This window comes from Puma concolor, chromosome C1 (genome assembly GCF_028749965.1).
Source record: "Puma concolor isolate L17-30 chromosome C1, mPumCon1.1.hap2, whole genome shotgun sequence".
NCBI classification, from domain to species: Eukaryota; Metazoa; Chordata; class Mammalia; order Carnivora; family Felidae; genus Puma; species Puma concolor.
The window spans coordinates 134871119-135015297 of NC_141674.1; the positions used below are offsets into that span (position 1 = coordinate 134871119).

The window sequence follows — 144179 nt, forward strand, 5'->3', positions numbered from 1 at the left end:
ATTCTGCATTTCTTGGCTTCAGGATAGAAATTGCTTAGTGAGAACATCCTGACCTGGCTTTTAAGAAAGCTCATATTCTATTGGTTCACCCTCAGAAGAGAGGGAAAGAGTGTTTGGGAGTGCAGGGTGATGGTATGGGGAAAAGAGAGAGGCAGAAGGGAAGGGACTCAAGGAAGCTAATAGGCTCATCTCAGAGCATTTTGTTGTGCTTAAAACATGTGGGAAAGGAGAGTCCCAGTAATGACTCAAGACTAATTCTCCCTAGAAGTGATAATTGAGATCCTAAAATGTTGTTTAATTTATATAATAGAATAATGAGAGATTTTCTATATACTGTAGGGAAGGAAATTTTAATTCTTCCTCAACCCTTCTGAGTTCTTAGGTGGTACCCCTATAATAAAATATTAACAAGAGGAAAAACAAGTTTATTATCATGAATGTCTCATGTATACATGGGAGATACCCAGGGAAAAATGGGTGACTCCCATTAGATTAGAAGGGGAGGGGAGATGTAGGCCTCTTAAGGGAGAGTAAATGCTTATTAGGAAAGATGAATGGGCCCTGAGAAGTATAGGTAAAAGATATGATAGTTAGTGACAAAGTTGGTCAGGGTGTGGACTTCTAGTCCCCTCTCCTATGATAAGAGTCAATCTTCCCTGGTTGAAGAAACTCCCAGGGAGGGGATTGATAACAACTGACTTCTTTTAGGGGATCTGTTTTCAGGCAGATAAGAGAGATCAGAGACAGCCTCTCCCCCATTTGCTGTCTTTTAAGTGCCTCCAGCTCAAGACAATCAATACACCACAGAGACATATTTTGTGGTGGCAATTTCTGAACACCTGCAGTCATATTTTTGGGTGACACATTCTGCTATCCTTCAACACCCAAGTTTGAGACTGCAGTTTGTCAGTACTTCCCCAACTGGTCCCTATGGTTGAGGTTTTTCTTCACTTCTACAGAACACTTGTATTAATAGTAGGACCTGCATTAGCTGCTGAGCAGCAGCTCTGTGTTCAATCTCATTACCCATTTCTATTCATGGAACATTTAACACTGGAGTGTCATAGTTGGGTGTGTAGCCTTGGATACTTGCAGACACAATTTGCTGCACTGAATTTAATTTGGTAAATAATACAGCAAGCACCCAGTGAAGTCTACTATTTGCCTGGCACTGGCTTAGCCATGGTGAGTAAGCCCTGAAGAATAGGATAATAATCATCATTATATCCCCTTCATCTATTTTGATAGAAGAAACTGAACCTTTTCTGAAAAAAGTAACTAACATATTTATTTAGCTCCATTTTAAGGGCAAGGTGCTCAGGAAGGTATAATCAAGTCTTTTACCTTTTAGAGATTTATCATGTTGTAGGCAAGATGATATATATGGAAATTAATAGACAACTGAATTGATAACAACAGTTTATCCTGGCAGCGTGTTTCTTCTTCCTTTTTCCAAAAAAGAAGAAATAGAAGCTCAATCTCTTCTTTGTTTTCCTTCCAGAGCTGATCCTGCAGTGGGCCCTGTTTCCACCACTCCCTCCATGGCTTGATATTTCACAGTTCCTTTATAAATTTAGGGACTTATGTTAATATTATAAAGATTTTCCTCATCATTAATATCCCTGGCATATAATCGTGCCTGATGCAAAGAATACGCTTGATACTTTTTTTTTAAGTGAATGAAGAATTAAAAACAAGATAACAGACCCATAAGGGAGTCACTTATGCTAAGCTCCACATCACCAAACTGAGACTTAATTATAGTTTTGGCTTTCCTAGAAATGACATCTTAAACCAGGAATCAGGAATTACCTGATTAACAGTAATTAGATAATGCACTTGAAAACCCCTGTCATGCCCTAAAGGAAAGTGACTTTGCCATAACCAATCTATCTTTTTTTGTCTAATATAACATCTTTGTTCTCTCTTCCTTCTTTCTATGAAAATCCTTCATTTTGTACAGCTCCTAGGAGCGGCTTTCTATCTGCTAAATTGAGCGCTTCCCAATTTATGAAGTATTGAATAAAGCCAGTGAGATTAAATTTTGAATTTTTGCATTTTAGTAGAAGGTAACAAACTTTTAAAAAGAGATTTACAAAACATAAGAAATAAGATGTAGCTGGGGTGCCTGGGTAGCTCAGTGTATTGAGTATCCAACTTTGGCTCAGGTCATGATCTCAAGGCTGGTGAGTTCTGTGCTCACCAGAGTCCTTGAACTCTGTGCTGACAGTGCAGAGCCTGCTTGGGATTCTCTCTCCTTTTGTCTCTGCCCCTCCCCTGCTTCTGCTCTCTCTCTCTCTCCCTTCCTCTTTCTCTCTCTCAAAAAAAAAATAAACATTAAAAAATGGAGATTTTATAGGGAGGCAAGAAAATTACTGGCAAAAGAGAAGATTGTTTCAGACAAGACCACCTTCCTTTATGGGGAAAGAAGGAGATCTTATTATAGGGCAGATTAATATTTTGATGGGATGGTTTCTAACACTACTATCAAAAGACTTTAGAAGAAGCAATGTGAAAGTAAGTCCTGACCTATAAACCTGTAGCTCTATTTCTATTTCAATATCCATAGTCAGTAGTTAAAGGATTATGATTCTTTACCAAAAATGACACAGACTCCAGCCCAGGCTCACTTCCTGGATATTAAAACCGGTCAAATCTTCCAAAGTTCTTACATCCCAAGAAATAAACAAAATAGGAAAAAAAAAAATGCAAATTTTGAGATACCCAGACTGGATTCAAAGGTTTACTCTTTCAACTAAATAGTGTAAGGATACAGTACTCACATTATAGGATTATTGTAAGGGTAGGAGAGATGAAATGAAATATATTTTATTTTCACAGCTCAATTACTTGTGTTAAATTCATTTCATGTGTTTTATCGTCCTCTTTTGGACACTGGAGGGCAATACTTTTTGATTAATTCAGAAAAAAAAGAATGTGTCATTTGCTGACTTATGTGTCTTGGTGTGCTGGCTTTCCACATGCATTGTTTTGTATTTTACTAATCTTGTGAGAAGGTAATTTGGTGTCCATTTGATAGATGGATAGTGAGTTTCAGGGCGCATTAGGTAAATTGTCCTGAGTTATATAGTGAACACATGGCAGAGATGATTGAATCAAATGTTTTACCTGTTGTGTGTGGGTGCTCAAAAAGGCATCGACATACATACAAAAAGGCCCAGTCCCTATCTTTAGTCTTCACTCTAAAAATCTTTACTCTTTGATTTTATGCCTAAAAGTATATTCACCCACTAGACCCAAGCTCAGGGATCAGCATGAAGAGATAACAGAGGTAGAACAATAGACCATAGACCTAAAGGAAGAATTTGCATTTATGAAGATTTTGAGCCTAAATTTCCACTTTATCTTCAAACTCTCTTCCTTGATTGTCTTGTTAACTAAACTGAAAATCTAGAAGTTGTGTGTGTGTGTGTGTGTGTGTGTGTGTGTGTGTGTGTGTGTGTGTGTGTTTTAATGGACCTATTGGGCAATAAAGTATATTCTAGAATTGAGAACCTATTTTAAACTTGTGACTAAAAATGTTAATCTGTTAAATGTCAAACTCTGCCTTCAGACTAGAAACTCACAATGCATTTGATCACCGGGCGTGGCCTCAAAAGCCAAGTTTCCTTTATTTTGAGACTTGGGAAAGAATTTCTCTCCCGTCCTTATTAGTGTATTCCAGAGCCCAAACCAAGAAAAAATGCGAATTTTGGAATTTAGCTCCAGAGCAAACTCATTGGTATGACTTACACACCAACAAGGTTACTCTATTTACTCAGTAGGATCATTATAGGATATAGTTTTTTTGCCCAAAGTTCTAAGGAGTTGGAAGGCAAAGAAGTGTTTAGAGTTTAGTGTTTAGAGCGGCTTAGAGGACAAAGTCCTAAATAAGCCCCTCCTGTTTGAAAGAGAGAGCAAGAGCCGCCTGTTGCTTAGGTGTTTGTCAGTGACTGGAGATTTACTATCAGTTTAGAAAAAGGGGGAGGAACTAAAGTTAGCTCACAAATTCCCCACAGGTTTTTGTCTATGCAGAAGTGCCCGGAGTTTCTCACCCTGAGTTCTGACCTGTAAATCTGCAAGGAAATCTTGAGAGTTTTTCTTCTTCCTTTTCTTTCTTTCTTTCTTTTTTTAAAAGGAGGCAGGGAGCTGTGGATCCGTCCCATCATCGGAATCCTAGCTGGTAAGCACAGAGACACAGATAATACACTCTACACAAATATATAGTCAGTGATTTTTTCCTAAAGGAAAGTTCTTTCTGCTAGAATCCTTGCTACACTGTGTTAGTGGTTTCTTCTGCCAGGCTCTTTCTTCTCTTTTTATTTCTCCAAATTATCTTTATAAAAATGACACAGTCCCCTAATGCCCTCCCCTCCTTTAAAATTTTCGCTTAAATAAAGAGATCTTTACCAATGTAGTGAAAAAGAACTGTTGTCAATAGTACTGTGCAATTCATTTACTAAAAGATAATTACATTTGACTAATTAAAGTACTTCTGCAGTTACTTGAGTTGAAGTGGTAAGATTAGATAAAAATTCACATCTTTAAAGAAGCATGAAGTCCTCTGTTTTCTGGTAATTCTAGTTGTCTTGTGGTGCCATTAGTCATATTAAATATTTATTTGGGGAAGTGAAAACGTCTATTTCATGAGCAGGGTTTCTTCCCCTTTCATTTTATGAAATATTTTCCTAAGAATGGAGAGTTGGTACACTTTTTTTTTAATAGGTAAGAAAGTTTTGTTTTGTTTCTTTCTTTCCTGCTTTTCTTTTGAGAGGGGTGGGGTGTTTTTTTAGGTAATAGCATTGGAGCAAATGCATTGATCTTATTAATGTGAAATTCAGCATGTAACTCATATAATCCTTGATATGAAACATGCAGTTGTGACAATGATGTCACTCATTTCTCAAACAATGATGTGTTTAAAGAACGTTGCTCTGTGCACATATGTTAAGTAATACTTTATTTCTTTCTCAATGAAACGCTATGCACTTTCTTTATAATTTGCTTTGTCAGCTTCTAAACTTTGAACTCATGTGTTTAATTGGCTCATTTCAGGCATGAAACCTGAAGTTGTATAAAGATTAACCACTGAGTATTCAATAGTCATTTATTTAACTATTTAACCTTAGTCCCATGGGTGAGTGGAGGATCCTGAATTCCATGATTCCTTAAAAGCAGTCCATTTTTTTTTATTTAAAAAATTTTTAAATGTTTTATTTATTCTTGAAAGCAGAGAGAGACAGAGCATGAGTGGGGAGGGGCAGAGAGAGACCCAGAATCGGAAGCAGGCTCCAGGCTCTGAGCTGTCAGCACAGAGCCCAACGCATGGCTCGAACCCACGGACTTCGAGATCATGACCTGAGCTAAAGTCAGACACCTAACCGACTGAGCCACCGAGAATCCCCAAAACAATCATTTTTTATTAAAGTTTTAGCCTTGAAGTTGTAGCTGTCCAAATAAAATTGGCAAAATGCAATTTTCAAAATTTCAAAAGCTAAAGTGAGGGTAAAATGGCAATTTTCATCACAGGGTATTAATACTTAAACATACCATGAGCACATCTTGTATCTCTTTATAAAGAAATTTACCTACTTAATTTCATTCACTCTTAATCATGATCTTCTGAAGAAAGTAAACTTAAATTAGTTTTATATAGCATTGCAGAACAGAAAAGTTAGGTGACTTGCCCAAGACCAAATGCATATACATTTCCACTTTCTTAATAACATCATTATTAAAAATGTGACATATACAATTTGGGGTTTTTAACTTGGATTGAATTTTTTTATTTCACAATAAGGGCATGTTAGTTTATTTGAAAATGATAAACCTACACAAGGCATAAAATTATGGCTTGTGAAGCACTAATTGTCTTAGATGGCAGGATGAGTGCAGAATGAAGCAGCAACTGTTATGAGTTAATAAACTGCTTCCTTGGAGTGAGGGCACTGTGGTATTGTGGGCACTGAGGACTGTATTAGCTTCTGATGGTGGCTGTGCCTGTTGGCAGGGTGAGACCAGGTGTGTTCTCCCAGAAAGATTATTTTGCCAGCAGGTATCTCACTGTCAGTGCAGGTGGGGTTGTGACATTTGGGCTGTGACAGGCCCAGAAGAGGAACCAGCTGCTTTAACCTCTGCCTGGCTGGGACTGGACTGGAAGGGCTGATTAAAAAGAGTAGATAGATTCATTGCCTGCAGTATTTTGCAGACTGAGTACAAAGCTGGAAAAAATAATGAAGGGGGGAAAAAAGAATGAGCGAAAGAAACATTTTTTAAAAGTCATAAAACAAGATGAAAGGAAAAATAAATTTAGAGGGCCAGGAATCCTGCTCTGTACATTCTACCTGCATGCCATCCCAAAGACAAGCACGATTGACTAAGTTCCTCAAGTGAAGTACAGTCCCAAACAGTGAACTAGAGAGTCCTCATACGTTTTTCTTTCTTCTCTATTGATTCCAGAGTTTGGTCTGGAAATGGGAGAGTTATTCTGATCCCTCAGGATTGTCACAAGGATTAAATAAGAAACAAATATAAACTAGCTAATGAATGAATATGAATATCTTTTTTGTTTTAAACAAAGAAAGTTGGATTTTACTGGGAATATAATGGTAGCAAACTAATCTGTCAATTTATTTAGGTAACCCAGTTAGAGTTTACAGTCAACTCCAATGAACCATCAAAGCGTTGACTTATGGAACCTGGGTGGCTCAGTCGGTTAAGCATCCGACTTCGGCTCAGGTCATGGTCTCACAGCTTGAGAGTTTGAACCCTGTGTGGGACTCTGTGCTGACAGCTCAGAGCCTGGAGCCTGCTTTAGATTCTGTGTCTCCCTCTCTCTCTGCCCCTCCCCCACTCATGCTCAGTCTCTCTGTCTCTCAAAAAAAAAATAAAAAAAATTTAAAATAAATAAAAATAAAAGAGTGCTCACTCTCCAAAGACATTCTTAAATGTAAGACAAGCTCTCTTGATTCTTAGTCTCATTGAAAATGTTTTTAATTTCCATGTGATTGTAATAAGAATGGTATCCTCTGTGAACAGTCATTAATCATGTGAAATAATTCAAGCTATTTTGTGCATCTTTGTTCAACTGTCATTTTAGGGGAACACTCTATCTAAAAGCCACTGCTCAGGAATGGAATAGATGCAAAGATGAACAAGATTCAGGCCCCTAGGTAGAATACAGTTCAGTAGTGTAGACTAGCAACTCAATCAAGCCACTGTAAGTAATAGGTTTATAGTAAAGACACCCTTGATAGGCAGAAAGTAGCTCGTGGGATTCTCAGAACAGCCAAGTAGGTGTCCTTCCAGGCCTTACACATAATTTGCTTCATGGAAGGATTCAGTGACTCTCCAGACTGGTTTTTCCTGGACCTTTCAGGAGACATAGCTATTCCATCACCTGCTGTTGCATAATTAAGTTGATTCTTACTTGCTGCTGAAATCACTTCATGCTTTAGCAACCAGTGGCTCTGTTTAACTTTGAAAAAATGAGTCACTCATGACAAGACTCCTACACCCAACCATTTTATCATTGCTTTCTATGGTTTTTTAAAGTTTTTGCTCCTGTTTCTAACTGAATAAATGACTGTATGTCATAGCTATGATTCCTGAAAGAATTTGATTCGATGCTCACCTAAACACAATCATGAATGACTGTTTGGCTAAGGCATTCACAAGTCTCTTGCAGATCATTGACACAACAGGTGATTGTCTCAAGTGGGTTGTGTCCATTAGGGGTCTAATCAAGTGTGACCAAGCAGTTGATACTGTCAAGTGGTAGAGGCACAGTCATCTCCATTCAAAAGGCAGGTTATTTCATCAGAAGGTAATAGGTAGGAACCCATGCAGAATCAAGTTGTAGGCACGGCAACTTGTTTAAGCTTTCCCAAACATATATGCATCTAAATAAATATAGTATCTGACAAGATGCATTATTTATCAATTAGGATGTGCTTCTAAGTGTTACAGGTATCCAGAGGAGGAAAACTTACTTTTAGCTGAGGACTTATAGGATAAAACAAGTAACATTTGAGCTAGGGCTTTGAAGGTGACTAGGATGTGAATGTGTATAAAGGGAAATAGGACATTTTAGGCAAAGGGAATGACATGAGAATGACATGAAAAATCACATAGAAAACTTCATGAAAAAGACAATAATTTAGTATGGTCACATACTGAAAGAACAATCAACACCAATGTTGAAATCATTGACTTTTGTACAAGCATGGATTGGAGCAATTGGTAATCATTATTGGCATCAAAGCTAAAAACATATTCAGATCAAGATCAGTATCTTTCTTTGAGAATATACAGAACAGCTTATCAAGGAGACCAATGGCAATTGACAAAAGAAGAGCTCAAATAAACAAGCAGAAGAATTTAAGTTTAGAGAATAAGAAGTATGCTTGTTTTACTGGCATTGTACAATATTCAGACATGCAACTGTTTATTGCCTAATACTGGGTGTGTTGGTTGGGGTGGGAGAAGTAAGGGTGGTGAATTAAAGACAGATGATTGAATTGAGATTTGAGAGCTTCCTCTCTGTTAGTTTTAGTTAGTTCTTAGGATTTCTAGGCTTTAAGTATAGTCTATGAGTTGAAAAATATCAAGCTTATATCTTGTGATCTAATTTTCTTCTAAGCTATAGAACGCAACATCCAATGGCCAGTTTGATATTTCTACCTCAAACTTTATGTGTCCTACATAGAACTTTGATTTTCCTTCTCAAAATTTTTCTTCCCCGGGTATTTCTTATTTCACCACTTCCAACATATTTGCCCAGATCCCACACCAGAGAAAATCTATTTGCTTTTCCTCCAAAATATATAATGAATTCACACTTTTCTCTATTTTTCTCTTTTTCACATTTAATCCACCATCACTTTTTCTCTGAACTACTAAAATAGCCTTAATTTGCTTCTCTTTTTCAACTCTTCTAATTCATCAGAGAGCAGAAAAAGTGATTTTTATTTCATGCAAAATTACATCATGTCATTTTCCTACTCAAGATTCTCTGACAATTTCCCATTAAACTTAGAAAAATACCCAAACTCCTTTCTGGCTTCAAAGTTTTTCATAATTAACTTCTGCCTCTGCCTCTGCCTCTTTTATCTCATAGTCTCTCCTTCTGACTACTTCCCTTAGTGCATTAGCTGAACAGGCCAAGACCATCTCCACCACAGGATCTGTGTACTTGTCATCTTCTCTGGTTCTTGGTCCTCACATATTTGACTCCATAAAATGTTCCACATATGCACATATGTCCCTGCCTCTGAGAGATGCACTTACCTGACCCTCTCCTTGAGAAGCCATTCCGTACCCCAGTGACTCTCTATCCCATTACTCTGTTCTGTTTACTTGTAGCTGTTGAAACGATCTCAAATTACATTTTTTAAAATTATTTTTTCATTGTCCACTAATTAATTACTTATACACCATCTTTTACACTGTTATTCTATCAGTGCTTGGAACTACATGGCTGGTATTCAACAAGTACTTGTTGGAAAGTAAATAAATGGAGGAATGTATACGTGGAGCCACAAAAGTATAAATTTGTAAATCAAGATAGCCTGAGAAAATGTTTTTTTCTCTAATGCCATAGTTGCTCAATTTCAAAAAAAACTAAAACTTTGTGAAATATGAATAAATAAATATAAAGAAAACTTGGGTAAAGTTTAAGAATACGTAGTTAAATTTCCACTGTTATTTTTTCCCTTCCAGAAAATTGAGCTTTTTTTCCAAAATTGTGCGAAATTTAAATGATGATTACATAGACCAGGATATAGTTTCACAAAATACCACAGGGCCCTGTTTCATTCTAAGATGGAACATATAGTTGTGAGAGAAAAGTTTCTCATTATGGCAGCAGAAACAGCTCTTTGGTCTTCCTATGGCAAAAGTCAATATTTCGTAAGGTAAACTTACCTTTGGTTTCCATACAACACCCAGTGCTCATCCCAAAAGGTGCCCTCCTTAATACCCATCCCCCACCCTCCCCTCCCTCCCACCCCCATCAACCCTCAGTTTGTTCTCAGTTTTTAAGAGTCTCTTATGCTTTTGCTCTCTCCCACTCTAACCTCTTTTTTTTTTTTCCTTCCCCTCCCCCATGGGTTTCTGTTAAGTTTCTCAGGATCCACATAAGAGTGAAAGCATATGGTATCTGTCTTTCTCTGTATGGCTTATTTCACTTAGCATCACACTCTCCAGTTCCATCCACGTTGCTACAAAGGGCCATATTTCATTCTTTCTCATTGCCATGTTGTACTCCATTGTGTATATAAGCCACAATTTCTTTATCCATTCATCAGTTGTTGGACATTTAGGTTCTTTCCATAATTTGGCTATTGTTGAGAGTGCTGCTATAAACATTGGGGTACAAGTGCCCCTATGCATCAGTACTCCTGTATCCCTTGGGTAAATTCCTAGCAGTGCTATTGCTGGGTCATAGGGTAGGTCTATTTTTAATTTTCTGAGGAACCTCCACACTGTTTTCCAGAGTGGCTGCACCAGTTTGCATTCCCACCAACAGTGCAAGAGGGTTCCCATTTCTCCACATCCTCTCCAGCATCTATAGTCTCCTGATTTGTTCATTTTGGCCACTCTGACTGGGATGAGGTGATATCTGAGTGTGGTTTTGATTTGTATTTCCCTGATAAGGAGCGACATTGAGCATCTTTTCATGTGCCTGTTGGCCATCCGGATGTCTTCTTTAGAGAATTGTCTATTCATGTTTTCTGCCCATTTCTTCACTGGGTTATTTGTTTTTCGGGTGTGGAGTTTGGTGAGCTCTTTATAGATTTTGGATACTAGCCCTTTGTCCGATATGTCATTTGCAAATATCTTTTCCCATTCCGTTGGTTGCCTTTTAGTTTTGTTGGTTGTTTCCTTTGCTGTGCAGAAGCTTTTTATCTTCATAAGGTCCCAGTAGTTCATTTTTGCTTTTAATTCCCTTGCCTTTGGGGATGTGTCGAGGAAGAGATTGCTACGGCTGAGGTCAGAGAGGTCTTTTCCTGCTTTCTCCTCTAGGGTTTTGATGGTTTCCTGTCTCACATTCAGGTCCTTTATCCATTTTGAGTTTATTTTTGTGAATGGTGTGAGAAAGTGGTCTAGTTTCAACCTTCTGCATGTTGCTGTCCAGTTCTCCCAGCACCATTTGTTAAAGAGACTGTCTTTTTTCCATTGGATGTTCTTTCCTGCTTTGTCAAAGATGAGTTGGCTATATGTTTGTGGGTCTAGTTCTGGGGTTTCTATTCTATTCCATTGGTCTATGTGTCTGTTTTTGTGCCAAAACTTACCTTTTTCATTCACAATAAAGACTTTGTTAAGATTTTATTGTATATATGTCCCTAATTTTAAAATTATGATCCAAGGGGCACCTGGGTGGTTCAGTCAGTTGAGTGTCTGACTTTGGCTCAGGTCATGATCCTACAGTTTGTGAGTTTGAGCCCCATGTCGGGCACTGTGCTGACAACTCGGAGCCTGGAGCCTGCTTTGGGTTCTGTGTCTCCATCTTTCTCTGCCCTTCCCCCTTAACTCATGCTCTGTCTCTCTTTCTCTCACAAATAAGTAAATATTTTAAAAAGGTAAAACAAAATTTTTTTTAATGTCTATTTATTTATTTTGAGAGAGAAGGAGACAGAGTGGGTGCAGGGGAGGGACAGAGAGAGAGAAGGAGAGAGAGAATCCCAAACAGGCTCTGAGCTGCCAGCACAAAGCCCAATGCAGGGCTTAGTCTTACCAACCATGAGATCATGACCTGACTCCTAATCAAGAGTCCATTGCTTAACCGACTGAGCCACCTTGTTGCCCCACAAAAGCATCTTTACTGTTACCCCCAGTAAGACATCTAGAGGAAAAGGTGGTAAAATTATGTATGTTTGAAAGCCACTAATTTGGACCATTATCCAGAAAATAAAAATGGAAAGAGCTAACATTTATTGAGAGCATACTCTGTCCTGACCACCATTACCTAATTTGTTCCTTTCAACATCCCTAAGTTATTATCATTTTCTTTATTTCATACATGAGAAAAACTCAAGCATGAGGTTTAATGCTGTTTGGTTAATAAAGTTATTCTAAGGTTGGAAAAATAAGAATCTTATTTAAGACAAGATTCTTGGGATGCCTGGGTGGCTCAGATGGTTAAGTGACTGACTTTTGATTTCTGCTCAGGTCATGATCTCATGGTTTTGTGGTTTTATGAGTTTGAGCCCAGCATGGGGCTCTGCATGCTGACTGTGCTTGGGACCTGCTTGGGATTCTCTCTCTCCCTATCTGCCCCACCCCTGCTCACACTCTCTCTGTCTCTCTCAAAAGAAATAAACTTAAAAGAAAAATAAAAGACACGGGGTGCCTGGGTGGCTCAGTTGGTTAAGCATCCGACTTCGGCTCAGGTCATGATCTCATGGTTTGTGGGTTCGAGCCCCACATCGGGCTCTGTGCTGGCAGTTCAGAGCCTGGAGCCTCCTTTGGATTCTGTGTCTCCCTCTATGCCTCTCCCCTCCTCATGCTCTGTCTCTCTCTCTCTCTCTCTCTCTCTCTCTCTCTCAAAAATAAATAAACATTAGGGGTACCTGGGTGGCTCAGTTGGTTGAGCGTCCGACTTGGGCTCAGGTCATGATCTCACAGTTTGTGAGTTTGAGCCCCACGTTGGGCTCTGTGCTGACAGCTCAGAGCCTGGAGCCTGCTTCAGATTCTGTGTCTCCCCCTCTTTCTGCCCCTTCCCTGCTCATGCTCTGTCTCTCTCTCTGTCAAAAATAAACATTAAAAAAACTAAAATAAATAAATAAACATTAAAAAATTTAAAAAAAAGGAAAGACACAACATTCTTGCCCTAAAAGGCTCATTTTCTACAGAAAAAAAATGATGGTGGCTAAATTATTTTTAATTATTTTTCTTCACTTTTAGAGAAACAACTTGTAATGGAGGCTTCACCTCTTGAGTTACCAGCTGACACACTTCAACGCATCGCATCTGAACTTAGATGTCACCTGACAGATGAGAGGGTTGCCCTCCACCTTGATAAGGAAGATAAGCTGAGGCACTTCAGAGAGTATTTTCATATCCCCAAAATGCAGGATCTACCTGCAGGTAAGAACACTGAAAAGAATTCTATTTTTCTTAATTAATTTATTAATTTATTTTTGCTACTACATGAGTTTATCATAAACCTTTGAAATCATTGTTCTCTTACATAATAGAGCCATTGTAATTATGTCTGAAAAACAGAAAGTTCCTGGTGCTACTAAATCAGCCTGTCAGCCAACCTTAGCCTCAGATTCTTTATGTTCCTTTTCTTCTCCTGAATAAAATACTTGCAGCGTTTTTATACTGTCATCTATTTCTCTGAACAATAGAGTGACTGATTGAAAATTATAGGCAGACGCATTTACTTGTTCTCTAAGCACTTAGAGCTCAAAACAATTTCTTTTCAATACAGTATTAGAATATCTCTTATTTGTGGCACCTAGTTAATGATAGCATGATATTTCTCTTAGAGGAAATATTATTTTGTGATTTGGGCATATTAAGAACATATTATGTGAATAACCATCTTTGTATGCTGTGAGTAAAGATGGCATGTATAAGAATTACCAAAAATAAGGAAACAATCAGTGACTAAGAAATACATATTGCGGGGCGCCTGGGTGGCGCAGTCGGTTGGGCGTCCGACTTCAGCCAGGTCGCGATCTCGCGGTCCGTGAGTTCGAGCCCCGCGTCGGGCTCTGGGCTGATGGCTCAGAGCCTGGAGCCTGTTTCCGATTCTGTGTCTCCCTCTCTCTCTGCCCCTCCCCCGTTCATGCTCTGTCTCTGTCTGTCCCAAAAATAAATAAACGTTGAAAAAAAAAAAAAAAAAGAAATACATATTGCATTTTTTTTTCTTTTAAATAATATGGTAAGCTGATTCTGTTCTTGGTTTGGGGATGTCCTATTTTAAAAAAATAGGTAGCACAAGTATAAAAATATGAAATTTTTAAAATATTTGACTTTGCTCCATTTTACATCAATGAAAAAAGATTTGTCAAAATAAATATAGGTTTTATTTTCCTTTTCCTAGATGGTTTTTGAGACATTGTTAGAGAAAAGGGTCAAAATTATTTTTACTTAGCTGATGTTGCACTTAATGTTCAATGGTGTTCTAAAGACCATACCCCCAAAATAACACATGCACACATGCATGCACACACACACTCATGCACAAACATATGCACCAAGAAAAAGGAAGAAAGCAAGCAAGGAAGGCATACAAGACATAAATATTGGAAAGACCTGTCTAAATCTCTCTAAATTATTCCTGTTTGGAACATAATTGTTCCTGAATCTCTGAGAGGATACTGGATAGTTCCATAAGATATATTGGTTTTTCAGAGATACAAGACAAAGTTTTTATGACCTACCTATCAAAGTACCAAAATGACTTCCACATTTACATTTGTATTTCCTCCAGAAACAAAAGCACTTGTGTCATGGACATCTTTGCTTATTTGATAATCAAAAATTGTTCCTTCCTTGTTTGAATTTGCAAATCTTGGAACAGTGTTTGAAATTTGTATAAACTCCTTGGCCATTTGCTTTTCTTAAAAAGTTGTAATTTTTTCTTCACGTATAAAGTTTATTGCTTCTAGATATTTTATTTTTCAATTGATTTTAATTTTTTAAGTCTTAGTTATATTAACAACTTGCTCTAAAGAGTTTTGAATTAAAATTTGTTTTTAATGTTTATTTATTTTTGAGAGAGAGAGAGTGTGAGCGGCGTGGGGGGGGGGCGGTAAGGCAGAGAGAGAGGGAAACAGCGATCTGAGGCAGGCTCTCAGCTATCCGAACAGAGCCTAATGAGGGGCTCCAACTCACGAACCATGAGATCATGACCTGAGCTGAAGTCGGACGGTTAAACGACTAGGACACCCAGGCACCCCTGTAAGGAATTTTAAATGAATTTGCCTAGTCCATGTAGCTGGATGATATAACCAGAAATGGATTCCAAATTTTGGGACTCCTTCTCCAGTTGTCTTGACTCAAAGCTATTACTTTTTCAAAGATTACTCTAAGGGAACCTGACTGGCTCAGTCAGTAGAGCATGGGACTTTTGATCTCAGGGTCATGAGCTCAAGCTTCATGTTGGGCATAGAGCTTACTTAAAAAAGAAACTACTGTATTGAGTTGGAATTTATATACCATAGAATCCACTTTGTTTTATGCTCTGCAAGATACCCCCAGGATTTGCTTATCTTATAACTGAGAGTTGGTACCTTTTGACTATTTTTACCTATTTTGCCTACCCCACACCTGACGCCTTTGGCAACCACCACCAATCTGTCTCTGTATCTATCAGTTCATTTTTATTTATTTATTTATTTATTTATTTATTTATTTATTCATTCATTCATTCATTCATTCAATTCTTCATATCAGTGATATCATACAATATTTTCTTTCTTTGTCTGACTTATATCATTTAGTATTTTAAGTGCACAGTTTGGGGCACCTGGGTGGTTCAGTCGGTTAAGTGTCTGCCTTTGGCTCAGGTCATGATCTCATGGTCCATGGGTTCAAGTCCCACATCAGTCTCTATATGCTGACAGCTCAAAGCCTGGAGCCTGATTCAGATTCTGTGTCTCCCTCTCTCTCTCTGCCCCTCCCTTGCTTCTGTCTCTCTCTCTCATTCTCTCTCTCAAAAAGTAAATAAACATTAAAAAAATGTTTTTAAGTGCATAGTTCAATAGGTGCTTATAGTTTGATGATCATCACCACAACCTGAGTCTTTACTCCCTTTTTACATCCCCAGCTCCAAGTGGCCAGTAATCTACCAAACCTGTTACTATTTTGCTCTATATAGATCATTAAATCAGAAAATGCCCTTGCAAGTAACTTGTGTTTGAGAGTAGTTTTACACAAAGAGTTGCTTAAAAATGATAAGGAAGACAATTTAGATGATACATACCTTATTTAACACTTCCTGAAACTCACAATTTCCATTCCCTAGGGTCCAGGGAACTGCAAAATGGGGTAGGAGGCAGGAAGCTTTTATAGGACAAAGAATAAAGAACAAGGAAGAGAAAAATAGAAAATGTCTGATTTGGTGGGGCCACATAGTAAAACTTGTTTGGGGCAAGAAGGAATAAGGAAATAAGTATAGAGTCCAGAGTTGGCTTGGCATTAGGATTGGCTGACAGTATGTACTGCCTTCCTGGTCAAGCAGAACATTAATAGGGACTAGGAAAGTCACCAAAGTTTCCATGCTGATGTATCATCCTGGGCAGAAGCAGCTCCGTCTTGGACCTAGAAAGTTATTTCAATGGTATTCCTATCACTGTTTCTTTCATCCTCAAATAGTCCCCTCTTTCAATTTTATCATATGTTCAGGAAAGATGAGAAAATTGTCATTCAACTTTAATAAGTTAAATTGAATGCTCTCCAAACAAGATCTACCATTACTGTGACTTTGTGATATTATCCTGTTAAATACAATTGGCATAGAAAACTGCCATGCTTGAGTTTGTCTCCAGGGGTTCCATGTAATATAATAGAGCCTCTTCAGTTCAACTATTGTTAGGCTCAGAAGTTAGTGACAAGTATGAGGTATCAGTGAATGAAATATGGGAAAGTATGCTTTTTAGCATAACGTATAATCCTTTATTTAATAGTAGCTAACATGTTAAATAAAGGCTTTATCCAGCTATATTTATGGCTATAGGATTCTAATGATTTATATATCTAATTTCTATAAGAAAAAAAGTAAGAATATTTCTTAGTTAAAAATTTGATTTCGTAGACATTTTGAATTTCTCATTGCACTTGCATTATGCAATTTTGTGGACTTGTAATCTTTTTAAAAAATTTTTGTAAATGTTTATTTATTTTTACCAGAGAGAGAGAGAGAGAGAGAATCAGAGCATGAGCAGGGGAGGGGCAGAGAGAGAGGGAGACACAAAAACCTAAGCATGGTCCAGGCTCTGAGCTGTCAGCACAGAGCCCGATGCAGGGCTCGAACTCACCAACCACAAGATCATGACCTGAGCGGAAACCAAGAGTCGGATGCTTTACTGCCTGAGCGACCGAGGCACCCTATGGACCTACTTGTAATTTTGTCTTTCCTTTTGTATTAGACTAATTGTTCCCTGAAAGCAAGGGCTATGTTATTTCTCTTTGTATGAATGGGAGTCATCTAGGCAGACCCTAAGGTGGAGGTGGCCAGTGAGGTCTTATCCCTCAGAAAGAACAGCATTTGTAAAAACACAAGCAAGAGAAAGCATAGTTGCTGAAGAATTAGAAAATTTGCGTGTGTGTGTGTGTGTGTGTGTGTGTGTGTGTGTTCGCATGTGGGTGTTTCTTTCTTTCTTTCTTTCTTTTTTTTTTTAACTGCCCAGTAATGTTTGAATTTCTGCTGAGTTTATTCATAGCTGTGGAAAATGTTTAAGCTTGGAACCACAAAATTGTATATTAATGTTACTAATATCATTTCATCAAGACTGCAGACTCATATTGAAGAAGGCAAAAGTAGAATTAAGGAAATGAGGTAGAATATTTTTTTAGAAATCCAAAAGGAACTGTAAAAATCAAAGTAAATGCATTGGAGGTGAAAAAAGGGAAGAGATTCAAGAAATGTTTTAAATACTGATTGAACAAACCTGAGTTAATTATTCAATGAATAAACTGTTAACTGGGAGAAATAACTCTGGTGTTAGATGCATTCACATTTGAGATTGTTATATCTTATTGAATGGATACATTATCATTATGTAATGTTCTACTTTATCCCTGGTAATTTCTTTACTCTGTAGTCTTCCTTGTCTGATATTAATATACTAATCTAGGTTCATTTTGATCAGTGTTTCCTTAGCATATCTTTTTCCACCTACCCATATCATTGCAATTGAAAAATAGACTGTCTACTTATAGATAGAACAGAGTTGGGTCTCTTTTTAAATTCACTCTGGCAATGAATTTTCATTGGCATATTCAGACTATGTGTAATGTAATTATTGACAGGTGTAGATTTAGATCTACCATTTTATTATTTGTTTTGTGTCAATTTTCCTTTATTTCTTTCCCCCTTTCTTGCCTTTGCTTTGATGATATCTATATTTTTTTGGTATCACATTAAGTTACATATTAAGTTTTGTATTATATCTTTTTGTGTAGTTTTTGTTGGTTTGATTTACTGGTTGCTCTAGAGATTAAAAATATATAATATAAAATATACATTATATATAATATATTAATTAATAGTTCTTAATATATATTAAATATCTATTTAAACTCATTACTTGATTTAGAAACAATATTTTATCACTTCAAACAGGATGTAGAAAATTAAAATTATATAATTAGCTCTCTTTCTCATCTTTTTTTTTTTTAATTTTTTTTTTTAACATTTATTTATTTTTGAGACACAGAGAGACAGAGAATGAACAGGGGAGGGGCAGAGAGAGAGGGAGACACAGAATCTGAAACAGGCTCCAGGCTCTGAGCTGTCAGCACAGAGCCCGATGCGGGGCTCCAACTCACGGACCGTGAGATCCTGACCTGAGCCAAAGTCGGACGCTTAACCAACCAAGCCACCCAGGCGCCCCAGTCTCTTTCTCATCTTTTTATGTCATAGTTGTTATATATATCTTACATCTACAAACTCTGAAAACCCAAACAGATACTGTTTTCATTTTTTCTTTTCAATATGTATAACTGTATATCATGTATATTTAAAAATATTAAAGAAGAGTCTTTTACATTTACCTAGATATCTTCTACTTATGTTGCTCTTCCTTCATTCCTAACGTCCAAACTTCCCTCTAGTATTATTTCTTCTCACCCAAAAGAACTTCCCTTAGTATTTCTTTTAGACAGATCTACAGCCAAAGGTTTTTCTTCATTTTTCTTCCCCTGAAAATGTCTTTATTATGCCTCCATTTCCGAAGAATATTTTTGCCAGACATAGAATTCTGTGCTGACAATTATTTTCTTTCGGTCACTTCTTAAAAATTTTGGTCCATTGGTTTCTGTCCTCCACGTTATTTGATGAGAAATTGTCAGCATTAGAATTATCGGTCCCCAATAGACATAGGACCGATGTCTGTGGTTGCTTTAAAGATTTTTCTTTGTCTTAAATCATCAGCGGTTTGATTATAATGTGTCTGGGCATGCATTTATTTATTTATTTTTTTTAATATATGAAATTTATTGTCAAATTCGTTTCCATACAACACCCAATGCTCATCCCAAAAGATGTCCTCTTCAATACCCATCACCTCCCCTCCCCTCCCTCCCACCCCCCCATCAACCCTCAGTTTGTTCTCAGTTTTTAAGAGTCTCTTATTCTAACCTCTAACCTCTTTGGGGCATGCATTTATTTGAGTTTATCTTCCTTGGAGTTCACTGAGATTTTTAAGTATGCAAGTTTAAATTTTTGACCAATTTGAGGAATTTTTAACCATTATTTCTTAAAACATTTTTGCATCCCATTCTTCTTCCTTTTCTTCTGATATTCCAATAATACAAATATTATACCTTTTGGTATTGGCTTACATATTCTTGAGGTTGTATTCATTTTCTTACAATTTCTTTTTTTCCCCCCTCTGATGTACAAATTGGATAATTTCTTTGATCTGTCTACAAGTTCAAGGACTCTTTCTTTGTCATGTTCATTCTGCTCTCAAGTCCATTTTGGAATTTCTCAAAAATTTCATTTATTGTATTTTGCAGTTCTAAAGTTTCAGTTTGTTTCTTTTTAAAATATTTTACTTCTCTGATGAAACTTTTTATTTTTTTTATATTCATTTCAAAAGTACTTTCCCTTACATCTTGGAGTATAGTTATAATATCTACCTTATGGTCTTTGTCTGATAATTCCAATATCTGTGTTGTTTTGGGTTTGATGTCCATTGATTTTCTTTTCCATTAAGATATGTTGAGACGGTTCTGGTTCATCTTGTGTTGAGTAAATTTATATTGTGTTCTAGACATTTTGGTATTACCCTATAAGTCTTTGTCATTTTAAATCCTATCAAGAATGTTGATATTGTTCATTTCCTTTGGTTTGCTTTAGCAAGCAATCTACTCAGATAAGTTGTTTGCAAGTTCCTACTCAGCTTCTGTGGATGGTAGTTCCAATGGTAATTCAGTTTTCAAAGCCTTTGCAGTATTATTTGGATCTTTCCTGTATATATGACACTCAAACACCAATTTAGAATCTAGGTTCAATTCTCAAATTTTGTTGAATCACTTAGACTTAGATCCATTCAGGCACAGTACATGGGTGAGCTCAAAAGTTCATGTACAAAGGTATATGATCATTTTCTTAAGCTCTCTCTTTGCAATAGGCCTAACAATTTCTTGCTTCCCAGGGTCCATCTTCATTTTCCTCTGGCTAGAAAATGGGCATTTTAATTGATCCTTTTTGTTATGCATATGACTATGCTTGCTTCTGGGCACCAGAAGCAAGAGGACAGGGAGAAAACAAAACAACTAGAGTTATCCCACATTCTTAGAACCATCCTTCCTCTAGTTAGAGGGAAGGGTTTCCTTTCTCAGTGATTTGGGTTCCTGTGCAACTACTGTTATTATAACTGCTGCCACTGTCACAGAATTGACTAGTGGTTACTGTGGAAGAGAACAGAAATAAATGAAAGAAAAAAGAGAAAAGCCAATGTTATGCCCAGAATTCGTGATCCCCAAAGACCACCAGGGAGCCGAGTCCGATGCAAAAGCAAAAGAGCCTTTATTCGAGCTAGCTCGAGCTCAATCCCCTACCTGCACCAACGCAGCGGTGAGATACCAGGGAGAGAGAGAGTTTCAAAAGGACAAGGGTTTTATTGGGGCCTAGGGGCAGTTGGTGAGGTAATGGCTATGGCCTCAGCCGATTGGCTGGGGAAGGGTCCGAGTCCTGTTAGGCAGGTGGGGGGGGGGTAGTTACTCAAGAGGAGGAGGTGTGGTCAAGGTGAAGGACACAGAACAAGATGGAGTCGGCCGGCATAGGCCTGCCCTTTCACCAACAAGATTTCTACCACTCTCTCTCTGTCTCTCTGGCCCTTAGTGATTCTCTTTGTAACTCTTCAGAAATAGGGATAGTGGGCTTCTCTTGGAGTTCTTATAGTTCACACTCACTACAAAACTTGGAGTTTCTGGCTCTCTTTGAAAGCAAACCCTGAGAGATTCCTCAGAAGTAGAAAGAAAATGAGAAACTCAATGCCAATTTGGTGGCATTTCAAATTCTGGTTTTCTTCCCCAGTATACTTACTATCATTTATTTTTCAAACTCCTCAGATTCTAAAATGCTACTCAATGTATTTTACTTACATTCAGTGTGTCAGGATGTACTTTCCAATGTCAAATTGTGTCTTAGATTTTTCTAAAATATAGAAGGCCAGAAGTATTTTTCTGTAGTACAAGAAAAAAAAAAACATTAAATCTAAACTATACTTTGAGGAAAAAACATTTATTCTAAAACTTTTTTGAAGATTATGTTAGCAAACTAGTTTTTTTAATTTTTTTTTTTTTTTATTTTAGAAAGGCAGAGAGTGAGTGGGGGAGGGGCAGAGAGAGAGAGGGAGATAACAGAATCTGAAGCAGGTTCCATGCTCCAAGCTGTCAGCACAGAGCCGGATGTGGGACTGAAACCCATGAACCATGAGATCATGACCTGAGCCAAAGTCCAAAGTTCAACAAACTGCACCACCCAGGCACCCAGAGCAAGCTAGTTTTTCATTCTGATGACCAGAACCAGAACTGGTCCTTGGGAATTTTGAGATGCAGTACCCTAGGTGTCATGTAATAAGAGGGATCGGTCTTGGCCCCCCATTGGTTTTCATCTGGAGATTATTTGTTTTTTGATAAAATTTTGATCTAGTTCCTCAGAGGACTATCATCTCAGAGACTTATAGACTTAAGCATCAATTTCAGTTCAGCAGTATTCCAAATTGCCAAGATTGGATTCAGTACTGCCAACAACTATAACAACCCGAACCCAGTCATATTAGTACCACAAGTATTTAGACTGAGACAATTTTACAATTAGATAGTTCTTATCCAATAAATTCATATCATCTGCTTCCAATCTTATTGGTATTACCAGGGTTCCAAATAATCAAAACACGAATGAAACAAACACAGTTTGAATCCCTATGCTTTCCATTAATGATTATAATACAATCAGCAATAATTTCGTGTTCACTAATCTGCAAAAACATTGTATCTCTTTGAGGAGGGTCTTTTTAAAAATTGTTCTTTCTTTCCTTTTTTCTTTTCTTTTTCTTCCTGAATTTGAGAACAGAATTCCTTCTTTAAAATAAATAAAAACTTAGCTCAGATTTGTCAAATAAACAGTCATAGTAGGTTAAAGTTTTTGTAATGCCTGAAGTTCCAAAACCTCTCACAAAAGACCACCAGAGTCGTAAGTCAAAGCCAAGCGGCAAGGGTCGTTTATTGCAGGTTCGAACCTGGTCCTCTGCGCACTCGTCGCCGGTGACGCAAGAGGCCACGATCAGGGTTGGTACAGCGTTTTTATAGACAGAGACAAATAGCACAGGGGAGGTTTCAAATTATGAGGGGCCTGATTAGTTGATTTTAAAGTAAGGACATTTGTTGTTCTCTGATTGGGCGTCCTTTGTCCTTTGGCGGGAAGGCTTTGTCCGTTACTTGTGGCGGGAGGAAAAAGGGGGAAGGGGAAAGGGGGGAAGGGGGAAGGGGAGGAATGTGTTGAGCAAGCAGGTTTACAGAAGCGAGAAATGCCGGTTAGTTTATGTACAATCACTCATTCCATTACATATCAGACTACATTTAGGAAGTTTTACAACCCATTCTACTACACAGCGGGTTACATTCAGGAAAGGCCTCACAATGCTTGTAGCAAACAGCAAGCAAAACAGACTTCTCAGCAATTGTATTTCTTATCAAAGATCCATAATAAGCAGAAAAGAGAACCTAGCTTTAAACTAAGGCAGGGCTGTCATTTGGATTGTTCCTTTCAGTTTTAGCCTAGGATTTCTAATCAGCACAGCACTGCAGTAATGCCCATAAACCTACCTATCTAATGTCCCTTTGCTGGGTAAAGGGTTTCATTTTTTCATACACATATGGAGGAAACAAACTCTTAAATATAAAGTCTTTCAAAACAAATAAACAAATATATTTCTGGTGCGGGTTAACTTTCACAGAGATGTTTCTTTCTTTTTTTTTCCCATTACTGCAGACAAAAAGAAAAATTTATGATGAAAATCTGTCACAGGAGCCAACCCAGGAGTTCAAGAGAAAAGCATCAATTAAAACTAGCTATATTTAAAAAGAGTGAAATTTATTATTTGAAAAACTTAGAGCAGAATATGTTACCAAACTAGTATTTTATTCCAATCAATAAGTATCTAATAATATTCTGATAATAAACATAAAAATTATACAGAATTAACTAAACAAAATTTGCAATGCTGAAAGGAAATATTTAGATTTACTTCACACACTGACACTCTCAGTTTATGTCGGTTTACGTGCATATAGTATCCCCTGGCATACATAACAAAGATACACACTGTCACCTTAGAAACAAAACCATTAACGCTTGACTTCCTTTTTATATAAAATTTACTTTAGAAAATATTCTTTACATAAACTAGTCATTTTTTAAATCTTTGGAATTTATTTCTGTTTTTCAGTTACTTCTAGGTTTCCTCTTTAATTTATAATAAGGAAAATATTAAAATTCCTTTATAATTAACTAACCTTGCTTTAGAATGATTTCACATGTATTTTACTTTAAGTGGACTAATAAAATTGTAAATTATAATAATGACATACTACATTAAGTTAAAAGTTAGGTATCTTCTGTGACCTGAAGAAATCAGTTAAACTTGGGAAATCTCAGTTTTGGTTTGGTTTTGTTTTTAACATGGGGGCTAATGCCAGGACTTTTGAAATGTGGCCATATAATGAATTATTTGGAAAGATTTTAAAATAGTGTCTACCTCCAGGCCCCATACAGACCAATTAAATTGGAGTCTCTGTATCAAGCTTAGGCATTGTATTTTTGTAAAGTTCCTGATGTGATAAATTAGTACATAAATCCAAATAAAATATATAAAGATCATAAATGTCTAGTTTTATATTTGTCTTTTAAAAATTATCATTTCATGAATAGATTATCTTAACTAGTTTAAAAAGTATTATACCTATGTATATATGGTTGTAAGATAATAATACTTCATTTCTTTCAAAGAGAACAGCTAGTACTGTTATCCGACAGTATATTTACAATTAGATCAATATTTGGCCAACTTTGATAACATTAACTGGATGCTCCAAACATACTGAGTATTTGTTGAAAGGCATTGCAATAGGAAATTCATTTATAAATTTCTCCTCTCCAATGCATCCCCCCTCTCTGACCTACCATAGCTACTGTTTCTCGTAGTTGGTTACAGGCTAGTGAACAGGGGAGGGCCATGGTTGTACAGTACATATGTATGAAGATGGGAGGTGGTTCTTCCCAAACTTAGGTCCTAATAGTCCTTCTCCCATTGCTAGCTTTATTCTCCCTTTTCTCCAAGAATACAAACCATTATGGCAGTGCTGAGAGAAAGAGAGAGAGAGAGAGAGGGAGAGAGAAGAAAATGCATCTGTAATACCTACAAGTGTGAGACCTGTAGGAGATATCACACAGGGAGATGAATGCATCTCAAGTAAAACTTGTTTGAAGGGCAGCGGTGTGAGAAAAATAAAGTGAGTTTATAATTATTCTACAGAATCCAACTAGGAAAATAAGCTAGTTCCCAAGGTTCATTAGACTTAAGAGGAATGAGAGATCACTATGAGAAGGAGGATCTTTTATTTGGTGCAATTAAAAAGTCATTCTAGGGGCGCCTGGGTGGCGCAGTCGGTTGAGCGTCCGACTTCAGCCAGGTCACGATCTCGCGGTCCGTGAGTTCGAGCCCCGCGTCGGGCTCTGGGCTGATGGCTCGGAGCCTGGAGCCTGTTTCTGATTCTGTGTCTCCCTCTCTCTCTGCCCCTCGCCCGTTCATGCTCTGTCTCTCTCTGTCCCAAAAAAATAAATAAACGTTAAAAAAAAAATAAAAAATTAAAAAAAAAAATAAATTAAAAAAAAAAAAAAAAGTCATTCTAGGGGGCGCCTGGGTGGCTTAGTCAGTTAAGTGTCCGACTTCAGCTCAGGCCATGATCTCACAGTCCGTGAGTTCAAGCCCCTCACCGAGCTCTGTGCTGACAGCTCCGAGCCTGGAGCCTGCTTCTGATTCTGTATCTCCCTCTCTTTGCCCCTCCCCTGCTCGCACTCTGTCTTTGTCTCTCTCTCTCTCTCTCAAAAATAAACAAACATTAAAATTTTTTTTTTAAAAAAGTCATTCTTGGAGCACTTAGCTGGTTCAGTCAGTTAAGTGTCCAGCTTGTGATTTCGGCTCATGGTTCATGACATTGGAATTCGCTCTCTCCCTCTCTCTCTGCCCCTCTTCTGCTTGTACTTTCTCTCTTTCTCTTTGTCTCTCTATCTCTGTCTCTCTCTAAATAAGTAAATACATATTGTTTTCCCTAAAAAAACTCATCCTTATTAATATCCTCCCAATGGTCTGGATTACTGTACTTATTTGAATACTTAGTTGAAATTTGAGCCATGGTACATCAATTAAAATATATAGCAAGGGATATAATTTGCAGTCTCACACTGGAGGTACAAAAATGGTATAGGTTTTCATTTTTGAAAATGGTATAGTTTTTCATTTTTCACTTTTTGAAAATGGAATCAAATTTGACACCTACAAGATTTGATGGAAAATCTTGGTTCCTTTATTTGGGAATTTGCCTTCGCTCTTCCTAGGGGTCCAGAAATTTGTGGAGGCCTCTTGCTATCCCTAGGAACAGGTCTGTGGTGAACTGTCTTCATCCCCCTTGCCCCGCATCTATGGCCATTTGAGAGCAAGTGGCTTCACTGGCAGCAGCCTCTCCTTTCCATCAATCTGGGGACACCTGGGGACTAGACCAGGTTTCTGTCATGCCTGGGATCTTTAGTGGAGCCACTTGCAGAGGATACATTCCTTCCTTTTCTCAGTCTTATGGAAAGCAGTTTCACCAAGTTGGTTCACCTGCTTTTCCTTCAACCCTTGAAGGCCTTGTCCTTTTTCTGTTAGCACCCTATGCTGCTGTAGGAAAGGAAGAATATCTTTTTCCTTTACCCTTTTAAGTTCAAGGCCAAAGCCCTGTAACAAAAGACAAATTAACACAATAAAAGCATACATTTTTTTTAATTACAAGTTTTACATGACAGAGGAGACTTCAACAGGAAATGCAGATCTGAAGAAGCAGTTAAACCTGAGTTTTTAATGCTAGGTTTGATGAAGACTGAAAGGTCATGGGGGAATGTGACAAGATAATGAAGGGTATGAGCTAAGAGTAGTAAACTGGGGGAACAGTAAGGCCTATTTCTTTCAATTCCTCTCAGTGTCTTGGAGATAAAGATATATAGGGAGGGCACCTCTCACAGGAGGGTTTTATGACCTCCTTAGGGGAAAGTCAGAAGGTCTTTCCATTTCTCAAATTCTCTCAGCTGAAAATATTTAGTATGCCCAGGTGCCATATTTTGGTGTAAAATGCGCAGTTTTGAATCCCATCACTGCCAAGAACACCAGTGTTTAATAACAAACATATTTAACATTTTTCTGGCACAAGAGAAGCCTAGGCCCCAAGGATTAAAGTTCTGCTTGTCTTTCATGTTGCACAGATCCAATGCGACTCAGGTGGAGAGTGGTAGGCAATCTATTGTCGTGGGTTTTTATAAAATATATTTCCTGGATATTCTATTCTGCCATATTACACAATGCCAATTGAATTCTCAAAGCCATTTGATGTGTTTTGAGACTTTTTAAACAACCAACTCAACAAAGATGGGGAAAGGAGATGGGGAAGCTACTTTTGTCTGGCATGGGACAAGATAATTTCGTTTATAATTCTGTTTTTCTCTCACATTGAGCACACTAAACATGACTGTCTAGATATGAGCAGCCCACTATTTATTTGTGTGTAAAAGCATCAGCAATGAAAGAACAAGACAAGACAATGGGAACAGAGATATGCGTGATTGGCTACTCATGCTGGTCATTGCTGAGGCCGACCTGCATGGAACACGTTGAGTCTTCAGACATGAATTGGTTTGCTAGTGAAACTGCATTTGTTGCAGTCAAAGGAGAGTTGTAAGATAGACAAATCACTAAAATTCTGATTTATTTGAATGAGACATAAATACAGAGAACAATCTTTGCATATGTATATATTAATATATGCATATAGATATATAGAGTGACAAAATGTATAAATCTAATATATCTACTTCAGATATGTAAGTACTCCTTTAATTTTTTTTTATTTGTCTTATCTACAACACCAGTTATTGAAGAGGGTGAGTACTTGCTTAGACTCTGGTAAATTTCTAGTATGACTAGATGGGCTGATATACTTCCTATAAAAATTCTGCTTCTAACATTTTTTCTTTGCCTTCGTCCATTTATGATCGGGTATAGTTGCTAATTTAGACTTCCTTGTGGAGCACAATAAATATGAGAGCTCTCAATAAAAGTCTATACATTTAAATTATATTTTAAAATATAAATGTAAAAGAATAATTATTTTCCTGAGAATGTGATATTATCTTTGGGAAGAATTATAAGTTATTTATTATCCTTATTGGAGTTAATTACATTAATTATTTGTACTGGATTAACAATGCCAAATGGAAGAAAGTTAATTAATTGAATACGCATTTTTTTCATTTCTTTCTGTTTCAGTTGATTTATCTTTAGTGAATAAGGATGAAAATGCCATCTATTTCTTGGGCAATTCTCTTGGCCTGCAACCAAAAATGGTTAAAGCATATCTGGAAGAAGAACTAGATAAGTGGGCCAAAATGTAAGTATTATTTCAAAAGCTATCATTTGACATCTCACACAAGGACTTTATTTTTTTTTCTACAAATTTTTATTTAAATTTCAGTTGGTTACCATGCAGTGTAATACGGGTTTCTGATGTAGAATTTAGTGATTCATCACTTACATATATATAACACCCAGTGCTCATCACAAGTGCCCTCCTTAATCCCCATCACCTATTTTAACCCACTCCCCTGTCCCCCTCCCCTCCAGTAACCGGCAGTTTGTTCTCTACAGTCAAGAGTTTGTTTCTTGGCTTGCCTCTTTTTCCCCCCTACTATGTTAATCTATTTTATTGCTTTTTTTTAAGATTTTTTTTATGGTTTATTTATTTTTGAGACAGAGAGAGACAGATCATGAACGGGGGAGGGTCAGAGAGAGAGAGGGAGACACAGAATCGAAACAGGCTCCAGGCTCTGAGCTGTTAGCACAGAGCCCGACGTGGGGCTTGAACTCACGAACCGCAAGATCATGACCTGAGCCGAAGTCAGATGCTTAACTGACTGAGCCACCCAGGAGCCCCTCTATTTTATTTCTTAAATTCTACATATGAGTGAAATCATATGGAATTCTTTGACTGACTTACTTCGTTTAGCATAATATATTCAAGTTCCATCCACATTGTTGCAAATGACAAAAATTCCTCCTTTTTATAGATGAGTAGATTTCCATTGCATCTATATCCTCTTCATTATAGATGGACAGTTGGGTTGTTTCCATAATTTGGCTATCGTTAATAATGCTGCTATAAACATCAGGGTGCATGTATCTCTTCGAATTAGTAAGAGCTTTAAAAATCACACTAGGTTATCTAATATTTATAAAGGTATACAATAGACTCCAGGAAGTTTAGGATACAGAGGGACCTTAGGAATCATGTCATTCAATACTCTTATTTTATTAATGACATAACTAAGGATCAGTAAATAAGGTCAGATGACAAGTTAGTGGCAGAGTCAAGAATAACACTTTTACAATATTAGAAAAAAGTCCCTCTCCCAAGGTGATATATCTAAATCATATGTAATCATTTTATTTTATTTTGTGACTAATTAAAGGAGTTAATATTTAGAATTCAATTCAGTATTTTCATGAGTCATTCCAGCTAAATTCTATCACACTGATTTTTATAAATAAGAAAGTAAAAATTATCGAGAGGGAGAAAATAGTGGAGCAGAAGGTACTGCTATCCCCAAACTGAGCGTGCTTACTAAAAAGATACTGTGGGCTTAGTTAAGTAGGTTTGCTCCAACCATGTGGGAATCTGAAATCATATCTGTTTTTTTTTTCCCCCTCCATCTCTTCTGTTCTATTTTTACTCTTCTGCCTATGAAACCCTTCATACCTTCTGCTTCCCTTGATGCTTACCTTTCTTAATCTCAACCTTCTCAATCATGCAGATGATCTCTTCTCCCCAACTGCCCATTGCATTAACAATCACTGCTCTGGGATAAGTAGTTTAGAGGTATCTATTTTCATTGGTTTCATATTCTCAGCCATATTATAAATTCCTTTAGGGAAATAACTTAATCCTATGTGCTTCTTATCCTTCCTCAGTAGTTACTAATAAAGCTGAAACTGAAAATACTTTAAAAATACTTTTAGCTATAAAAAATGTAACATTCTTTTTACAGCTTATTTATTTAGTTTTGAGAGAGAGAGAGCACAAGTGGGGCAGGGACAGAGAAAGGGAGAGAGAGAGAGAATCCCAAATGGGCTCCACACTGTCAGTGCGGAGCTGATGCGGGGCTTGAACCCATGTACCATATCATGACCTGAGCTAAAGTTGGACACTTAACTAACTGAGCCACCCAGGAGCCCCCCAAAATTTAATATTATTTTAAAATTGTTTAATATTTACACTATTAAAAACAAGACCTGTGAAAAGGTGCTCAATATCACTCATCGTCAGGGAAATGCAAATTAAAACCACAGTGAGATATCACCTCTTACCTGTCAGAATGGCTTGAATAAAAAACATAAGAAATAACAAGTGTTGGCAAGGATGTGGAGAAAAAGGACCCTTCACGCACTGCTAGTGGGAATGCAAACTGTTGCAGCCACTGTGGAAAACAGTGCAAGGGTTCCTCAAAAAATTTAAACTAGAATTACTGTATGATGCAGTAATTCCACTATTGAATATTTGCCCAAACAAAACAAAAACACTAGTTTGAAAAGATGTGTGCATCCCTATGTTTATTGCAGCGTTGCGTACAATAGCCAAGATACAGAAGCAACTCATGTGTCCATCCATAGATAAATGGATAAAGATAAAGATGATGTTTTATATATATATATATATATATATATATATATATATATATATATATATATAGTCCATTTTTAATATTTTTCTTCATTTTAAAAAAAATTCAAGTATAAATAACATATGGAGTTCATTAGTTTCAGGTATACAATATAGTGATTCAACAATTCTATATTTTAGTCAGTGCTCATCACTATAAATGTGCTCTTAATCCTCCTCACGTATTTCAGTCATCCCCCCACCATCTCCCTCTGGTAACCATCAGTTTTTTTCTCTTTAGTTAAGAGTTTGGTTTTTTGGGTCTCTTTTATTTTCCTTTGTTCATTTGTTTCTTAAATTCCACAACTGATTGAAATTGTGTGGTATTTGTCTTTCTCTGACTGACTTATTTTACTCAGCATTGTACTGTCTAGAGCCACCCACATTGTTGTAAAGAACAAGATTTCATTCTTTTTTAGGATGATGAATCATCCTAAGCGATTCAGTGAATCGCTTTTTTGTTGAGTACTTTTGCGTGCCCATGAAAGAAACTTTTCCTGTTAATCTATCTCATATCAATCAACCTGCAGGCCCTCAACCAAAAGGATGTAAACTAATAGAGGAAAAGTTTTCATCCCAACAGAAACTTAGCTGGAAAAGTCCAGAGTAAAATTTTAAGCTAAACATTTAGGACCAAAGAAATAATGAACACTTTTGAGATCAAAGATGGGCAGTGAGATAGGATAGAACACGATTTTGATCATGGCCCTCAAACACCACTGACATCCACAGGGCAACAGGGACCCTGATGTTGACTGGGCCACCACAATTTAAAGCAAAAAGACCAGGACCACCTGGATGGCTCAGTCGCTTGAGCGTCTGACTCTTGGATTTGGCTCAAGTCATGATCTTGCAGTTTGTGGGTTTGAGCTCCACAACAGGCTCTGCACTGATAGCATGCAGCCTGCTTGGGCTTTTCTCTGCCCCTCCCCTGCTCCTTCTCTCTCTCTCACTCTCTCAAAATAAACAAAATAATTTAAAAAATAATAAAGCAAGAAGGCTAAATAAAACAAAACAAAGACAAAATAAAACAAACTAGCTACCTCATCTTTTACTCAGAAGTCTTTTTAAATTTAGTTGACATTGCTTGAAGCGTTAATAATGCACCTCCTTTCTGAATCATCTGTCTAATAAAAAATAGGTAGAAGGGCTTAACAGTATGTAATTTTCCATTGTCACAAGGTAAAATATAAAATTTAAAATCAACAACAATAGAAGGGTGTTATGACATAAAGACACTTCCCTGGAATACAACTTTAAAGTCTTGAAAACAATCAACCAGTCTCCTAGTAAAGTACGGTAATCATAGCAGATGAACAGGACAGCAGGGCAGAATCTTTTTTAAATTCCTAAAGGATAAAAATGCACAGCCTTGCTGAATGAATATCCAGGGGGCAAGGACACTCTAAAGTTCAAATCCAATCTAATTCTCTGCTCTCTTTTATATTAGGGCCAAAAATGAATATTAACCATTTTTATTAACTATGACCCTCATTTTTTAAATACTAAACCCTGCTAGTGCAAAATGCTTCCAAATGTGGTGATATTTACTTTTCAATTTATGCATACAAGTTATGCAGATAAAGTTATACAGGCTTAATAAATTATGTAAGCCTCTATGATTTTTGTATTGAGTTGTGAATTTATATTCTTAACCACTGAAATTAAGAACTTTGCAATGTTATGGGGTGCCTGGGTGGCTCAGTAGGTTAAGCGTCTGACTCTTGCTTTCAGCTCAGATAGTGATCTCTTGGGTTTGTGAGTTCGAGCCCCACATTGGGCTCTGTGCTGGCAGCACGGAGCCTGTTTGGGATTCTCTCTCTCTACCTGTCTCTCTGCCCCTTATACACTCACACTGTCTCTGTCTCTATCAAAATAAATAAATAAACTTAAGAAAAAAAAAAGAACTTTGCAGTGTTATCTAATGCCTGTGGTACTAGCACAGGCAGTGTTAAAATAAACTTGAAACAGAGGCACTGTTACCAATATGAAGGACCAGTGGCATGAAAACTGAAGAAAGAAGAAGACAGAGTTTCCATGAGAGCCAAATGTCTTGCTCAGAATTCTTATCTGATTTGGTTTCATTTTCCTGCATTTTTTTCCCTGACTTTCAGGTTTGGCTTCCCTTCATATCTATTTTGAGATTCTAATAATCAGAATATATTTTTAAAATATTTCTAATCATTTTCAGAATGTTCTCCCTAAGTCTAGTGTTTCTTAGGCTGCTGTTTGTTCACATGCTTTTAATTTAAGTAATCTTCTTGCCACTATGGTGGGCTGTTGGTCTATTCACTTGTCTGGCTTCTGCTTGTGTTTTTGTACTAAATACCCCCACATATGTTTGGTTTGCCTCTAGGTCCAGGGCCTCCCATTATTGTGGTGAGTTTTTCTGATTATCTGTTTCTCTTCACCTTCTCCAACCCCACTTCAGCCCTACTTTTTAGCTGATAACCAAATCAGGCCAGTGCCTTCCTCTCTTCTTGACCAGTGGAAGACTTCAAGAAGGACTGAGTCAAAGAGAGCTACACAGTTCCTAAATAATGCAAAGTGAAATTAGTTTCTTAACAGGAAAAAATATATTAGAAAATTATAATCTTAGCAGTAACTAAAAATTACAGTACCTAGCCTAAGTGAAATATTGCTCTGGGATATTGATACCAAGTCTGACTGGCCATTTATGACATATAAGGTAGGAAATGCCACTTGGCTTATGGCTATTATTGTCCGTATCTCTATCTTTTACATCCTATCACAGACTTAGTACCTACCTATCTACAAAATAAACCATCGCTGGCGATAAGGCAGACTGATTTTTATAATTCATAGGGCTACCATCTTTGATTAATTCAGCTAAAGGAAAGTCAAGAATAGAGGCACACTTAGAAATATTTTTGGACCAGGGTGCCTGGGTGGCTCAGTCGGTTAAGCATCCGACTTCGGCTCAGGTCCGACTTCGGCTCAGGTCATGATCTTGCGGTTGGTGGGTTCGAGCCCCTCGTCGGGCTCTGTGCTGACAGCTCAGAGCCTGGAGCCTGTTTCAGATTCTGTGTCTCCCTCTTTCTCTGACCCTCCCCTGTTCGTGCTCTCTCTCTGTCTCAAAAATAAATAAATGTTAAAAATTTTTTTTTTAAAAAGAAATATTTTTGGACCTAACTGATTTCTTCTAAAATTTTAAGTTATTCAAGACAAAACAATGAAAATAATGCACTTACCTCTGTGGATTTTGTTTAACTTCTCATTATGGCTATTTTCAACTGCATGCAATTTTTAAAGTAGATTAATAACACTTTACTTGGGAGAATTATTTCTGCTTTGTGAAATGACAGCATTTAGATATTTTCAATATTCTGAAATAGAAAATTTTTATGATTATTTGACTCATTTCACATATGATAATTTATTATCAGAAATGGGGCTATAACCATAAGAAACAGCATTAATATGCTTGAATACTGTGGATTGGCCAGAATTTTTTTAGAAATTTAAAATGACATATTTATGTATTATGGATTTACTGATGGCCCAGATTAAAGGAGAGTAACATGGGTTAATAATCATAGTGGGAAAGTTTGGCTACACGAGAAAGATATATCCGTCCCAAAGAGCACACTGTAAGTTGAGAAATGTATATTAGGTCTCTAAGATATAATCACAACACTTTAGGGTTTTTTTCATTGTCATATCTACTAGGTATATGGTTTTCTTTCTTTTTCATAGGCGCAAAGACTTGACCCAGTTTGTATCTTTACGGGGATTCTTCTAAGACCTGTGACATTTTAGGTCGACTTATTTAAGAAAATAGCCCACTGAATTTCACATTAGGAACAAACCGCCTAGTGTTCAGACAGTGCCTGACTTGACATGGCAATGTGTACAGGGAGGGTGCTGGTGACACACGTGGGAGAGGCATGCTCCTGCTGACACTACAGTTTCATTCAATTCAAGTGTTTCTGTAAAAAAAAAAAAAAAAAGTGTATTCTAGGAGAGAAAAATGCTCCCTCTACCCCCTACATTCAACAACTGATCTATAAAATAAACTGACAACACACAGATTAATAAGAAATAATAATTAATATTTATTAATTGTTAATATTATATGCATGAGAGCATGGCAGGAAAAAAAGTGAAAACCAAAAAAAAAATTGGTGACATTTGAGAGCTTATATATCATTTTAAGAGGGGAAGAGGAGGAAAATGTAGGCCACATAGAGGAGAATAAATTATTTTTAGGAAGGATGTAAAGCACTTAGAAGAATAGATGGGAGACCTGAGAGTTTGTGACAAAGTCATCTGGGTGTGGTGTTGACTTGTAGGCTCCTCTCTGGAAAAAGAGTCAATCTTCCCTGGTTGATGAAATTCCTGGGGAAGGATTGATGATAGTTGAGTTCCCTTGGAGGACCTGTCTTCAGGCAGATGGGGGAGTTCAGAGGAATCTAGTCCCTTCACCTGCTGTTCATCAGGTGCCTTCAGCTCAAGGTATTCTTTATGCCAAAGAGGCAAATTTTAGTGTGGCATAGTCTGCCAGCCTTCAGCATGAATAAGAAAGTACATGGAATTACATGTTACAAAGGTTTTCCTGACATCTGTGTTGGCCAATCATTAATGTCTTATTTATTTACTCATGGGCGGGGCTGGGAGGAGCTTTAAAAAGCTGGGCTAATTTTTATTTTGTAGGATGGTTAAAGCATGGTCCTATTTCAAAGAGGATCCACTATTAACTTCCTAATAGGCTTTTATGTCCTGAGATCTAATTTCGTGAGCAGATAGCACTCCATAGACATCTCAGAGAGCACCTCACTCAGGGGGAATGATTTATGCCTCAATGGGGAGTGAACTGTTTGCCACGCTCTTTTCCTTTCCAGCACTTGTAAAAGAACATTCCAACTGTGCTGCAAGTATTTTAGGCAGTTTTGAATGAGAGCAATACCATCGTTTTCTCTGATACATATGTTTAAACTTGCACTGTAATCTACATCAACTCTTTATAAAGACAGGCCACTTTAGTTGGAGTTTATTGGGGTAACAACTTCCTAAATACATTTCACTACCCCAGGCTAGTAGACTGACAAAATGAAGAAGCAGACTCTGTGTGTGATATTTTAAAGGGGGGGAGATGGCAAATGCATTGCAAGAAGAAACATACTCTTAAAGATTATTGCCACGGTGTCTACCAGAGTGAGAAGTAGGTGGCATAATATTCTGAGATATAAATTCTCTGAGGCAGAACATAGAATTTTACTACCTAAATGTAATAAGATGTATTGTGCTATCAGCAAGGCCACGGAGCTCTGTGTGATTAAAATAAAAAAGGATCCAAGTATCTGCCTTTAACTACCATTTAATGATAATGATTTTTGTCTTTAGCATTTATATTGGAAGTCAAGAAGAGGCAAGCTGCAGGCTATCTAATAATAATATGAATAATAATAGCTAGCAATTGCCCTTCTCTTCCTCCTCAGTTCTTACAGTCTCTGTTTATCCTCAAAGAAAGTCCTCTTCCCTCATGTCAGTTTATACGGTAATCAAAATATTAGTTTAAAAACTGTATTGTAACCCACATGCCCAAGAAGGGAGTTGTAGCATTAGATTTACGTTAGGGAATAGTCAGAAAAAGGGTGTTACATGTTATTCCATTGCAATCCTTTAAGGTACATATTGCCACCCATTTACTTTTGCTTTTACAGGCCTTATCAGCTTCTAATACATATAGTGTCATAACCAGTGGTGACCTGGAATTGGCTGTGACCAGGCAATGAAAACCAGTCATTAAATATTCAGGAATATTGTGGATGCCAAGAAATGGACCACAGGGAATATTCACACCGTCAAATCAACAAAAGCTAAAAACAGGGGTCCTTTCCTCTTGTTACCTCACTGCTCTCTCAGGGAGAAAAAAAAATTCCCCATATCCTTCTGAATTCTTAGCTGAGACCCATATAATAAAAGATCAGCAAGAGAAAAAAACCCCACATTTATTAGCATGTATACCTTACGTACACATGGGAGACACGTGCGGGGGGAAAAGAACTCCTCGCAATGACTTAGAATTCAGGCTTAAATCCTATCTTAATAGGGAAAGAGGAGGAGGATAAGAGGAGAGGCCACAGAGGAGAGAATAAGTGATTTTCAGGAAAGACGAAAGAGCCCTTAGGAGAATAGATAAAAGATAGAATAGATTGTGACAAAGCCCAACTGGATGTGGTGTTGACTTCTAGTCCCCTTTCCTGTGACAAGAGTCAATCTTTTCTGGTTGATGAAACTCCCAGGGAGGGGATTGATGACAGCTGAATTCCTTTTGGGGATCTGTCTTCAGGCAGATAAGGGAGTTCAGGGACAACCTCTCCCTGTATTAGCAGTTTTTTTTTAAGCCTGCAGCTCAAGATAATCAATACACCACAGCGACATGTTTCGGGGTGACATATTCTGCCCCCCTTCACCTCTGACAGCAGGTTTACCACGTCACCACTGCCAGCTCACTGGATTTCAAGTATAGATCCAGGCACAGACCTCACTACACAAAACATACATGCTTATGCCTTTCCTACAACCTTATGCAGTCTTTAGATTCCTAAAGAATTAAGGACAGTCTAATTCAGAGTTCCCTAAGGCACAAGTTTGAAACAGCACATGAAGTCACTCCCCACCTTGATTCTTTTTCAATTCTTTTCTGCGTATTTCAAAAGTATTTGCCTTCCTCATGTAATGGAAACTTCTTGAAAGTTAAAGTTCTCTTAGGCATTTTGTGTTTTGTCATTATGCCTAACGGGGATATTTACTTACTAGAAGAATAAAATTGAGCTATAATATGGTAGATGTAATTGCTAGAAAACAGGTCAAGATACAGTGTTTGCTTTGATTATTGCCAAGTTTATTTATCTACTTAAAATGTCACCATGAGTGTAGTCATGTTATATACACTCTTATTTAGTTTACAGATTGTAGCTGTATTTAAAAACTGAATTCGTAATCATTTTAATCTTTAGCCTCAAAAAATAGTAGCTATGTTTTAGTGTAGATACTACTTACTATATACTTACAGGTATACAAGTAGAATGTTCAAATAGTCTTGAAATTTTCAAAATAAAGAAGAAAAAGGAACATCTTAGATGCTAAAATAGAGAAAAAAATGGAATAGTACATGGGCAGTCTCAAGTACCCTCCAAGAAACTAATAATGTTTATGTCCCTTTCCAATTTCAGGGGAGCCTATGGTCATGAGATAGGGAAACGTCCTTGGATTACAGGAGATGAGACTATTTTAGGCCTTATGAATGACATTGTAGGTAAGTACAAAATGGATTTTTCCCAAAAGAATCATAAAGGCATTACCATTTAGATATAAACCTGGATTATAAAGTAAAAATCTTATTGAAGAACATCCTGATTTTCTATTTTAACCCAATAACGTAAAGAGTGAGGATACCTTTGAGACCTGGTGGCTATAGAGAACATAACTGGGTTATTTAGTACAGAAGTAAAATAGTTTATTATTTTTTCTTGTGTATTTTAACAGTAACATTTACTCTCCAATAAAAAACACATGCATTGTATTTATTTGTAATTAAATAAATCTCATAAAAATCAACTTAAATTTTCTAATACTTCATTATACTTGATGAAGTAAACACTAACCTTTACATGCTAAAATTCTAAAATGCCAAGCAGGGTTTGGCTTGTTTCAGTTTGATCCATGGTGATAAATTTCAAGTTAAGCTGAGAATTATTAGAAATAATACGGTTGATTCTGTTCTTTGGTTTATGTGTTTCCTAAAATGAGTTGTATGTACTCTAGGTAATATTCAAGGAAAGTTTTAGATGGTGAATATGTTGACATTTTGAAAAAAGTTATTTAATTGGGGGGGGGGATGCCTGGGTGGGTCAGTCAGCTGAGCATCTGACTTTAGCTCAGGTCATCTCCTGATTCACAAATTTGAGCCCCTCATCAGGCTCTGTGCTGACAGCTCAGAGCCTGGAGCCTGCTTCAGATTCTGTGTCTCCCTCTCTCTCTGCCCTTGCCCTGTTCATGCTCTGTCTCTTTCTCTCTCAAAAATAAATAAAATTTTTAAAAAATTAAAAAAAATATTTAATTGGGTTAAATATTCAGCATTGCTTGAAATCTTGTATGATATTTATGGCATTGAACAAAAAATTAATGATATTTAAACAATTGGAGTGGTATTATTTGGAACTATTTGGAGGAAACCTCAAACTTCCATACTGCCTTTTCAAACCTCACTCCTCTACAGACAAGTATAAAAATATCTTTATTGCCTCATTCCAATTGTATCTTGGTCAGTGATCAGAAAACCAAAGCAATGTGAGCTGGGACAAAGTAGAATTAGAGTGAAGAAAGTAAGACTTACACCTGAAAGAATTATGGCAATTGGCACACCATGTAAACCTGAGGAATAGTTTGTCTGTTCAAAAAATAATTATTGAGCCTCTGCTGATGTCTGTCAGGATTTGTGATAGGCACTGAGGACAAATGGTGAGTAAGTAAAAGAGTGAGTAAGAATACTCAACACCCTTATCCCATGAGGTGTCCTCATGGGACTCCCATTAAAGGAAGATACCAAAAAAAAAAAAAGTAAAATTAATATATATATACATAATCTATACATAACACAAATAAATACAAAACAAAACAAAACAAACATTGGGACTAGTGCTTCAAAACAGAGGTAATTTCCAGTTAAAGATAGAGGACTGAACATGCATTTAAGTGTTCTTTTTACTGAATTCTCACTAAAAACTTGTAATGAAATTAAAAAAAATAATAATAAAAAAGTGTAAACCCTGAAGAACAAATAGAATAGCAAAGGAGATTATAGCAACATTTTGGGAGTTGGATAGCAGGTGGACAAATGGTAACTGCTTTTGCAAAATAAAATTAAATTAACCAAATCTTAATCTCTCAATGACAAAAAATGGAAAGCCACCTGCTTTACACTGCAGAGACTTCAAGTGTTTGAGAATTACAATAAGCATCTCTAAAAATGTGAGTAAAATAGGATGAAAACAGAGAGATGTGTTGTAAGTCTGTTTAAAATTCAGTTAGAGTGCCAGCTCCCTTTGCCCACTCCATGCTGTCAGGTGAGTCCTCCCCCCCCCCCCCCAGGACTGCTGGGTGAGTCTCTGGCGAAGGGAAAAGCAGGTTCCAAAGGGAGGATATGTATACTATATTACTCTGCTCAGGCTGCCATAACAAAATACCATAGACTGGGTGGTTTAAACAACAGACATTTTCTCACAGTTCAAGACAGAGGCCAGAAGTCCAAGATCCAAGCATTGGTTTCTGGTTGGACTCTCTTCCTGGCTTGTGTGTGGCTGCCTTTTGTGTCCTCCTCAGTTGGCCCTTCCTCTGTGCACACTAATTGAGAAAGAGATCTCTGGTGTCTCTCTTCTTGTAGGGACATCAGTCCTGTTGGATTAAGACCTCACCTTTATGAGTTCATTTAAACTTGGGGCGCCTGGGTGGCGCAGTCGGTTAAGCGTCTGACTTCGGCCAGGTCACGATCTCGCGGTCCGTGAGTTCGAGCCCCGCGTCAGGCTCTGGGCTGATGGCTCGGAGCCTGGAGCCTGCTTCCTATTCTGTGTCTCCCTCTCTCTCTGCTCCTCCCCTGTTCATGCTATGCCTCTCTCTGTCCCAAAAATAAATAAAAAACGTTGAAAAAAAAAATTAAAAAAAAAAAAATAAAAAAAAAACTTTATTACCTCCTTTAGGCCCTGTCTCCAAATACAGTCACACTGGAGGTTAAGGCCTGAACATAGGAATTTCAGCAGGACACAGTTTAGTCTATAACAAATTCCTTGGTGAAAACAAAAGAGTTAAATAAATGTTTACCTGCCTCTGTTCTAACTTAGCATCCATTATCTATGCAGGAAACTACTAACGTCTTCTCTGTGATATTTGGACAACCTAAAGATTCTGACATGAGTTTTCCCAATACAGTGGCTCAATAGGGTCACCTTACAGCAAACCCCATCACATGCACAGTGGAAAAGACACTCAAGTGTGATGTAGCCCAAATTACCAGACTTCTAAGGAAAATCTATTTTTAGTTTTGTGTTAAATAGTGTTACATATTCATAAAGTTGAAAACAAATAGAAGGGTTGCAAGCAAAAGCAAGTGCTATTTCCTGCTAGCCATTGTTGAGTAATCATTATACCATATACATTTCTGTTTTTTGTGGTTATATTATAGGATCAGAATATTGACTTCTCATTTAAAATAACAGATTTAAGTACAAACTGAAAGGGATCCCTTCTATTCCTAACACATAGAAATGATAGGAAAAACATTAGATTTACAGACTTATAGCAGCACTAAAAAAAAAAAAAAAAAAATCAATAGAAATCTCTATAGACCAGAAATACCTCCACTGCTCAACAAAGTAGCAGTTGGAAGCCTGGAAACACAGTTTGGAGGCAGCACAACGAGACAGGCTGAGTGTGCAGGGCTTGAATCCAGACCTTTGCAAGGAGCCCTGGGGTGAATCTGCATAGCTCTCAATGCCTGAGGCTGGGACCCATGGGCAGAATATTGGTCAGCCAGGGCAGGTATGAAAACCTAACATCTCCTACCAGACCAATCAGGTCCTTGAGAACACAGAGCACTTGATCAGGTGTCAGCATTATCCAGAGGAGTGTATATTCTGATGGAGGAAAGTCCTTGATTATATTTAAGGATGTGTTAAATCGTTGTTCAATAATGCTTCCATATGGGTTCATTTTTTTTAGAAGCTAATTATATTCATTCAAATGTCTAACATAGAAATAAAAAAAAAACCTGAAGAAATCCTGGATTAATTTGACCTGAGCATATATGTTTTCTTTAGCTGTGGATTGTTTTTTTCTTTACGAGGTTTGCTTTCAGAACATACACTGCATTCTAATCCTGTTGTTTTGTGCTTAATATTTATCATCCTCTAAAGACAAGTTAGGATATTTATATACAGGCCAGGCAAGTGGGAAGGTAATATTATTTTGTGAGATTTATTTATGAAGCCAATAAACCCTGCAAAAAGATTTCCTTTGACCATTTAAAAGTTTATAGCTCTGTTGAAACTTATTAAATATGCAAGTATTTTGTTGCCCAGCAAATGCATCACAGCAATCACTGAAATTTTAAACGAGCCACCTCTCATTATAATTACTAAGGAAAATGAAAAAAAAAAAAAAAGCCCACTAACTAGTCAGATTTATTTAGACAAGTAAAAGGATTGAATGTATTAAAAAATTAAATATATATATTTATCAACTCTACTTTTATGGATTTTTCTGTGTCTTTGAAATACCATACAAAGTTATCACACATATGGGACAAACTTCTTTGTTTTTTTGTGGTTTTGTTCTTAATGTTGTATTAACTGAATTATAGACAGTTGATCCTAATGATATGGGTTGTAAAAGATAACAATTACTTCTTGAAATGAGCACAGTCACGTTTGTAGACATGGAGCTCAAGAAACATTATGTATTTTGTTTATAGATATATGATTGTTAGTATATATCATAAGTAACTATTATATATAGTAAGTATATATATTAAATGATTTACATAAGGTAGATAGTCTTATTGAAGTCTCAAGCCTCATATGACAAATACGTTGTAAAATTTCTTTTGAAATGTCAGTGAATGAAGGTGATCTTTAGTTTAATTGTGATTTTATTACATGTCTGTTTTGTTCTCTACAATTTGTGTTTTATCAGGAGAAATATTTCTACTATTTCTTATTGACCAAAGGAATATGAATTGACTGTGTCTACAAATGTGTATTATAAATGATATTTTTAAAACTTGGTACTTTTTTAAAAAAAGTTTTAGTCACTATTATCCTTCAATTTTCTTTACTTTTTTCAGTTGTATATATTAGAGAAATGGTTCTTAAGACAAGTTGAAAAATGAATAAGTTCACACTGTTTGTTTTATTAGGAATAGATCATTTTAGAAAATGTTTTTACATATATTTGTATTTATCTTGTTTGTTGCAAATCCCACCCAGGTTCCCTTTTTGCCTGGATTCCTAGGAAAATCTGAGGAAATTTGACTGAATTGGAAGTAACAAAAACATTTAACAGTTTTTGTTTGTTTCTCATCTGCATATATTGTACTCTAATGCTATTTTTTATAATGCTCCCTCACTTTGTAACCAAAGAAACCTCAAATCCTGGTTGGAAGTAGATGTTGTATAAATCATGAAATAATTAAAATAATTATATGGTAAGCACAGTAAAGAGCAGCGGAAGTCAAATTTATTTTTGCTAGTTGCCAGCTACCTAAATGTGTCATGAGCAAACAGACAAGTTGTATAGTTGGGGCAATGATAGAATCTTCCAGGTTCTTAAAACCACAGCCTTTATTTCACCATAAAATTTCCCTAAAAGAAGTAGCAGGAGGGTAATAAAAATTATTACGTGTACAAATTGATAGAGTAGTTGGAGAGGAGGAGGAGACAATTAGCACCTACATTTTTTCATAGACATAGAAAAGAATTCCAATTTCAGATGAGCAGAAAAACTATTAATAAAACATTTTATATGGAGTCAACAATTTTGCAAAACATGGAGTAAATTCCCCTTATAATTAATGTCATATTATCAAGATGCTAGAAATAGAATTGCTGAAGAATATTATTAGTATTATTATTAAGCCTACTCTTCCCTGGGTGCATAAAAATCACAAAGGGCTAGATACATGCATTTCAGCTTATAAAAATGTTGTAATGTGGACATAAATTTGCTTTATGAAACTCATGGTTGACCCTCTGAGAAGCAATAATCCCTGGAAGCTGTCTCCAGTTACAAATCCTTAACCATGCACTAGCTACCTACAGAGGCGGCAGGAATTTACTACTTGAAACACAGAATGGAAAGTTCTGAGAGTTAGCCTAACTACAAACCTTATAAATAAGCAAATCCACAATAACATTTGCATCTGCTTAATAAATTATACAGAACATGGATGGCAGGTAGGAGATCCATCATGAATCCTCTTATTAAACACTAACCAGCTGGGGGCCCTATCATCTCTTGGCAAAATATTTGAAATTAAACTAAAATTAGAAACATGCAGGGAAATGTTGGTAATGAACATCAGCCTCCTATATTTGACTTACAGGGAGTTGATAATGTATGTAGACAGTGCTTCCCAATGTAATCTTGAAACTTTCTTTTTTTCTAAGAGAGGGTGATCTTCTAAAGTAAAGATTTTCAAATCTTGATAAGCTTTCAGGAAGTTTAAAAATGTTTTTACCCTGCAATGCGGATAGTTCTTGATGTGTCAACATTAATTCAAAAAAAGCTCTTAGGAAAAAGAAAAAGAACAAGGAAAACCATCTTGAAAGAATTTCAGTTTGTTTAATTTTTAAAATTTTCTTATGGCATGATGATGATACTGAAATATCTTAGAAGAACAACTGTTGGTTTCAGAAATGCAGTTTTAATCAAAAGATAGGTCAAATAGGTAAATATTCCTTTAAAAACATGCTAAAAAAGTCTGATTTGTGGTCCTTTGATGTTAAGAACCCTTGATTCTTCAGTGCTTTTAGGTTATATTTGAAATAAACATTTCCATTAATGTTCTGAAACTTTAATATTTGCACCATCCTCACATATACCTGCATACATATGCACACACGTTAAATAGACTGTCTCCTTCACAAAGTTCACTAGCAGGTGAGGAGATCTTTTTTGTGGAGTACTTGGTTGAATTTGGAGTGTTCTAAGATGAGATAATTTTTGTGCATCCTGACAGATAAATTATTCAAGACAGTGAGGGATTATTTACAAAGAATTGATCCAGCCATTAGTATGCCATTGAAAGTGGGGGCTAGGGTGGGCTGGAAGCAGGGTAAAGTGTATGTCTACATTAATTGTGCCTAGCACAAACGGTTCATTACATTCTTTACAAAAAAAAAATTAGGTTATCCACAATGAACACTGTATTGTTTAGAGGACTAAAATTTTCAAGAAATCTACAGTCATTTTAATCAGAGTGTAATTGTTAAGCAAAAATAGGATGTCTAAACTTCATCAGAAAGTCTCCCTCCCTTCCTGCCTCTTCTATTTCTTTGTTTTCATTTTGTGGTAACTAACTTATTGAATTCTTTTTTCTTCTCATTACATTCTTTCAGATGCTTCTGTATCTATGAAATCTCCTCTCTCTTTATATTACTTTTCCTTCCTTTTCTCCTTTCACTTTTCCTGCCAAAATATTTTTTGAAATAAATGGTTTTCAGAAATGATGCATGTAATTAGCTTCAGAGAATTAAAGATAATATCACGTTAGATATCTTAGATAATGTTTTGTTTTAGAAATAACAGTAAAAAATCATACCATAATGCAAAGAAACAAATATAGTAAAGCTGGCAGCATTTATCTTACATATTTCCAAAGGATTTTCATATTGTAGGAGAAGACATATGCCACTATATGCAACATAAGGTTATCATATTCATATCTATCTTGTATGTCTAGGACAAATTTTATTTACTGCTAGGAATGTAGAATGAGATTGGTCTCACTGACTTCAGACGCTGTTCACCTTAACAAATGACCAGGGATATTTCTCTAACCAATTGTTTACCAACCTTGCACATCAAATGATCAAATGGAGAAATCTATCTGCTAAATGCAACATAAAGTTTTTCTTGACTAGATGACTGTGTTGAAATATAAATTTCTAAGTTACAAACTTATTTCTAGTGGCCTCTCCTCAAGTGAATTTATCCTAAAATCTATCTATAAATTAGATTAATTATTGTACTTATTGTCTCTTCTTTTAAAATGGAACTCTAACAGAAATATCTCTTTGGATATGAAATATGGGATTTGTATTGTACATGTTCTCTAACACCTGATACAGCTTTACAAACATTAAGGCACCCATTTTTGTCAGTGGTGGTTAAATAGATTTTTCCTATTCCACAGGTCTAATTGCTTTTAAGAGACATCATAAGAACTAAAAATAAGGAAGTATTATTGTTGTTGTATTACTCTGAGTTCTTCAGTATCCAATATATGTTTTGTCTCTAGGTCTATTTCTAGCACTCAAACCCTCCTTACTAAGAATGAGATCAGATTATGATTGTGTAGTGGATATATTAATTTTGCATGTGTTCTCCACCAGATGATACCTATCTATATTAATTATCTTGTATCTCGGTGTGTATGAATAAATCCCAGAGCTATTTAGGTCTTTGTATTTTGCTTCCTAGCTCTTTTGTCTTATAAACTACTATATGTCTCACTGCAATAACAGTGAATTATGTTTGGCAAACTAGCTGTCTTTATTAAAGGTGCGTTTTAATTGGACATTTGAAACAACCAGCTTTAAACCTGTGATTGGCCTTGATTTCTTTCGAGATACACTTACCACAAAAATGTACTCTGTGGGAATTTGGTAAACTACCTGATAATAGGATAAATCATTTTTAGTTTACAGGAAAAAGCAAATGCTTCATTATTTTGTTGCTATTATTTACTATATCAAAAAGTAAATATAATTTTAGCTAGCTATGTGCATGTGAGTCCAGATATCATTTGGCAAAATGAGTCAAGCGGGAAAACTTCCATTTCTTTGTGATGACACATCAAATATGTCCTTATCTCTAAAAGCATTAAGCATGAAGGAGCAAAGCCTTCCTACTTTGTTTTTCCAAGTAACTTTAGCATGAATACAAAAATCTAAATTATGATATGTTTACTCTGCAGGAGCCAATGAGAAAGAAATAGCCCTAATGAATGGTTTGACTGTTAATTTACATCTTCTACTGGTAAGTTTCCTTTCCCACCAATGTTTAGTATACACTCATTTGTAGAATCTGACATTTTTCTATCTTTAATTCATGAGCATCTGGTGGTTTACTTATTTAAAAATAAGTTGTGAGGTTATTTTCATTTTTACCAGGAAATGCTGGACTGTGATAGAAAGGCTTCTTCATAATCATGGGAGAGTTGACTCTTGCTAAGAGCTTTAAAATGATGAACAGTTCTTATCTCAGAACATAAGGAATAAAAGTCACAGTGGGTTAAAAGCAAAACTGCTTGCAAGCACACAAAACAATGATGTGCAAATGCCAGCAAACACTGAGGTTTTCAGAAAGAGTTTTCCAGTATGCTGGACGTTAGCAGGGTGGGATTATGGATCAGTTATGTTTTTGTATATTAATTTTGGAGGAGTAGGTTAAAAAAGAATTAAAAAATAAAACTAGCTTGGAGAAAAGGGATCTAATACCTTAAATGAGTTACTGTATTTAAAGTGTTTCATAATGCCTAAGTACTTAATAAATATGTATACCTTAAGATGTCAAATATATTCTTGATTTGGAATATGGTGCCTATAGTAACTGCTTGATGCTTTGAAAAATATTTTCATTTTTAAGCAAGTTTTTGGAAACATGTCTATGTAACCAAGGTGCACAATGACTATATTAATATTTTATTTTAATGAAATGAAGAAATGATTATGAAATATCCCCAGAGGGACATGTTCATGAATTATGTTAAACATGATGGTAAATAGCATAGTTTTAAGTCAGACGCCCTGGGGTTTGATTCTTAGCTAAGTAACTTAATGTCTGTTTGACCTTGTACAAGATTTTAGTGATTTCTAAATCTTCATTTTCTCCTTTGTGAAAATGAGAACAAGAGTACCTACTTTGCAGGTATACACGGAGGGTGAAATGTGATATGTGAAAATTGCTTTAGCACTTGGCCAATGATTAACACTGAGTTAACAGCAGCAATCATTCCATTGCTATTGTTGTTATTGTTATCTTCTAGGAACTGTGGGGGGGAAAGAAAGGCCCCCTGAACAAATAAGCCACTTCTCCCTGGTGCCTCCAAAATGCCAAATGTCTCATGTCAGGCCTGAAGTACTTTTAGTTGGACCTAAAATAAAATCTTATAAAATCATAAAGCAGTGGAAATATTATGTACCAGAAACCAAATCAACAGCCTAAGATAAATCAATATAAATAAGATTTATATAGAACATGATATTTCAGCCTCATGATAGAGAAATCACCATTAAAAGCACTAGGAAGATAATTTATCAATTAAAATTTAAGTAAAGTTTGAGAATTTGTTTTTATCTGATTCACATTGTCTCCCAAATTTGCTTTTCCATTGATAAATGTAATGAACCAATACCTTTATCTTTTTTGTAATTCATTGGAAATAAGGCTAATTGGCAGAGGTACCCTTGATAGACATGCAGACGTGTAATTAAGTAATGCTGGAGATGTGTAATTAAGTAATGTGGTATACAATGAACACAGGTATAAATTGTGCATTAATGCTTTTCTCAATAAATCCATTTCATTGCAGCTATCATTTTTTAAGCCTACACCAAAACGGTATAAGATTCTTTTGGAAGCCAAAGCCTTCCCTTCAGATCATGTAAGGATTCTTCAAATTATATTTATATTCTTTCTACTCTTCCTAGAGGAGCACACCATTTGCCTGCTTTGAATGTTTATTCACTAATCTCTTCCAAGTAACCTTACAATAAAAACATCTGTCAAGTGCTTTTGATTAGGCATTTTTAAAATATAGACTGTAGGGGCGCCTGGGTGGCGCAGTCGGTTAAGCGTCCGACTTCAGCCAGGTCACGATCTCGCGGTCCGTGAGTTCGAGCCCCGCGTCAGGCTCTGGGCTGATGGCTCAGAGCCTGGAGCCTGCTTCCGATTCTGTGTCTCCCTCTCTCTCTGCCCCTCCCCCATTCATGCTCTGTCTCTCTCTGTCCCAAAAATAAATAAAAAACGTTGAAAAAAAAAATTTAAAAAAAAAATAAATAAAAAAATAAAATATAGACTGTAGCTTTTTTTTTTTTTTTTTCCTCCTGTTCAAGTAAAACATGTGTTAGGGGAGGAAAGGATTGAATAGGAACATTGATTTATTAGTCTTTTTAAAAACATTGAGTGAACTGCTGGTTTAAATCAAGTGCAGTTATAAATGTTTTATTAACTCTTGTTGCTGTTTTATTTTATGAAATCAAATCAATACATACCCCAGTGCTTAACCCTTCAGCTACATAGAATAAGGATATAAACTTTTATTTGTCGATAGCATGCTAGCATAATTATTGCTGCTTTATTATTGAAAAAAAATATTTATTAAAGATTAAAACTTTTTTTTGTTGTTCATTAAATCTTGCTACTTTAAGAAATTTGATTGTTCCAGACAGAGACACAACTAAAAGTGTATTGCGTGTTTCAGATTTAGTGCTAGACAAATTTGATTTCTGTCTTTCTGTTATCACTGCTAACTATTCTAACCCACATCTTGTAATTTTAAGTCATTTAATCATATTAATAGCCATTACTTCACTAAAAAGGATGAAAACCCTAATATTAATTATTGCTTAATAATTATATATTATTGACATTATTAATCAAATTAATAGCCATTACTTCACTAAAAAGGATGAAAACCCTAATATTGAGAAAAATTCAGGATCCCTGTAATTTCCTGTTCCCATTCATATCCTGTAGGCTCAGGGAAGGGAAATTTCTGATCTTCTTTCCTTTTATTAGTTACTCTTTTTAGGGTAAAGCCTTTCTTTTTAGGGTAAGCCCTTTTTATACTCTAGTTCAAACATAGCAAGTCCACAGTACTCACTCTGGTTATTTTGTAAGCTCCATTTTTGACTTGTTAGGTGACAAGACATCTTCTAAAAATCACTTGGAACACCCTAAAGTCTAGATGAAAAATGTAGTGCTTCAAGGAATGTTCATATTCCTGTGTATAAACTATATTAAGCAGTTCTTCTCTGATGTGTTCTGTTTAGTCACTTTTAACCTTGACCTTAAAGTTAATATAATAGTGTGCTTTTATTGTCATTTTATTATCTCTTTTTGGAGTTATTTTAATGTATTTCTGTGCATTGGACTTGATTTAATAAATCATTCTTCTTTTCCAGTATGCTGTTGAGTCACAGCTTCAACTACATGGACTTAACATTGAGAAGAGTATGCGGATTGTAAAGCCAAGAGAGGTATGAGAGAAAGATAAATAAATATTCATTATGCTTCTATTTGGGATTGATTTTTTTTCTTCAGTTTCCTCAGAAGTTTATTATCTTCATTACTTTAATAGAACTTTCAAGAAAATATAAAAGACCTATACTTCTGTTACTGTTAGCTAATTTTGCTTACAATGGAGAATTAACTAAGAGGTGTATTTATTTTCATGTTTCAAGGGATGGTCATGTTACGAGCAAACTATTTTCCTTTGAATACCACTAGAGTCTCTCATATTCTTCAGTGAGATGGAAAGGATGGCAAATTACATATATCATTTTCAGTTTCAAGCGCCATAGCTTATGGATGCCTTTAAAATGATATTGTTGAAATATCTCTTTTTACTCTTAAGTATCAGATGTTGTCCTTTGTGCTTGACTCAAAGCAGGTGTAGAGAGGGATATGGTTTAGTGGAAAGGACTTGGGCTTTTCAGCCTGGCTAATACACTCCACAGAAATCCCAGACCCATCAACTTATCGGGCAAGGGACTTTGAGATAGTTACTTTATCTCTCTGCAATACCTTCATATTTAAACAGGTAACAAAGGAAATACCTAATCAGGTTTGACATATGTTTACGATCTAAAATACTGTGTACTTTACATTAATAGAGATGTATGTAAGGCTAAGTTGCACAGACTTTGACATATGAACCTTGTAGCTTGTGTAATTTGGCATCAAGAGATCTACACAGAATAAATTGTAGGTCTCACAAATGATGCTCCCAGGCTATTAAGCCAATGTTGAACAATTATTTCTTTCAATTCAGAATACTTTGAGAAATTAAAATCTACTCCATTTAGTTCTATTTGCCAACATGCAATAAATTAATGGAATGGAAAGTTCTCATACCTGTGACAGCATATCTATTTCATACCTCATATAAAAATTGCTAATTTCTACTAAAAATGAATATAGCCACTAATTTACCAGACGTTTTAATGTTAAGAGAGACAAGTGTTGTGGAACCTCATGAGTTAATCATAATCTTGGGAACATTCTTTAGCATTACGAGATTAGAGAAATTCAACATCAGAGAGAACCACATTCTGCCATTAAAAAATATATTTCTTATTTGCTTTATACTGAATCCTCAAATATATAGATTGTTAATATATAATACTTCTATTAATCTTCTTTTTGAAATTATGGTGGACAAATATATTAGATTCTTCCCAGAAAAAGGTTTTGGATTACCATGCTATTAATTTTACTTAGAATTTTTCTTACAATTACTGAAATCATTCTTTTTACATATAAAGTATACATCAGTTAACAATTTAGAGATTTCAGCATCGATACCATTTTTATAGATTTCAATTTTGTAAACAAGTTCCAAGCTTCTAGTAGAAATTAAAGTGTGTGCTGTATTTGTGATATATATGTGCTTAACATGGGACATAGTAATGGACAAATAGCAACAGTTACCAAAAATTAAAATAACTGAAGGAAAATTTATGAATACCTTAAGGAGTTTCCCTCAGATATTAATGGAGTTAATTATACTTTGACTTCAAAACTATGTCAGATTTAGCACAGTAGAAAATTCATAAAAACTTTATGAATGATTAAGAATGATTAGGACAAGTAGATACTTTGTATTTATTTAGCTGATTTCTTTTTGCTCAAGTTGTTTGCAAGACCAAATCTAAATTAATTAGCCATTTTCTCTAAGTAAGCAATAATTAGTCTTAGCTGGGGATAAGTAGGGAAAACTAACCTTGATAATATTGACTTTTATTGATATTTCCCTTGATTTTTGGATCTTGATCCTTAGATCAATGTGGAGGAGAGTTTCTCCTTAAAGTAACAGAAAATATTGATTAGGTTATATTCAGATGAAAGATCTATAAGGATTTTTTATCCTGGAAAAAATTGTGATAGGTTGATAAATGAAATAATAATTTTCAAGAAATTTTCGCCATTTAATATTTCATGGACTTCTAGTACTTTCTGATACTTTACTGGATGGGAAGGAGGAGAAAACAATTCGTAGGTATGGAGATACTGAAGATTAATTGAAAAACTGAAGAAAAAACTCAAGTGAGTAGGGTTTTGCAAAGACTTTACTTTATAAACATTTTTTTTACTATTTTATTATCATTTCTTATAACAAAAACCATACCAAAATTCTGCTCTCTTGTCAGATTTTTGACGACCATTAATCTGAAAAAAAAAATTGTCTTTGATTGTTCTTAGGTGGGAAAAGTTCAAGGTGAATTTTATTTTTTTTTATGTTTATTTGTTTTGAGAAAGAGCCTGCATACTCACACATGTAGGAGAGGGGTAGAGAGAGAGAGGGAGAGAGAGAGAGAATCTGGAGAATGCTCCACACTCAGTGCAGAACCTATCATGGGGCTTGATCCCAGGACCATGAGATCATGACCTGAGCCAAAGTCAAGAGTCTGACGCTTAACTGATTGAGCCACCAGGTGCTCCATCAAAGTGAATTTTAGATTGGAAAATTTGAAGTGATAAATTTATTATTGTGGATTTGGTGTAATTTGTGTCTAACTTGACTTTAGGGGGAAGAAACATTGAGAACAGAGGATATCCTTGAAGTAATTGAGAAGGAAGGAGACTCAATTGCAGTGATCCTGTTCAGTGGGGTACATTTTTACACTGGACAGCTCTTTAATATACCTGCCATCACAAAAGCTGGACAAGCAAAGGTATGCACATCATTTTCTCCTTCCCACATTGCCCAAAAAAATCACTCTACTGAGAAGTATGCTAACTGCACATTGTAGTGAAATCTTTTTGTTTGCACCCATGTAAAATTATTTCAACAGTTAAAAGCAAAACAAAACAACACAGTAAGTCTTACATTAAAAAAAAAAAATCTGTAGTCTTTTGCTTGAGGCATCTCTTTTTAAACCTCTTTTTGTCACTTCTATGGCCTCACTTCCTTACTACCTTCTGCTCTCCTAAAGTTTGCCTCTAATCAGTAAGACAGGTGAGGTTTCTGCATGCAGGTGATGTCATTTGTACTGAGTTATGCCATCACCAGGCACCAGACAGAATACTTCAGAAAATAACTGCATATGCCAGGATTGTTCGAAACACAACGCTACTACTTTGTCATGCTATAACTCATTCTAAATATAACTCAGTTCTCACTTAACCCTAGGTGCTCAAAGAAAGGGAGATGCAGAATAAAAATTAACCATCGATTTTTACACAGTGTACTTTTAAAAAGCCACTTTGTTCTTAAGAATGTTGAGAAATTATTATCCTGCCAATAACGAGAATTTTTCCATATGTATTACTAAATCACACTTAAATTGCTTACTATTTTGAAACTGCATCTTTTTATATAAGTGTTTATAAAAAAGTGTTTTTAGTGTTTGTTTGCCTGAAAAAGGAAATCAGAGGATCAATGTTCAACAGTTACAATTTGTATTTAAAATCCTTACATAACAGTTCTATGTGATTCAACGATGAAATTATGCATTTAAAAAGGTGACAATCGAATTTTCTTCTGAACATTAACAAGTTATGGGATTAATATATGTGTGAGGTCTAGTTAATATATTCAGTTATTGAAGCTAATGAATAGAACTAATGAAAAGAAATTTAGCACCGTTATCCGCCGTCTCTAGGAATTTCCAACCACGGCTTCCAACTGGTTTGATGGATAACTGTGAAGGTGGTGCATTACGAAAGATATAAAGATAATGTCTTCTTAATTTAGGCTTTAAATGTTAAACACCAAAATAAAGAGAGGTCAATAAAAAATTATATTTTTCAGTGCTATGCGAGTAACCAGCAGTCCCTGATCCCCTTAGTGTACATGCATGTCTCATTAACCTTCATTGAAATGAGGCAGGAAGATAGAGAAGAAAGACCACGGGCTTTGGAATCACAGTCTGAGCTTTAAACCTTAACTAGGTCATTTAATTGTTATATGATCTCAGGCAAATCACTTGACTTTTCTGAGCCTCTTTCACAAGTGTTAATTTGGGACAACAGGACCCACTTCATAAATCCAGTGTTGAGAAGGAAGAATGTAAAGTATCCACTGTATTGCACACATTCCACTGTTTAGTTAGGGAACCCTCACACCTTCTACTGACCTCAACAAATACAAAGCTATGGAGTGTGGCTCAGATATCTATTTTCTTTTATTTCCCATTTAAAAGCAAAATAAATTTGTTTGCTTAGGTGCCACAGGTAATTCTCATTCTTAACTACTTTGGTTGCTAAAACCGTTCTCTTGGTATTTTTCAGGCTCTCTTTTACTTAAAAAGTATAATAAATGCCTGCCACATGAAATTCTCATTGAGCTTTCAGTCAAATGAAGGTAGGAATGAGCAGTTCCATCTAAATGTAACTGCACAGAAGTGACAGAGACTATGCGAGTGAAATGGTGACAGAGTAGACTTCAATTTATCCATTATCAAAATTATTCTAACACTCCTTTATACTCTTTCTTGCTAGACAATTTCCCACATTCCCAATGGATGTTGAGAAAAGTTATTTGAAATGTACACTTACATAGCTCTCTTGGGTGGTCTATGAAGATAAAGCTGAAGACAAAGGCAGAGAGAAAATTAAAGGTGTCAGTCAAAAACGAGTTAGGAAATCCTGGGGAGAAAATGGCATAAAAGAGTCACTGTGAGAAATGGCTAAATAAGATTTAAAAAAGAAGAAAGTTTCCAGAAATGAAGTATGGCAGGAACCAAAATGATCTTGGGATGGAACAATGAAAGTCAACAAGAATAGTTTTTATTTCAAAATCATGTGAAAGGAAAGTGGGGACAGGAATTGCACATATACCAAAATGAGCACACATCATAAATAAGTGGCTTGTTGAGTTATTCTGAACCCTTATAATCATCATCCACTTTAAGAAACTTCTAGAACATTTATGCCACTCAGAATTCTTAGTTGTGCCTTTTTCCAAAGGTACCACCAAAGGTACCACTCCTGACTTGCAGCCATTTATATTAACTTTGTCCATCTATAAACATGTTAATATATCCTCTTTTGTATCTGTCTTATTTGCTCACTATTATGTTTCTGAAATTCACTCGTGTTGTATGTAACAGTAATTTTGTGGAGATTTTGGTACCAGTAGTTTTATTTTTCTTTTCATTTCAGTATATTGTTAGAGTGTATGAAATAGATCACAATATTTTTGTTTTCCATTCCTTTTTTTAAAAAACTTTTTTTAATGTTTATTCATTTTTGAAAGACCGAGAGAGAGCACAAACAGGGTTGGGACAGAGAGAGAGGGGGACACAGAATCTGAAGCAGGCTCCAGGCTCCCAGCTGTCAGCACAAAGCCCAACACAGGGCTCTGACTCACAAACTGTGAGATCATGACCTGAGCCAAAGTCAGACGCTTAACCAACTGAGCCACCCAGGCACCCGTGTTTTCCATTCTAATCAAGACAGATATTTGCAGTTTATTTCTACTTGAGAGCTATTGCAATAAATGCTATACTGAACATTCTCGCATATTTTTTTAGGTAATCATTCACACCGATTTCTGTTAAGTATATATACTTAGAATTGAAAATCTTGGAAATAAGATATACATATGTTCCATCCTAATCAATAAAACCAACTTTCCAAAGGGTTGTATCAATTTGGTATATATGCCTATCAGTAGGTATGAGAGTGTCTGCTGCTTTATATCCTCACCAATAGCCAATCTGATTAGTTTGTAATGGTAATGCATTGTAGTGTTAATTTGCACTTCCCTGACTATTGATGAGGTTGGGATCTTTCAAATGTTTTTGCATGAGTACTGTCTTTTATGAAATACTTGTTCAAGTGTCTTGCCCAATTTTATATTTGGTTATGTCTTTTTTATTTGGTTGTAGGTGGTATAGAAATTGATTTTGAAGCATAGAAAAAATACAAGATTTCTAGTGATCATCTAAAAATTAAAAATAATTAATGAATCAAAAGAACAGTTGATACTATAGTTTTGATTCATGTAACAAATTTCAGATGCTGAGGCTTTTCTTAAATGAGAAGGCCTGAGGTGGTGACAAGTGGGGCAGGCCAAGGAAAATTAAACATAGCATCAGGTTAGAGAATCACATTATAAGGGAAGGTCAGCATACAAAAATAGATCTTAATTTGAAGATACATTTTTATTTTTTCTTTGAAGCCATCTACTTTATTTCATATTATTGGCCAACCCGCTATTTTGGACCTCTGCCTTACGTCTCTACTTCTAAATTTTCATATTCTGTTACTTGTTTCTACTAATCATTTCTTCTTTTCTACACCCACTGAATGTAATTGTTCCCCATTGTCCTTTGAATTACTATCCCTAGAGATTTTAACCACTGCCAAGATTCCATTCTCACTGCCAAGTGAAACTACAGGGTACTCCCACACTCAAAAATGGTTATTTATGCTCATCTGTGTCTTAAACCTGGATATCCTACATGCACTTTGAAGTCAGCATGCTCTAGTTTGTATCCCCCTAAAACGTCCCTACTATTTCATGCCACCACCCTTCTGGACCTTTACAGGCAACTCTAACATGCTCCTCTTCTGTGCCTTTTCAACCAATCACTTCTTAATTCCATCCTCTCAGGTTTGGTCTTTTCTTTTTTTTCCAGTTTTTTTTTTTTTTTTTTATGTTTATTTATTTCTGAGACAGAGAGAGACAGAGCATGAGTGGGGGAGGGGCAGAGAGAGGGAGACAGAATCAGAAGCAAGCTCCAGGCTCTGAGCTGTCAGCACAGAGCCCAACACGGGGGCTTGAACTCACACACTGTGAGATCATGACCTGAGCCGAAGTCGGTCGCTCAACTGACAGCCACCCAGATGCCCCTGGTCTTTTCTTTAATATTCCTAAATCAATTATGAAGTTTTTACACTTTAAGAAACAAAATGCCCGTGGGAAATTAGCCAAAAATTAGGAACTTCTTTTTCCCATCATTAAAGATTTGAATTAGAAGCCTTCTGGGATGCAGTAAGCAGTTGAGTAACGTCTAAATGGCATCTCCAGGGCTCTCTTGTTTTTCTTCTTAGGCTTCTCACATCACGGTCACAAGACAGTTGTCCCAAATCCAGATATCACAATTCTATTTAAGGCAGAGAGAAGGAAGGAAGGAGAAGTAGCAGTGCAGCTTAATCTATCCCTTTCATCCAAAGTGCAAAATTATTCCCAGAAAAAGCTAGCAGATTTCTACTTATGATTCATTGCCTTCTGAAGTGGTAGCTTCAAAAGAGCATGAGTAAAGAAATTTTTAACCTTTATGGTTTTATAGTAGAAAGAAGTTAAGGAAAAGGGGTTGGGAAAGAGTTTGAGTTACCAACCCACAGTATTTCCCATTTTGACCCTCATGGGGCATTTTTTTTTTAAACTTATTTCCTCTTTCCTCTTCCGTCCCTTCCTAATTTTTCATTTTTTGCTTCCTTTCTTTTATTTCTTTCTTACTTTATTTTCTACCTCATTTCACAAAGCATTTGAAAATGATTCACAGGAAACTGATTAGGCAACTAATGAAATATAAAGAGAGAGAATAAAGGGAGAATCTCTGGATCATCTGGAGAAATGAATGGACTCCCCATAAATTGTAATTTCTTAATTTGGATTAGGATAAAAAAAAAAAGGTAACAAATAGAGGTTATTTTCAATGGAAATTCTTGGTATATTAGGTAGACTGGGTCTTGATAACAAATAAATAAAGCCATAAATGCTTTCACTGTGATAGATGTCCTTTTATTGTCATGCAGCGGCCAAGAATTCACTTTCTCTCATGAAGTGATCCAGGTTTCCAATGACTCAAGTTTGTGTCTGAAGCGGTAGCTTGAAAAGAGCATGAGTAAAGAAATTTTTAACTTTTATGGTCTTATAGTAGAGACTTGTATACCCTGGAGCCTCCATCTGGATTCAGCCAAAGGAATGGTATAAAAGGATGTGAATGGAGCATACAAACTTCTTAAAAGCACTAACCATGACAAAATTTATTTCCTTTTATATTACATTGGCTAGCACATGGACATTTCTGGGAAATGAGCTATATTTGTGCACTCAAGAATAAGAGCTATTAGTTTTGCCACACCTGGAACTGGGGTGTTTTGTCTTGCTGATGGAGTAGGATACTTATTCTGAGGTGCAGCGTAGCATTTGCATTAATAAAAAGTTTAGATAGTGGAGACAGAGTCAGACCTGGTCTTGCATTTATGTCTCTCCCTTAGTTTATCATAGTTTGGCTGTCTTAATGAACTTACCAATGTCACTTCACTTCTCCATTAATAACTGGGGAAGGTAAGAGTGTCTGTTTCCCAAGAGAATTAAACAAGTTACTATTCTCACAGCACTTAGTATTTAGTGCTTAGTAAGTACTCAAGTAAATGTTAGCAATTACCAATATATGAGAAAAGTCATATTGGAATATCCAATCTACCAGAAAAAGAAATAATGGATCCTTAGACAGAAAGTGAAATATTCAGAATTTTAAACTAAAGACTCTCACTGGACACTTCCATACTGGAATACAAAACAGTAATCTAAACAACATGGCTAAAACTCAAGAGATTAGATTGAAATTTTATAAGGTTAGGTAATGGAATAATAGAAATTGTAATAATCGTATCCCTAAAAAACCTCAATGCTAACTGGTTATACTCCACCTTCTCTCTTCCATGCCATATAAAATGGCCTACAACATACTGGAACTCATGGTGCCGGGCAGACAGTGGGTGCCAATAAATATTTGTTCAATCAGTGAATGATTGATCCCCTTATTTATCACACTTTTACACTATATTTCACTATACTTCTATGCATTCTAGCATGTTAGTTTTCTTTTAGCCTACTGAAAATTGAAATGCAAATGATGGCTAAAATAATCTAAATCTTGCAAACGTGCACTTTAATTTATTAGCTTCTACCTTGTCCTGTGTCACTTTCCACTGAGGATGAGTACAAACATCTCTTAGACCTAATCATAAGCTGCTTAAATTATTAATAAATAATAATCACTAGTAGAGCCCAAACAATTTGAATAAAAAGGAATTAATTTTGGATCCAGAATAATGTAAGACAAAAGCCGGAATATAAGTGAAAACACCATTCCTAAAAAGAAAGACATAATCTAGCTTTAACATCACTTAGTAAAATCTGAAACATCTAAACAACACTCACATATAAATGATCACCTTATCAAACTATCCATTTATCTTTAAGGAAGGGCTAAATTCTTTTTTTTTTTTTAACGTTTATTTATTTTTGAGACAGAGAGAGACAGAGCATGAATGGGGGAGGGTCACAGAGAGAGGGAGACACAGAATCTGAAACAGGCTCCAGGCTCTGAGCTGTCAGCACAGAGCCGGACGCAGGGCTTGAACTCATGGACCGCGAGATCATGACCTGAGCCGAAGTCGGCCGCCCAACCGACTGAGCCACCCAGGCGCCCCAGGAAGGGCTAAATTCTTATTAAAAACAATTTTCAGGAGACAAATGATTGACCAAGCCTCAAAATTCTGCAGAAAGCTTGGCTGAGATGCTTCTATTATTAGAGATTGGGCATCGACTCTGTAAAGGACAATTATGATAGAATAATATCAACAATACTTGCATGGGATTTGAGCAATGGATCAGCTAGGAAAAATTAGTACCAAATATGTTTGTATATATAACTATAATATAAATTGGCATGTTGTATGAATTTTTATGCATAAAAATTAACCTTTTCCAAAACGGTTTAATATTAGAATGTTAAATATTAATTAATCTTTACTAGAAATGGTAATGAATACAACTATTCTATTAAAGTTACTGTGAGCTCACCTAATATGATCTTCTCATTAGTGCATAAGGAGAATCATGTCTCTATACTCTCTACAGTAGAATGACATGCATTTGGTTCTTGTATTCATTCTTTTTATCAGTAAATATTTAAGTAGTAACTTATAGTAATGGAGGTCCAAATAGAAACACCTAATTTAGCCTGGAGTGTCAAGGTGATGACCTTCTGGGAGAAGATGAGACCCGAGCCAATTCTAGAATTATGGATAGGAATTAACCAGGTAAAATCCCCTCCAGGTACCTAGCTTTGTGTCAGGGCCATTCCAGACAACTAAACAAAAAAAAAAAAAAAAAAAAAAAAAAAAGAAAGAAAAAAGAAAAAAAAATTGATTAGATTGCCAGAAAGCAAATACTTTAGTATAATTTGATTGTACAAAAGATTGGACAGTTAGAAAGGGTATGATAAGAAAGGAATCTATAAGACAGACAAAGGTAAAGAAGGGCTTACTGAGCTTTATTATATATCTTGACCTTCTCCCTGAAGACCCACAGAGAGCCACTGAAAGCTTCTAGACAGTAAAGAAACTAGAATTTGTTTTAATTTTAAAAAGAAATTTCCTGCCTACAGGAATCGGTAGGAATGCGATAAGCATGGACAGAAGTTAAGAGGCAATTGCAGTTGCTTATACAAGAATTTGAAAAATCTCTATCATGATACAGTTCAACACGGGGGTACCAGATACCAGACTTATTTCATGCTACATGAAATATTTTTCAGATCTCTCATAGAAATCATTTTTATTTAACTTTATTCTCTCAGTCATGTTAAAAACAGGTTTTATATAAATATCAGAAATCAAGCGTCTGTACTGAGCTCCTGCTGTTTCACCCAGATTTGGTTCTATTCACAGAATCCAAGGATAAAAGAAAGACGATAGTGTAGATATACACATAGAAATAGAGAAAAGGGGAAAAAGGCCAGAGATGAGATGAAATGTCCCATTAACTAAACATCCATTACTTTGGGAATAATGAAGGATTATTCTACTCAGAAATACATAGTAAACTGTATCTGTAGTCTTAAATTCATCCAGGTTGGATCCTGCAAACAATAAGTCAAAATATATTGATGAGGATCAGGACCCAAGAATCTAAAAATTTTGAGTTCTTTCTAAGAAGTTTTCATCAGAGGTTTTAAGTTTTTCATTAGATGGATCGTGTGAGAAAGACAGATTAATTCTCAAAAAAAAAAGGGGGGGTATTTTGGATTCAAGACATTATTTTAGAATTACAGATCTGGGAAAAAGCAAGCCTCCTCATTGCCAATCAGGATTGTTGCCTCTGTGGCCACTCCCATCAAAGCCATGGTAGATAACTATTTCTCTGGATCTAGCTTTATTCAAACATTTTGCCCCCTCCCCCCCCCAACTCCAAATGAGATACTACACTTAGGGTTTTGTTTTTTCTTTTTTGTAGATGATATGCATTTTATAAAATACTTCAGTTGTCTAAAACCTAGGCTATTTTCTCCAATATCCCATTGTTCACACCACTTGATTAATCAAAGGAAGAGTAATGTAAGTCTTTTGTTAAACTGGAAAATGGAAGTGTTTCAACATGAAATATATACACTAGTTCTAATTTATTCACTGACCACTGTAAGAATGGAAAGGCAATTTTGTGCCTCACAGCAAGGAAAGTGCAATTTCAAAATACCTTTAAGCAGAAAAAGAAAAAAAAGTCCTCAACAAAATATGAGAGATTTCCCTTAATGTCCTCTTCACTGTTCCCTCCTTTAATCACTTAAATTATTTATGCAAACAAGATTAAAAATATCTAGCCTCAGGGCCCCTGGGTGGCTCAGTCGGTTGAGCATCGGACTTCAGCTCAGGTCATGATCTCGCAGTTTGTGGGTTTGAACCCTGATTCTGGCCCTGTGCTGTCAGCTCAGAGCCTGGAGCCTGCTTTGGATTATGTGTCTCCCTCTTTCTCTGCCCCACTCCTGCTCACACTCTGTCTCTGTCTCTCTCAAGAGTAAATAAACATTAAAAAAAAAAAAAGAATATCAAACCTCAGTTGAGTGAAGACAAAATGTTCATTTTCTTAGCAAATAATCTATCTTAAGTAAGGTGGTGAACGAAGAATATTACTATCATATTGTCCGTAAAAATAAGCTTCAAGGGAAGAAATTAAGGATGATATCTTCAAGAATTATCCTATGGACTCCTCTGAAATATTATCAAGTTCAGTATATAAGTAAATTTACATATATAAGTAAATCTAGTTGAGAAATTTGCCATGTAAATTGACATAGCAATCACTGGAAAATACCTTATGAAAAATCGTATTTTCATTTCACATTTAAATGGGGCTCTAATATAGGTATTATTACCTTGTGATGGATAAATTAAAGAGTTGCTTCAAATCCACTTTGTAACAGGATGGGTAGATAAAGAGAAAAGTAAATGTTAAAAGTCACCATGCCTTTGAAAAGACAACTGCCCGTGTTTGGGAATGCTGTGATTAGATCCATGTGTCTGATAGATCTATGTATCTATTAGATGCCCTGCCTCATGTTTGTCCCACATGATGACCACCACACTTCTGCCATTTGTGGAATAAAATCCAAATCACTTGAGCCTTTTATGATTTTGCATATACCTAAATTATCAGTATCACATTTGCCTGTATTCTCCTTCATGTAACTTTTTTCAGCTAAACCAAATGTTTCATAGGTTTCTTGCCCAGTTGTCATACTTTCTGTTTCCATGCCTTTATTCTTAGCTTTTCCTCCTCTTAGAATTCCCACATGTGAATTCTGTTCTTCCAGCTTAACCACTACTTGCTTTACAGGTTACAACCTGTCCTAAAGATTTGTGTTGTTTAGCCTTTATACATGCATTCATGGTATATCTATTTTTTCAATGTTTATTTATTTTTGAGAGAGAAAGACAGACCATGAGTAGGGAAGGGGCAGAGAGAGAGGGAGACATAGAATCCGAAGCAAACTCCAACTTCTGAGCTGTCAGCACTGAGCCCTATGCGGGTCTTGAACCCATGAACTGTGAAGTCATGACCTGGGCTGAAGTCAGATACTTACCTAACTGAGCCACCCAGGTGTCCCACAAACATGGTATATTTAAAAAAAAAAAATCATCACATGTTAACAATAAAAAGTCAAGAGGTTTTATATAAAAATTCCTAGTTTCAAATATCTCCTGAGAAATAAAAAGGTTGACAATACTGGATCATCATTTGTGTAGAATAAGTGGCAAGGCTGGGTAATAGCTCTGCCCATTAAATGGGATTTGAGCTCTTCAGCACAACTCTTATCTGTAGCTATTGACCCTGGCACTGAAGCCGTGACAGCTGGCATATGTATTTATGCTTATATTACAAGAAAGGGTAAAGTGAAATATTTCTTATAGGCCCAACTCATATACTTCTTGACTACCTCCTATAGAAAAATGAGTGTGCAATCCTTTACCTCCATCATCAAAATTTTCTTGCTTCCCTGTGTCAGGCTAGATCTGTCTTTATATTGTATTTTCATAGCATGATGGAAAATGTATTATTGACCACCTTTTGCACTATCTTGTAATTATTTCTATGCTTATCTTAAGTCTCAAATTTAGGAAGCTTATGTCAGCAGAGTGTTCAATGACTGATTAAAAGTGGACCCTATAAACTTCACAGACACATGCTAGTGCTTTGCACATAATCTCTTATCTTTCTTTAAATACATACCTGTTTGGCCAGTGGATGAATAAGTGTGTACACATCAGCAAGGATGGGTCAAGCTAATTTTATGGATCACATGCTGTATAAAAAGCACAACTGTGCCCCCATTTAAGTAGAATCAGAACATTTGGAAGAATTATTTATAATGGGCAACTATCCTAAAAATCAAAATATGTTTTGTAAATTTTGAGCTCTTTTTCAAATTCCATTTCTAGTCTTTGACACACTTAGGACATGCAGACTGCTCCATTAACTCATTAAATATTAAATGAACTAAATTAAGCTTGAAAAATTACCTTGAGCTATTTTTCTCATCTTGGGTATCTGAAATAAATCAAACAAAGTATTTTGTGTGAGGTCCTTGCCAGCTGGAGAAAGACTCTAAAAGAGAACACTGCCATTCAATTTGTTTTATTTTTTTCCCTTCAGTTTTATACTTACTTCCAACAATATATAGAGACAACAATCACTGCTTTTTTTCTGGTAAAAGAAATAGCAGAAATTTACTCTTGAAAGCACACTCTTTGTTAGAGTAAGACATTTTTACCTGCAAATTACACAACACTTAGGAGTCTCAAGATTTTTTTTTTTTTTTTTTTGCCTTTTCTGTCTCCTAAATCCCTTTTTCTCTCCATAAGCTGTTGGCTCTGTCTCATACCTTCTTAACTGACACATTTCTCTTAAATTTCAGTAGCAAATTGACTCCATGCTCCCCACCTCTGACTACTCATCTATGGATTTGTCAGTGTCATCAATATGTACTTTAAGCAAGTCCAACTAAAAGGATTAATTTAAGTTTCTACAATAGCACTTTATACAAATGTGAATATTAATAGGCACTGTTGAGGAGGAAAATTTTCCTCTACCCTCAAAGATTGTTCTGGGTGGTCTAACAAGTTGACCTGAGACAGGTTAGCAGGAGAAAATAAAATTTGATTTTGTACATATGAGAACCCTATATACATAAGCGATTCAAAGATAGAAAAGTAAACTGAGGTATATATCCCATCCACAGCTAAGGAATTGGATAGAGGCCTGGAGTTCAATGGGGAGGTGGGCAATTCACCCGGCAACAGGAAGAACGGATGTTTGGTATTTAAATGTCTGAACTGCCACAGAGTTGGGCCATTCAGATAAAATTTATCTCTGCTAATAACTCTTATTCTGAGAAAAACTAATTTAGATTCTCTTAAGTAGTAACTAGGGTAAATATTTCTCTTAAGTTTGCAGAGTCTTGATTGCCTTCAGCTCAAAATATTCCACATGCCAAAGTGGCACGTTTTGGGGACACTTGCTCTAAACTCTTTCATAGTAGAATAAATGAAAAGAAATTGGAGAACATAATAAACTCAGGCTGGATGAAAGACTTTCAGAATAAAAACTGACTCTGAAATGAGATAGTAACAGAGATGATAGAGGCACCTTTTACAGAGATCTTTATTGAGTATTATAATTATTATTATTATTTAGCATTTGTGTATGCTTTTGAATCATAGGACTTGAATCCATTTTGGAAAATTAAGTGCTTCAAGACTATGGCAGAGGGGCACCTGAGTGGCTTAGTTGGTTAAGCACCCAACTCTTGATTTAGGCTCAGGTCATGATCTCACAGCTCATGAGTTTGAGTCCCATGTCAAGCTCTGCGCTGACACTGTGGAACCTGCTTGGAATTTTCTCTGTCTCTCTCTGTCTCTCTCTGTCTCTTTCTGTCTCTCTCTGTCTCTCTCAAAATAAATAAATAAACTTAAAAAAAATAAAAGACTATGGCAAGAAGACTTACTAGCTTTCATCTTCTTCCCCTTCATTCCTACCTTCCTCCAATACTATCCAATTACTCCCTAATTATGAACTTCTTTGGAGAATCCCAAGATCAGAGATAACTGGTTAACCTATTACTGTTAATCCACCATTTATTTTTACCATCTATATAGAGTTGACCAACATGCACACACACACACACACACACACACACACACACACACACACACACGAACTCACTCACATATACTATAACTTTTTCTTTTTTTGTTGTTCACTTTCCTCAAAGTTTGCCATCAGTTTTTCTTTTTAAGGTAATGTTGTCCAGATTTATAACACTGCAGTTCTTTGATTGTTTCCTATGATTTTTATACCAAACCAGGAATGATATTCACAATATTTAAAGACCTGATTGATATGGTGTGGAAGCTGTAGTTCCCCCAACAGCCATGGAAATGTCACATTTTCGTTAATAGTACTCTTTACTAGCCTCGAAGGGACTTATAGGCATCTGTAATTTACCCACCATGATGTTAATGCCACTGCCTTGGGCATCCACTGGTGTTTGGACATGCACTATAGAGGGAACATGAAGAGACTGGTATGTATGAATGGCCACAAGCTAGCTGGAAAGCATCCCTGCAGTTATCTCCTAGGAATCATGGGACCTATCACTATGGGTGATTACTCAAGTGGATCAGGACAAACATTTCAAGTATTTTATTACTTTAGCAATTATATGAGCATCCCAATGCATACCAGCTGACTATCAGCTCTGTGTATACCCACTAATATCTTGTATAATTACCTTTTCACACTAAAATCTGTTGCTTATTGATGGTCTTAATAATTTATAGGGTTTTTTTTTTTTTGATGAAGAAGAAACAAAATAGTTTCCGTCTAAAGTCAATTTGTCTGAATGAATCAATAAACTTATCAGGAAAAAAATTAAGTAGTACTATCCCATATTTTACTTTAATAAATAGACAAATAATGAATCAAACTTGAGAGACAGTGAGCTACCCCTTCACCTGGAAATCTCAGAACAGCCCTTGTGTGTATTAGTCCACTGGTTAGAAAAATGTTCGTATTGAGCTAGTGAAGATGGCAAGGAAAAAAAACACATAATATTCCTTGTTTTATTGGAGGGATTTTGAATGTATTTTTAACTACTATTGTCCAAGAAACTTCATTTTAAAAGATGTAGGTCTGAATAAATTGCTATGACATAAAATTGCCACAAGAACAAAGGGCTTCAAATAATATTGTTTTAAAATTTAGTATCAGTTTAGAGAACATCTACTGACAATTGTATGACTTTTTATTCATTTACTTATTCAACAATTATTTAAGTTCATGCATATTGTGTAAAAGTAGAAGACAATATGATTGGAAATTTACTGCAAGAGAGCTATGCAAACAGGGCTGTCAGATGGGATAGAAGAGAGAGTGTGGCAAAATAATCTTTCACAGAGGTTACCTTGTCATCAAAACCTGAGCTACCCATGCAAAGTGAGACTGAGAAAGGTTTTTGCAAATAGAGGGAGGTAGGTAAAGGGCACAGGAGACGTGAAGACTGAACCAGATGACAAAGGTCTTTAAAAGCCATACCGAGCAAAGTGAGTTATATTCTGAAACCAATGGGGGTTCTTTGAAGTGACACAGGGAATCTTGCACTCAAAACTGTGATTTAGCAAGCTTAATGCATGTGGCTGTGTCAATATCAGTGTGAGCTCTTTGGATAATTTTATAGAAATCTGTTGAAAAATATTTTATTTTTATTTAAAAAATTGCATTAAGTAGGCACTCAAATGAGCAGTTTCTGTTTTCACCTATTCATATTGTTTTTCTACCTACTCTTAAGAGGTAAAATAACGAAAATATTAACTGGATGAGTATGGAGAGGGTTTGGAGAACTATGTGTTTTTTCTTTATTTTTAAGATGCTGCCATCTAGTGAAACTTTTGAAAGATCACTTTTTGGTGGTCTCATTCAAGTTTGTATCTTCTGGTCCTTTCCTCAAAACAGTTACATGTTAATAATTTATGTTTCTGCCATCCATGGGGAAAGAATTGTACATACATTAAAACATATTGTAAGAGCCTCAAGTGATTTTTTAATGTGGTACCACAGATGTGACTACAGGGCTTTTAATAATGGGATATGGTAGGTGAAGTTTCATTGTTTCTTCATTGTGACATTCTTTATAAATAATTGATAATAAAATAAAAATGCTGCCTTTCCTGTTTCTTAAGTTTTCGAAGAAAAGTTGAGTTTTAAAAATATATATATAAAAAACTGAGTTGTAAATACTGTTTCACAAAAAAAGAGAAAAAAACCCTGGTTTTAATTAGAAATGTTGGCAAGAAAAAAGAGGATGTCAAGTTCAAACCTTTTTTTTTTTTCTAAATTTAATTTCAATATTAAAATGTATCTTAAAATACAAACAAAAAAATCTGTGTGTGTGTGTGTGTGTGTGTGTGTGTACTGAATTTAAACATTAGTCTGCAAACCCAGATTTTGACCATCTTTAAATCTTGATAGAGATTAATTGTGTTTCTTTTCTATCATTCTCTAAATTTATGACATGAATTGCCTTTTTTTTTTTTTCGAGAGAAACAAAGTACAAATCCATCCCCTCCCCCACAACAAAACAAAACAAAATCAGATATATAATACTGGTAAAAAACTTTTTCTTCTATGAGATACCAGTTCTGGCCACTTTATAATGAGTAAAGTTGCTAATTGACTCTTCAATATATTGAGTTTTCTTTATGAAACTAATTCTATATGTTAGGGGTCAGCAAATCTTTTCTTTAATGGGCAAGATAGTAAATATTTGAGATTTGTGACCCATGTGGTTTCTATTGAAACCACTCAATTCTGCTTGCAAAAGTAGTCATAGACAAAATTTAAACACTGAGGGGCACCTGGGTGGCTCAGTTGATTAAGTATCTGACTTTGGCTCAAGTCACCATCTCATTGTGAGTTTGAACCTCGTGTCGGGCTCTGTGCTCACAGGTCAGAACCTGGAGCCTACTTTGAATTCTGTGTCTCCTTCTCTCTCTTCTCCTCCCCAACTCGTGCTGTCTCTCTCAAAAATAAATAAACATTTAAAATAATAAAAAAATAAATGAATAAACAAATGAAACTAATTGTGTTCAAATACAAGGTTACCTTCAAAAACAGGTCATAGTTTGCATCCCTCTGTTCAGGGAAAGTACCTGTAATAGCAGTTTGAGGTTATTCTTTTTTTAAAAAAAATTAATTTATTTATTTTGAGAAAGAGAGAGACCAGAAGAGGGGCAGAAAGAAAGGGACAGAGAGAGTCCCAAGCAGGTTCTGCACTGTCAACAGGGAGCCAGACGCAGGACTCAATCTCATGAACTGTGGTGTCATGACCTCAGCTGAAACCAAGAGTCAGACACTTAACCGACTGAGCCACCCAGGCTCCTGAACATTAGTTATTTTTAAAAGGTGTTAGAAAAATCTAAAATTGGCCCCTCTGAAATTATTTACTGCAATAATTTCTATAGATAGATGTGTTTCTTCAAAGTTGCAGGAAATCTAAAGTTTTGAAAACATAATTATATATGTACTTAGTAAGCTAAAAATAAAAAAAAACTCACAGGTAAAACATTTTTGCAAAGTGAACTATTACCCCCATTTAATGATCAGGGATTTTTTAAAAATTCATATTTATGTACAAAATTGTCTTAATCACTATATTCACTATATTCTCAAAGTAAAACTTTTAACATTTTGATTTATAGGAAGTTAAAGGTTTTGATGTTAAGCCATTAAAATGAACTTATTGTTTGGGTACAGTCTGGGTAATATAATTCATTGCTTCAGATTTTCCTTCTGGGAACTCAGTAGAAACAGAGGGTTAGTTTCTAAAACAGTGAATTCTGCTAGGCAGACATACAGAACGCTTGGACAATGTAAACAAGTAAACAAGGCAAAGTCAAATAGTAAGAGGCTATTAGGGTCTCAAGTAAATGTATAGGGAGAACACAGTGTTGAGTCATAAAAACAGCATCATTTTTATTGGTCATCTTTGTGTCAACTGATCTAGGCATTACTTAGTCATAGAGATCCTGCTAAGTCTCAACTGAACTCACTCTTGCATCTCTTGGCCTACTAAGGAGAGGTGGGGAGAGCAGCTGATCCAAGCTGAGCTCAGGTGAGGAAGACTCTGAGCCAGCAGGTTGGCTAAGCAGGTCCTTGTTACAGAGATGGCAGAGAACAAGAGAAAACAAGCCCAATCTAATCACTCTAGTGCTTTGGACTCTCCTTGTATTACATGTGCTAACATTCCATTGGTCAAAATATGTAACTTGTCTAATCCCAGTGCAGAGAATTACATTCTGCCCACAGTGAGAAGAACTGAAAAATTACATGGCAAAGAAGATGGATACAAGGATGGACAAAGAATGAAAGCCATTAAGGCAATTTATCATATCATGTATATACTTGAATTAATTAAATTAAATGTGGGCATGATGTGGGATTCAGTGACAAACTGAAAACTACTATTAACTCCATCAGGTTAGAGGATATACTACAGCAGAGGTTCTCAAACTTTAAAAAATTTTTGAAATGTTTATTTTTGAGAGAGAGAGAGAGCAAGCATGCAAGCAGAGGTGGAGGGGCAGAGAAAGAGGGGGACACAGAATCTGAAGCAGGCTCCAAGCTCCAAGCTGTTAGCACAGAGCCTGATGCAGAGCTTGAACTCACAAACCAGGAGATCGTGACCTGAGCCGAAATCCAGAGTCAGACACTCAATAGACTGAGCCACGCAGGTGCCTCTCAAACTTTTTAGTAATGCACACATTTTACACTCTTAAAAACCATTGAAGACCTCAAAGAGGTTTTGATATTGTGTTTATATCTATATTTACTATATTTTAATTAAATACATTTATTCATTCATTTATTTTAGAGTAATAATAACAAATAGATTACATATATTTTTTTAATTTTTTTATTTTAGAGAGAGAGAGAGAGAGAACATGAGAGGGGGAGAGGGGCAGAGGCAGAGAGAGAGAGAGAGTGAATTCTAAGCATCTCTCCATGCTGAGCATGTATCCTGACATGGAACCTGATCTTACGACCCTGGGATCATGACGTGAGCCAAGTCAAGAGTCAGTTGCTCGATGGACTGAGCCACCCTGGTATCCCAAACACATTACATATTAACATAAATAATATGCCATTAGGGAAACAAAACTATGTTTTCTAAAACAAAATAAGAATGTTGTACACTTGGCAAATCTCTTTAATTTGGCTTAATAGAAGACAGCTAGTTTTTTATATCTGCTTCTGCATTCAATCTCTTGCTTTTTTTCCTTCATGAAGCATATTAAGAAAATCAGTCCTCATGCAGATAGATAGTTGGAAAAAGCAAAAGTATTTTAATAGTCTTTTCTCGTTAGTTACGACTATTCTTTGATACTGTACCAGAATTTGACAAGTTGTGGTATGCAATGTGAAACCAAATTACTAACTTTCTCTGCTTTGTTACATTAAAATCCATTGTATGGTTTTGTACTTTGAAGAGGTCTTTATCCATGCTTGATATGTAATATCAAACATTGGTTGTTTGAAAAATATTGGTTCATATTTTCCAAACACCTACATATTTCATTATATATTATTTTAAAAAGCACATGTTACTACTAAACTCGTCAGAAATATCTTAAATATTGGGAAGTGGTCATATTCATAGAAGTGGATACAAGTTTTCAAAATCCTAATTTCTCTTAGAAACTTTTTTCATTGGCAGCAAATACTATGACTTGTTTTCCTTGATTTGACACTCATTTCATTCATTTCCAAAAGAATGTCTATCAAATGCCCAAGTATGAATTACTGTTGTTTGTCTCTCAGTTGCTTTTTCATTAAAAAAAATTGTTCTCTGTGGAGTAAAGGTGGCTAGTTCAGCTTGCAACTCAAATAATTGCATAAGTGCATTACTTTGAGGTAACCCTCTTACTTCAGAATGTGGTCAAATGTTTTATGCATACTTCTCATGTTAAGCCCTAAAAATATGAGAACTAAGGCATTGAGATTTAAAATTAACTTTATCATTTTTACAGATGTCTCAAGGAGTTTTTTTAATGTTTATTTATTTATTTTGAGAGAGAGAGCATGAGCAGGGGAGAGGCAGAGAGAGAGAGGGAGAGCCCGACACGGGGCTCGATCTCAAGATTGAAAAATCACAACCTGAGCCTCAAGAGTCAGACACTTTACCAACTAAGCCACCCAGGCATCCCTTTCAAGGAGATTTTTTTTTTTTTAATTTTTTTTTTTCAACGTTTATTTATTTTTGGGACAGAGAGAGACAGCATGAACGGGGGAGGGGCAGAGAGAGAGGGAGACACAGAATCGGAAACAGGCTCCAGGCTCTGAGCCATCAGCCCAGAGCCCGACGCGGGGCTCGAACCCACGGACCGCGAGATCGTGACCTGGCTGAAGTCGGACGCTTAACCGACTGCGCCACCCAGGCGCCCCTCAAGGAGATTTTTAAGCAAAATTATCTTCTTATTTCCCCCTGCAACTAAATGGTTTCAGCATGCAGTGACTGCTAGTATGATCTGGTGCCACTGCCTTGATTGTGCTAACATGCCAGAAATTTTCCCATAACTGTTTTTAAAGTATCATTGCAAATGTCAACACAGTGAAGAAGGCAAAAATGTCTTCATATTTTGAAAACAATTTTGACCTAGAAGGATCTTGGGAATGCCCAGTGTTTTGTGGTTTACATGTTGTGAACTACCAAAGGATAAACCATATTTATAGTACAGCAGTTTGTCAAAGATTTTTTTAGAGATATTTGTACTTATTATTTCTAATCATTAAGCAAATTCAAAACTTGTTATTATGTTCTTCCCCAGGGTTGTTTTGTTGGCTTTGATCTAGCACATGCAGTTGGAAATGTCGAACTCCGCTTACATGACTGGGGAGTTGATTTTGCCTGCTGGTGCTCCTACAAGGTACAAATTAGTTAATATGTTCACATCCTTTTATTACACATTGATTGTTATCTAAATGAACAACTGGATTGGTGGCCAGTTTTAACTATTTGATTTACTTTCCTCCATTTCTTTTGTTACTGTTTTTTTCTGACTTTAGTTAATTATAAAGTCATGTGATAGAATAGTATAATAAACAATTAAAATTGGGTATTTCCATCCACTATAGAGTACTAATTCCTTTAATTGCCTGGCTACTATAGAAAAATCATGAGATTTTAGGAAAAAAGCTCCACCCTTAGAACTTAATTCAAATTGATTAGGTTCTTAGGTTTTGGTGATATGCTGTGTCATTTCTACATACATAAAGATAATTCTTATGGAATCAACTTGATATTGATATTTGAAGACAATTTCATTGACAGGGATTATGGAAATGAAACTAATTTTATTTTAATGTAGGTGTTTTAAAAATAGATGCTTTATTATTATGGAAATATTTTTGTAACAAAATAAATGAAATGAATAGGGTTTAAAATTAGATAGACTTCATTGGAACTGTTACCTATTTAGTTGATGCAAAATTTGGCCAAAAATGTAATAGGTATTTAGTCTCAATTAATAATGCTTATGTTTATTTTTTTTTCTTTGAGTTAGGTAATGTAAAATTATGTTTTATTATAAAAGTTCAAATAATCACATTTTGAGCTGGTCAAAAGTTGGTTTCATAACAAAAAAGTCAAGTGATTTTATTGTTCATTTTTATCATATGCTCATACATTTTAATTTCTTTTCTATCCAGTATTTAAACTCAGGAGCGGGAGGTCTTGCTGGTGCCTTTGTCCATGAAAAACATGCTCATGCAATTAAACCTGCGTGAGTACCATCTTCAGATTCTTCTCTGGTGATGAATAAATTAATTTGCATTAATGATATGCTAAATTTACATGAGCTCTTGAAGGTGCTATCCAATAAGAATCTGGATTGATTATAATTATATTACCATTCTATTAACAATGATGCACTTTATTAGAAATAAATGCTTTTTGAAGAGTTCAGTTGGTTGAACATGAATCACAAAAGGGGAAGCTCAATGCTAAAAATGAGTCCTTATAATCATGTAGAGCAGATGGTTTAATGCAAAGAGATGACTTATTTTTTTTCAAAATTAGACTTCAGAAAATTTCAGATTCCTCACATTGATGAATAAATCAAAGGCAACCAGAGCTGTGCCTAATAGAGCCTTAAATGTGGTATGTTATTATTAAAATTACATCTACCTTTAAAGCTAGAAACATTATATGATGGTTTTGTAAGGATTATCTTCTGTCCTAAAAGATTTTATAATCCATGAAAACTGAAGAAGCTGAACACTGAACAACACAGACTGCATAAAAAGCAATACTTTTCTACTTTATATAACTTTCTCATTTTTTAGAGCAAGTATAAATGCAAATGTGATACATTAACAAATTTATACATTTTTATTTGACTAGGGAACTTGTAAGTTTGTTTTTATCTGTATGGAGATAAAGAAATAATATTCTGAAAAAACTCCTTTCAGAGTTTTGTATCAAAGTATATGTGATGAGGAGACTGTCTAGACTCATAATAGGTAATATAATAATGTTTGATTAGTTTTCTGAATCCTCTCAGCCACTAGCTGAGTGGTGTAATCTTTACAAGAATTGAAGCTGAATTAGTAATAAAACTTGGAGCACCTCACATTTCTGAGGTTCTATGCATATAAATCCAAGAAATTGAAGATGATTTTCTACAGTTCATTTAATCATGTCTAAAATTTCTTCAAGATTTTAAAGTTTTAAAATTAAATAGAGCGTTTTCTTTAGACAGGTATTTTGTCAGGCAGATGTCTTCCCCAAATATATTGTCAGTATATTAGATTTCTCCCCATGTCCCAAATTCTCTGAAAAGAATATAAAGCATTATTATGTTACAGGAATACTATGCATATTTTAAATGGTCTCTTTTTCATTTTTAGCAAAACCCATTGATAGTGTTTTACCTAACATAATTGGTTTCCCTGTAGACAGTATATAAGATACTGCTTGCTTTTGTGTGGAGACTTACTACTCTGATCATTTCCCACTCTCCACTTAATTAAATTGTAATAGAGGATCTGGTGTATCATACCAATCCAAAGACAAGCTGGTGGGTTGGTGAGGGATATGTTAAGTAATCTACACAAATTTTCAAGAATTTAAGCGTTAGCAGCTAAGCTCTGATCTTACAGCACATGTCTGTTGCACTTGGAATTTCTTTTGTCACTATTTGTCCTTCATGGATGAGAAACAGGAGGGGGTGAAGCCGTCATAGTGTGCTCACATGCACTTCGTCTTGTAGAATCCCAACATCCTCTAGACCACTCTAATTGTTACATCTTTGGTCCCAGGAGAAAGACTGTATAGACAGGCCAAATTCACATTCCAGCATGATCACTCGCTGGTCCATAACCTGAAGAATGTTCCTTGACCTCTCAGTGTTCTAGCCTCTATATAAAGATAATATCAGCATCTACCTCATAAGCAATGATTCTGAGAATAAAATGAGACGGTGCATGTAAAGCACTAAGCACAATTGTGAAAGAATTACATGTTGTCCATACATCTAGGCTAAATACTTTGTCGCTTCACTGTGAAGTTGTATGTCACCTCTTAGACTTCTGACTAGCAGAGATCATTTCTCTCAAATAGAAAACATAACCTCAGAGGCTGTGGCTTGTAATTTGTAGAACATGACACAGTTTTGTGTCTGTTACCAAGTTCGTTTCAGCAGGCCTTTGAAAGGCTGTGTAAGTTTCCATTCCTTGAATGCTCTTTTACAGGCCTTACATTCCTTACCGTCTGACTGGTTCCTCGCTAATTAATGAGTTGAATGAGATCTTTATTGATCTTCACTTCATACTTATAGGAGAGACATGCTTTTAACATTTTGAAAATTATATGTTATTATCTCTTGTGGCATTTTAACCATCCGGCTTTGGTCTCCAAAGACTCAAATCAGGCTTGACTCATGAAGCCCTCTTTACAGGAAACCCTGTTTGTTGTTAAAGCTTCTTTTTACATCATGTCAGAATGACTAATTCCAACGGTGCCAACTTCCACCCAATAGTGGAATGTAACAGCAATTGATGTAGCAAACGTTGGGAAGTAAACTCTGTTGCTTTTTTAAAGGGTGACATCTAGTGGCTAAGCGTGCTATTTCAAACAAGTAGTATACAAGTGATATTTTCTTTTATGTCATTTATTCTTTCTTAAGAATTTTTAAAGTATATATATTTAAATTGGTTTTTCTTGTACTATTTGACTGTATTTATACTGTGATACTTGTGTAGTCAAAACCTTCAAAAAAAAAGTAAAGCAGGATGAAGGTCAAAGTTAAATTAGGGGCATTCTAAGTGTGTGGTTAAACAGAATGCATAAATGTTCATCAAGGGTGGGAAAAAGGGCATTATGGGAGTGACTGACCCACCTGGTGTAGACAGTGGATACCAGAATATGTAACCCTGAATTCTAAAGTTTAATATTCAGTATATAACTTTGAAATATATTTTATATGTTTCCATTAGCAACTGGTAAATTACACCTGTACCAAGAAGTGCACTTCTGTTTTTGTTGTTGTTGTTGTTTACATAGGCATTTTGGCCATTTTTCAGAACATATGACCTAAGACTTTTTCCAAAAACCTTTTGCCAATAAAGAGAAAGAGTACAGACTATCGTCAATCCACTGCATTAAGCATCATAACTCAAGCCGTTATTCTCAAGTAAAACTTGACCTTGTCCTAGTTTATCATCACCTTTTCTCATTCCAGTGTCATATTCTAAACTTTGTCTATAGCTAAGAATTATTCTAAATTAGAACTAGTTTTGAGTAAATGCCATCTTGTTGGGTTTTTTTTCCTTCAAGGCTGACTTCAACTCAGTCTATAAAATTAATAATTATTGCTCTGAGATATAAAGTACAACACTTTTAACTATAAGAATTTGAAGATCAGGGGCGCCTGGGTGGCTCAGTCGGTTAAGCGTCCGACTTCGGCTCAGGTCATGATCTCACTGTCTGTGAGTTCGAGCCCCGTGTCAGGCTCTGTGCTGACAGCTCAGAGCCTGGAGCCTATTTCCGATTCTGTGTCTCCCTCTCTCTCTGACCCTCCCCTGTTCATGCTCTCTCTCTGTCTCAAAAATAAATAAACGTTAAAAAAAAAAGAATGAAAAAGAAAGAATTTGAAGATCAGAAATGCATCACTAAAAAAGGACTTAAATACATTGAATTTTTTTAACTTTATAAATGTTGACTTTTTTGGTACACTTTAGATCAGTAATTAACCTTTTGATTTTATGGGATTCAAAAATATCTGAAGCTCATAAAATGATTCTTCTGTAGGAGCCCATAGACTGCAATTCAACACCCCCAGCCACACATACATACACATATATATGTGCATGTGTATATATACTTTTTTTTTTTTTTTTTTTTTTTTTGAGAAAGAGACTCTAGCATGAAAACAGAACAAGCCTGGATCATAAGAGCTCTTTTTTTTTAAATGTGTTTTTATTTATTTTGAGGGAGAGAGGAAGGAGAGAAAACAATATGGGGAGGGCAGAGACAGAGGGAAAGAGAGAATCCTAAGCAGGCTCTGCACAGATGCTTAACTGACTAAGCCACCCAGGAGCCCCATATTAAGATTCCTTCTGTCACTTGCTTTTTTACCCCATCCAGTAAGACCATTCATACTAGAAAATTGCTGTTCCTCACTTTCCATAATAAAGCTTTATTATTTCCATAATAAAGGACATAATAAAGCTCCAAATGCTCCAATGTATTAGATTTATTGAAATGTTCATTTCCCTTAGGTTTTTTAAGTTTTTTGAGTGACCAAGAATGAGACCTACTGATAATTTTGATGAAAATGCTAGAATTTCAAATCGTGTTAGCACATTCCCATAATCAGCTAGAAGTGTGTGATTGAAGCCTAGAAATAGAGATGACATTTTTAAGGCTTTTTAAAGGGATTGAGTCATCTTCTTTATTATAATAAGTAATTTCCAGGTTAAGAAGAACTAGCTGAAGAGACTAGCCAACTTTAGTGCATGGTTAGGGCAAATTTTAGAACTCAGCAATGTAGGTTATTATTATTTTTATTTGGGAAAATAAAAAAAAAAAAAAAGACAAGCCAAACAATATTCAGGAAAGTCTAAAAAAGGATAAAAAGAGGCATAAAGAAAATTTAGCAAAACGACTTAAGAAAAGTTCATGCCATGCTTGGCCCAACTGTACAATTAATGTTATATGGGAAGACCATCTAATACACATTTGTTCCAGGGAATGCTGACTTGACACATTGATTCTATATACTTCTCCAGGCAATGCTGGAGAATGCCATCATCTAAAACTTATCTATAATTTAAACCCGGTTTTAGTTTCTTAGTGATCCTTTTGGACTTAGGTATCGTATTCTTGCCTAGTACCTGCATAAGTTCTCCTGGTTAAAGGCTAGAGAACGAGGAAGTGTAGGGGACACCAGCAAGGTGTGTAAATTCATAAAACTCCAGGTCCTTTGAAATGCAGTAGGCCAATATCAATAGATTTCTCCGTTTTCAGAGAATCTTAAGTTGAAATGTGACCTCCACTTCCTAGGTCATCTGTTAGCCTGTTTCTCATGTTCAGTGTTTACTATTAACTTGGATGACTTCTCAGCCACAACTTTTTGACTTCTCAGTTATATTAGATATCCTTCACCATCCCCTTTGTCATTGATGTTTCCCTCCCACAGCCCTAGGCTTCAGGGCGCCATTTTCTCTTGCTTCAGCTCCAATTTATGTGATGACTCTTCTAAATTTTACAAAGTTTACTCTTTCACCTTTTCACTCTCAGTGCCTCAACTTTGGTCCCTGAGTCCAGAAATATCCACAGTCTTGGTTTCAATAATAGACATTTGTAGAGGACACCAATTTGCATTTCCAGCTTTATCACTTGCTTAATTTTTAGCCCTTCTTTTAATCTGATTGTAAATTACAAGAGTTTCTGATTACCAAGGCATTATCCCAGTTCCCAAAGACACATAGTAATGTTAGAAAGCAAAGATTGCCATAATAGAAAATATTCCCTAATGAACTACTCACAAAATTAGCCTTTACTGAACACCCTTTCCCAATTAGTGTTAGCATCTATCTCTACGACTTATAAAATGTCTTGGTCTCTTGCTGGTTATAAAATTTATAACTGTCAGGTAACACAATAAAAACATAATGAAAATGGATTGTAAAGTAAAATTTTTCAAGAGATTCAAGATTTCCTGATGCAAGTGATACTGAAGAATTGCTGAATCACAAAATTATGGGCAGTGAGAATCTGTCAGAGTTAGAACCAATAACAGATGAAGTAGAAGAAATTAGACACGGTACTTCAAAAGCAAATGACTTGAATATCAAGGATTGAAAGGAAATGATGAATGCTTCAAAAATTTTTATAGAAATGATCATTTCTATGGTCATGCTGAAAAAGTTAAATGTAATATGAAAGAGATTGTATTTTTCTATCCCAACATTTTTTGAAATACACCAAAAAAATCAACACTCGATTTATTATTTACTCCTTTTAATAATTAGCACATTATACTTCTAACTTGTTTTATCAAATTTTGTGTACATTTGCATATAATTTTAAACTTTACCTTTTAAAAGCATCTCAATCAAATTTTAAAAACTTCCATTAATTACTATAAAAATATGGTTATTTCTTTAAAATGGATTTTATTTTAAATGACCTTTTCCCAGTATTCCATTGGTCATCAAATAATGAAGAATTCCATTACGTCCATATTTCTTTCTAATCTCAGGGTGTAAACAGAGTGAAACTTCCATTTTATCTTACTTCAGCAGAAGTATCCTTTTTAAGGTACTCATCTTTGTCATGTAAAGAAACTGATCCTGGGACGCCTGGGTGTCTCGGTCGGTTAAGCATCCGACTTCGGCCCAGGTCATGATCTCATGGCTCCTGAGTTTAAGCCCCAGGTCAGGCTCTGTGCTGACAGCTCAGAGCCTGGAGCCTGCTTCAGTTTCTGTGTCTCCCTATCTTCCTGCCCCTCCCCCACTCATGCTCTGTCTCTGTCTCTCTCTCAAAAATAAATAAACATTAAAAAATTTTATTAAAAAAAAAAAGAGAGAACGATCCTGAGTCAATTAAGAAGACATGAACAAATATAACCAATGCATATTTTTGTACAAGTAACTTTCACAGATGAAAATAAATATAAGATACTGCCTATGATTTTAACTTATAATCCACTATAGAGATAATATTTTAATAACTGAATAGATGATTTAGATGACAGGTAACACAAGTTAGAATATGTGTTTTATATGTTTTATATGTTTATATGTTTTTATGTTTTATAGTTGCTAAGTGAATTCTCAGACCTTGCCATAGGAGCTGTGGATAGATATCTTTAACTCAGGTGCTTTGGAAAAGCTTGGTGGGGAAATTTACAGTTAAAATCCTCTGCTGAATGGAATGCTACATTAACTAAGTGAATAAATTTACTCTTTGTTACTTTGAGAGCTGAAATTTTTGCCTATGAGAAAGATTTCACTTGGTTAGTTTCACACATTTGAGAAAGTATAAAGAAGAAGAAAGAATTACTTAAATGACATTTCTTAAAGGAATATGTCAAGTGATCATTTTCTTTTAATACTTTTCACTAGAATTTTTATGGAACCTGAGTTATTGACCTAACATTTAAAATTCTGCCTATTATCATGAAATTGCTCGTTATCCCTATTCTACAATATTTTAGAAATTATAAACACTGGTGAAATCAAGTTTGCTTCATGCTCACACTTAATTTCAGAGCCAAGCTCATGGAGGGCATTAAACTTGTTCTAAGTTTTAGTCCCTAAATCCTCACTGTAAGGAGCCCAAAAGATGGCACATTGATTGAAGAAAATCAATGGAATCATGACGTATAACCTATACCTATCTTCATTTGGAAACCATGTTAGATCAGTAACTCTAAAAGGATCCCTTATCTTCTTGGCTTGAAATAATTTTAACTATGCATAATCATCTAGATGATTTTTGTGTGTTGTGAATTTAAGCAGTAATCATAAAAATAACATTTATTCTCTGGGGTGTGATCACAATTAGAAATAAGTTCACTAAATAATCTGATTTTTTCAACTCAGGAGATAAAGCAATCCTGGCTCTTAAAGGGAAGCCAAAATAGTAATTATCAGTATAAAAAGATATATTAAAGCCATTGTTACTTGCAAATCACTACTCTCAGATAATGGTGACATAATCATTAATTCGGGAAAATTGTGGAGTCCTTTGAAATCTCAAAATTTATTTTTTCTTCTAACGTTGCAGTTAAGTGTCTCTGAAGATATATGAGGTCAGTGAACCTTTCAGACACCAAAAGTAAAACTTGTCAAAGAGCTTCAGCTCTTGTTTTAATTACTTCAAGTTTTGCCCCTAAAGTGACCTTTGGAATCTGCAGGGTAGTTTTATATATATGTATATGAAGAACCAGTGCTAAAACTTTTACTTGTTAGTATTGAGAAAAATACATGTATCTATTTGGCTCCTTATGATGGCCAAAACAGCCATGGTGCAGTGATACCTGTGTGTGGGCCACACACAGACCCACTGGATCCTGGTGCTTTCAAAAGACTGGGCTGGGCTAACTTCACCAACCACAAGAACATTTGTAATAAAATACATTGTTCAGAACAAAGTTCTGAACTCATGTGATCTGTTTTTTTTTTTTTTTCTTTGCATACTTGTTTTTACTCAACTACAAAGGAGAAGATTTGATTGGGTGGAAATGATCTTTTTTCTCTAGTGTTGAGGTCTGCCTTGGTCATGACTAGTTCATGTATAGATATTTTGCTTTGGTTCCCTTATCAATCTCTGTTCTAATCAGATTTGGACAAGATTTTAGAAGATTTGGTAGAAGTCATAGAAATTTAGGCTGAAAATGGTCTTTTTTTTTTTTTTTTAAGGGGCCTGTGATACTTGTGAGAAATCATCTTTACATGTTCAATATGATTGTTTGAATATTGGTTATAAATTAATTCTAACTTTCTTGAGTACAAGGACATTGTCTTGTGATATTTCTTTCTTTCATAATCTGCAGTGTCCCAAAAAAATACTTTTTAAAAAATTTTGTTGTTGAATATATGGTTTTCTTTACTCTCAGCATAATAGACAAACCATCTTCTAGCATATGAAAGCATTTCTACTTTGCAAGTTATTCTGAAGGGGGCATGATTTGCAAAATACTGTCAAATTAAATATGCATTTCCATATGCTTCTACAAAGACCAAATATATCCAGGAAAGCTAGCTATAGACAACTTAAAAAAATCCTTCATGAGTATTTTAATCAACATTGCAGCAAGTCCTTTAGAAAGTCCTAAATTCATACATCTCTGTTTTTGTGCTTTTAACATCAATATTACCTCAAAGGATTATAAATCAATATTTCAAAATAATAATATAATTCAAGAAAGCATATATAGAAAATTTTCAAAGGGTTTATTTGTTAACAAAGCTTTCACACCAGGAAAATATTGACTTAGTTCTTTTAAAGACACCATATTATTCTGAAACTTCAGGAAATAATTGTCATTAATCAAAAGTCATCATATCAGGAAGTGCTTTTTTATAACTACACTTGTCACACTGTCAGACTCCTGGACATACTTGAACAAACCACCCCTTGAATAAGATTTGAAGATGTAATTGGGGTGCCTGGGTGGCTCAGTTGGTTAAATGTCAGACTTCAGCTCAGGTCATGAACTCTCCGTTTATGGGTTCGTGCCCTGCGTCGGTCTCTGTGCTGACAGCTCAGAGCCTGGAGCCTGCATGGGATTCTGTGTCTCCCTCTCTGCTTCTGTCCCTCCCCCACTCACACTCGGTCTCTCTGTCTCTCTCAAAAATAAATAAGCATTAAAATTTTTTTAAAAAAGAAGATTTGAAGATGTAGTGAATATGTAACAGAACCAGGTGGAGTACTCTAAACAATGTTTATAGGTGAGTGAGCAAATGAGAGGAGGAAAAGGAGTTGAGTTTCGTGATACCTTCTCACACTGTTTTCCAGAGCAGTGTTAAATTGGTAGACTTAGAATAGAGAAGAGCAATTGGGAAGAGATGAATATATGTGTGTGTGTGTGTGTGTGTGTGTGTGTGTGTGTGTGTATATATATATATATATATTTTTTTTTTTTTTTTAGAAAATAAGATTTGATAGAGATTTTCTTTACTAACTAGGAGTGAGTTGGTAATATCTTACCTGTCCAGGGTCATGGAGATGTCAAGCCTTATCATAGTCCTGCTTGGGGACTCTTTGTTGGCACCACGGGATGAATGTACAATTTATAAGCTAATGCAACCTGTTTTGTCAGTTTTCGAGATTTTTTTGTTTGGCATTGACACTTTTGAATCTTCTGCTGTCACTTAGCCATGATTTTACTTTTCCTGCAAATGTGCTGGTCTCCAACTGCCTAGAATTAGACTCTCCTTGCTTTTTCTCTTTTATTTTTTTTAACTTCTTATTATAGTTTATATCTACTGCTTTCCTTATTCCTATACACTAACTAGTTCCACCTTCTTTATACACTGATATACTGTTATTTCTGGATTCCATTGTCTCCTTAAATGATAGCAATAGTGTTTCTGTTTCCAAGTCTCTCTTCTTAGTTGGCAAAGTGGTTTAGCAGAGTTAGTGGGATGCTGTGAGGAATGGCCTGAGAATGGGACTAGGAGTCTTAGGTACCCATGAGACCATGCCCAAATCCTACCAAACATATCTTCCCTGAGGGCAGAGTTTTAGTATGCTTAAACCCTTCCTTGTTTGCATTTGGTCTTTCAAACTGGATTGATTGGCTAGAAGAGACAGTCAGTGGAGGCTGGAAGAAACACTTTGGCTAATGATAGATGAATAGAGCTTGGAACAACTAAAAATGAAGAGCCCAAAAAGTCTATAATTGTTCATGAAAAGAAGTTTAATATATTCACTGAACACTGTGGAAAAAATTTGACTTCTAGTTGTATAATGTCCTTGTAATACATTTGTAGTCATTGAATAAATATTTAGTGAGCATCATATACATATATATATTCCAGGCAGTTTTTAAAGTGTTTGGATGTATGTACAAACAAAGCAAAAATCCCTGTCCTCAAAGAGGTTGCATTCGAGCCAGAGAAGACAAACTATACATATAATAAGTAGCAAATTATATAATGCATTTGAAGTTGATCAGTCCTATGGACAATTGGAAAAGTAGGACAGGAAAAGGAGATATAAAAATACTGTATGTGGGATCCTTGGCAATGTGCAGTATTTAAAAGACATTCAGAAAAGCCCACATTGAGAAAATAAGATGTGGATGAAGAAGTGAAGGAGACAGAGGGTGGGCCAAGCAGTTATCTGGTCAAGAAAGTTCCAGGCAGAGGGAGTATCTAAACGTAAGACAGGAATGTGTCTTGAATATTTGAGGAATAGTTAGGAGGCTAGCCTGGCTGGAATAGAATGAGCCAACAGGAGATGAGTAGATGAAATTTAGAGAGCTAGAAAGGTCCATAACATGTAGACCCTTAGAAAACTATATAAAGACATGGCATCCATTCCCATTTTGCCAGAAATGCAACATGGCATAGCAATTTTCAAAATGATCCCTCTGGTGGCTTTGTTGGGAATAGACTATAGGAAGGTAAGGATGGTCTTCAGAAGACCTGCTGGGGAACCGTTAGAGAAAGCAGGCAAGAGGTGGTCACAATTGAAAGCAGAGGAGTAGCAGAGGAGGTGATGAGAAATTGTAGGATTAGGGATCTATTATAAAAGATAGGTGGCAGCATTCTGAAAGAGGTCAAGAATAGAAACGTGTATTCCAGTTAAGGGATGTTTGCAATCATACAGAAGTGAGCTGCTCACTATCTAAAATATGGTCACAGATAATAGGATGACAAAAACAGGATAGGGTTAAAAGTTATTAGAAAATTGAATCAATAGGATAGGGAAAAGTTTGGATAGACAGGAAAGATTAATTTGATGTTTGGGCAAAAGAATGCTAAATCATTAATCGAATGTCATGTGGTTATTTCATTTATCAACTGAAAAATATTTCTTGATATCTATTATAGGCAAAGCAGTATGCAGGGCATAGGGGATACAGACGTGAATGAGCCCCATTGTCCCAATGTGAGCAGAGAAAGGAAAGAGGGAGGTTGGAGAAACCTTTGTTGAGGAGGTGATATTTGAGCTGACTGGAGAAATTCTCCTAACTGGTACTGAGGCTGGAGAGGAACAGGCAGTGGAGGGGTGTTCCAGGCAGGGTGTTTTTACACGCATCCCAGTCAGGGACCAGAATATTGAGGTCCTTGAATTCCAAGTAAGTAATTTTCATCTTTAGCTTAGAAACAGTGGGGAGCCATCGACTGTTTGATTAAAAATTCAGGTCTCTTCACCTCTCCAGGTATTGGTTTGCTCAGGGGAAAAATAAATAGTTAGGCCTGGGGGATTGCTAAGATTTCTTCCAGCTTTTAAACTCTGCTTGTAAGCAATAAAAATGAACCATCAGAATAAGGTGAACCACCTTTATGGGTAGTTGAGAAACTAAAACCAGCTTGATGGAAATCTGTGTGTCATCAACTATATTGATGGTTTTGGTGACCCTCTTCCCCTCTACTTTTTTGTAGTAGGTGAATGCAATCAAGCAGACTTAGGTTCAGACAAATTTGTAACAAACTTTACTATCACCTTCCCATCTTTTTCCTTTTCTCAAGTATAAAAGAGTACTATATGCATATTTCTGAAAGTTCATCTGCCAGAATTTTATTATGAAAATTAAGAATATATAAAAGCTATTTGAATGAATAAATTTCTCATTACTTTCTGAATAAAACAACCTTTGTGGAACTTTTTGATTCTGTGAAACATAATTATTTCATGAGGAATTTAAGTAATATACTTTTACTTGAGGTTAGGTTATAGAGGATATTAGGATATAAGATGGCAGGCATTCGAACTTATCCCCAGTTGCTATTACAGATTTTTAAGAATAAATAATTATGCTGTACCCCAAATGTTCCATATTTTTTTTGCAACGTTGTATCAATTTGTCTGATTCAACACATTTTTTTTTTTTCAACGTTTATTTATTTTTGGGACAGAGAGAACGCATGAACGGGGGAGGGGCAGAGAGAGAGGGAGACACAGAATCGGAAACAGGCTCCAGGCTCTGAGCCATCAGCCCAGAGCCCGACTCGGGGCTCGAACTCATGGACCGTGAGATCGTGACCTGGCTGAAGTCGGACGCTTAACCGACTGCGCCACCCAGGCGCCCCTGATTCAACACATTTTTTGAAGCCATGAAAGAAGTAAGACAATTGTATTTAGTTCTCAGTTGTGACCTTAAGTAAGACAAAGAGAGAGAGAGGTCGGGAGGAGAGGGTGTGGAGTGGGGGGAAGAAAATGGGGGAGAGGATGAGGAAAAGGAAAAGAAACAAAAAACTTATTCTGGTGAGGTTCATATTTCTAAACACAGATGAAAATTATTAAATGTATGGTAATAAATTGTCAAATTAAAGGACATTATGTAAACAATCTTTTATGCAAATATACTTTCTTAGAGCAGATTGTGATCTGATCTCTTTATTCGTTGAATTTTGCCCCAGCGATGAACTGCATTTTTAACACAGACTAATAAAACTGGGAAAAGTTGTTTTGTTTTGTCTTGTTTTGGTGTGATATGGGATAGGAGAGATAAGGGGTTTGCAGAACAAGTTAAATTAATTCAGTGCATGAAATATTCAGGGATTCATAGTGGAGATTCTGCCATTAAAGTCTTGCTAAGGGGATCAAGGAGAGTTTGGTTTTTCATTTCATAGCTCTTAGCATCCAAAATCATATTCAGGGGATCCCTGGTGGCTTTCTCTTACTGAATCTGAATATCATGCCTCAAAGATGTCTTTATAATAAGTGATACTTTCCATTTGATAATACTTACTTGAAACTCCTTTCAGGAAATTTATGATGTTCAAAGAACACAAAGCATATTAAAATCTTTACTTTTTATTATTTATCAGATCTCTTCCAACAACTTCTCTCAAATTTCTATTAATATCTTCATTCTAAGTGAATGAACTCCCTGCTTGAGTTTTAATTTTTGGTGGGAAAAGGTTCAAATTTCTGGCCCAAGTGAGATGAAATTGCATCTTAATTGTTATTGTTCATATTCAGTTTGTCAAAATGATTTATGAGCTTGTTGTGATAGTAGCTACTTATAAACTAATTTAATGGTTTTTAACTTTTCTTCATTAGCGTTAGAATATTTGCTTTTTAGAATTCATGCCAAGATTCCATTTAGATTACATTTCTTTTGTATTTTATTTTATCTTTCCTATGCTCCAAGTGGTAGAGCCTTAAAATGAATTTACCTTTCCCTTAGGTTTTTTTGTGATGTATTTTGTGTTTGAATGAAAAATTTTTTTAAATGATCATTCTTTATTTGACTTTAAACAACCCCCATTCCATCTGTAAAGGCTTCAAGGTGTGATGTATAAGCAATATGAACAATATGTTTATCCAAGTTTACTAAATTAGATGCTTCAGTCAGGGCCCTTGAAGAAGAGGAATTGATTACAGAGATTATAAAAGAACAGAGAAAGTAAAAAAAAAAAAGTTTTTCAAGGAAAAAATTGTGTATTTCTGCCAGCTCAGAACTCTAAGTGCATTTTTTAAGTAATCTGGGGAATATTACTTTTACAGAATCTTTGATTCATTTTTTTAAAAAATCTGCCTCAGGTGATTGTGTATTTTGCTAGAGAAAGAGAGAGGGAGAGACACAGAGAGAGAGAGAGAGAGAGAGAGAGAGAAAGAGAGAGAGGGAAACCGGAGAGGTGAATGAGAGGGTTGGGACAGAGGATATGGGAAAGAAAGAGAATCACAAGCTGACTCCATGCCCAGTATGGAACCCAGTGCAGGGCTTGACTTGGGGCTCGATCTCAGGAATAAGATCAAGACTTGAGCCTAAATCAAGAGTTGGATGGTTAGCTGACTGTGCCACCCAGGCACCCTGTTTGTGAATATTCTTGATCATAATGGTCTATATCTACATTTAGGCTTCAACAAATAACACTTGTGTTATTGTAGACTATTGAGAGTCTCGGAACCTCAATTTTTTCATCTGTATAGTGAACATAATAATAGCATCTAGGTTATAAGATTATTTTAAAGATATTGCTTAGAACTGTGGCTCATAGGGGCATCTGGGTGGCTCGGTCGATTGAGTGTCCAACTTCAGCTGGGGTCATGATCTCGCGGTTTGAGTTCAAGCCCCACACTGGGCTCGCTGCTGTCACCCTGTCAGCACAGAGCCTGCTTCGGGTCTTCTGTCCCCCTCTCTCGGCCCCGCCCCTGCTTGCTTTGCCCTCCCCAAAATAAATAAATATGTAAAAAAAAAAAAAAGAACCGTGGCTCATAATGAAAGCTCGATTAACATTTGTTTCTGTTGCTTCCAAAACTATTAAACAATTACTTGAACCTAAATCAGGAAAAACACATGCATCCCTAAATTAAACTTGTTGGACAGTTTTTACAAGACCTTTGCTAAATGGTTGAGGCATCAATCACCTGAGTTCATGTTGTTCAACTGGAAGATAATATGGGGAAAAGACTTTGTCTCTCTTACATATTATTTTACTAAATAGAATTCTTTTTTTCTTTATTATCTTATTTAAATTAACAATGTTTTATTCAAAACTTTAATCTGGTTAGTAGGGTACAGTTATAGTAGCATGGGCTCTTATATTAAAAACATATTTATGTTGTTTTTCCTGAAAATATCCAGAATAACCTGAAAAATGTCAAACATTATAGAAGAGATCTTAGTACTTTTTTACTTCACAAAGAGTTACGGGTAAAAATAAATTTTAATAAGATAAAAATGTCATTTTCCTGTTATACAATCCCATTTAAATGATTAAATTTCTTTTTATCAAGTGAAAGTGTAGAGCAATTAATTTTAGACATTTGAATCATTTCCCTAAGAAATAACATTTAGAATGTCATTAAGATTGAAGATAGATACCCTCCCCCCACCCAGCAATTAAAAGAACACAGTAATTACTAATGCTTTATATCAGAATGAAGATGCAAAGGGAAAAAAAAAACATCATATGAACAATCAGTGACAGTGTGAAACAATTCACAACTACTGGACCCAGAACTTAGAAGCACGTACAACATGGAACGTCTCCTCCTGCCGTTTTTTTTATGGCTATGTGGCATAAAACTAAGAGAGTTTGTATTTATGTTTGTTGAGTTGTTTTGATGAATATTTTCATCAAGTAATCACTTTGATAACTGAAATTGATCATGTTATCAATGTGATTACTGTCACATCCAGATATCAGTCATTTTATGTAGATTACATTATCTTCCTGCTCTGGTGTACTCTTACCCCATTTACTACTACTTGTTGGGGAATGATGGTGTAAATAGCCTTTATGAAGAGCTCTATCCTTCTTCTGTTTCTCTTGTTCTACTTTCCTTCTTTTACTAACTTCAATATTCATGTTGATGAAACTGAACTTAATCTTCATTTCTTTAGGTTTCAATATACTTGATATCTCACTTCTAATGGGATATGTCAATGGCTCTATCTTCCGTAGGCGCTGTTTGTTTGTTTGTTTATTTATTTATTTTTAATGTTTATTTTTGAGAGAGAGAGAGCAGGTGTATGTGTGCGTGCAAGCAGAGGAGGGGTGGAGAGAGAGGGGAACAGAGGGATCTGAAGTGGGCTCTGTGCTGACAGCAGAGAGATACAGAGCTCAAACTCACACTGACCAAGCCACCCAGGCACCCCACTTAGCAGTTGTTTAATATCAAACATTTAGGCTCCAGTCCATTTGCTTTCTCTCAATTCTTCCCACCTCACTACATCCCCTGGATTCTTGCTTCTTGATGAAGACTCACAGGTCCACCCATAGTTATAAGAGAAGGGGTGACCCAAAGGCATGAATACCAAGAGGCAGGGATGGGGGGGTCACCTGTCCACCCCTTTGTTGAATTAATATCTATTTAATTAGTTCCTGGCCCCAGCCTACCCAAGAGACTTTAAACTTGTGTGCAGGGACATTTCTATTCTAGCTCACTGTACTGTTTCTATCCATAGCTTCCAGCAAAGTGTCTCATTAACTACTTCTGAGGAATTGATGAATGAAATATGGAAAAAGTCTAATAAGCCTCAAAAAGAAAGGTAATTTAATTAGGAGCATAAGTGATAGAAATGAACTCACTAATAACAAGTGTCAACTTCAACTTATATTAAACTATTTTACTTTACCCATGTCTATTTTAGCTACTACTCTTCCACTCAGCTTCTAGGGATTGTGCATCTCAGCTTCTACTTTCTTATTGGTTTGTTAAGACAGTTGCTCTGAACCCTGATCTTCAACTTCCTTCTGATGATGCCATCTCAACCACAGCTTCTTACTTTGGGTCAGTGTTCCTGCTTATAAGTAGGATATGGGCTTACTTAGTTAGGTTCCTTTGGGTAATCACTCAGTCTCTGTAAGCCTTACTTTTCTCAAATCCAAAATGGTGGAAACAATACCTCCTGAGAGTGTTATTGTAAAGATTAAGTAAAATGACATGAAACTGTCTTGTCCATTTCCTAGCAAACGTGTTTTGGTTTTGCTCCTTTTCTCCTTAGCACTTTGCTTGTGAAAGATTTGCTCAGCCATGCCTTTTGAATAAGATTTCCTATTGGCATAAGAAACAATAATTTGATTAGCTAGACCACTCTTAAATGTACTATGGGATTATATAACTTCCACCCCGGCACAATGTGGGTGTAGTGTCAGAAGATGATGACTGGCAAACAATTAGAATCTCCAATGGGGTCTGGGGGTTGGTTCCCTTCATACTAAGCCCTTGGATAACAAAATACGATTTCTTCAGTAAACTAATGCAAAAGAGGCATGTTATCAAATAATGAGGTAGACCATTCAGAAACAATCAGAATACCATATTTGTACTTTCTCAGATATAAAGTTAAAGTACTTTTTATAGATTCAGTAAATAAAGCATAAAAAATGATGCCTTGACCTCAGTTATGGAATCAGTTCTCAATTTTTGTTTCTCTAGGAAGAACACATTTTTCCCTTCATGTAGTCACTTGTTTCTTTCACATTTAGGTTATGAACATGTCAGTACTTTCAAGCACACACTATTATTCGTCCTCTGATACCATGTTCGCACACTTGGTCTTTGATGTTTCTGTCAGATATTCCCAGCAACCATCATAACTCATGCTCTTGAATTTTTAATATCACTCCACCAACAGAAATGACAAATACCTAGTCTTTTAGCAAATACACAAGAATGAAAGAAAAGTTCCTAAGTAAGAAAAACATATTGAAATACTCTCCCAATTTTTATTTTGATCCTGTTGAAAAGTAATGGAAAAAAAACATGTTGCCATTATTTTCATGACCTCTCTCACAGACACTATATTTTCTTTAGATATTTTAAAATGAAAATGCCAAGAGGTAAATTTGGAATGTTTCTGTAAAAAAAGCATTATGTGCAATATATTATTTTTCAATATGTAACTACAGAAGAAATAATTCTCTTTAACAAACTGTAGTATTTTTCTTCTCTTTCATAAAATAAAAAATAAAATAATAGTCAATGCCTTTGTTCTAATGGCTGATAAATAGAGCTAATCATTAGACTAGAACTCCTTTCCTAATCCCTCCTTTTTATGCAAATCTAATCCAAGCTTCAATGACAGTGAGTCCCCTCAGTATTTACCTCTGTTCCATGCTGCAGAAAGGATGGACTTTCAATAAATATACATCACAATAAACATAAGGAAGGACTTCAAATAAACAACTACTTTGTATAGTGGTTTTGCTTTCCCACTCACTTTAACTCATTGATACAACCCAGTTATATGTTCCAATTAACTTAAGTTAGGTTCTGATTCTGATATTTAGTGTAAAAACATTTCAGAACTTTGATAAATATACTTTTAATTTATTATTATAGTTATCAGATATTTGATAATTTTTAAAGTTATATATGTAAACATCATCAGGTGATAAACTGTGGTGGATAAATAATTTTATTTTTTAAATTTTTATCAACTGAGTTGATGCAGGAAATTCAGTTTTGTTTCTTCTAGTAAACTTAGTGCCCTTTGTGATATTTTTCAGTAACTGCGGAGATTAAGTTCTGTCAGTTCAGACTTTTTTTCTTCTCTTCTTAAGATGGCATCTGAGATTGTTGGGGTGGGTGATGTACAGAACACTCAGCTATAGTTAAGGGAGAAGCATCTGGCCCACCGCCATCTCTAGGAATCCACTAAAATGCACCTGACACCCCCTTGGTCAACTGTTCCTCTTACTGCTGCATCCTCCAAGCTCTCTGTGGAACCACCATGGCCCCATGCCCTTTATTCCAACCCTTTATTTTTTTTTTTAATGTTTATTTATTTATTTTGAGAGATGGGGGCAGAGACAGAGGGAGTAAGAGAATCCCAAACAGGTTCCACACTGTCAGCACGATGCAGGGCTCAATCCCACCAACCATGAGATCATGCTCTGAGCCAAAATCAAGAGTCAGACACTCAACCGACTGAGCCACCCAGGCACCCCTGTCCCAACCCTTTAGATCCACTGGGGATGCTGAACCTCTCAGTCATTTCTATTCTCTTCTCTGGAGGCTCAGGAATTTCAGGATTCTCTCTCGGGTTAGAATAATCTTTGTTGGATGTGTTATTATTGTTTCATTCTGCTAATATTTTTACACGAAGACTATGGCACCAAGCTGCCGTGGAGGGATTCAATACAAACCCTCTGGATTGCCTTCAAGGGCTAAGGGAAGATAGTTTAGGCATTTTTTATCATCAGTTCTTCCCAAACATATCTGGAGTTCCCAGTGACCTCACAACCATATCAACACCCATCCCCTTGAACTTAACGAAGGGTAGGGAGTCCAGCAGGGCTCAGTATTAGGAATCTGAATCCAATCTTTCTCTTCCCTTTCTGAAGTTTCTCCTTCCTTAGCATGATAAAACTTTGTGAGTTAAGTTCATTTTGTCCTCTATTCTCTTTTTCAATTTTCTGTTTACGGTGTTAACTTTACATTAGACTGTATGAGACACATGATGATTAGAATTCTAAAATGCGTATCTATTGCAAACCAGAAGCCGTGACTTTTAAAGACTATTGTCTTTGTTATAAATTTCAAAAAGCTCATTATGGAACTCAAAATCAAAAGAGTTTTGATACTACATACATCCTTTAGTGCTTTCCATTTAACAAGTGAACCCTGAAACAATAAAATTTACTGATTCACCATGGAGAAGAAAGTTGTAGGTAACTGAAAATTATGGGACAAATTCTTAATTAATTTCTTAATTAATCTGTGATTGAAAATAACACTGGTAGTGGGAATAGAACCCAAACTGGACCATCAGTTTTTTAATCAGATTTAGTATTTTATTCTGGAAAAATAATCTGACAATACTGAAGTTGAATTAGTGTACAACTAGAATTTAGTAAACTTAATTTAAAAAAATCAGAATTCTTTTAAGATTAAATAGCATTAAAAAGACTGGACAAGGGAGGTGGAGAGAAATGGGCCCACATAGTCTATGTGTGTGTTAGAGGTGGAGGACACATCAGGGACATCATGCAAAATGCTCAGTGAGCCAAACAGAATGAATTGGTGTGCGATGATTATTCACAGTGTCAATGTATGCAACTGAAAATCTCACCAGTTTTCAAATGCTAGAGATTTCATGACCAGTGGCTGGATAAAGAACAAACAGTAACCTCCTAACATTCAAACTCTCTCATGTTCCCCAGAGGCAAAATGACATGCTAAATGTAAACTTAGATATTTGTTCATTTACTTATGTGTGGAATATTCCTTCCTCTTAGCTTTTTTCCCCACTATGTTTTTTTTTTTTTTTATTTTGTTTTGTTTGTGGAGATGAAAACTGGCAACATGTAAGATTACTGAAGTATAATGATAGATTTTTGAGCACAGAAATGAGACCATTTAAAATATTTCCCTGCATATTTTTTTGTATTTTGGGATGGACAAGAATATGTCATATAAAATTGGAAACTCAGATTTTACTAGCAGTGAATAGTGTCGTTTAGATGGAATGTCAACTTCAAACAATGAGAAATTCATGTATGGGCTCTTTGAATTAAACTCAGTGGCTTGAGCTGAATTTAGAGTAATGCCAAATAAATGGTTTTGTGAAAACTGAGGAATTGCCTTTCCTATTTTCTACATTAAAATATCCTGTACCTTTTGCTTTTTCCCTTCAGACTATGCCAAATTTATCATTTAGCTATCTGTATGATATCAACTTATTCTGGAATATACTTTGCTCCCAAAGTTTACGCTGTTGAAATTTTTTGGCAGGTTAACTTTCAAAATAAAGCTTGCCCTAAGACCTTTAAAAGCAAAAGTGGGCATCTATGTGGATAAAGTATTAAGTACTTTACGATCATGTAAAATTTCACAGTTAATGATTATTTCATTTGAAATGAGATGACATGGTCTTCACATCTGAGGCAAGACCTCAGATGCAACCATAATTAAAATTCTTGTTTTTCATAGATACATCTTTCAATATGAGAGTATGTCATTTAGAAAAATATCTGCTTATATTTACTAGGATTATTAAATTCTTCCTTTTATACAATATATGTTGAAAATTCTTCCTTTTATAACAATGCAAGTTGAAAATTTTCTCAAATATTTCTGTTCCAAAGTTTCTGGATTTTATAAATCATCTCCAGAAAAGTCTCAGGTATTTTGTTGTAGCTGGCTTTTGAATCATTTCTTAATGCTTTTTGAATTTTTTTAAACGTTTATTCATTTGTTTATAAAGACAGACTGAGCGTGAGCGGGGGGGGGGGGGGGGGGGGTAGGGGCAGAGAGAGAAGGAGACAAAATCCAAAGCAAGCTCCAGGCTCTGAACTGACAGCACAGAGCCCCATGCGGGACTCGAACTCACAGACATGAGATCATGACTTGAGCTGAAGTCAGATGCTTAACCGACTGAGCCACCCAGGCACTCCTAATGCTTTTTGAAGTAAATATCCATTATGATAAGCTTCAGAATCTCATGTGACCAGTTGTGTCATAAAATTTATTTTCTCTCAGTTTATCCCACAGATGGAGTTCAAAATGTTATATGAACTCATATTTACATTAGATTTGAGAAACTTCTGCCTTGTATTCTAACCATTAAAAAATAACTTCTGATAATTATATATTTTTTCAGTTTGGTTCTAGTTTAAATGAGTGATTTTAAAAGTTGAAAGAAAAGTAGGTTTTTAAAATGTTGGATAAGTTTCAGATAATACCTCTTCATTACATATTGGCTACATCTCAAGTAGTTGAGATAATTGTCATTTGGACAACACAGAGTTGTCTGCCTTGGGAAAGTCACTCAACTCCTCAAAAAATCTTGCCCTCTCTTAGCTCTGGTCTTTGCACGTGCGGCTCTGACCATGTGGAACAGTCTTTCCTTCCTCTTTTGCCAGAATATACTAATTCTGCTCAGCTTCCTCTTCAGAGCCTCCCCTGACCATCCCCATACTGGTTCAGCTGCCTTATGCAATGCTTCACTGATTAACTGCTAATCACACATCACATCCCCCACATTACAAACACTCCTCTACAAACTGTAAGAGGCAAGGCCCTCATTTTATCAGCTTATGTGCCAGTTGGGGGCAAAAACAAAACTAAGCAAGTAATTATTTAGTACGTACAAAATATACTCAACATTCTATTCTACATCTTTTGTTTGTTTGTTTCATGTCTCTTATAATCTTCCCCTTTGCAGAACACTGAAGTCTTCCTCAACTACTTTTAATTTGACAATTATATGGCATTTTATTGTACAGGTTTCCCATGGTTTTAAAACCAACTTCCTATTGAAGGGATTTTAGGTTCTTTTCAATCTTAAACTATTACTAAAGAGGATGCAATGACTATTACATAATTCACTCCATAGTTGTACAGGTTCTGGTGGGTAAATTCCCAGAAGTGAATTTGTTAGGTCTAAGGGTATATGTATTTAAAACTTTGTAGCTGTTATTCAATTGTTTTCCAGAGGGGTGCATCAATTTACACTCCCACAATAATACATGAGTTACTCATCACCCATGTTAATACCAAGAGAATGTATAATCTAAGTTTTGAATTTTTGCCAATCTAAGAAGTAAACAGTGGTATCTCAGTGTAGTTTTTATTTACATTTTTCTTATCTTTAGTGAGTGGTGGAGAGGTGTTCTTCTTAACATTGAAGAGGCATTTTCCTTTTCTATATGATCAATTCACATCTTTTGGTCGTTTTGGGGGGGTCATTTTTATATTATTGATCTCTAGATATCTTTATACTAGGAGGATTAACTAATCTCTTGTGACATGAGTTACAAATAAATATTTTTAAATAGATTGTTGTTTGATAGAACTTTCTCTTATGATTCATTAGTCTGTGGAGATGATGTTATGACTTTTTCTTTAGCATTATAAATATAGCAAATTTATATTAATTGACTTGTTAACACAGTACCACATTTTTTTCCATTCTGAAATTTTGTGATATAGTAATATTTTATAGAAATATTCTATATTTCTAGAAATACAGAATATTCTATATTTCAATGAAGTAGAAATACTTCATTGCTCTTTTTTTTAGTATGATTTATTTTTCTATATAGCATTAGAACCATCTTGGCATATACCCAATTAACAAAAAAATCTTCAGGGTGCCTGAGTCACCTCTGACTCTTGATTTTGGCTTAGGTCATGACTCCAAGGTCATGGCATTGAGCCCTGCATGGAGCTCTGTATTGAGCTTGGAGCCTGTTTAAGATTCTCTCTCTCTCTGCCCCGCTCGCACTCTCTTTCTCTAAAACAAAAAAATAAAAATGAAAATAAATCCTTCATATTTTTTGCTGGGATCATACTAAATTTGAACATTAATTTGAGGAGAATTAATTTTTTTCTTCATGTTGAATATTATTCAAATATTTTTATTGTTGTTCAGGTTCAGGAGAGTTTTAAATTTTTCTTTATGTAGGTCTGGAACATTTCTTGGTAATAGAGTTATTTGTTGTAATTTCATTTTTTAGATATTTATTTTTCATATTAACTTTTTGCCAGACTTCCATATTAAATAAGGTTTTTTGTCCATACCAGATACAAAATCGTAGAGTTTGAAAGTAGTGATAATTTCTCTTTTCCAATTTTTATAACTGAAAAATCTTAGTGTTAGTTGAAAGCATGTTTAGTGTTCTCTTAAATGCAAGTTTGACTTTTAGTATTACAAAGATATTCTAATATGTATTGTAATCATTGTAATACGTATCTTCTTGTTACTATTTTGTTTCTTTAGATTTTCTTTCAATTAACTATAGTTGCAGAAGTTTGCAAATATCTACAGGGTCTATAGAGATGGTCCAATGATTGTCTTTTTAGCTTTATTACTATAATAAATTGCCTATTATTAAATTTGCTAATATGAAGCCATTTTTGCATTCCTTAAATAAACTCTACTGTTCATAACACACTATTATTTTAATGTGCTATTTGAATCTCTATGATTTTAGTATTAAATATTCTTAAGTCAGATTGGCTTCCGCTTTTATGTGTGCAGTTCTAATCTGGTTTGATATTAATGTTATATTTGTTCCCCCCCCAAAGTGGAAATCTCTTTCATACTCCCTCCGTCCCTCCCTCCCTTCCTTCCTTCCTTCCTTCCTTCCTTCCTTCCTTCCTTCTGTCTTCTTTCTTTCTTTCTTTCTTTCTTTCTTTCTTTCTTTCTTTCTTTTCTTTCTTCCTTTCTTTCTTTCTTTCTTTCTTTCTTTCTTTCTTTCTTTATAGCTACACTTGTCTTGTGTTTACTCAGTTCATTGATGTCTCGCACCCTCACCAAAATTGATTTTTTATTTATGTATCATTGTAACTTATGTTTTCTAACCATTAATTCCATATTTTATCTTTATTAATTTTACATTACAGCTTTATTTCAGTTTATTTTCTTGTTCTCTATGATTTTTTTAGTATTATTATTGACTTATTTGCTTCATTTAAAAATGTTTCTATTGATCTGAATTTGAAGCTATGAATTTTTCTCTATGCATTATTCTATCAATATCCAAAAGATATTGATCTATAGTGTTTTCATTATTTTTTAAAGAAATTCTACCATTTCAATTTGATCATAAAAATAACTTGAGATAAATTTTATTTTAATTTCCCAAGTAATTGAGTCTTCTGGTTTTTTGAATTTCTTATTAATTGCTAATTTTATTGGATTGTAACCAGAAGATATAGTCAGCAATATAACCACTTTGGAAATATTACATTTTTCATAGTTAATTTTAGTCAATATTTTATAAGCATTTCTTAGAAAGCTATAATCTTTATTTCAGAGCAAAGCATTAAATATTTATAGATAAGATTTACCTCTTCATTGATAGTTTGTTTACTTGGTCTGTCATAGACTCAAAGAAGTCAATAAAACGTTACTGAAACCACAAGATATTTCTATTTCTGTGATGTTGCTGTCCTGTTGTGTGATGTCTAGAAATTCATAACTGTTTTGTCTTTATTGTGAATATTTTAATTCATAAGCATTATAAAATGTCCTTTTCCAAAACATTTAACTCTTTTGGTCTGAATTTCATCTTGTCTAATATAAAGATTGCATCCACCCTTGCTTCATTTGTGCATTTTTTATTTATACCTGTGCTCATCCTTTTAGTCTATTTTTTTCTGAATCACTCATTTTAATTGATTCTCTTTGATTTATGGTACAATCTTTGTATGATACAATCTGATAACGTTGTCTTTCAGTACTTAAATCAAACTCATTGACTTTCATTGCCTTGATGGCTATGTCTAGTCTTAATTCAATGCCACTTAATGTCATATTTTCTTTCTAGATTTTTTTAATGTTTATTTATTTAAAGAGAGAGAGAGAGTGGAGGTGAAGAGGGGCGAAGAGAGAGGGAGAGAGAGAATCCCAAGCAGGCACCATGCTGTTAGCACAGAGCCCCATGCTGGGCATGAACTCATAAACCATGAAATTGACCTAAGCTGAAATCAAGAGTCAGATGCTTAACCAACTGAGCCATCCAAGCACCCCTGTTTCTAGATCTTTTTAGTCTTTCAACATGATATATGTTTTCCTTTTTGGTTCATTATTTTTCAGCTAATACTTCTGATATTTCAGATTTTAATTTAAAATTATAATCTTTCTTGTTTTCTTCTATTAGTTCTCTTCCATGAACAATGAAAGATTTAGCAGATGTCCTTTTCCTTCTGCCCAAACACTCATCACCCCATGACTTAGTCAATTTTGACTTTCTTGGTGTTTAATGTGTGTTCTTAGATCTAATTATACTTCTATTACTTCATTTATCAAGTTTAAATATGGATGATCAGTGAAATTTATTCTCCCTCATTTTGCCAGTTGTCCATTTTCACATTGTCATATGGCATTCTCTTTCATTATGTTCTGTCACCTTCATCCCTACATTTGTTTAATCTTAGTCCTATAATTAAATACACTCAATAACCACCACATATCTTTTTGTCATAATGCCCTCAGGCATCTCTTGGCTGACTAAATTCACCTTCAGGTAGATTTTCATGAAGAATTCACGGGGAAAATATCAGCTGATCTCTTGCTTAATCGACGTCAGTAATCTTTATACAATTTGGCTTATCCACACATAATATTCATGCATTACATTTTCTTTCTATTTGGAGGATATTATATAGATATTTCTACGTTATTTTCTTAATTGAAGTGTGTCATTTGATGAATTTGAAACAAATCTAATATTTTTTCCTTTATTCTGTCTTACCACTTTTGCCTGAAATCTCAGTATTTTTCTTCACCCCCAAAATTCAGTAACTAATAAAGTTTAAATAAAATTGACCAATCTTGAATAATTCTCCCCAATTCAATGTTGCATTTTTTCAGTATGGTTGATTCAATGCATTTTTTAATTTAATATAGTTGTCTTGAATTATAACTTTTTAAAAAGTTTTTTCTTTTTTTTATTGCTTTTTGTCTTCAGAAATTTACTTTGGTTATGATAGAGATCATTTGCTAATTACATTTATTACTTTCTTTCTTGGCTATTTCAAATTTTTCTTATTTTCTTTTTTGTTTTGTTCATTTTCTCTCACAGCTTTCCTCTGACACTTGCTGTCTTTTCCTTAGTTTCCTAACTTCCTTGCATTCTTTCCTTTTTTTTTCAAAATTTCTTTTACATGTTTTGTTTTTTTTTTTTTTGAATTTTTCTTGATTTCTGCAAGCTATCCCTCCTATTGTCAAGCTATATCAATCCTATTCCTGCATTTCTACTTGGTAGTTTTCCATCATATGGAAAATTTCCTCTTTCAGTTTCTATTGTTTTATTAATTTACTCACTTGCTTTACATTTTCATCAGCTTTCTGGCAACCTTTTCCTGGTGCATGTTTTATATCTGTGGGTAGATTTTTCTCCTTTTACATTTTTCATGTAAAATCTTTGTGACAGTGCAATATCCAGTTCCTTTTCACACTGCTCATCAGTGAATGAGTTGAATTTTCCTGGGTCAGCAATCTGGGGAGATGACTAAACCGGAGGTTAGGTCAGGCGACAGGGTAGCCTTTCAGGTATCTTCTTCTCTGACTACTTCCAACTATTAGAGCTCCTCTTGTTTCTTTATATATAAATGCTCTCTCTTCTTTTCTTTTTTAGTATAACAGCTATTCTGAAAATAATCCTGCTCATCCCTGTACTTTACCTATGGTTTTATGAAGGGTGTAGCTTTTGAAATTAAAATAAGAAAACCTTGCCTCCACTTCAGAAAATAGGTTTTTACTGGAGTTTCCTCAGGTACTATATCACTTCGGCTTTCACTGCTCTGCCCTGATTCTTTTCTTTCATTGCTCCTACACAGCTTCTACCCATGTAAGCATTTCAGGAAGAAAACCTGTGGTGTTCGGGTGAGGTGGGGAGAGGTGTTTGATAGGTTTTGAGAATGAATTATTTGAAATGAGAAAAGAAATATTATATATAAGGTTTAAAAGTTATGCTTGGGCTAATAGACTGTGAATTTTTCCCTTCAACTAAAGGGAAGCCATATGATATTTTTAAGTGGTAGGATAAAAGCATTAGTTATCTTACATAATTAATCTTTGTTGACTAATTCTACATAAGTATATGTTATATATACATAGAAAAATATATGTATGTATATGCAAAATTATGTATATACATAATTTTTAAAATTAAAAAATTTTGAACTAATGAATATGGATTAAAATGATAATTATAGTTTTTCTCTGATGCAATAACAATGCATGCTCTTTAGAAAATTCTGGAAAACAGAAGTACAAATAAATCAGAAATTAAAAAATTTAAAATTTTGACCAGAATTACAAATGAATGCATACGTTATATTTTTTTATTGTTGTTGTTTTTAATATATGATTATTCTAAAATTGGAGTAATATTCTAAATATTGTGATCTCCACTTTATTCTTTTTGCATACATATTCTTTTAAATAAGATCTTTATAATGGATTCAATAGTATTCCATTGTATGAAAGTAGTATAATTCATGTTATTAACTCTCTATTCTGAGATAGGTGTTTTGACCCTGTAAATAGTATTGTACTCATTGTACGAGCGCATAAATTTTAGCATACTTCAAGTAGTACGATCTAAATAGTACTTTTAATGGATTGGAAAGAACGAAAGTCCTGGGACAGGAAATTCTACATATTTGTCACATATATTCTCAAACTGTACTCTATAAAGGTTTTATTACTTACTATTCTCATGATTAGACAAACTACTAATTTCTTTTTCTTTGAATCCTTGGTGAAAATAGGATTCATACTTTTTGACTGACTTGCCAGTTTGGTATATGGAGTTTGTAGAATATATGTAGAATTAAAAAAAATTATTAATGTTTATTTACTTTTGAGAGAGAGGGACAGAGACAGAGAGAGAGAGCATGAGCATGAGCAGGGGAGGGGGCAGAGAGAAAGGGAGACAGAATCTGAAGCAGGCTTCAGGCTCCAGGCTGCAAGCTGTCAGTCAGCACAGAGCCCGATGTAGGGCTTGAACTCATGAACAAGGAGATCATGACCTGAGCCTAAGTCAGATGCTTAACCAACTGAACCACCCAAGCATCCCTCCTATGGTCTCATCTTAATGTTATTTCACATTTTAAAAATTATTACAGAGATTAAGGGATTTTTCCCCTGAATTTGTGGTACATTTGCATTTCTGCTTTTATAATGCCCTGTTCATGCTCTATGGTTGGGTAGCTTTGGGCGCATTGCCCTTTTCTGGCAAAAAACCAAAAACAAAAACAAAAAACTTGATGAAAACTCATACATGGCAAGTAGCAGCCTTTTCCACATCATTGGTTTGCCTTTTAATTTTATTTGTCATTTCAGTATAGAATTTTAAGTGTTTATAAACGTATTGATATTTCCTTCTATATTTTCTTTTGTTTTTAAAGTCAAAAAGAAATTTTTCTTTTGAAAACTATAAAAATGTGGATATCTTTTATTCATCCTTGCATTTTTTTGAAATGTGACAATTATCACTTCTTTTATTTTATATTTATTTACTTATTTATTTATTTTTAAATATAATTTATTATTAAGTTAGCTAACATACAGTATATACAGTGTGCTCTTGGCTTAGGGAGTAGATTCCCATGATTCATTGCTTACATACGACACCCAGTGCTCACGCCAACAAGTGCCCTACTCAATGCCCATCACCCATTTTCTCCTCTCTCCCTGCCGCCAATCAACCCTTAGTTTTTTCTCTTATTTAAGAGTCTTTGATGGTTTGCCTTCCTCTCTGAACTTATTCTTTCCCCTTCCTTCCCCCATGGTCCTCTGTTAAGTTTCTCAAATTCCACATATGAGTGACAACATATGACATCTGTCTTTGACTGACTTATTTCACTTAGCATAATGCCCTCCAGTTCCATCCACATTGTTGCAAATGGCCAGACTTCATTTTTTTCTCATTGCCAGGTAACATTCCATTGTATATATAAACCACATCTTCTTTACCTATTCATCAGTTGATGGACATTTGGGCTCTTTCTATAATTTGGCTATTGTTGAAAGTGCTGCTATAAACATTGGGTCTTTTGTGGTTCCATTCAAATTTTAGGATTGTTTGTTCTAGTTCTGGGAAGAATGCCGGTGCAATTTTGATTGGGATTGCATTGAATGTGTAGATTGCTTTGGATAGTATTGACATTTTAACAATGTTAGTTCTTCCAATCCATGAACATGGAATATTTTTCTATTTCTTTGTGCCTTCTTCAATTTCTTTCATGAGTTTTCTATAGTTTTCAGCATACGGATCTTTTACATCTTCGGTTAGATTTATTCCTAGGTATTTTATGGTTCTTGGTGCAATTGTAAATGGGATCGATTTCTTGATTTCTCTTTCTGTTGCTTCATTATTGGTGTATAGAACTACAAACGATTTCCGTACATTGATTTTTTTTATCCAGCAACTTTGCTGAATTCATGTGTCAGTTCTAGCAGCTTTTTGGTGGAGTCTTTCAGGTTTTCCATTTAGAGCATCATGTCATCTGCGAAAAGTAAAGTTTGACTTCTTTGCCAATTTGGATGCTTTTATTTCATTTGTTGTCTGATTGCTGAGGCTAGGACTTCCAGCAATATGTTAAACAACAGTGGTGAGAGTGGACATCCCTATCGTGTTCCTGATCTCAGGGGGCAAGCTCTCAGTTTTTCCCCATTGAGGATGATATTAGTTGTGGGCTTTTCATATATTGCTCTTATTATGTTTAAGCATGTTCCTTCTATCCTGACTTTCTTGAGGGTTTAATTAAGAAGGGATGCTGTATTTTGCCCAATGCTTTTTTTTGCATCTATTAACAGGATCATATGGCTCTTATCCTTTCTCCTAGTAATATGATGCATTGCACTGATTGATTCGCAAATATTGACCAGCCCTGCAGCCCAGGAATGAATCCCACTTGATCATGGTGAATAATTCTTTTAATATACAGTGGATTGCCTTATGCTAGTATCTTGTTGGGAATTTTTGCATCCATGTTTATCGGGGATATTGGCCTATAATTCTCCTTTTTAGTGGGATCTCTGTCTGGTTTGGGAACCAAAGTAATGCTGGCTTCATAGAATGAGTCTGGAAGTTGTCCTTCCATTTTTTTTTTTTTTTTTGAAACCGCTTGAGAAGGATAGGTATTAACTCTACTTTAAATGTCTGGTAGAATTCCCCTGGGAAGCCATCTGGTCCAGGACTCTTATTTGTTGGGAAATTTTTGATAATTGATTCAATTTCTTCACTGGTTATGGGTCTGTTCAAAATTTCTATGTCTTTCCATTTGAGATTTGGTAGTGTGTGGGTGTCTAGGAATTTGTCTATTTCTTCCAGATTGTCCAGTTTGTTGGCATATAATTTTTCATAGTATTTTTAAATTTTTTTGTATTTCTGTGGTGTTGGTTGTGATCTCTCCTCTTTCATTGATGATTTTATCTATTTGGGCTCTCTCTCTTTTCTTTTTGAGAAATCTGGCTAGGCGTTTATCAATTTTGTTTATTTTTTCAAAACAAACAGCTCTTAGATTCATTGATCTGTCCTACTATTTTTTTTAGATTCTATATTATTTATTTCTGCTCTAATCTTTATTATATCTCTTCTTCTGCTGACTTTGGGCTTTCTTTGCTGTTCTGCTTCTAGTTCCTTTAGGTGTGTGGTTAGGTTTTGTTTTTGGGATTTTTCTTGTTTCTTGAGGTAGGCCTGGATTACAGTGTATTTTCCTATTCAGACTGCCTTTGCTGCATCCCAAAGGGTTTGGGCTGTCATGTTTTCATTTTCAGTTGCTTCCATATATTCTTCAATTTCTTCTTTAATTTCCTGGTTGACCCATTCATTCTTTAGTAGTATGTTCTTTAACCTCCATGCATTTGGAGGCTTTCCAAATTTTTTTGTAGTTGATTTCAAGTTTCATAGTGCTGTGATCTGAAAATATGCATGGTATGATCTCAATTCTTTTATATTTATTGAGGGCTTTTTTTTGACTCAATGTGTGATCTATCTTGGAGAATGTTCCATGTGCACTTGAGAAGAATGGGTGTTCTGCTGCTTTTGAATGAAAAGTTCTGAATATATCTGTCAAGTATTTCTGGTCCAGTGTATCATTCAGGGCCATTGTTTCTTCATTGATTTTCTGCCTAGATGATCTGTCCATTGTTGTAAGTGAAGTATTAAAATCCCTGAAATTACTGTATTCTTTTTTTTTTTCAGTATATGAAACTTATTGTCAAATTGGTTTCCATACAACACCCAGTCAGTGCTCATCCCAAAAGGTGCCCTCCTCAATACCCATCACCCACCCTCCCCTCCCTCCCACCCCCCATCAACCCTCAGTTTGTTCTCAGTTTTTAACAGTCTCTTATGCTTTGGCTGTCTCCCATTCTAACATCTTTTTGAAATTACTGTATTCTTATCAATAAGATTTGCTTATGTTTGTGATTACTTGATTTATATATTTGGGTGTTTCAAGTTGGGGGGCCTAAACATTTATAATTGTTAGCTTTTCTTGATGGATAGACCCTGTAATTATGATATAATGCCCTTCTTCATCTCTTGTTATAGACTTTAGTTTAAAATCTAGTTTGTCTGATATAAGTATGGCTACTCCAGCTTTCTTTTGATTTCCAGTAGCATGATAGATGGTTCTCCATCCCCTCACTTTCTTTTTTTTTTTTTTTTTTTAATTTTTTTTTCAACGTTTATTTATTTTTGGGACAGAGAGAGACAGAGCATGAATGGGGGAGGGGCAGAGAGAGAGGGAGACATAGAATCGGAAACAGGCTCCAGGCTCTGAGCCATCAGCCCAGAGCCTGACGCGGGGCTCGAACTCACGGACCGCGAGATCGTGACCTGGCTGAAGTCGGATGCTTAACCGACTGCGCCACCCAGGCGCCCCTCCATCCCCTCACTTTCAATCTGAAGGTGTCCTCAGGTCTAAAATGAGTCTCTTGTAAACTGCATATAGATGGATCATGTTTTTTTTTACCCATTCTGATACTGAATGTCTTTGGATTGGAGCATTTAGTCCATTTACATTCAGAGTTATTATTGAAAGATATGGATTTAGTGTCATTGTGTTATCTCTAGGTTTCATGCTTGTGGTGATGTCTCTGGTCCTTTGTAGTCCTTGCAGCATTCTACTCACAGAGTCCCCCTTAGGATCTCTTGTAGGGCTGGTTTAGTGCCCATGAATGCCTTCAGTTTTCATTTGTCTGGGAAAACTTATATCTTTTACTATTCTGAATGACACCCTTGCTGGTTAAAGGAATCTTGGTTGTACATCTTTTGTATTCAGCACATTGATTATTTCTTGCCACTCCCTTCTGGCCTACCAAGTTTCAGTAGATAGGTCTGCTACTACCCTTATGCATCTGTCCTTGCAGGTTAAGGCTTGTTTGTCCCTAGCTGCTTTCAGAATTCTCTCTTAATCTTTGTATTTTGTCAGTTTCACTATGCTATGCCATGGTGAAGACCTATTCTTACTGAATATGAAGGCAGTTCTCTGTGCCTCCTGGATTTGGATGTCTGCTTCCTTCTCCAGATTAGGAATGTTCTCAGCTATAATTTATTCAAGGAAACCTTCTGCTCTTTTCTCTCTCTCTTATTCTTCTGGAACTCCTATGATACAGATATTATTACATTTAACTGAATCACTTAGTTCTCTAATTCTCCCCTTGTGGTCCAGTATTTTCTTATCTCTCTTTCTCAGCTTCATCATTTTCCATAATTTTATCTTCTATTTCACCTATTCTCCTCTCTGCTTCCTCTATGCTTGCTGTAACTGAATCTAGTTTATTTTGCACCTCACTTACAACATTTCTTCATTCATCATGACTTACTTATTTGTTCCTTGATAGGAACAATTAAACATTGTAGTCTTATATTTCAAAATTTACTATATTCACTCACATATTTTCTGTAAACTTAAAAATATTTTGCCCAGTTCTAACAAAATGCCATGGAATTTTTTATTTTGGCAGCATTAAAACTATATATTTATTGGGGCACCTGTGGTTCAGTCACTTAAGTGTCTGACTCAATCTAGGCTTAGGTCATGATCTCACCATTAATGAGACTGATCTCTACATCCGGCTCTGCATTGACAGTGAGGAGCCTGCTTGGGATTATCTCCCTCATTCGCTCTCTACCCCTCCCCTGCTCACTTGCATGTGCTTGCAGCTTGCTCTTTTTCTCTCTCTCTGTCTCAAAATAAATAAATTAAAAAAAAAAAACTAAAAATTTATTTAGGTAGAACAGATTATCAGAAATATTGAATTCATATTTCCCAAATTGTATACTTTTCTTTAAATTATTTTATAATTCTTTTCCTCTACTATGCACACACAAATGCATGTATATGATTTTTCTAATTTCTTTATCTCACTAAAAAAAAGGCAGTCAATTTCCTTAGGAAATTATTCAAAAATTTTCAACAATTATATCGGTTATTTTTACACCATTTTTCTTTAGGGAGCTTGTTGTGAAAAATATATTATTGTATTAATTGTTTTTTTCTTTTTGAGCTTTTACTTTTGTTTCAAAATCTAAAAAAATTTTAAAAACTCAACATTTTTGGTTCATTTTATTTTAAACAATAAAATATCATTAAATATAGATTTTCAGATGGCTTAACTTTACAAAAATTATACAGTTATATGAATAAATTGATTTTATCCTTTTCTTGATAAGGTTATAAATATTAATTGCCTTATGATATCATATAACGTATATATGCCTGTGTATTTGATGAATCACAACACAAATGACTTTCATATGTAGGGCCCAGATTCCTATATTAATTGCAGTTATTTTTGTAGACCAAAATATCTAATGTTGTTATTTATGTTTTAGGTTAGTGGGATGGTTTGGCCATGAACTCAGCACCAGATTTAAGATGGATAACAGTAAGTGTATTCAGTTTCACTTCACAAGTCATTTTATTTTACCTTTATTTCAATTTTCATCTGTCTTTGTATGGCATGTAATATACATGCCTCATGGAGAGTGCACTTTGAAAATGCCACTGAGAATTCTTAAAATAAGAAATGACATTTCCAGAGTGTAAGACTAAGTGTTTGTAGATTTTAGCATCATTTTGAGTCTATCCCTCTGTAGGGAAGTAAGTGGAAATGAGCTGTAATGTATAGGATTCATATCTCATCAATATTGAGTACCCAGAACATCAGGAAGTGAGGGCAGGAAAGAATTTTTGGCTTGTAGTCAGGCCCAGAGAGACTTGGATGTCAATTCTACTTTGCTGCTTAATAATTTTGTGATGCTGCACAAATTATAACTTCTTGGGATTTTTTTGTTTTTTGTTTTATTTTCCTTCTTGCATATCTAATGTGAATAATAATATCCAATTCAGGGTTTGGTTTGAGGGTAAGACAAGTTCAAAGCTGTAAACCAAGCAGCACATAGCAGTGCTATTTAATAAATGTTCACTTTATGTCTCTCTTTTTCCAATTTTTCTTCCTTCTGTGGCTTTTGCCACACACGAAACAATGGCAGTTGAACCCCAGCAGGTAGAAATGAAATTTCAACACGTTCAGGGTTCTCCCAAACTGCCCTGCTTCTTTTTCCTGAGTGACTCCCATCTTCAATCATGTGGGATACAGAAAGCTTCATAAGTGTTTTGAGAGTCTTCAGTTCAACTTGATCCTTCAGACTACTACTAACCTGAGTTACTATTTTAAATATATTCATATTTGCAAAAACCAAGATGCAAAAGATCAAGACGGGCTCTTCCAGTCAAATCAAGAAACGTGCATTTTATCTTGGCTGCTGGAATAGTTAGCTCTGTTATGCCTGTTGCCTACACTCTTTGTGTTGGCTTTTCTTATCTGTAAATGGGAGAATTGGACTAGATCGAGAGTGGGGAAAGTTTCTCTGTGAAGGGCCAGAGAGGAGACATTTTAAGTTTTGGGGGCTATACTGTCTCTGTGGCAAATGTTCAGTTCTGCCATTGTAGTGCTAAAGCAGTCATAGACATACATAAATGAATGAATGTGACTACATGTTCCAATGAAACTTTATTTACAAAAACAAGTCAAGGGCCACATTTGGTCCTCAGTACATAGCTTGTTGAGCCCTGGATTAGATGCATCTCTAAAGACCTAGAATATTCTAATGCTCTTTTAGTCAGTTTTAGCTTTAATTTGATCTCCAACGAGCAGTCTTAACGCTATTGGACTTAACTTGCTACTATTCAATCTAATTGATTCTAATTAGGATAATACCTGCTATTAAATTACCTTTTAAATGTATCATACTTAGGCAGATCATTTTTTTAAAAGCCTTTTTATTATTATTATTTTTTCCCTAGGAGAAGCCACTTGACCTAATAATACTAGTGCTAGAAGTCACCTTCATAGGTCATTTAATTTATATTCCTGCCTTTGGATGACATTACAATTACAAACTATTAAAATTTTGATTTTTTTTCTCTCACTGATATGGTTTCATAGTAGAAAAGCAAAGCATGGGGTAGGTTAAGGAATGCTGGCTTGGGAGTGTGGAAGGACAGAGAATGAGGTACAGAAAATCTTCTTTAAGAGGTCATTTTTATATCTCTAAGGGCTCTAGTATTTGGTAGGCTGCTAAGAAAGTGGGGCAGGGGAGAGAGACATTGCAAGTGAAGGGGAAATATGCCAGTATTCTAGGTCCACAGAGTTTCTCTTAAATATCTCAGAAATCTTAGAAATAAAAGTTTTTAAATCTTGTTCTTCTCTCTACTATAGTGTCATAAAAAATCCATGAAGGACACTTTTCAAGGTACATTCTATAAAAATGACATGATGTTAATTTTTCAGAACTGCAATTAATCCCTGGGGTTAGTGGATTTCGAATTTCAAATCCTCCCATTTTGTTGGTCTGTTCCTTACATGCTAGTTTAGAGGTAAGTGAACTATGCTTTACCCTTCTCATATCTTTACCTTTTTCTTTACCTGACTGTGACATGTTGTAGGACCTTCTTTGCTAAAGAGCAAGATTAATGTTCATTATGTATAAACAATGGTCAAAAGCTGGTATTCTCCTTTAGGACAATGACTCTGTGCTAACTGACATCTCTTATCTATGTGTCCAGCCCCAGCACTGTGCTTGGTACATAATAAATGTTGTTGGCACTTAATAAATGTTAATTGGAACTGATTTGGGGATACATATTTTTAGTTCCTCTTAGAATTTGTGTGACCTTAAAGAATTTGCTTAATCTTCTCTTGGTGTCTCTGTGACAAAATAAGCATGCAATATTTAGTTCTTGATTATTTCACTCACTCAACATTTACTTATTAGGAAAGTATTATGTGCCAGATATTGTTGTGATTACTGGAGACTCTGTTTCTTCTGGTTCTGTGAGTCAACGAACTCACCAAGTGCCACATGATAGAACTATAGGAAGACATACTTTAAGGAAAAAAATACAAATAATCCGAGTAAACCAAAGAATGAGAAAGGTTGTCTCATAAGTTAAATGGATTTCTTTTTTTTTACTGGAGTGTCTATTCCATCATATTCTTGTATAATCTCTCTACTGTTAGTAGCTCAATATATATTTTTTAGTAAATGAATGTTTTTAGTTAAAATAACATTAGTTTCACCCTAAATAATAATATCCAAAGAATCAATTTGGTTTCAAATATTTATATCTACCTTTCCATCTATTTATATAGATATATAGATACCTACCTTGTCCTTTTATATCTATATTATATTCATATCCATATCAATATAGCTTAATTATTTGATATTAATTAATTTCAGAATGAGACTAACTTGGGACACCTGGGTGGTTCAGTTGATTAAGCATCTGACTTCGGCTCATCTGATCTCACAGCTGGTTCTTTTGAACCCCGTGTAGGCCTCTGGCTGACAGCTCAGTGCCTGGAGCCTGCTACGGATTCTGTGTCTCCCTCTCTCTGCCTCTCCCCTGCTTATGCTCTGTCTGTGTCTCTCTCTCTAAAAAATAAATAAAACATTTTAAAAAATTAAATAAAAAGAATGAGACTAAATTTACTTAAGGAAATATATATTGTAAATAATTATATCCTATATAATTAATAATAACATCAATACACATATTAAGTAAATATACTTATACACATACACTAAAGTAAAATATATTTTAGCTAAATGTGTTTTTTTCTAACAGAGATTTTAAATATATAGGTATTCAAAAAAGAATTTGACTTATTAAATTTAAAGTCTTTTAAAATCATCTGGTTTTTGATATTTTATGAAATTCTATTGTGGAGTGTTCCAGGATGAATGACTAGATAAAGACTTCCAAAATCTCTAAACCTAAATTTTAGGATTCTGCGAACACATATAGCAGTTTCTCACTTTGGCCACTGGATGGCAATGTAAAGTACTTTTTTTTTAATAGAACTTCACCACTGATAGTGGTAATCAACTCATTTCACTTCATCTCAATTTAAAGACCATCTACTCAATGTGGCCACTAGATGGAGCTTGTGTTGTTTTCACTTTTTGGCAGATTTTTTTTTTTTTTTTAAACTGAAAATAGACCCAGTAACAAGATTTTTCAGCCAGTGGGAAAAAAAGTTTTTAAAAATTTTTGGGGGGTGAGGAGGGATAGAATCTGCTTAGCAAGTCAGATAATGGTATTTGAATTATTTTTATAATATCTATTCAGAGAAAACTTCTGTTAAACGTTTTAAAATGATACACAGTTTTTCTCACTTTGCAAGTTTGTCTCAGGGAGAAGGTGAGTTACCATAGGAAAAGCACCGAGGTGTACCTTAGGAAGAACTGGTACTTGACGTTTTGTCCTCTGATTTTCCTTACCTTTGCAAATGAGTTCTCAGCCAGATCTGGAAATTTTCTTTTAGACACTCTAACTTTGGTATGTTTTCGCAGTGGGTGGTGTCAAGTACTTACCCCTTCTGCCATGAAAAAGAAGTCACATTCTCAATTTTCCTGCCACTAGTCCCCTAGGCTAGGCTTGAATGATAAAAAGCTTGGAAGTATTTATCACCGTATTACGCTGTATTGTAGCCACCTAGACAAGGTTTTTATTTTCAGCTGGAATCTGAAGATTGATTGAGTTTTTTTTTTCTTTAACATCTAAACAAATAACAAAAGGATCCCAAAGGCCACAAGAGTGGATATGTACTTCTCTTACCGCTTAAGTATTTTTCTGGAGCCTCTTAGAAATATCTTAAGTAAATGGTGCTTGGTGGCTCAGTTGGTTAAAGCGTCTGACTCTTGATTTCAGCTCAGGTCATGATCTCAGGTTGGTGGGATGGAGCCCAGTGCCAGGCTCTGCACTGTCAGCCTGGAGCCTGCTTGGGATTTTTTCTCTCCCTCTCTCTCTGCCCCTCCCCTGCTCATGCTCTCTCTGTTGCTCAAAATAAATAAATAAAAACTAAAAAAGAAAAAAGAAAGAAATACTGTACTTAAGCTATTCACTGCTAAGCCTACATTCTAACCAAAATTATCATTAGGTAAGCAAAAGTTGTGTTGAAGAAAGTGTTGAAATTCTTCCTCCCCATCATAAATTGCAAAATTCTGAAATTACAAAACAATGCATGTCATTCTTCTTATTCTTTACCTAACTGTTAAAATGTTCTACTCCCTCGATGCCAAGTGGGTAAGCATCGGTGTAGCAATCATATTGCTACTGTGCTTAAGTTATTGCATTGAAAGAGATAGGTGATTGAAAAAGTTTGAATCAATGAGAGAAATATGCATGAATCACAGTGCCTGTCTTTGTTGTAGCTACTTCTCTTTCAAAAAATATTCTGCATAGTCAAATACCAATTAGAGGAGAGATTCTAAACTTAAGAATCAGTGTACATGGATGGATACGATCTCAGTTTTGCAACACAGTGATTTTTTACAAGTATTAATATGGTTTTGTTTATAATGACATGTGCCTCCAGTTGATTGATAACATGAAAAATAGCACCTTGTAATCAATTTCAAACTGTCCTTTGTTTATATTAGTGGCTCTTAATCATTTGTATTATATATTTATATGGTACAAATGCATATGGTAAAATATGGTACAAATTTTACATATAAAAATATGTGGATCAATAGAAACTAAGGTAGGAACCAGGAGGCATACACTCTATCCCTCACTGAGGCACCAAGTATGACCTTAGACAGGTGACAACTTTCTCTTTACTATATATATACTCTTGAGTTCATTTGTCTCATTTTTAAGATGAAGATGTTTAGACCAGAGTATTTCAGAAGTCTCCTCAATCTTTTCAATTGCTAGCTTGAAATTAAAAATACATCTATTTTATTTTGTAGGGTCATACTTGCATGCAATGATAAGTAGACAATTTTTAGAACATTTCAGTATATGAATTTATAATGAAGTAAATAGCTCCAAAATACAAAATTAGAGTGTTCAATTAAAATACACATCAAGTAGGGCGCGTGGGTGGCTCAATCACTTAAGCGTTCAACTTTGGCTCAGGTCATGATCTCACATTTCATGAGTTTGAGCCCCACGTTGGGCTCTGTGCTGATACCTCAGAGCCTGGAGCCTGTTTCAGATTCTGTGTCTCCCTATCTCTCCGCCCCTCCCTCCCTCATGTGCGTACAGGTTCTCTCTCTCTCTCCCTCTCTCTCTCCCTCTCAAAAAATGAATAAACATTAAAAAAATTTTAAATACAAATCAAATAAGGAGAAATGTACTATGTGTTTCCTCAGAAAGTTATTAGGCAGCCAATTTTAAGAACTGAAGAGAAAAAAATGCAACAATTGAAAATGTCATGCTATACTTCTTTTTCCGGTTTAAACTTATCTAACTTATCTAGCTTTGTAATCTTTTTGCTCAGTAAGAAAAATAACCCGAGTAGTTGAAACTCTGCCAAGAATTGTTATAAGCTGAATATTTTTAACCTACAGTTTTCATTTTTTTATTTAAAAAAATCGTCCTTTCTCAATACTGAAAGCATAGAAATAATGAGAAGCTAAAAAGAAAAGAAGATATTTATTCTATTCTCCAGTTAACTCCTATTATCCCCTCTTAATATTTTTATGTGATGCCTCAAAAGAGACCTTTACACCCTCTGACAGGATTTTAAGAGTGCCTAACCATGCAGCTGCCCTTACTGTGGTTTAATGATGGAAAATGGTTTCATATTTTAAAGTTATTTCATTATCAAAGAGTAACAGTATGTCAAAATTGAAACCGTCATAAAAAAATTTAACTTTAGTTTCTAGTTATCAGAGAAATCTGCAAGAACAAAATCTCCTTAAAAAAAAACAATAAAGTTAAATAATATTCCCCCAAGTCTTACTAACCTATAAACACAAATGAAATATCATTAAAGGTAGTACTTCGCACATTGCTCTTACCTGTCTCTTATGGGGCTTATAGTAGAACCAGAAAGTTTTTCAGAATTATTTATAAATGAAATTTACCTTGAATTACTATTAATGTCCAAAGAGAAGATTGGAAAAATTCCTCTCCTATTCTTTTATTCCTATCCTGGCAACCAAACCACATGTGGGTGGTGCCTTGCCTGTCCCTGCTCCTGCCCTTTACGAGATTTGTTTCTAGACCCAGGCCCTCTTGATCCAAACAGGCTTCTGTCTTCTGAAGAATGTCTTCTGAAACAGACACCACACCCTACTTGTAGCAAACTCTCTTCCATAGTCTGCAACATCTGGCTGCAGAGAGACAGATACCATTCTATCCTGTTTCTCTTCTTTTCCTTGGGTACTGTTACCATCAATACAACTCCCTTGGTCTCCTTCAGCCAAATCCATACCTTTCATGCAATATAGGTCATTTGCCCAAATGGTTTGAGTTCTGTTAGAATGCCTGCTCACACATGCCACATGTATATACCAAAATAACTATTTTCACAAGCTTCATAAAGTCTAGATGTCACTGAGTGACCCTATCTTAGCTCTGTGGCATAACATGATACAGAAAAGGGATATTAAGTGACATGCCAGTGCATCACGCTCTGTTTGCAGTTCATTCAGTTCTTATATGTAGGATATATTTTTAAACTCTACTTGACCTTAAGAGATAAGCTAGAAAAGCCTGTCTGTTCTGACCTCTAATGTTCCAATACCAGTTATTGTGTGCACTTGTCACTCATCTTAATATAAGAAACTTCAGGCAGCAAATGGCAGTATTTTCACACCAGTGCTAGAGTTTAGCAGGGGAAAAAATGATGAAAGAAGGAAAGATAAAAAGGAAGAGAGAGGGAGGAAAAGAGAGACAGAAAGACACACAGAGAGAGAAGCAAACCTAACTGCCTCAGTACTAACATATGTATTATCTAACAGAAAAAAAATGGTTTCATCATAATCAATTGGGACATGTTTTCACTAGTTTTTAGTGGTGAAAGCCCAAATATATATGTTCATTGAATAACTATGGTTTCATGGTTTGTTTCCCTGACTGACAAAACTGAACTTTATTATTTAACTGTTTGTTTGCTTACTGTTATGCTGGGGAGATTTAGGAATGAGTAAAAACAATTATAAATAATGTTGATAACACTTCCTTCCATATATACACGGGTGTTTAACTCTTATTATACTTTGGTGTGGACCAAAATACTTTGTATCAGAATCAAAAAAAAAGTCTTCTTGATTATGATTGTGTAAAATGGCTTTGGGAAAAGGTTTGACTTTCATGATCTTTAAATGCATTTATTAAGGTATGTTTTACTTGTACTAATTATACTGAGCTAATGTAAAGTAACTGTATAGGAACACTATAGTACCTTACTTTTCCTTCTTCTTTAGCAAGTATTGTTTAAATGACATTTATACAGTTTTTCTGTCACGGAAACCTTTCCATTTGGCTTTTAACGGCCAAGCATTTAACAGAGGATATGTTTTTACAAAGGATAGTCTAAAACGGGATGTTTTTGGAAAGGTCAAAAGTGCGCATTTCCTTTTTTTTTTTTCAGTTAATTTTTGCTTCTTTGCAGATCAACAAGACACTGTTAATCTGATTGTTTCTCATTCTGTAGATCTTTAAGCAAGCGACTATGAAAGCATTGAGGAGAAAATCTGTTTTGCTAACTGGTTATCTGGAATACATGATCAAGCATTACTGTAACAAAGATAAAGCAGATACCAAGAGACCATTTGTGAACATAATTACTCCATCCTGCATAGAGGATCGTGGCTGCCAGCTAACACTAACCTTTTCTATTCCAATAAAATATGTATTCCAAGAACTAGAAAAACGAGGAGTGGTTGTAAGTATACCTCTTGCTTTGCTACCAGGTTTTCTCTCTGGGTGGCACGTTGGGGTTCTTTGGTTAATTCACTGTTGCATGTTATTTCATGAGTCAGTTTGAGAGGATAGATTATGTGTCAGCTAAGCATGTGTCACTGTGTTAATTGAAGGGCATAGAGATCTGTCATTTCTGATAAAAGGGATAAAAGGGAAGAAACCACAAATTTTGGATGAGGAACCAGCCTTCCATAATTTATTCATTCTTTTTATTACAGTTTGAGCAGGAAAAAAAAAATGGTTTCATCATAATCATTCAGGACATGTTTTCCCTAGTTTTTAGTAGTGAAAGCCCAAATAATATATGTTCGTTGAATAACTACAATTACAGAACATAATATGGTGGAAGAGGAGGAAAAAAATCAGTCTTATTTAGTTGTTTGATTGAGCCAAGTCATTTTCAAACCTGTCATTTTAGTAAGAAGAGAGCTGTAAACACATCTCAGGGATGTTAACATTGTATGAAATAATTTTTTTTTTAAACGCTTGGACCTAAGTGGTCATTCTATTCTCTTGAAGAAAATAAATGTTAATAGGGTGATTTCAGGAAAAATGGTGGTCGTGTATCTATTTCCAGTAACCATGTAATTTAGGAATTGCTCCACTCATGTCCTCTCTCTCTCTCTCTCTTTTTTTTAAAAAAAGAGCATGAGTTGGGGCAGAGGGAGAGAGAGAATCTTAAGCAAGCTCCATGCTCAACATGGAGCCTAGCCTGATGCAGGGTTTGATACCATGACCCTGGGATCATGACTTGAGCTGAAATCAAGAGTCAGACATTCAACTGACTGAGAAACCCAGGTGTCCTGGTCCACAAACTCTTGAGGAGAGGTTATCTCAGATTCCAGAGGCACAAATCCATATGTTAGTGTTCCAAGTCAATTTCTACCATTTGTAAGCTGTGTGCTCCTGGAAAGTTTGCTCACATCTCCTGGCTTGAGTTTTCTCATCTGGATTTTGGGTGCAAATTACTTGTCTCCAAAATTTGTTATGGGAATTAAATAGTCCAGCACAAATAAACAATTTATTGTATTGTCTAACCCATAGTGAGGGTTTCTTAAAGATTAATAATAGTGATCTTCAGGCTAGACCAAATTATCTGGGTCCATTTCATGACATTTCAGGGATACAGCCAATTCTTTACCTGTGAGATTAAGGATTAGAGGATTATGTAAATATAATTGACTAAAACTCTCTAGGTGTCAAAGAGGTTATCATTCATTTCTTTTTTTCATTTTTATTTATGTATTTTTGATTTTAAAGAGAAAGTGAGAGAGAGCACAAGTGGGGGAGGGAGGCAGGGGGGGTGGGAATTGAATGTTAAGCAGGGTCCATGCTCAGCAGGGAGCACAATGAGGGGCTCAATCCCAAAACCCTAGGATCGTGACCTGAGCCAAAATCAAGAGTCAGATGCTCAACTGACTGAGCCGCCTAGCACCCCATTTTATTTATCTACTTTTATTTTTAAGGTTCTCATTTATTCTTTTATTTTTTTTTTATTTTTTAAGTTTTTTATTTATTTTGAGAGAGAGTGAGAGCACAAGGGGAAAGGGCAGAGAGGAGAAACAGAATCCTAAGAGCCTGCGCAGAGCCCAATGTGGGGCTGGAACTCATGAACCGTGAGATCATGACCCAAGCCAAGATCAAGAGTAGGACACTTAGCCGACTGTGCCACCCAAGTGCCCCTAAAGTTCCCATTCATGTAAATGTGCTCAAGGGTTCCAGGCTCTTAGAGTCTCCCCACAGATAAATTGCAGACATGACTTACTGGATGCTTCAAGAGGATGAATGCTGAAGGAATGCACTTTGGTGGGATCCTCATGATTTTCACTTATATTTTAACTATTATTAAGAGGAGAGTTCAAATAACACAGAAACATTGTATTTTACTAAAATTGACAAAAGGCTTATATATTAAGTTTTAGGGAAATCGGCATGATTGCTTTATGCAGTTTTATCTTGAATGTAGATTTTCATTATGTGAAAAGTGCTAACATTCCTGTGGCTTTATTTTCTCCACCACAGTGTGACAAACGGGATCCAGATGGCATCCGAGTGGCTCCAGTTCCTCTCTACAACTCTTTTCATGATGTTTATAAGTTTATCAATCTACTTGCTTCTGCGCTTGACTCTGCAGAAACCAAAAATACCAGTGTTCTCTAGAACAACTTAAGTAGTACTAAGAGCTACTATATTTTATTATTTTTGTTCTTATTTTAATAATTGGAAATTTTTTCAAAACCAATTGCACATAACTGGCAATGAATCATTTAGTTTACAGAAAGATCTGATATATTTTCTCTAAATGTCTGGGGTTCTGAGGTATCCACATGTCTGTTCAATTTCTCCATGCGTGGTGGATCAAAGTTTTCATTGGTCCAAGTATTATGTATACAGTCTTAGCTAGCTGTCACATTTCATGGTCAGTGAATGTTTTATGCTGATTTAATTTATAATTTGACTGACAACTTCATAATATATGTGCAATTTTTTGTGTCAATTTTAGAAATGTCGCTTTAGTTTTAATTTACCAAAGAGGTTCTTATAGTCACTGTAATTTCACAGTCTGATATATGTATGATTTTGCAGTATTCCATCCAACTCTAATCTAAAGAACAGAAAATACATTTTCTAGGGTAGTAGCTTTCAAATATTTTGACCACAGTCCACACTAAGAAATATGTTTAATATCAGATACCAGTATTTATATGTGTTTATGTCTTATTTTATTGATTCTAATATACAAACTTTTATCATATTTCAACATCTGTGAAAGAAGAATTTTTTCAATTTTCAATCAATGATTCTTACATTGCTACTGACCACTCTTTCATGTTACCATCCTTGACATTAGCACGCTTCTCACAATGAATAGATAGCATCTTAGATACGATATTTTTTAATGGTATGTATACCAAAAGCAAAAGTTTCATAAATCATTAGTGCTCTGCTATTTATTATTCATTTTATCTCATCACATCAAATTCTGGTTGAAACTCATTGAACCTATTTGCCCACTGACTCTTGGATCCTAATTCATTTTTCAAGGTTGTCCCTTTTTCTAATGTTATCACTATTGCTTTTTTGTTTGTTTGTTTGTTTTAATGGGAACCTCTCTTAATAGAAGGCTATTTTTTAAAGAGTTTATTTATTTATTTTGAGAGAAAGAGATAGACAGTGTGAGTGGAGGAGGGGCAGAGAGAGAGAGCAAGGGAGAGAATCCCAAGCAGGCTCCACACTGTCAGCTCACCTCCTGATGTGGGGATCGATCTCCCAAACAAGGAGATCATGACCTGAGCCAAAATCAAGAGTCAGGACACTTAATGGACCAAGCCACCCAGGTCAACCCTCCACCCCCCATAGAAAATGTTACTCTGTCTCTGAAACAGTGAAATAAATCACCCCAAGATATTGGCAATTGAGAATTAGAATTAGCAAATGAGAGCTTCATCTCTCAACCTCTAACCCAAATCTATGGCCCTTTCTTTCCTCCAGGAAAACTACAGTTACACTCAGCCCTGTTGGACTTCCCTGGTTTTCAGTTGTTGATACTGCAACCACTACTCATGAATTGGCAAAACAGTCTACATTTATATACATGGGCAGCAAGAAAGAGTGACTGCAATGTAATCATTGTCCCTGATGAACAAATTTGAATGGAAATAACTTACACAACCGCTAGAGTTAAATAAAAAGATGCAGGACAGACACCAATGCCAGCAACTATTGATATTTATTGAATAGTCACCACGTACCATGTATTGTGCTAATCTAGTTATACATTATCTTACTTATTTGAGTGGTTGCATAACTGCTTTAGCAAAGCTGCCGCCTCCAACTTTTGGCAAAACTCATCTTTGTGGATGGAAAAGTTCTCAAAACCCTAAAATTCGACTATATACAACTTCATGTAGGAGAAATCGTTGTGAAGCTCACAGATGTAAGCAAAACAGACATGGTTTCAGCTCTCAGGGAGCATGTAGCTTAGTGGGAGAAATGGGTAGTAAATATATAAACACCCAAATAAACATATGATTACAAACTGTAAGTTTTATGAAAGAAAAACAGATGATACTGTAAGAAAAATCTCAAGGGTATTAATTAGATGGTCAAGTAAGGGGAGGTATATGGTAGTGCTTATAACTTTAAATTCTAAAATATCAGGCTAATCACATTAAAATTGCATCAAGTTATACATACAAACCATTTAAAGCATACTCAGCACTATGTCATGCGGGTTAAGAAACAAAGCATCAGAAATTCCCTTTCTCCCTGCTTGCATTCCCATTTCTCCCCAAATCCGGATTTAACCATCAAATCATATTTCGTGTTAACCATTTCCTTACTTCCATTGAAGTATTACACCTATGTATGCACCATAAAATATACATTAGCTGATTTTGCCCGTGTGTGAACTTCATGTAAATTTAATTGTGTTGTTTATATTCTGCCTCCTTTGCTCAGTGTCAGGTTTTTGAGATTTATCCATTTTCATCCATTTTCATTGCTGCTCAGTGTTCTCGTATATATTTGGGGTTATTAGTTTATTCTACTACTAGTGAACATTTGAATTCTTCCCAATGTCTTTAATATTGCAACAATGCCGCTACTAACATTCTTGGTACGCAGATTCAAAAGTTTGCCCAGGACATAATAACTGTGAAAACGTCAGGTCAAAGGACCCACACCTGTTCAACTTCACTAAGAAGTAGCAAACTCTTTTCCAAACTAGTTGTACCAGTTTCCATTGCAACCAATAGGAAATGGGAGATCTCTTCTCTCAATCCTTGCCGATAGTAGCTGTTGATTGATTGCCTTTGTTACATATGCAGACTTACATAGCCAGGGTGATTACTAAAATAACAGAAAGAATGTTATTCAGTAGAACAGAATGAATGTTCTACTTCAACACAAGTAGAAGGAGAAACAGAATGAGGAGATACACATACACTGCTGTTTATGCTTCAGAAACCATCCTTCATCTATGGATTGAGACAAGACTAGAGTATTACCTGACTTTTACCCTTGCTCAGCACTTTCCCTCCCCATATTCCCTCTTTCATAGTTTTTTCTGATGAGCATTCTTTCAAAAAAAAACATATTAATTCAAACATTGCTCTTTATTTCTAGGAAACCCAATTTAACAACGCATTGCCTTCAACTAGTGCTAATAACCATAAGCCTTTTATAGTCCTATATTCAATGTCTGATAAATTTCAGTTCTGTTTCTGTTGTTTTTCACAAATAATACTTGTTTCCTTGTGTATATTGTGCTTGTTAACTTTAACCTACTCATTTATATTGACTCCTTTGGAATTCTTTGAGAACTGTGTTAAAAGTCTTTCCAAAGATACTCATTTTTGGTTCTGCCAATTTCTCAGGGTCATTTCTGACACCAAAACACTTAAAATTTTTGTTTTCAGGTTTTTCAGATCACATGGATAGTATGAAATTGGATGTATTAATCCTTTTGAGGGCCGATTTATAGTTACAAACTCTCTGAAGATACTAATTTTTCTTGCTGACCTTTTACATGTTGTTTGGTTGCCAACATTTTAGAGGGCTCTTCCACCAGTTTATTTATGTGGTCGGTTCTAAACTTGTTCAATGTCCCATTTAGTTATCAGCACTGAAGCTCAATCACTCTAGGATGTGGCAGACACTTGTAGGATGCAACACATACTTTTACTTTCTAGGTTTCTTTTTTTTTTTTTTTAATTTTTTTTTTTTCAACGTTTACTTATTTTTAGAACAGAGAGAGACAGAGCATGAACGGGGGAGGGGTAGAGAGAGGGAGACACAGAATCGGAAACAGGCTCCAGGCTCTGAGCCATCAGCCTAGGGGCCGACGCGGGGCTCGAACTCACGGAGCGCGAGATCGTGACCTGGCTGAAGTCGGACACTCAACCGACTGCGCCACCCAGGCGCCCCTCTAGGTTTCTGCTTTTATTTTATTTTGAGGTTTTTAAATTTTCTTACTTTCATGCCATCTCATTTTAAAAGGCTTTTTTTTTGCCATTGATTTTTATTTGTGTTTTCAATAATTTAATCCCCCACGATATGCTCTAAACTGTCATGAAATGTTTTATGACCAAAAAGGAAAAATATTATGCACTTTCTGTTTTCTCCATAGAAAGTGAATTGTGCTTCTTTTTTTTTTTTTTAATTTTTTTTTTCAACGTTTATTTATTTTGGGGACAGAGAGAGACAAAGCATGAACGGGGGAGGGGCAGAGAGAGAGGGAGACACAGAATCGGAAGCAGGCTCCAGGCTCCGAGCCATCAGCCCAGAGCCCAACGCGGGGCTCGAACTCACGGACCGCGAGATCATGACCTGAGCTGAAGTCGGCCGCTTAACCGACTGAGCCACCCAGGTGCCCCAAAATTTTTTTTAACGTTTATTTATTTTTGAGACAGAGAGAGACAGAGCATGAACGGGGGTGGGGGTGCAGAGAGAGAGGGAGACACAGAATCGGAAGCAGGCTCCAGGCTCCGAGCCATCAGCCCAGAGCCCGACGCGGGGCTCGAACTCACGGACCGCGAGATCGTGACCTGGCTGAAGTCGGAAGCTTAACCGTCTCCGCCACCCAGGCGCCCCGAATTGTGCTTCTTAATAACTCATGCACATTTATATAAATACAATTCTTTTACAGTGATGCCCTTGGGAGTTATTGTACTACATAGAGCTGTTTGTGTAGCACTAAATTATACTTATTATACAAAACTGACTGTGGAAAAGGCTGGGTGTGAGGTCAACAACTAAATTTCAAATTAAAGAAGTAAACTTTTTCTACAGTTATTTTTTTCTCAGTAACTTTCTACTTACTGTTGTGTTCAAAATTATGTGAGTTTATATTCAAATTGTGCTATGCGTTTTTTCCATAAATTGAAATTGCTAGAGCATTGATTTTGAAGTAAATGGGTTTTTGCATCATCTAAAGAAGGAAACCTGCAAACACCCTGAAAGCATCATATTATAAAGCACAACATTGGAAATCACTGGATTAAGGCATCCTGTAATTAAACTGATGGTTTTGATGCTTATGTGGGTCATTAGCATCTGTATTCCGTGTTTTCAAAATGTCAAATTTGTTTCCTGCCCTCTAGTAGCATTGTATTTTAATTTCAGCAAGATGTATTTTCTTATTTTTTTTTTTTAACATTTTAATTCATTTTTGAGAGACAGAGAGAGAACACTAGCGGAGTAAGGGCACAGACAGAGGGAGACACAGAATCTGATTCAGGCTCCAGGCTCTGAGCTGTCAGCACAGAGCCTGACATGGGGGCTAGAACTCATGAACCGCAAGATTATGACCTGAGCTGAAGTTGGACGCTTAACCGACTGGGTCACCCAGGTGTACCAAGATGTATTTTCAAAGGACAAAATAATAAAGAGGATTATTATGAACAAATTAATTTAAACATTTATGATGTGTTTTGATTTATTGCAATAATTTTCTTATTAATGCTCTTGTTTTCCAATTTTTGACTAATCAATATGACTCCTGAGTTCTTTTGATATTACCTTAATTGTTTTTTTGATATTTTTATTGCTTTTGGTGTGCAAAGATGCAGGCTTACTTTGTATATTTCCTACCTCAACCTTGACATCACTTATTTCTCTAAGAATATCCAGTTCCTTTGGAGGAAATGGTATTTAGTAGCCATAATCTTAACAGTTAGAGTGCTCATTATAGTCTAGTTAATCATAGTTTCCAGGATTTTCAGTTGACAGAGTTACATAGCTTTAAGAGAAATTATATCTTTATTTCATATTCATATTTTACATTCAATATAAGAAAAATATTTTTTATTTAACTTAAATTTATATTTTTATCTCTTAATGTAGAACATTTTGGTTCTATAATATTAATTACTAGTGTTATATGTAATATATACTATAATTATCATATGTATATGTACATAGTCTTAGAATTAATAATAACAAATTATGAACATTAAAGCATTTTAAGTACTTTGAAGCTTTTTTTTTTTAAATAGCCTACATCTCACCAGGAATAGTAATTCAAATTCCTGTGTTTTAAATGTGTATTATTTTTTGAGACAGAGAGCATGAGCATGGGAGGGGCAGAGAGAAAGGAGGACAGAGAATCTGAAACGGGTTCCGTGCTGACTGCAGCAAGCCTGATGTTGGGCTCAAACTCACAAACCGCGAGGTCATGACCTGAGCTGAAGTCAGACATTCAATCAACTGAGCCACCCAGGTGCCCAACAAATTACTGTGTTTTAGAAGCAATGTAATAACTTCTCTGTATATGGTTATAGCACCAATTGCGTTATATAGTTAGGTTCAGTACTTGGGAATTTTTTTTCAGTTTTCTTACATTTTCTTTAAATTTTAAAGTGTAGTTCAAAGTTGTGTAAAATACTTAGATAATTTAAACTTCATCTGTTCAAAGCAAGATATACTCAGAAAGGCCTGGATTCTGTCCCTAGTCCTCTCACTTTACTCCCTCCCACTATCCATAGTATTTTTTCATGTTTTGATTTATCTTTCTATACTTTGCATATGCAATAGAAGTCATACTTATATGTAGAATCTAGGTAAATATATGTGTGTATTGCCTATACATAATATATGCCTATAATATGTACATATATTATGTATATGTGTATATAACTATATATGATAAATAAGTATAATAACCAAGTATAATATATAAATAATACCTATATATAATCTCTAGGTATATATACTATAATATTATAATTATAACACACACATTTCTTTCTTAGATAAAAGAAATATAGTAGCATATTATAAATATGATCTAGTTTTGAAAAACATTTCTTTATAGAAAATTATAGTTAATACTTAAGAGGAATAATATAATCAGAAAATAATTATTTTCAACTCTTAATATAATAAGTGATTCAGTGAAAGATCAAACATTAAAGGAAAATTTAACAAAAAAATACGGAGTGGGGCATCGGATTGTCACCATTTGAATTCACTGATTAAAATTGGTACCACTATACTAGACTGTCACTGTATCCCAGGTGTGGTACAATGTGAAGCAGACAGCATCACTTACAAGTTTTCTCAGGGGTTTATAAGCCTGAATCCAATCAAACTTTTAGGGCTATTTTCAAATCTATAAAAATTGTAGAGCATAGAGAAACAAGTTAAGTGATCCCACAAAGAAGCAAATATGGGGCTTTCCACCTGACAGCAAATTGGGTTTCCTCAATAAGTCAGTGGCATGAACTGGGGACAGGTGAAGGCGGAGGGACCGGTCTCTTAATTGTGAGACTAAAGTGACATAAGCAAATGTAATTTGTGGACTTTCTTTGGATCTTGACTCAAAGACCAACTACAAAAACACATTGCTGAGTGAATTGACAACATTTTAATTGGGAAAGAATTTTTATTCAACTTGTTAGCTGTGATAACTGTACTTTGGGTGTAAGAAGATATTAATATTTGTAAATATATATACCCAGTACATGAGAATAAAATGATAATACAAAGTCTGGAGTTTGCCTTGAAATTCCTCTGCCTCTCCTCCCCCCCTCCCCCCCCCAAAAAAAGAACACTGACAAATAAGTTACCACAAACTTAGTGGCTTAAATCAATAACACATTCATTATCTTACAGTTCTGTAGGTTACAGAACTATTTGGTTCACTGGACCAAAGTTGAGGTTTTGGCAGGTTTCCTTCCTGGATGCTCTCGGGGAATTTCCTTGCCTTTTTCAGCTCCTAGAAATTTCCCATATTCCTTGGCTCTGGTCTCCTTCCTCCATCTTCAAAGCCAGCAGGGTTGCATCTTTCTGATACATTTTTTCATAGTCACACAGGTGCTGACTCTACTTTTCTGTCTCTCCTGTTTTCAAGGGCTTTACTCTTCTGTATCTTCCACTTTCAAAGTTTTTTGTTATCACAGTGGGCCCAACTGGATAATCCAGGATTATCCCTCTCCTACAGTCAATAGGTTAATAATCTTAATTCCACCTGCAATCATAATTCTCCTCTGCCATATAATGTGAAATATTCATATGTTCTGGGTATTAAGACCTGAACATTTTTGGGGATCATTATTCTTTGCACCACAGGAAGAAAGGATGGATGGAAAGAAGGAAGGAAGGAAAGAAGGAAGAGAAAAATGTATGACAAAATCTTGATAATTCTGAAGAATTTTAAGATTGTATCTATTTTTGTTAATATTTGAATAATAAGAAGAAACAGTAAGTTGTGATGACTTAGATAAGAATCCAGGACACCTGCCTCAAAATTCATGATTTTAATAGTCATGTATGTAATCTTTTTGACCCTTATTCTTATGATGGAAACAATCTCTTGTGTCTCCACATGTCAAAAAATTTCATCCTTAATTTCCTCATGATGGATTTTGAAAGGAACTTTATATCTTACATCACATTTGTATATAACTTCTTCCTTAATATAACTTGCTTAATTTTTTTTTGTATGCCCCTCAGTACTTACCACTGTAGGCTGAACACATAATTAGACTTTTTTTTAAGGTGTCATTTAAAAATTTTATTTATTTATTTTTTTATTTTGAGGTAGAGAGCATGAGTGAGGGAGCAGCAGAGAGATGGGGACAGAGGATCCAAAGTGGGCTCTGCACTGACAGCACTGAGCCATATGCAGGGCTCTGACTCAGAAACCCTGAGATCATGACCTGAGCTCAAGTCTGACCCTCAACTGACTGAGTTGCCCTGCTGCCCCAAGTTATTATTTATTTATTTTGAGATCGAGTGAGAGCGAGCATGGGCATGAGCTGGGGAGGGGCAGAGAGAGGGGGAGAGAGAATCCCAAGCAGGCTCCACACTCATCACGGGAGCTCCATGCAGGGACTCCATCTCACAACTACAAGATCACGACATGAGCCAATATCAAGAGTTGGTCTCTTAATCAACAGAGCCACCCAGGCACCCCGACTTAGGATCTTGTAAGCAGATAATTAATGAGAAATGTGCAATTATAACAAGTCAAATATGCTATTCCATCTTTACCTTGAGGCCGCCACTGGTTATGTCCAGTTTACTATCACATTGCATATCCTCCTTTGTCTTTAAAGGGCCTCAAAAGCCGTCCTCCATTGCCCCACCCAGAACCAAAGTTGAGAACGATTTCATTGTCATAAATCATATGAGAATAATACGTTAAAGCATGACTTCTCTCAGAAGACAAACTAACAATGAATTCCTGGGTCTCAGTTGAAATTTCAATTGCATGTATTCACAATATTATTTTAGGTGAAAAGAAATGCATTTTTGTGCCAATATTTACTAAACAGAGGTCTTAATTTTCTCTTTCCCAGTATGTGGGAGCTTCACTTTATGCAGCTCTCCTTGCATTCTATTGTGTTAAAACAGCAAACTTGTCAAGAATGGAGACATTGCAGTGATATATGCAGAGTCTATGGGAGACATTTTCTCTATGGGTTAAAGTAAGTAGTTGGATCAAAGTCAGGACATAGATGCTACAGCTGGTCTAGGAAAAAATGGCAATTAAGAGGAAAAAAAAGAACAGAAAGAGAGAATCACAGACAGTCTTTTTTTAGGAGGCAACAACAGAACCAGACTGTTTGAAACTGGTAACTGACTCCAAATGTCACATTTTTCACTGAATTCTAAATAATATTGCTATTTTATAACTGTTACTTGGTTGTATTGATGGCCATATTAACTTATTTCATAACAAACTTGCTACATGTATTTTTATACACTATATATATTTGTTATCTTTTTCTCATATCCTCTTCTCTCAACAATACTTAGATTAAAAAAAAAAAGTATGTTAAAGGTTAGAGAATATTTCTCTTGAATGGCTTTCAGTTCACCCAAAGCTGACGCATGCATTGTGATCAGCTATGCACTTCTGCTAGTACTTGAGTGATTACTTACATTAGAAAATCTCGTTCTTTAAAGATAAAATGTAAAAATATAAAAATAAGACAACAAGAAAACTGAATGTTTTCAAATACTTCCTCTGGGAAAGTTGAGTAAGTTACAATCATTTTATTCTTTTTTAATGTTTATTTATTTTTGAGAGGGAGACATAGAGAGCAGGGGAAGGGCAGAGAGAGGAGATAGGGCGGAGTCCAATGTGGGGCTCGAACTCACAAACTGTAAGATCATGACCTGAGCCAAAACCAAGTCAGATGCTTAACCGACTGAGCCACCCAGGTGCCCTTACAATCATTTTATAAGGGAACAAGATTACACAAATCTGTATTTCTGGGTAATATTACACATCTATCTCACTAAAAATAATAGTAAATGAATAAAAGTGGCATAAACATAGACCCCCTAAATGATAAGGGTCAAGAGTGCATGAAAGTGTCAACACACTTTTGAAGCTGGAAAGCAGAGGATACTGGCAGCAGAAACCTCAAATATGATTCCTTGTGTGACAGAGAGGGATATTAAAGAGTGGCAATCTGACTCAGGTCAAAGAACCATTGAAATGGTTACGAACTGGAGGTACCAGTTATTTTGGAAAGCCAGGTGCATGTGGGATGGGAAACGGGTCGTTGAAAGTCTGTAAAATTCTCAGTTGGACCCCGGATTCCTTCCTCCAGCTTGTGCAGTCAGAATATTGGATCTTTCCTGCACCCACAAAGGCAAAGTTTACTTCTAGAGAGGACAAGCTACTGTATTTCTGGGCTTAGGGACATGAGGACAGCTGAGGAGATGGATGAACTATTTAACTGAATATGGAGTGATTCAGTGAAATTTTGCATCCTAAATAGTAAAAGTCCCAATTCACTCCCCCTACTGGCTCCCAAGAAATCACACATGCACCCCAGATCATATCCTCCATCCCTCCAGCCTGCCTGAGGAATACGATTATAGATATCTCTCTGGGAAAACTGTCCAGTCCACTTGGTAAGAGCTACAAATCCTTATATTGGGTCTCATTGTGGTACAATGCTGCCCACCAATCAAAAAGTTCTGCCCCTACACAAAATGCTTGCACCTGGTTTTTAGAGTTCCAGTTTTAAAAATGAATGAACACAAAGTAGCACCACACGTTCGACAATAACATTTAAAATGCAGGATAGAATCCAAAAGAACAAACAGAAAACAAATAATACAATGGAAAACAAAAAGAAAGGGGAAAAAGTGGGGAAAGTTATCGTTAATATCTTCCAAGAGAAAAGAAAAGCCATGGAACAAGAAACCTATGTACTTAATGAAGACAGAAAGCAAGGAAAAGCTCTTGGATCAGAAATTAAATATTCAAGGGAAATTTTGGAATAAAATTTTGAAGCATTATCTCAAAAGTAGAACAAACAAATTATACAATTGTAAGATTACAAAAGGTCAACACCTAAGGATAGTTAAAAATGAGAGAACAGATAAAATAGAAAAGGGAAAATTATTTAAAAAAAAAAAGACACTCTTGAAGAACTCATCCTAAAATAAAGATACACTTTCGGAATAAAGAGCCTCATTGAGTGATAAACATAATAAATTAATTTTTTTAGTGTAAATCACAGGGAGCCTGGGTGGCTCAGAGCATCCAACTCTTGGTTTCAGCTTAGGTCATGATCTCACAGCTAATGACATGGAGTGTCGTCAGCATAGAGCCTGCTTGGGATTCTCTCTCTCTCTCTCTCTCTCTCTCTCTCTCTCTCTCTCCCTCTCTCTCCCTTCCCCCATTTGCACTCCCTCTCTCTCTCAAAATACATTAATAAACTTTTCGGAAATGTAAATCACATCATAGGAAAAAAGTAAGGCATTGGGTATAATAAGATTCTAAAACTTTACAGAGAAAATTAAATTACACTAAAAATATCAATAATCATAATGATATAGGGATTCTCATCACCAAATTTGGAAGGTAGAGAACCATGAAGGATGCTTTTGAAATTCAGATGAAAAAGTATTTGCACTTTCCGAGCCAAACCATCAATTAAATGTAAAGGTAGAATAAAAATATTTTCAGGTGGGCAAGGTCTTAGGATGTTTCCTTTCCATTTATTATTTCTAAGTATTTACTGAAAAAGATTGAGCCACAAAAAGGAGAAAAGAAAAAAAAAATGGCAAGATTCCCAAAATGAGCATGAAGAGAAGTCCCAGGACACAGCTGTCCATCAGCCATAAAGAGGAACCACATCAGACTAGAGCAAATGCTCAGAAGGTTCCACTCTGTGGGATGGATGCCTTCTCTCTTTCTCTCTCTTTCACTTTCCCTCACTCACTCCCCACCCCACACAGTGATCAAATACCTAACGCTTGTTATAGTTCACTATTCTGAGAAGAGTTTAAATTCTGTCAGAACTAATTTAAAGATCCAAATTAGTATACAGACCCTACTGAGCAAATTTTTAAAAAGGCAATTATTAATAAAAAATAAGTTGTACACTAAAAGAAACATCATCAGAGTAAACAGTGTAGACAATATCCCTCTATGTCTCAATGCGGTATTACGAAAAAATGCTATGTTCTCAATATGTTTGAACATATGTTCCTATTCTTTTATATATACACAATACTAGCTGTAAATAATATTTATGCAATTGTAAACATGCAAACAATGAGTATTGCTGTAATCTAAATCATGACTGTACCATATTTGGAAGATGAGTGAAGAGAAAGTAAGTTTGTGTATATATGTTTGTGGGCATGGGGAGAAAGAGATCTATAATAACTAAATCCTCAATGTCTGCAGTAGAAAAAAATAATGTTGCAAATATGAAGATACAGAAAATTAATCAATTCCTATTATTTAAAAATATGGAGCTAAAAATAAGTAGAAACAGCTAAAATCATTGAGAGCCATCAGGTCTTGGTTCGCAGAAATTAAAGGTAGGTGTGGATGGGTCAGAAGACTACTGTTTTGGGCATAAAATTTGAAACATGCAAAGAGTATGATGTAAGAGTGAGGTTCAGAGACTCTGAAATCAAGCTACAGGTTTCAAATATTGGCTCTATCCCTACCATTCACGTGATCCTGTGACTTAAATGCTCAGTGCTTTCATTTCTGTTCATAAAATCTGATAATAATCGTTAGTACTACCTCATAGGGTTGTCCTACAGATTAACTGATTAAACACATGAAATCACTTAAACAATATGTGGCACACATTACTAGTACTGGCAGTACTCTGTAACTGTCAACTATTGACATGAATTACTTTAATAAAATTACTTTAAAAAATGAATTACTTAAAAAAATAAAATAAAGCATAATACATTGTGTGATACATAGAAAGCAGTCAAGAAAGAAGAATCATTATATTTTAAAGCTAAAGATTGATGAATAGTCATCAATGAAATAAAGTTGTCTTTAACTACGACAGTATGTTTCTTGTTATCTAATATCTAAACAAGAGCATTCCATTAATTGTACTTAATCATGAAAGATTAATTTGTGTCCATTGTAACCATCATGATATAAACATAATGCTTAAGATATGAATTAAAATAGACTCCTAGAAAATCAGAATCTCATTCACTGAAAGGAATGAACACAGTAAAATTGATTTCAAACTGATAATTGATTGTCTGAAGACTAATTAATACTTAGACTAATATTCTTCTGTTCTGCTGAACATTAGCCCTCTATCTGCTTTTGATATGTTCACACGGCAGTAGGTACACTCTCTATGTTTGAACTTAATATTAAGAAAATCTTAAATTCTGAACACATTTTAACATGTCTCTACTGTTTAATATGCAGTGAATCCAAAGTTTTAGCAAAAACTGAGACTGAATTTCTTCCTCCCTAGAAGAGTATAAGGATACAGATTTTTTTAAAAAAAATCAACTGTGTTTAAAGAGATGCCGTCACGTGGGGGGAAAAACAGGTAATGTTTGGATTGTGGTGGTTTATTAATTGTAACATGCCGTAAACCATGCTTGTGTTTTTATTTATATTTTCAACATACAATATAAATAAGAGCACCTCCAGATATTCCTTTGGCAAGCACAAAAGCTGTTTATTTGACAGATGATATAGACAATAATGTATGGCTCATAATTAGGGAGAAAGCTGTAACTTAAGAAGTTCTGATGGCATTCAAACAGTTTGTGTGTAACTAAACTAAGGCTGTTAGTGAATGGCAGCTTTAAAACATTTTTAACATGTGGACAAAAAATTGAATTTTTATTATTGTAAATGAAAAAGGAAGATTTCTGGAGAAGCTAGACAACATACTGTAATCCAGGCTTGAGCAAGTCGAGGAAGAATGGTGTCATATAAATAGAAACCTGCTCTTCTCTCGATGTATTTAACATACATAATCTGAAAAAGAAGAGAGTTTCAGATGACAATGTACAACACCATACATCTAGTGCAGACACAGAAGTGTTTTTATTCTCAATATCAGAAACTCAAGAAAGAATCACAATGGGATATATTTATCTTTGCAAATCTAGGTATATCCTGGAAAATTTGAATTTTATGAGAAAAATTAAAGCCAGTGAGTTTGTGTAGATGTATGTGTTATGACTGAAAGAGAGAATAAGTTACCCAAAGGACAAAGCTTAACCCAGTCATTGCCACCAGACATATGACAATATTTTAAGACATTTCTAGTAAGGGCAGAGTTTGGATATAGGGAAACTATATAATAAAGAGACAATTATCTTCATAGACCTCTTTCATCCAACTCATTGTAGTTAGCTATTTGCTATGTACAGCTTAGAAAATATTTTAAAATCATATACATAGTTTCTTTACAAGAGAGAAAGTGAATAAAGACAAATAATCCAAGAAACAAGGAAGGAAGAATGGATTAGTTGGACTAAGAAGGTAAATTGCTGCTTTTCCTTTGAAACATTTGCCATAAATAAAATTCAATTCATTTTATTTACATTTTTTAGGACTTTAGAGAAGAATCATTTCTTTGTTTTTTTCATGTTTATTTTGAGAGAAAGAGAGAGCGTGCAAATGAGGGGGCAGGGGTGGGGTGGGGCAGAGAGAGAGGGAGACAGAATCCCAAGCAGGCTCCACAGCTGTCAGCACAGAACCCATCATGGGACTTGAACCCAAAAACCATAAGATCAAGACCTGAGCTGAAACCAAGGGTCAGCCGCTTAACTGACTGAGCCATCCAGGCACCCTGAAGAAGCATTTCTTAATATAGAATCCTCAGGGTTCGCTCAGTTGGTTAAGCTTCTGACTCTTGATCTCAGCTCAAGTCTTGATCTCAGGGTCATGAGTTCAAGCCCTGTGTTGGGCTCCATGCTGGGTGTGAAGCTTAGTTAAAAAAAAAAAAAAAAGAATCCTGCATACAGTAGATACTTTAAAAATTATACTAAATATTTAGTGACTAGGCTGAGTCACCTATATTAATGCAAAAATATGTATAGAATGACACAAATTAAAAAATAGAGATAATACCAAATTCTGGTAAGAATGCAGAGAAACTGGATCACCTATACATTTCTGGTTATGATGTAAAATGGTATATCGACTCTGCAAAATAGCTTAGCAGTTTCTTTTAAAACCAAAAATATGCTTATAATACAACCCAATAAAGGTACTTTGGGAATTTATACCAGAGAAATGAAAATCTACTTTAATGCAAAAACATGTATACAAATATTCATAATATCTTTACTAAGATAAAAACTGTAAACACTCAAATGTCTTTAAATGGATGAGTGGTTAAGCAAATTGTGGTACATTCATACCGTGCAATATTACTCTTAAATATATATATAAAAAAAACTAGTGATATTTGCAGCAACTTGGGTGGACCTCAAGGGAATGAATTAGATTGAGTGAAAAAAAGTCTATCTTAAAAAGTTACATACTATAAGTTTCAATTTATATAACATTCTTAACATTCTTGAAATAACAAATGTATAGATATAGAGAACAGATTAGTGGCTCTCAGAGTTTAAAGACTGAAAATCAAGAGAGAGAGAGGTCTATAAAGGGTTGATATGAGATAGCTTTGTGGTGATAGATGATAAACTTGGTTAGAACTGCACACACACACACATGCACACAGAGGAGTATGTATATTACTAACTGGTGAAATGTGAATAAGCTCTGTGGATTCTATCACTGTCAGTTTTCTAGTTTATTATTGTACTGCAATTATGCAAAATTTCAGCATTGGAGGTAGGTGTATGAAACTTGCACCAGACCTTGCTTTTGCCTCTTGGCAATTTCCTGTATTTATTCCAAAGTAAAAAGTTTTAGAAATATGGTAACAAACATTCAAAACTTATTACTTTCTATTCATTTTATTATTATCTATATTTTTGAGTTTATTTATATCTATTATATGTGAATAGTAGAAATATTATGTAATAGATAGGTGTGTTTCTTTCCAATTCTTCATGCATAAATATTACATTAGTAGGTTGAAATCACCCAGGGTGGCAGTATTGATACCATGGGAATTGGCAAACACTGCAAATCAGGCTTTGATTTTATTGTATTTTTTCTGGACTTGACAAAATAATAATAATACAAATATAAGTGTATCATATCTGTAGCTTCTACACTGTGAATATCAAAAAATTGAGGAATGTTCTTTCAAATATTCAAAAACTTTGATGTTTTAGCAAAACGACACACATCATTGAGGAATAGGTTCATTATATCTTTGTTTTTCCCACTTTCAGTTTACACATTATTGTAAATAAATAATCAACTACATTCATACTTGAAGCATACTCAGGTTGCTGGCTGTTGAACATTTGTCAGCACATCATTGCTTAGAATGATCTCACCCCCTTCTATCCATACTTCACACTTACATTTCTATGTGAGCTGGATTCCACAGATGTCCACTGATGAACCATGCCACCTGGCATTTGGGATCTTGTGAAGTCTCTTCCCACACAGAAAAATGGCTTTGTCTTGAACTTGCTTTGGTCAATATGTAGCAAAAGTATCATGTAACCTCCAAAGTTTCATTTTAAGAGATCTTCAGCTTCCACTTTTGCCACTTTGAATGTTTCTCTTTGAAGCCAGCTACCATGCTGTATGAAAACTCAAGCAACCCTATGAAGAGTTCTACATGGAGGTGAACTGAGACCCAACCAATAGCTTAAACTGAGTTCTAGCATATAGCCAGCAGCAATTACCAGCCATAGAAGTAAGACCATTTTGGACTTTTACCCTGTCCCAGTACGTCAACTCATACCATATTAGGCAGAAGAATCATCCAGCCAACTCAGAGAGTTGTGAGAAATAATAAATTGTTGCTGTTTTAAACCACTAACTCTGAGGTACGTCATTACACAGTTATAGATAATTGAAACAATAATCGTTACCTAGAATTGAGGTGCTAATGTAACAAAAACTTAAAACATCTGGCATTGGCTTTAAGACCAGAAGTAAGCAAAGCCAGAAGGATTTTAAAAGACGCTTTTTAAAAACTTGTTTTTTTTAATGTTTATTTACTTTTTAGAGAGAGAGAGAGAGAAAGAACAGGGGGAGGGGCAGAGAGAGAGAGAGGGGGGCACAGAATCCGAAGCAATCTCCAGGCTCCAAGCTGTAAAAGACTCTTAATGGAAGCAGGAAAGATAGTTGAGTACATTGACACCAGAGGCTTGAAAAAAGTTAACCCATGTTAGTTACAGGTAGAACATTTGGCAAAGTGGTTGCCATGAGGTAACATGAAAAGTAGAAAAAAAATTAATTAATCTATATATTTAGCTGAGGTGTCTTGACAGAATGTTAGAAGTGTTAACAGTTTTATTTTTTTTTGTTTTTTTATGTGCTAAGACCAGATATAGAGACATGAATTAAAGAAAGAATACTGTTCAATTTTCAGTCAGAATATAGGATATAGAACATTTTTAACCCAGGACTTCCAAGGTGGGGAAATGAAATTGTTTCTCAGTTACAGACTTCTCCATTTTGAAAAAAGATTCTCAAATTAAAATAAAACCTGGTGGTAAATATCAAATTTTTCCATTAAACATGATCTCAGGCTCAAGATCAGATGACAGCTATAGCTGTAAAACCTTTTGTTGAGATTTTGCAAACCTCTCAGCTAGACAAAATTGCTTCTAAGATCTTAACAGTGTTTTTCACAGCATTATAACTCTTAGCCCAATATGGAATGCAATCTCTCTGGGTGCTTTAAATAATGGAGTGGTTTATATGGTTCCATTTACTGCAGTGGATTATAACTTGATACAAAAAAGAATCTACAATTTCTAAAAAACCATATCAATCAGACTTAAAAACCAAAACAAAGACAATTGAACGTGAAAATAGGTTCACTGTGTCCCCAAATGTTGTGTATAGTGTGCAGGTGGCTCATAAGACATCTCCCAATGATCCCTTTATACAATTTCCTCCTCTTGGGTATTGAATAAACTTAGTGACTTGCTTTTAATGAGTAGATTATGGCAAAAGTGATCAGATGTCACTAGAAGACAAGATTGCAGAAAAACTCTGCTTCTGTTTTGCTTACCCCCTCTTGCTCTCTCTCTTGCTCAGTTCGGTGGAGGTTAGATGCTATGTCATTACATGCCCTAAGGAGAACCATGTGTCAGGGAGCTGAAAGATCTCTGTCCAAAAGCCAACAAAGAATGAAGACTTTCAGTCCAATGGCTCATGAGGAATTGAAACAACCCTTGAGTGTGGTTGGAAGAGAATCCGCCCCTGTTTGAAACTTGAGGTAACTGCGGCCTTGGCATACACATTGATCACCATTGTGTAAGCTCCTTTGGTTCAGAGGATCCAGCTAAGCTGTTACTGAATTTCTAAGCCACAAATATTGTAAGATGATAAACATTTAGTTTCAAGCCACTAATTTTTTAGGTAATTTATAATACAGCCATAGGTATGCAAGCAGGAAGCAGGTTGAGAAAGCTACTCAGCTTCAAACAGGGTCTATTTCTCATGGAAAAGAAGGGAAGACTCAGAATGTGGAATCAAGAGAACAGAAAGTGAAGCCAAGAACTATAGATGACCACTTCATGGGAATAGAGCTGCACCCTAATATAGGACTGGTGGTTTATTGGTATGGACCAGTGATTGCCTCCATCATTTTCTCTCTCCCTTTTTGAATGAGCATATCTGCTGTGACTTTTCTCGACCTGGCTCACCATATTGTGTTGGGTATGTGGGATTGAATATGTGTCTCTTTTTTATTCACAGGTTTTTAAATGAAGAAGAGCCCTATTTGAGGAGCCTCAACCAAACAAGGACATGATTTGGATAATGACACCCTGAATTTTAGCCTAAGGCCATGATGTAGTGAGTTAGAAGTCTTATAAGTGAGTGTATTTTGCATTTGGAAGAGAATTGTCTGTAATACCTAGTCTCAAGATGATATATCCTGGGTCGCCCGGGTGGCTCAGTCGGTTGAGTGTGTGACTGCAGCTCAGGTTGTGATCTCAAGGTTCATGAGTTCAAGCCCCACATCAGGTTCTGTGCTGACAGCTCAGAGATGTTTGGAACCTGCTTTGGATTCTGTGTCTCCCTCCTTCTCTGCTCCTCCTCAGCTTGTGCTCTGCTTCTCTCTCTCAAAAATAAATAAACATAAAAAAGATTTTATTAAAGATGATATATCCTGATGTGGACGCCCTTGTGTTATCCATCTCCATATTAAATCTGGGCTTGGCCTAGACTTTCTTTAATCTATAAAATGCAGCAGAGATATCATTCTGCAACTCTCAAGGCAGAACCTTAAAATATTAGCAGCTCTACTTTAGCCATTTGGAATCCTTTTTGAATTAGACCAACATAGTCTAAGGAGGCCTAATCATGCATGTGGAACTGCCCAAGGCAACTAAGAATATAGCAATACCCACGGTTGAGCTCCTAGACAAAAGTCAGCATAAACCTGGCAAACATATGGGTGAGGCCATATTAAATCTTGTAATCAGTCTAGCGTCTTAGTCACCCCCCATGTGAAGTGGAAGAACCATTCAGTCAACCTACAGAATCATGGAAGTCATAAATTATTGTTTGAAGCCACTAAGTTTGGGATAGGGTATTGTGTAGAAATAGACAACTGAAATACTTTTTTTTTAATGTTTATTTTTTTGAGAAAGAGAGAGACAGAGTGTGAGCAGGGGAGGAGCAGAGAGAGAGGGAGACACAGAATCCGAAGCAGGCTCCAGGAACCAAGCTGTAAAAGATTCTTAATGGAAGTAGGAAGGATAATGAGTGCGTTGACATCTGAGGCTTGAAAAACGTTAACCCACGTTAGTTAGAGGTAGAACATTTGGCAAAGTGGTTGCCATGAGGTAACATGAAAAGTAGAAAAAAAAATTAATTAATCTATATATTTAGCTAAGGTGTCTTGACAGAATGTTAAAAGTGTTAACAGTTTTGTTTTAACTTTTTTGTTTTTTCATGTAATAAGAATCAGATATAGAGACATGAAGAAAAGAAAAAATACTGTTCAATTTTCAGTCAGAATATAGGCAAAACATTTTTCATCCAGGACTTCTGGCGAGACACAGAATCTGAAGTAGGCTCCAGGCTCTGAGCTGTCAGCACAGAGCCCAATGTGGGGCTCGAACCCATGAGACATAAGATCATGACCTGAGCCGAAGTCGGATGCTTAACCAAGTGAGCCACCCAGGCATCCCTGCAAGTGAAATAGTTCTAAAATACAAGCCTATAAATTAATTTTTACTTTAAAACTTCCTTCAGTAAATCTGTATTCAGAAAAATATCCAATTCCTTGACATAAAATTCAAAGCTCTTCTAGATATGGTTTTCTGCACATGAGCATTAACCCAACCCCAAACCCCTCTTTGCACTACATGTATCTAACACTATTCTTGTTTCCATGAAATGCTCTTTACCTTTGTCTCTTTTAGTTCATTTCAGTTAACATTCACAAATCAATAGAGACTTGACTTTGCCTGCAAGATTCTATGACCTGCTAGTCAAGCTGAGTATATTCCACAATGTATTTATACACTTGGGAATACCTTTATTGATGCTTTTATTACACTCTATTGTAATTTGATTCCTGTAACTACTGAATCATGGTTGATTCATCCTCATATCCTTAAAGTTTAACATGCTGCTTAATTTATTACATGAATGAATTAATGATTTTAGGACTGATGACCAAACTCTGAGATACAGAGAACATTTGAAACACTTGAAATATTAAAATTCCACGAGTGGAAAAAAAAGTCTTGTGTAACCAAGAATTACTTTTGGTGCTTTTTAATTATTTCAACTGAGTTCTTAGAGGTTAAAAATTTCAAGTATTTCTCTCACAGGTATAATGATAAATATTAGCTCAATAATGATTATAGTTAATTTTTTGCTTAATGTGTGCCAGACATTGTCTAAACATTTTGTATTTAATCCCTATTATAACCCTATGAGATAAATACTTTACTGTGGTCATATTATAAATAAAGCCGGGGAAGGACACCTGGGTGGCTCAGTTGGTTAAGAACCCAGCTCTTGGGGTTAAGCTTCTGACTTTGGCTCAGGTCATGATCTCACAGTCTGTGAGTTCAAGCCCCGCGTTGGGCTCTATGCTCATAGTTCAGAGCCTGGAGACTGCTTCAGACCCTGGGTCTCTCTCTCTCTCTCCCCCTCTCCCTCTCAAAAATAAAATAAACATTAAAAAATCAATAAGTAAATAAAAGAGTCCAACTCTTGGTTTTGGATCAGGTCATTATCTCACAGATTTGTGAATTCAAGCCCCACATCAGGCTCTGTGCTGAGTGTCCTGCTTGGGATTCTCTGTCTCTCTCTCTGCCCCTCCCCTACTCATGCTGTCTCTGTCTCTCTCAAAATAAATAAATAAACTTAAAAAAATTAAAAATAGTTTAAAATGTTTATTTATTTTTGAGAGAGAGAGAGAAACAAAGCACAAGTGGGAGAGGGGCAGAAAGAGGGAGACACAGAATTGAAGTAGGCTCCACTCTCTGAGCTGTTAGCACAGAACTCAATGCGGGACTTGAACTCATGAACCAAGAGATCATGATCTGAGCTGAAGTCAGACACTTAACTGACTGGTCCACTGAGGCACCCCCTGCCCCACAAAAAACAAAAACAAACACAAACAAACAAACAAACAAAACTTTAAATAAAGCAAAGGAGATTAAGTAATATGTCCAAGATCAAAAAGGTAGAAAATGGGAGAGTTGGGATTACCTTTCACAATGTGCATCGTAAACTCATAAAATACTAACTTTGTACATGCATCTTCTCAAATGTAAAATCAGATAAAATGCATCTTCTCAAATGTAACATAAGATAAAATGATGACTGAGCTCATTCACTTCTCAGAAAAATAAACAAAGAAGTGTTTTGTAAACTCCAGAGTTCTGTCATGAGGTCTTCTGTCACAGGTCAGTGATATCTGGTAGTTTATTTTCTGTCTTAAAGTCATCTTGCTACTTTCCTGCCTTCTATCTTTCAACTGTCATTTTCATACTATTTATTACAGTCCGAATTATATTAAGTTTTCCAGACAGTACCTCCCTAAAAGGAAAAGCAAACCTATTATGTAAGGGTATTTAACTACCTGAATACTGGATTTTGATTTATTGCACTTTAGTCTCTCATCTTTTTATTTTACTTTAAAAAAAATTGTTTAAAATTTATTTATTTATTTTGAGGGGAGGAGGAGGGACAAAGAGAGAGAGAGAGAGAGAATCCCAAGTAGGCTCTGCATTGCCACCGAGGAGACCAGACGGACACGGGGCTCAAACTCACAAACACTGTGAGCCAACACCAAGAGTGGGGCACTTAAGCGACTGAGCCACCCAGGCACCCCTAGCTAGTCTTCTCATCTTAAAATTAGTTCTGCAGTTTCCTTAAAAGCATTAAAGGATAGCAACCAGAGCAGATGAAGGTGCAGGAGCCTGGTCACTGCACTTCAACCAAAGATTATCTGATTTCATCTGATTTGCATACTCAACCTTCAGGAATATTCACAGAGTCTCAGGGGAGATAGGCATAATGTAAACACAATGCAGATATTAAATGCGTTGGTAAGGGCTGGAAAGTGAAAGGACAGAGTGATAGAGGGAGACTGACCAGGGGAAAAGAAAGACCCATCGAGGTGATGACAGTTAAATGAGACCTGGAGGGTGAGAAAACAGGCAGCAGAGGGTCTGGGAAACAGTATTCTGAACAAAGGGAAGAGTCTGTGTGGTATAAAAGGGTTTCATGTGGAAATGAGCTTTTGTCTTTAGAGAAAAGTATTAACAGACAAGATTTCCTATTTAAAAGCTCAAAAACGTTTTCTAAGTGTTCTAAGGTCCTTTCCTGTTTGAAAATGATAGAGTTTGATGAAACAAAAGAAGACATTAATGGGCAAGTGTTGTTTTAAAACTTAGTTTTAGTGTTTCTCTAGATAGTTCAGTTAATATAAAACAGCCTATTGGCCAACATAGGTCTGAGGTGAGTTGTAATCAAATGATCAGAAACGTCTCTTTGATCTTTGAATGTTCCTTTTATTTAATCTGTTCTCATCCCAAAGGGAGAGAACTGTTTCTCCTTTTTGCTTTACATTGACCCTTCAACTAAAAGTCATGACAGCAGGGGCAGCGGATGATGGCCTGTGGGCTGAATCGAGGCCAGCATCTCTTGTTGTTCATTCTGCAAACTAACAACGGTATTTATACTTCCAAATGGTTAAAGATAATATTTAATGACATTTGATAAATATATGAAAATCAAATTTCATTGCCAACTTGTTTTTGGGAACTCCGCCATGCTCACTTTTTCACATAGTATCTATGACTTCTTTCACACTGTAAGGTCAGAGCTGTATAGTTGTGACAGAGGCCTTATCATCTTCAAAGTCTAAAATATTTACTCTCTAGTCCTTTATGGGAAAAGTTTCACTGACCCCTGCATGAAAGCATTTGTTTACTGAGGTACCACCATTAACACACTCTTGCCACTAATCTGATTCTGTTGTATGCCCATGGCTTTGTTGTAAGAAGTCCTGCCTGTAAACGAGCTGCTCTTTCTACCTTTAATTTTCAGGAATAATATCCCATTAACACACCAGACTATCAAATAACTTTATTTCATAAAACAGTATGATTTTTTTGTTGTTGTTTAACTTTAATTCATTAGTAACCTCCTAAATTTTATTTTGGGATATTGAAAAAATTTTCTGAAATTATAATACAAAAAGTTAACATTAGGTGTCAGTATTTTACATATTATTTAGTAAGTGTGTGACAATGAAAAAAATGTATTGGATTATTACACAGAGGATTTTCACTAGAAAATTTTACCTCTTGTTCAAATGCTTGCTTTCTTTCTTCTTTCTTTCTTTCTTTCTTTCTTTCTTTCTTTCTTTCTCCCATTAATGAAATTGTTTTTTATGATGCCTGCAAACCAAAATTTTGAAACTCCTCATTTTTAGGTATCTGCTGCTACATTTTTGTCATATGTCTGTGTGTGGGAATAGATATTAGCATGGTCCTAACAAGTATCTTTTAAATGTCCTGTATGATAATCTGAATGAGATTTCAAAATAGAGACCATTTGGAGGCAGCATGGTTTTGCAGGGAAAATACCAGGGAAGCATTATAGGGAAGTGGAAAGGATACTAAGTTTGAATTCCTACCTTAACTTTATCATTGATAACATTGTGACTCTTATTCCTTAACCCTCTAATTTATAATATTGTAGGTAAGAAGAGTAAATCATCTAGTTTCTACTCTGCAGTGTTGCAGTGAAGATCAAACGCCTTAACACTTATCCAGAGGCCAATTGTCAAAGTGGCTGGCTCCATGGACAACCCACAAATGTTAATACTTCCCTGTCACCATTTCCTATGTTTCTCTTACCTTTAAATTATTTTGAGTAAATAGATTAATATATGAAAGAGACCTAGCACATGGCGTTCAAGAAATAGAAATTTTCTCATCTCTAAATCATTTAATCATGCAGTCTTATCACACTGTGTGTGTCTTGTGTGTGACTCACATGCCTTTTATTTGTGTTCAGATCACTAAGCTTCAAATAATTTCCCAAAGAATCAGAGATTAAATAAGATCAAATCTATTCCATAACTTCAAATATCTCTGAAAATGATTTAGTCTGAGTTCCTTTTAGTGCATCCATATCTCTATGCAACATATAAGCATAAAAGATTCCTAAAGATATCAAAACTATATTGAACCCTTATAAATCAGTAAGGGAAAAATCAATACTCAATAAATGGCAAAGAATCCCTAAATAATACACACCTACACACACACACACACACACACACACACACACACACACACTATTACAATGATCAATAAATATTTCATGTAATATTCAGCCCCAGTAATAAAGAATAAAGTAAAAATAAAAATATTAAATTTGATAACTAACTGCTAAAAAATGACCATATGTTTTTCCTTTACTTAAACAACTATAATAGATTAAAGATGGCTAAGAGTTCTTGGTTGCTATTCCAATTGAGAAGTAGAATTCTTTTCTTCTTGAATCTGAGCTGACTTTAGTGATTTGCTTTATGAATAAGGTGTGTACCTTTTGTGACTGTCACAGAAGTCTTGTTATTTATACTCATCCCTTGGAACACCCAGCTCAGGTCATGATCTCATGGCTTATGGGTTCAAGCCCTGCATTGGGCTCTGTGCTGACAGCTCAGAGCCTGGAGCCTGCTTCGGAATCTGTGTCTTCCTCTGTCTCTGCTCCTCCCCTGCTCATGCTCTGTTTCTCTCTCTCTCAAAAATAAATAAACATTAAAAAAATTTTCTTTACGATGAAAAATAAAGAATAGGTAAATTGTGTGGGTGAGCAATGCAGCTTTCCATGCCACCAAATGAGTAGAGGGCCCCGGTGAGGATGACAAGGTTGACAAAAATTCCTACGCTTTTCTCAGATGCCTCTCAGGACACAAGCATGTCTCACATTGCATAGAATGCAATGTTCTAGCGTTCAAAGATGAGATCTATTTTTTAATAATATTGTTTCCAAAGTACAAACTAGATGCTTTATCCAGAAATCAACCCAAACATCCTGTTTTCCAATAATAGAGGAAAACTCACACTGGACTTATTTCAAGAGGATAGGTCTTCAGTGTCCTTTGTAGTTTTGATTTGCTTGGGGTCACTGGAACCCTTAAATCGTATATCCCCACAACTTACAGAGGTAGAAACTCAGAACCAACACAGTGGAGCTCTAGATCCCTTATGTTCTCACTCTCTGCCTGTCACTTTTCCCTCCCTGTTCTCCACTGTGATAGTGTGAGGATCCCACAATTCTCAACTGCTATGCCATCCCTCTCGGTGGGAATTGCTGATGATTGTTAGCTGCTTCAGCAGCCTCGTAAATCTGCTTCTCTCCTGTCAGAAAACAGAATAGTACCTCAGAAGATTCTCTGGCTTCAGTCAATACACACTTATTTTAAATATGGGAGATGTAGCATTGAAAGCAGGATCTAGTCATTGATTGCAAGAAGTTCGTGAGCATCCTTTTCCATAGACTAACCTCCATCTCAACAGGGTGGTCCCACCTGTGGAGCACTCACTTTGTTCTCTTCCCAGATGTGTTTCCACTGTTCTCATGCTAACTTTGAAAAGGAACAATAACTGAAGATTTCTGCCATCCAAGATACTTGATATTAACCCAGTCCCAACCTCCTGCATCCTGTGGCGACAGGGAGATGCTGAGTACCAGGACCCCCCTGACCCTTAGTTCTCTGAGTCAAAGCCCCCTCAATCAGATAGCTTTGTTTTGTTTTGTGTTGTTTTGTGTCTGCTACCCCAGCAAGTTTTGAAGCAAACGTATGGCAGGAAATTAGGGGAAAGAGAGCAATCTCACCCTACCCACAAACTTTCATCCAATCTATAATGATAGATTATTAATTAATGTAATTCATTCTTTGTATTAAACAAATACAATGCCTTATCCCTTACCACTCCTACCTGGCATTCTCACAGGACCAGTTTGTCTTCTTTAACTGCAAGATCACTTCCTCCTTAATATCTACATACTTTTTATATTTTGTGAGTAATAATATTGAAAATAAATTTTTTAAAAGCCATCTATTTCCTGGCCCTGAAATACCTATTCCTCCTTCAAGAGCAAGGCTAGACTAGAGTCACTGGGTTCTAAGGCCTCATTTTGCCTGTGCACATTACCTAGCCTCTTTGGGGGACATGCTTGCCTATTATATCCCAGACATAACTCTTTCTACTAACTGTAGAATCAGTAGAATCAGGTACCCACCACATATTTTAATAATCTGTCAGCACCAGAAATGTGAGTCTTCTCAGATCTTTTGTAACCAGCCAGCCAAGGGAAAAAAAAAAAATGATTACCTGATGTCAGCCACTATTCTCCAGTCTCTGCTCTGGCACTTACATGAGAACTGACATGAGTTCCTTCCCCAAAATGTCCTTCCTTCCTCCAAGCTGCTATCA

The 144179-nt window shown here is 35.6% G+C and overlaps 1 protein-coding gene across 3 annotated transcripts; it reads left to right on the forward strand.

The window, feature by feature from the left end:
• Positions 1-3942: 3942 nt before the first annotated feature.
• On the forward strand, positions 3943-119273 carry KYNU (kynureninase). 3 transcript variants are annotated; one of them, XM_086718491.1, is made up of 15 exons: positions 3947-4183; positions 12907-13089; positions 27768-27888; positions 37413-37495; positions 45929-45990; positions 47546-47617; positions 49140-49214; positions 51765-51911; positions 71362-71460; positions 72242-72315; positions 88636-88719; positions 106481-106533; positions 108442-108527; positions 114610-114840; positions 116901-119273. In XM_086718491.1, exons 2-15 carry the CDS (start codon positions 12921-12923, stop codon positions 117036-117038), a joined length of 1494 nt encoding a protein of 497 aa, XP_086574617.1. In that variant the 5' UTR covers positions 3947-4183; positions 12907-12920; the 3' UTR covers positions 117039-119273. The 3 variants fall into 3 exon arrangements, with proteins under 3 accessions (XP_086574618.1, XP_086574617.1, XP_025791091.1); XM_086718492.1 differs by lacking the exons at positions 114610-114840; positions 116901-119273 and adding an exon at positions 109394-109597 and having other exon boundaries at positions 3943-4183; XM_025935306.2 differs by lacking the exon at positions 88636-88719 and having other exon boundaries at positions 3950-4183.
• The last annotated feature ends 24906 nt before the right edge of the window (positions 119274-144179 follow it).

What these genes read in the sequence shown, in the direction of transcription:
- KYNU (XM_086718491.1), top strand. Translation starts at nt 12,921, where the DNA reads ATGGAGGCTTCACCTCTTGAGTTACCAGCTGACACACTTCAACGCATC. An exon ending in CCTTATGAATGACATTGTAG is followed by an intron (nt 37,496 to 45,928) that starts GTAAGTACAAAA and finishes TTTACTCTGCAG; the next exon opens with GAGCCAATGAGAAAGAAATA. An exon ending in TTAATTTACATCTTCTACTG is followed by an intron (nt 45,991 to 47,545) that starts GTAAGTTTCCTT and finishes ATTTCATTGCAG; the next exon opens with CTATCATTTTTTAAGCCTAC.